The sequence below is a fragment of the Diceros bicornis genome, chromosome 1 (genome assembly GCF_020826845.1).
Source record: "Diceros bicornis minor isolate mBicDic1 chromosome 1, mDicBic1.mat.cur, whole genome shotgun sequence".
In the NCBI taxonomy this organism is placed as follows: Eukaryota; Metazoa; Chordata; class Mammalia; order Perissodactyla; family Rhinocerotidae; genus Diceros; species Diceros bicornis.
In genome coordinates, this window is record NC_080740.1 from 1,075,714 (window position 1) to 1,218,325 (window position 142,612).

The following is a 142,612-nucleotide window of genomic DNA, read 5'->3' on the forward strand; positions in this document are numbered from 1 at the left end:
TTCAACTTCATTCTTTAGCAGGTGTATATTCAGTTGTCCCAGCACCATTTGTTGAAGAACTGTGCTTTCCCCATTGAAGAGCTTTGGCACTCCTGTCTAATATCAATTGACTATAGATGTATGAGTTTATTTCTGTACTTCCAATTCTGTTCCACTGAGCTACACATCTATTGTTATCACACTTTGATTACTGCTGCCATGTAGTAAATTTTGAAATTGGGAAGTGTGAGTCCTCCAACTTAGTTGTTCTTTTTCAATATCGTTTTGCTATTCAGGGTCTGTTGCAATTCCATATGAATCTGAGAATTGGCTTTTCCATTAAAAAAAAAAAAAAGCCTATGGGATTTTAATAGGCATTGCATTGAATCCATAGATCACTTTGGGCAATATTTCCATCTTAACTGTATTAAGTCTTCCCACTCATAGACATGGGATATCTTTCTATTTATGTAGGTCTTATTTAATTTCTTTCAGCAATATTTTGTGTTTTCAGTGTACAAGTTTTGAATATTCTTGGTTAAATTTATTCTTAAGTGTTTTGTTTCTTCAGTGCTATTGTAAATAGAATTGCTTTCTTTGTTACCTTTTCAGATTGTTTATTGCTAAATATAGAAATACAACTGAATTTTGTGTTTGATCTAGTATCCTGTAACCTTGATGAATTCATTTATTAGCTCTGACGGTTTTGTGGATTCTTCAGGATTGTATATGTAAAAGATCACGTCACTTGTGACTAGAGATAGTTTTACTTCTTGCTTTCCATTTTGGAAGTCCTTTGCTTTGGAAGAATTTGCTTGCCTAATTCCTTTGGCTAGAGCTTCCAGCACAATGTTGTATAGAAGTGGTAAAAGTGGGCATCATTGTCATGTTCCTGATTTTAGAGGGTAAGCTTTGAGTCTTTCCAATGGAGTATGACGTTAGCTGTGGGTTTTGTTATATATAGCCTTCACTATGTTGAAGAACTTCCCTTCTTGAATTACATCAATTGATTTTTGTATGTTGAGCCATCCTCGCATTTCTGGGATAAATCTCACTTGGTCATGGTGTATAATCCTTTTAAAATGCTGCTGGATTTGGTTTGCCAGTATTTTGTTGAGGATTTTTATGTGTATATTCATAAAGCATATTGGTCTGCGATTTTCTTTAATGTCTATACCAAACAGTGATGTACCTTTATGTGTCCTATGGGATGACTACTTTACTGGATGATTCTTCTTATCCTTCTAGCAAGGGACCCCGTGATTAATTTACTCTTCAATTGGTATAGTATAAAGAGCCTTGGGATGGCGTCTTTACTAAGAATTTGACCTTTGAAATCAGTGAGGACTGGGTTTGTACGTTGCACTGGCACTAACTTGTTTAGGCTGTTAGTCAAGCCTCTTAAATTTACTTGTCTTCAGTTTTTTTTTTTTTTTAATTTTTTGTTTATTGCAGTAACATTGGTTTATATGTCTTCAGTTTTTTGATATGTCTTTTAAAGAGTTTGCAGAACATTATTCTGCTTCTTAAGCTGTGTGAAGGTATGACCTGTGTCTGTCATACTTACTGTTATAGTCCCCATTGTCCCATTACATGTCTTGATACTCGGCATGTTGACAACATCAAATACATATTTATTATTATGATTATTAATGAATGAATGATTATGGATCTTGTCTGTTAATCAGAGTATAAAATGGTATCTTTCTAGCTTTATTGAGATATAATTGACATGAAACATTGCATAAGTTTAAGGGCTTCCAGCACATGTTTTCTCCCAATACCACCAAGCAATTCTCCAATACCAGCTGGTACATGTCCTTCAAGTCAACTGAATTCTGACACTTCCCCAGCCGTGCTCCTCGGAACTGCAGACCCACCCTTTCTCTGTTCCAGCTCTGCTTCTCTTCAGAGCACTCTCCACTACCTCACATTCTATGTGCTTATTTCCTTATTTTTACATACGTGCCTGCTCCTTTCAGACTGTAAGCTCATGAAGGTAATGATTTGTTGTTCACTTTGTTCCCTCCTGCATCCCCAGTTCCCAGAACATGGTACATAGGTGCTGCTTAATGCAGCATCTATAAATGTATAAATATGCTGGACTAAAGAGCGCAGGACAATGGCCACCAGGGGGATGCAAACAGCCCATGGAAGAAGGAATTCCCACCCTGCTAAAAACAAGTAGCCCTTTCCACAACTTGTCCACCCGAGAGCTGAACAAGCCTGTTGGAAAAGATAATTAGCTTGACTGTGACTATCATTTCACAATGTATACATATATCAAAACATCGTGTTGTATACCTTAAAGGTATGCAATTTTTATTTGTTAATCATACCTCAATAAAGCTGGAAAAAATAACAAAAAAGAGATAAGACTTCACTCTGGGATCTGCATTTTTTTTCTTTTCTATTTACCTATAATCCTTTACAATCACCCTGCTCCCAAATGTTTGTCATTCACATATCTCCTGCCACCACCTATAGAAAAAAGAAATCAAAACGTTGAGAAAGTTATAATGACTTGCTCAAGGTCATTCTTACACATCCTCCCTTTCTGTGTAGAAGTCATTGAGTTACGGAATATTAACACTGTAAGAGAAACTGATTCCTTCAGAGAATTTTTTTTCCCAAATGACACAAATATTACTTTAAGTGATAATTATATTACCCAAGCCTCTTATTTTTTTCATTCATACATTCCTCAAACACCTATGTGGTCACAGTTTTATCTTCAAGTATATTGTTTTATAATTAAAATACTATGTTTTTTGCAGAAGTCTTTAATTCATAAATTTTTTTCCTATTGAAGCTATTAAAACAAAAAAAAATGCACTTAGAGCAATGCAGTACATATTTCTAGCCGTTGAGCTTCTCAGAATTTGAGTTTCCGTGTACATCACTGAACAAAGCAATGGCTGTGGCCTCCCCCGTCCTGTGGGTCACATTACATGAGGTAGAACATTGAGGAACATTTCAGCTGTTCATCATTTGTTGGTATATTTCGGAAGGTCTCGTCGTGCCCCATGGGAGCAGGCAATCTATTCCCAAGATGGCTAAAACTAAGGCAGGGATCCCGAATAGAGGGTCCTAAGTGGAAAAGCAGTTGAGATGCAGTTAAGAAAATGAATGCTGTTTCCAATCAGACCTCACTAATCAGAAACACACAGACACACACTCCAAATCTGGGTATGCATTTGAAACCTGGCTGCTTCTTAAAATGGGAAATCCTTAGGTGAATAGTGGCAGGGATTTCTATTTTTAAGGATGGTGATGGACTCTTAGAAAAGATGGAAAGACAAACTGATAACCAGTAATTATGCTTGTTGTTTTTCCATAGTGCATGTAATTTTATGTTTTAGAAGAGAATGCATGCTAGTGTGATGTTTTCATGTGAAGTAACTCCTGTGGAACACTGCTGACCCGAGGAACGGCACATGGGAAGGACTGGCTTATGTCCTTCCTCCACGGGAGGAAAGTGGCACAGAAAACCCCCAAGTGGATCATTAGTTCTGGCAGATATATTTCGCTCTGGACTTTCCACTTTTTATCATTTGTACTTTGAGAATCCATAACACCTCAAAGAGACACGTGAATTGCTCTGTAAGTTTGTAATTTATGCAAACCTGAAATTTTCAGTATCAGTGAAATCCTCAAGTTTAACCTGCTCCACACTCCATAAAGGAATAGATTGTTTAACATTTCAAGTTAATCTAAACTACAGCCTGAAATGAGTTGTTCCTTCAGCCTCTTGTCACCCATGTGACACTGAAGCCTCCATTGGATGAAGAATGGCCTTAATTTGACAAACAAGGACTTTCAATTCAATGACTATTGGCCTAGATTTATTAAAATACTCCATATATTCAAAAGAAAATTACAGAGAAGGATATGTAAAATACGTAGGGAATTTACAAATAAAAATTTCCTCAGATAATCAGTGGAGGAGTAATTGTCCTTTATCAGTTGGGAGCGACCTGCATTGGAGCTGGGAGAAGACCAAGAGCTTCACCACTGGCAGCCTGAACCCGCCTCCCGCTCACAGCAGTGGACACGCTGCTACTGGGAAAATCAAAACATAAGTGCCCAGGAGGTAACTCTCTTTCTTTCTTTCCATTCCCCCTACAGATCAAAGAAATACACTTTTAATTTTTTTTCTTTGTGTTTGTGCTTGTGAGTGACAAGCTGTGATGGAAACTGTGCGTATTAGTTTGCTGAGACAACCACAACAAAACACCATGGACTGGAAGGTTTAAACAACAGAAGTTCATTTCTCACAGTTCTGAAGGACAGAAGTCCTAGACCAAGGTGCCATTAGGGTTGGTCCGTCCTTGGCTTGCAGGCAGCAGCCCTCTCTCTGTGTCCTCACACGCTCTCCTCTATGGGCGCGTGTCCCAGATGTCTCTCTGCGAGTCAGAATCTCCTCTTTTTATACGAACATGAGTCGGATTGGATTAGGGTCCACCCTAATGGCCTCATTTCAACTTCATCACCTCTTTAAAGATCCTATTTCCAAATACAGTCACATTATAAAGTACTGTGGGGTTAAGGCTTCAACATATGCATTTTGGGGGACAAAATTCAGCCCATAACACTGTGATTTGATGTTCAATGTCTTAAGAGAAAAATATTCACTTGTTAGTTCTTTTTTTTCTTTATTGAGGAATGATTGACAAATAAACATAGTATATATTTAATGTGTACAATGTTATGTTTTGATATACATACACATTGTGAAATGATGCCCCCAGTCAGGCTAATTAACCTATCTGTTACCTCACATATTTACCTTTTGTATGTGTGTGTGAGGTGAGAATATTCAAGATTTACACTCTTAGCAGATTTCAAGTACACAGTACAGGATTGTTAACTATAGTTGCCATGCTGTACATTACTTCCCCAGAACTTACTCATCTTACAGCTGAAAGCTTGTGTGCTTAGACTTCAATTAGCTCTGATGAGATCTAAGCCTCCTATTTATACAAGCAGTACAGAAAGGACGACGTCACAGAGGCCACCTCTCAGCCTAGCATGTCACCTCTTACACCCCTTGCAGACACACGGCCATCCTCAGTACTTGAAGAAACGACCTTTGCATAGACAGATGCATGATACGTGTGTGCACAGGTGCATGCACTCTCACACAAACACACCTATTATGTTTGCCTGGCCCCTTCGCCAGAATGCAGAGTTCAGTATCTGACTATGATTCAGTCTGTCTATAGAACACCAAAACACTTTTCTCACGCAACAAACCCTGTCAGAGCACCTCGGTGCTTTGGCAAAAACAAAAGCAGGACACCACTTGGCTCAGTTAATTATTTGATTGCTTTGCCTAACTGACAGAAGTTCTTATTGAATTAATTGAGGTTTAAAGTAAGAATGCTGAGGAATCTCCATAGTCCCAGGTCCCATAGTGTTTTCCATAGTGGCTGTATCAGCTTACATTCCCACCAACAGTGCACAGAGTTCCCTTTTCTCCACATCCTCACCAACACTTATTATCTCTTGTCTTTCTGATAACAGCTGTTCTAACAGTTGCCAGGTGCTATCTCATTGTGGTTTCGATGTGCATTTCCCTGATGGTTAGTGATGTTGAGCACTTTTTCGTGTACCTGTCAGCCAATGCCTGCACTTTCATGTCCATTGCAGCAATAACCACAATATTTACAATAACCAAGATACGGAAACAACCTAAGTGTCTGTCGACAAATAGATGGATAAAGAAAATGTGGTGTATATATACAATGGAATATTATTCAGCTATAAAAGAGAAGGAAATCCCGCCATTTGCAACAACGTGGGAGAAACTGGAGAGCATTGTGCTAAGTGAAATAAGCAAGCCAGAGAAAAACAAATATTCCATGATCTCACGTATATGTGGAGTCTAAAAAAATCCCCACAAGTTCCAGATGAGAATAAATTAAGCTAATTATAAAATTCTTCAGCATGAAATAATAATAATAATAATGACTATTATCAACCAAACAATTTTCGGTAGAAGAAAACTTTTCTTCTATCTTCTTAAGTTCAGTAACTAGGGGCCTATGAATTAAACTGACAACAGACAGATTAACAGGAGAAAAGGCATACAAATTCATTAATTTTTAGTTTTACATGCATGAGGGCAAGTAAGAAAGAAAGTGAATATTCAAAGGAGTGGTGAGATATTAGAGCTTATACACCACCCTAACATGAGAAAGGCAGGGGACAAAAGCCACTTATGGGAGAGCAAATGATATTTAAGAAAGATAAATGGGCCCTGAGGAGAATAGCTGGAGATACGAAAGTTGGTGGCAGTCTTTCTGGGTGTGGTGCTGACTTCTCCACTCCTCTCCTGTGATGAGTCAATTTTCCTTGTGGATGCAACTCCCAGGGAGGGGATTTACCACAATTGAGTTCTTTTGGTTAGCCATTGGTGGTGGAATTAAAGTCTTGTCCTTTTGCAGATCAATTCATGCTAGTGTGGGCGGAGGGGGAGTTCAAGAGGCTGAGAAAACTGGAGAACTTTCGTGTTACCACATCTCCATCGTTCAGCGGCCCCCAGTGGGGCCCTACTTAGTTGAGCATTTGGGGACTGATGAGTTTGTGAGAAATCAGAACGAGAGAAAGACTGGTTTATTGCAGTGGTTCCCAAATTTTACCAACAGGAGGACCCCACCCCCAGAGCCTAATTCAGTAGGTGTGAGTTGGGACCTGGGAATCTGCATTTCTAGCAAGTTCTCTGGTGGCGATGATGCCGTTGGTCTGGGACCCTGGTCCAACGCCTCGCTACTCAAAGGACCAGTGGAGTGACATCACCTGGAAGCTTGTTAGAAAGCAGAATGCTGAGCCCAGTTTGACAAAATCGGACCTGCATTTAGCAGGGTGCTCAGAGGACGGGTACAGACGAGGAAAGTGAGGAAGCTGGCTTCGATGCTCGGGTCCTCCAACACGATTCGGTAAACCTCACGCCCAGCACGCGGTGAGCGATCCTCTGCCTCTAGTACGTTTACTCACGCTTACGACTGCAACGTAAAACAGCAATACAAAATTCAGAGTTAATTATAAGGCACTTGAGACTGTGAGCTCTGCCGCTGGGTAGCAGTAACAAACTTCCTCGGCCTTGGTATCCTCATTCGGAAAAAAAAAAAAGAATTGGAGTCGATGAGCCTGCGGTTTCTGAATTCAGCAAATCAGTTTCACGTGGGATGAAAGTGAAGCCGACCAGCGCCTGGCCCTCGGGCCATCGCGCGGGACGCGGGCTGAAGAGCCGCTGCGCCCCCGCGACGGCGCAGCGCGGTCACCGCCGCCCGGAGCTGTCCCCGCGCGCCGCGCCGCTCCGGGGCGGGGGCAGGCGGCCCCTCCGCTCCGCCCCGCGCCTTCCCGGCCTCCCGCGGCGCCGGCGCCTGCTGTTGCGGCCGCGCCTCCTCTCCCACCTTGCTTTCCGAGGCATCAGACCTCTGAGGAACGGACATTTACATTTCATTTGATTTTTACAACCAGAGGAACAAATAATAATTTTATTCCTAACTTTGCTCTTTTCTTTTCCTCACAAGAGACTTTCTCCCTGTGTGTTTGGAAGAGAACAAAATATTGGGAGTCCTGAAATCTCAGATTTCTGAGGAATTGGAAAGTCACTGCCTGTCAGGCCTGCAATCCGGGAACTTCCTTGAAGGCGAAGTGAACTTGCAAGTTAGACTCATTCTCTCCGTTGCATCCTGACTATGCACGCACACACGCATGCACGCACACACTTCCACCCAGGCACACACACACATGCACGCACACACACATATGCACACAGGCGCACGCACACGCCTTTCTTCCCCTCCCCTTCAGAACAGTTCCTGCTGTCTCTACCACGCCCGTCCCACGGCAGCTCGTGGTTGGCGAGGGCCCAGGCCAGTGGTCAGATGCCGCGGCCTGCCTCCTATCGTGCCCATCGTTGCTTTGGTCAAGACGGCCCAAAGTGGAGTGAAACGCAGGAGCAGAGACACCGAGTCACAGAAAGAGGATGGGAAATTGTCTCCCACGAAAACTCAGGTGAGTCCCGACGCCAGACGCTGCCTTTCCTGGGAGAAAGGGAACGGGGAGCAGAGGGCTGGGCGTGTGCGTTTGTGGGAGAGGGGGCAGTTGTGCATTAGGAAGGTTGAACCTGAGGACGGCATCCTCTAAGAACGCACAGTGGCCCCCAGTTCACTCCTTCTCTTGTCTTACTTTGGAACCATGGTAGGTTGCCAGATTTAGAAAATAAAAATACAGGATGCTGAATCAGATTTGAATTTCAGATAAACAAATGCATTTTTTTTTTTTTAGTATAAGTATGCCCTATTACATGGGGCATACTTATACTAAAAAACATTTGTTGTTTATCTGAAATTCAAATTTAACTGTGCATCCTGCGTTTTATCCGGCAACCCTTGTCTATAGTCTCTTGAGTCTGTCTATATCTCCCTCCTCATCTGGGCACAAGGCTGATCTCCCCGTTCATCAACTTCATGGGGTTGATATGAGAATAAACAGGTCCTTGAAAATTATGGATGTAAAATAATGCATTCAAATGTTTTTGATTTAAGTGGTGCCTTTTCTTGGTAATTTTTATCCTTTTCCTCTTCAAATGCTTTGGAAGTTGTAGGACAGATATAGATGACGGGCATCTCACAACTTGCTTAAAGGATTGTCTCTATAGCACCCCACACCCCCATCCCACTCTCCCTAACTCCTTCCAGGTAGTCTTATATTATATTATATTACTAGATTTCTTAAATTGAGATATAGTTGATATGTAGCATTGTGTAAGTTTAAGGTGTACAACGTGTTGATCTGATACATTTATATACTGCAATATGATTACCATTGTAGCATTAGCTAACTCCTCTATCACATCACATAATTATAATTTCTTTCTTGTGGTGGGAACAATTAAGATCTAGCTTCTTAGCAACTTTGAAGTTTATAATACAGTATTATTGACTATAATCACTATGTTGTACATTAGCTCTCCGGGACTTATTTATCTACCAGGTGCAAGTTTGTATCCTTAACCAAATCTGTCCTCTGGTAACTACCCCACCCTCTGGTAATTACCATTTTACTCTCTGTTCGGCTTTTTCAGACTCCACAGCATGTCTTTCTTTCTCATGGCTGAATAACATTCCATTGTGTTTATGTGTATGTGTATATATATTTGTATTATATACAAAATATCTTTTTTATCCACTCATCACTGATGGACACTTAGGTTCTTTGTCTTGGGTATTGTGTATAAGCTGCAATGAACATGGGAGTGCAGCTCTCTCTGTGAGATCCTGATTTTGATTCTTTTGAATAAATAAACAGAAGTGGGATTGCTGGATCATATGGTTGCTCTGTTTTTAATTTTTTGAAGAACCCTCATACTGTCTTCCATAATGCCCACACCATTTGCATTCCTACCAACAGTGTGCAAAGTTTCCAATTTCTCTCACCCTTGTCAACGTTTGTTATCATTTATTTTTTTGGTAACAGCCATCCTAACAGGTGTGAAGTAACATGTCATTGTGATTTTGATTTTCATTTCCCTGATAATTAGTGATGTAGAGCATCTTTTCATGTACCTGTTGGACATTCGTATGTCTTCATTGGAGATGGAGACAAAATGACACAACTGTGCCCAAAGAGTTGAATTTAAACATGTGCCCTGTGAAAAACGTTTCCATCTCTTTAAGGTTAATCAATATTAATGGGAAGTCTATATGAAACAGCACTCTTGGCCTCAAGAAGATAATTAAACATAGAGGGGAGACTGCAGTAGATGCTGGCTAAAAAAATGGACAAGTCTTTTCAAGAAACACTGTGCTGTAGCCTTAAAAAAAATTAGAGATTATATAGCTGAGAGAGGACAAAAACTCGTCAAAGTCACTTTTGCTATCGAGTGGTGAAACCACAGTGTAATTTCCTTTTTTAGGATGTACAATGTGATGACTTAGTATATGTATACATTGTGAAATGATTACCAGGGTGTACTTTCTGATGTCGAGTTGTCACCGCTTCACCACAGTCTCCTCTTTCTCAGATAGGGCGAACATTTATGTGCTCTAGGTAGAAGCACAAACGATGTGCTGTAGAAACACGAGGAAGGAAGGGATGGAATTCTGATTTGCAACGGCTGGAAGGAAGGACATTTTGAGGAATTGCTGCTTGGATTGTGCTGCAAACGTTAGGCAGGCTTATCAAAGTCTGAAAAGACTTCCAAACTGAAGGGACAACATGTGAAAACGTATACGAGTGTGAAGTGTACGGTGGTTCAGGAATGACTATTAGTTGTCAATAATTGGAGCATATTGTTCAAAGACAGAGCCATTAGAAGTTGAAAATGCGGTTTGGCATTGACGATAAGGAGTCTTCAAAGACAGAGAGGAAGTAGTAAAGCAGTGGACATTGATGAGTTGGAGAATGACGTAAGGCAACCTATATGTTAGGGAGAAATGTGTGTCCTCAGTGTGTAAGGAGAAGAAATGGCAAGGATGAGAACTGGGTAGGACGGGTGGGCCTTGAGGGCACTGTGCTGAATGGATGATGTTATGTCAGCTGAGTCTCTTTCCTGCTTTCTCTCCTCGTCGATATCCTTGAAATCTATGGTTGTTACAGTAGGTGCATCTGCTTTGTAGCTTCTTCTGCATATTTGCTCATTATCTGCACTCACTTCAGAGCGTTCGTCTGTTGCCACCCTCCCCCCTAAACCCTGCAGTGGAGGTCCTGAACACACTCCATACGCCTTTGGAAGGGATGCCCTGGGATAGACCCCATTTCTCTTCCAAGAGGCTGCACCTTCCACTCCCCCTTTCCAGAGAGCTTCTGAATCCTCACAAGGTTCCTACACTTGCAGTATTCGTGTTTCCTACATTTGCCGGATATTTGAATGTAAATTAGTGTCCCGTTGCTATTTTCATTTTCATTTCTCTGGTTGCTGGTGACTTTGTGTATCTGTTCGTATGCTTGTTAGGCACTGACGCTTCTTCTTTTACATGTTTACTATTCAAATCCTTTGCTCATTTTTTTCCTGTTTGGTTTCTTGCATTCTTGTTGATTAGCAAGCACCCTTTGAATATTGTAGACTGACCCCTTGAGTATTAGCCATGTTAAAGGAAAAAACAGTCAATGACACTTGTCAGAGATGGTGTTGCAGACTTGATTCAGGACCATCGTGATGGGTGTAGGGACCACTGCAGTGGGAGTCTACAGTGAGGGAAGGTTGGGATCCACTCTGAACAGAGCTCGGGAAGCGGGGATTTATAGCTGAGGAGCAGTGGGGATCGGTGGAGGGAAAATTGCTAAGAGGAAACATCAAGGGTCAGAGAAGATTCTGGCTAAAATGACCTAGTAAGATGCTGGCTGAAGACAGGCAGGGTGATGAGACATCACCTGAGGGATGGTGGAGGAGGAGGGACCCCATCAGATGTTGAAGGTGATCAGATGCTGAGGGTGGGGTTCTGGATAAACCATCTCTTTAGAAAAACCCAGTCTCCCTGCTGTGTGTCTCCTTTACTCCCACACCACTACCACACTCACAACACTTCTGACACCAGACGTGTGGAGGGCTTTTCCCCACACCAAGCAAGTCTGCCACTCCAACTGGGTGCCCTACAATTCAACTGGATTCTGACACTGCCTACCTGGAGATAGAGTCAGTTCCCACAGGTTAAGTGCTCAGTCCCACAAAACTGCTCCCCCCCCCCTCCTTCAGATACCAATCGCCAGTCCAGGTTGTTACCTGTGCTTCTGACCAACTGGCTCTAAATCTGAGGTTCCCATAGACCCCTCCTCAGATTCGATTAATTTGCTAGAGTGGCTCACAGAACTCAGAGAAACACTTAACGTTTACCAGTTTATTACAAGATATGATAAAGGACACAGATGAGAAGTCAGATGAAGAGACACATGGAGTGAGGTCTGGGAGGGTCCTGAGTGCAGGAGCTTCTGTCCCCGGGGAGTTGTGGGGCGTCACCCTCCCAGCATGAATGTGGTCACCAACCTGGAAGATCTCTGAATCCCTTACTATTGGGATTTTATGGAGGCTTCTTCATATAGACATGATCAATTATTAACTCCATTTCCAGCCCCTCTCCCCTCTCTGGAGAATTGGGGGTGGGGCTGAAAATTCCAAGCTTCTAATCATGGCTTGGTCTTTCTGGTGACCAGCCCCCATCCAAGAGCCACCCAGGAGCCACCCACGGTCACCTCAGTAGAACAAAAGATGCTTCTGGTGCTCTTCTCACTTAGGAATTTACAAGGGTTTTCGGAGCTCTGTGCCAGGAACAAGAATGAAGACCAAATATATATTTCTTATTATAAATCACATTATCACACTGACCCTGTGTAAAACTGGGTTTTACAAAGAAGTGCACTAATGGGCCTAGGAGAAGTTTCAGGAGCCTGACTAAAATTCTAGTCAAGCAAAGACTATTCATCAGCCATTGCAAATATCTGTTCTCACCAGGCATCTATGTACTTAATTTTTAGCGGCCAGAAATCCTAAATGTTGATGTAGTCAGATTTGTCAAGGTTTTGCCTCATGGTTTGTGCTTTTAGGGCTTTTAAAATAATTAAATTTCCTTTAATTGATTTCTACATTAAAGTAAAATTTGCATATAGTGAAATGAGCAAATTTTAATTATAACGCTTGTTGAGTTTTAAGGACGTCTATACCCACATGACCAGCCCCCCAACTGTGATACATAACTCTTTCACCATCCCAGCAAGTTCCCACGTGCCCCTTTTCCATCACCACCAAACACTGTTCTGATTTCTAGTCCCATGTTTGTCTTTTTATAAATGGACCCACACACGTACTCTTTTGTGTCTGTCTTCTTTCACTCAACATTAATATTGGAGAGGTTCTTCCATATTGTTGCTTGCACCAATAGTTCATTGTTTGTTTACTGCTGAACATCCCCAAGTCTGTTTATGTGCAAATACATGAATATGATTACACGCACTTCTATTGATGGCAGTTGAGTGGCTTCCAGGTTTCTGCTATAATGAATAAAGCCACTATAAATATTCACATACAAATGTTTTTGTGGGTGTATATTTTCTTTTCTCTTGGGTAATTTCCTAGGAGTGGAATTGCTGGGTTACTTATTTGGGTCTTTTTCCCCACTCTTATGTGGCAAAGCTATTCTGAATTTCCTTCGATGACCTTCTTATTTAGATCTGTAATCCCCATCAGAATATGGCATAAAGGGGGGATTTTCCTTCTTCTTTTCTCTCTCTCTCCAAATAGTGAGTCAGATTTTTGTAATTTCATCTATTAGAAGATCCATTCTTTTCTCACTGAGTTGTGGTTCCTTCTTAATTATATATCAAATTTCTACATATAGATGGATCTGTTTCTTTACATTAGCCTATTTCTTATATTCCTTTATAGTAGCATACCGTTTTTATTATTGTGACTTTGTAGTATGACTTGTATCTGGTGTGATGTCGTCCTCTGTGACAGAGAGGTTTGCCACAGGAAATATAAATCTTGGCAGATTTTTTCTTTTCAGTAAGATGGGTTTCAGTATAAAAAATTGGGTGCTTGCAAAATCATTGGAGTGGCTAAAGTTGTAGGTTTGAGGCTGGGACTCTGGTAAAGGCACCCGCACCTTACAGAGTTGACCCAGGGGAGCTTCGGCTGCCCAGGAGGCTTCTCGGGAGATTCCACATTCAAAATTCCCACCAGCGCTGTCTGCGAGGCTGGAGGACGGACACGTTGATGCAGGAAAACCTCCTGTCTCTGAGCTTGGTTGTCAGAGGAGGAGCCACACATGGCCTCTTAGCCCTTCGGGCAGCACCTAATTGCAGCCTGAACGCTGGCTGCGAATGAGTCTGAGGAAGGTAGTAGTCGCTTTCCTCTCAGACCAGAAAGAAGGGGGAATGGACGTGGACATTGCCTATTAACAGTTCATTTGCTCTTGATTTCAAAAGTGATTGAGCTCCTTGAAGACTTTATCCTCCTATATTCATTTAAAACTGAATTTGTTGATTTTATCAAAAGCGTCAGCTTGAATTTTGATTGGGGTAACACTGACTATATAGATTAATTTGAGGGCAAAATACTATGTTTATGCAAATACACTATTCCAGTCAAAACAATTATTTATACTGCATTTATTCAAATCTTCTTTAATGCCTTTTAGTAGAACTTCCATTTTTGTTTTTCTTGCATTTTTGCTGGGGTGATTTCTAGACACCACTTACAGCAGTAAATCTGTATACTATTTACTAGCTGTTGTTGGAATGCCACTGAATTTTGTAAGAGCATTTTGTATCTACCAGCCTTGCTGACTTCCTCATTTCTTCTAATGGTTTGTTAATTCTCCTGGGTTTTCTACACAGTTAGAAATCATCTATAAATTTAAAAATCATTCTATCCTTTTTCGTTTCTTACAACTCATTCCTTTTATTTGTTTTATATCATTGTTATGTTTAATAACATCAGTGGTCTTGGGCATCCTTTAACAGAGCTTAGATTTTTTTCTAAATAGTTTCCATTAAGTTTGCTTATGTTTTTGGTGTGTTGCCTTTACAAAATAAGGAAGTTCCATCTTATAATAAGTTTTATGAGAACTTTTATTGTTAATGGAGCTAGATATTATCAAGTGCATATTTTGAAACTATTAAGATAAGCTTGTAGTTTTTCTCTTAGACTTCTAAGGTGGTCAATTTTGTTACAGATTTTGTGCAGATGACCCACCTTGAATTTCTGAGATTAAACCCACTTGATTGTCACGTGTATTATTTTTACTGCACTTTTAGATTTAGTTAACTCATATTTTATTGAAGATTACTGCCTCTATTTTCTTGAGTGAGTTGGGCCTGTGATTTTTTTTCTCCTATTTATTTAATTTTAGAATGAAGAGTATATTAATCTCATTAAATGGATTTGACATCTTATTTTATTTTGACATCTTTGTTTTATTTTTGATCCTGCTTTTTTGCTTACTTGGTCTTGCCAGACTTTTGCCCATCTTACTGGTATTACTCTTTTCTAATATTTGGTTCTTTATTACATTTATTTCTGCCCATAACTTTTCTTTGTTTCCTCTCTCTTTTTCCGACTTCTGAGATAATTGCTTTGTCATTTCAATCATTTGTGTTTTCTTATGAATATTTTGGCAACCCATTTTCTTCACATTGCCCCTTATATCCTGCAAATAGCTTTTACTATTATTATAAATGTTTTAAGGAGGCTCCTCTATGATTTCTTTTTTAAAATAAGGATTACTTAGTACATTACTTGCTGTCTATACCAATGTGCATTTTTAGTTATCGTCTTATTGTTGATTTTTAATTTTATTGCTTGGTGGAGAAATAGTGTGCACATTGTTGATTTGGGGTATTTTTTTAGATTTCATTTGTGGAGTTATGATGTCTTAAATTAATGTCAAACATTTGGAAAGTTTTAAAAAAAGGAAAATAAACAGAAAGTATGGAAAAATCACCCATGATCTTAATATTTTGGCCAAGATACATTTTTAAGCTCCATTTAATATTTATTATTTTAATGACAGAATATTAGTGGGTTCATTAATTCAGTTAACAAATCTTTGTACATCACCTATGGCCTGACATCTTAATTCTGCTTGACTCAAAAAACAAACTTTTACTTTGGCAGTGTTTAGTGTCCATTTGTGTTTAGTAGTATGACTGATGTAGAATTCCAGTTAAGTTCTTATTAATGTTAAAGACTTTCTGCTCCTGTTTTTAACTTTTAAATACAAACATCCCCTTAGAAAGTAAGTCAGTGCATCGCTAATAACCTCGAGAAGACTTACTGTAGCAGATTCTTTCTTCACTGACCAGTGTAGGAAGATGAAATCATGAGAAAACTGGACTCCAGGGAAACAGAAAAAGAAGAGAAGACAGAGGGCACTGAAATTAAATTTTGTATGATTTACCACCTATACTATTAGGTAATCACTACATACAAACTTGGCCATTTGTGAAAGAAATATTTCCAATATTATCCAGATATTATCCAGAAACCTCTACGTCAGAACTTATCCTGTGAAAGTAAAGGGCCCCTTCTTCTGCAAGTTGGATTTACTATATTTAATAAATTCTATTGTTTGCTTAGTGGCCTCATATGTCAACGTCTGACAATGTTTCTTAAACTTTTAAGTACCAACATCGGGAAAACACCTTCTCTGAACGTTACCGGTAAGCAGGAGCGAGGCTCGTCCTCTGAAATCTTTCCCATGCTGCCCTACGTAGAAGCAGGAGAAGGGACAAGTGCTGGGGATGTGATGAGAGAGGACAGACCATTCACAGAAATGCTGTGTTTCCCAGCTGCTCTAGCGGGAAATTGATTAACTGAGACCCAGGCATGGGCGTGTTGCTAACACTTGGGTAAGCATCCACTTCATTTGTTCCTCTGCTCAACTTCATCTTTCAGTGCTTGCTTGACACTCCTAAGGATGACGATAACTGATGGGAAAGCACAAAGAGTACGTGCACAACATACACTTCCCTAAATGTAGGTGAAGGCTGAGCGTCCAGGGATGGCCAAACAGCAGGCTTGGGATAACCTTGCCTGGCTCAGAGAGCCAAGGTCAACAGTCCTAGGACTCCACCGGCTCCCTGCAGAAGCTGCACCTCCCTGTTGTTAGGGTCTTTCTGCCTTCTTGGCACCTGCCTACGTCTTCTGGAGACTCAGGAAATTTGCATGCCTGATCATGATCAATCCCAGTCCTGGAACTTGCCTGATGATTCAACGTGAGACTGAGAGAATCAAAGGCTAGACTATAGACATTTTGTCCCATCAGAAGCCTGGCCTCTATGGTTAATTTCTGAATTGCATTCTATATCTGTGACTGCCTGTCCATTCCAAAGGAAAGAGAAGTTTGACAAAAGGAAGGCAGGCGTGGTTTCATGGTATGGAAAAAGACTAAGGGGGCAAGAACGTTCAGAGGGAGGTAACAGTCTCTTCTTTTCTGTGTTTCCGTCTAGTTGCCTGAGAGACAATCAGAAGCAGCCCAGGAATGTGAACCCAGACGTGGGAAAGAAACAGTAAGAATACAGAATATCAGAGTGTTTTTCTCTGAGATTTACTTCCAGAATCTCTGTCCCACGAGGGTAAACATCTTTGGCCTCTAGAGCCACAATGAGAGAGTTCTTTGGTGATTGCCTCTAAGACTTGGCAGAAGGGTAGACGGAGACTCTATCTAAACAAGAGAAATGGGGTATCAGCACACACGTTTTGTTTCTTAATGGTTATATAAAGCAAGTGTACAAACACGTAGCTGAAATAAAGGAGGTTTGTTTCTGGTTGGCTATTGCAATGGTCATACTTCCAACCTACTCCTCATATTTAGCCAGAATAATCTTTGGAAAATGTAAGTCTAATCATGCCTTTTCCTTAAGACCCTTCGATGGTTCTCCACTGCATCCAAAATAAACCTGAACCCTTCACCAGGCCTACAATCCTGTAAGGACTGACCCCTGCGGACCTCTCCAGTCTCGCTCCCTGCCCTCCATCCTCATCCGCTGTCGTCCAGGGTTCCACTCTCACTTCCTCTTCTTCAACCACCCAGCTCAGCCTCACCTCGGCCCTGCCGCATGCTGCTCTCTCAGTGCACAAGGTTTTTATCTTGCTTGCTGTGCTTGATAGCATCTCTTCCTGGAGGTGCTGGCTCTCACACGCTGCTCTGGAAGACCTCTCTGCCCACACTGTGTAGGAACATGGCTGCCACCCCCGTGGGTTTCCGGCACTGCCCCCTACTCAGATTTGCCACATCTTCCTTTCAACCTGTAACTTTGTGTTTGTTAGTTTAGCTTCTTATGGTCCATCTCCCTTTGTAGACCGTGTGCTTTTCAAGGCACTACCCACCGCCTGACTTGCTAGTGCCTCTCTTCTACCCAACCTTACCACTCAATGGAAAAAAGAAAAACACAGTGGAAAAACAGCAGCTATCTGGACGCTGATATCTTGCCCAGCTTAGATTAACAGAAACATCTGCCTTGTTTGTTAATCGTGGGCTTTTCATATCTTTGCTCTCAACGTCTTTCCTAATCATCTCATCTCAAGGTCTGGGTTTCTGTCTCTGACTTGGCCCCTTCTTCTCTTACAAAATGTGAGTGAATCGGGGTGAGGGGAAAGGCTTGAGTTTGTTGGTGATGTAAAATGGTGTTTGCAGGAATCAGCCACTCCCAAGGTTCCACCTACACTTTCTCTGCGCAAAGGGCAGGTGGGACAGTGGCGAGGCTGTGCCTGTGCTGACTCTGCAGCTCCCTTTACAGTTTGCAGCTGGAGAGGAGACAGCAAATCCCTGGGGATGTTCTTGAGCGAAGGCTCCTCTCAGGCTGCCATGAGCCAGTTCTGGACAGCGTCAGGCCACTGCAACGAGGCTTTTGCTTCATCATGTGTAAAATGATGTTTCTCTCATTCTTCTCTGTTAAAGGAGCTGAAGTGTTAATATTTTCAAATACAAAAGTCTTTATGACAAACAGGACAGTAGCTAGTGGAGAGAAATCAAATGTCTCTGGGGTGTCCCCATCCAAGCAAGTTTTATGGGCAGGACTCACGGAACTTGAAGAGTCAGCTCGGTGAGGGGGCCCAGCTGTCTGACGACTCCAGTCAACTGCAGTCAAATACGTATAAGTCTTAATGGGCCAGAACTGAAGTCAGGGATTTTTTGGTTTTTGGGGGTTTTGGCTAATTAACAGGATGATGCTCTTTGTAAAGACAAAGTTACATTCTCTACATCTTCCTGAGTCAATTCTGGTTGTTTTATTTCTACTGGAATATCACTCATTTAATCCATGACTTTAAACGTACTTACAAAAAGAACAGTATGAGCTGTTCAAGTCATTTAACTTTAAATTTAGGTTTATAAGGTATAATTCAATAAAATTTATCCTTTTTAGGTAAACAGTTGATAAGTTTAGAAAAACATATACAGTCATGTAACCATCACCACAATCAAGATATGGAATATCCGCACCCCACCCCCACTAGCCCCTGGCAATCAGAGTCTGATTACTCCTTTGCTTTTTTCCAGGATGTCATAGTATCATCCCTTTTATATTTATTGAATTCTTATTTCTGCTTTTCTTAGTTTTTTAAATTTTGCTATTTAAATTGTTTTGATTCAAAACAATTTCTTTGTTTTCTATTTTTCCTGTTACTTTACTTTTTTTTTCTTGGATCTGAATAGTTTTCCTTTCAAGCATTGTTTTACATTTTTAGTATTAAGTTTTAATTTATTGCATTAGTATCAGTATCTGTGTTATTTCTGGTTTGTGGATTTTATCAAAGTTCTTTGTCATATATTATGTACCAACTTTGAGACAAGTTACTTATATTCTTTAAATTTTGTGGAAATTCATGTGGAAAATAGTCTTAAAATTTGAAAATACTACAACTTTAGATCGTGGTTCTGAAAACAACATTTTAAAAACACGATGTGTATTCATCAGCACAGTGCCTGGCTGAACTAGCTCTCAGCAAAGACGAGCCAGCACTATGTTCATTGTGCCCGGTGTGACCCTGTAGATTTCATCTCTATTTCTATCGTCAGTAGTCTGCTCTAATATCTGTCACTGTAAGTTTGTAGGTCGGATTTCTAGGACCTTCTCTTACCGTTAAAGATACGTACTCCCTCATCAAGAACAGCATAGAAATAAATTGACTTTCAATATCTCCCTTTAATCCTTCCCAATTCACTATATTGCACATATGTTCTCCATACATGTGATAATATACATGGTCTGATAATCTAGTAATTCCTTCAGTTTCATGAGATACGGAGTTTTATTCTCCATTTTTCTTTCTTTTCCTAGATTTTTGTGGTTTTCCTTTTTTTCAGCTTTATCAAAGTGTAATTGGCCAATAAAATTGTAAGATATTTAAAGTGTACATGATGATTTGATATATGTGTACATGGTGAAAGGATTTCCCCACCGAGTTAATTAATACACCCACCGCCCCACATATTTACCTTTTTTTTTTTGGTGAGAGCATTTAAGCTCTACTCACTTAGCCAATTTCCATTAAACAATACAGTGTTATCAACTATACTTCACGGTTTTTCAGAAAGGACTAGAGTACGCAGGGGTTTAGTTGTACTTAACACTGGGATTGTCAATCTAGCAATGACTTCAGGTGAAGGGCAGCGAAACGTCTTTCAAGTGCATTTCACTTCAGAGAACTGGAGTGTCTTATGTGATTATCTCTTTCTTGTAGGCAGGAAATGACTACATTTGAGAGAGAAAATCAAGATGGAGATAAGAAAAGTAAGTCATTGCTTCATAATATTTTTCATATCAGGGAAGTTGTCAGCTTAAACACCCAAACCAGCTGCCGCCTGATGCGAGGTCAGGACCAGAGGAAACGCTGCTCGGAGTCCTTGCGGAGACGGCCCCGTCCTTCACGTCCTGTCTCAGAAAACCAATCTCATTTTCTTTGTATCGCAATAATATCTGCACATGATTTATTTCGAGTGACACTCCATAAATACCTGTGGGAAGCAATTACCAAAATCCTACTGATTTTAATTTATACATTGGTGTTTTAAAATAGGGCCACTTGCAATATTAGCTGGTGATCAGCATTTTTTTTGCTAAAGCACGTGCTCTATTTGACATAGTGTCTAGAGGTAGTAATGTGCTCTATTTGAGGTGGTGTCTAGAGGTAGTAATGTGCTCAATCAGACGTGGTGTCTAGGTGTAGTAATGTGCTCTATTGGGCATGGTGTCTAGGGGTAGTAATGTGCTCTATGGGACGTGGTGTCTAGGGGTAGTAATGTGCTCTATGGGACGTGCTGTGTAGGTGTAGTAATGTGCTCTATGGGACGTGGTGTCTAGGGGTAGTAATGTGCTCTATGGGACGTGGTGTCTAGGGGTAGTAATGTGCTCTATGGGGCATGGTGTCTAGGGGTAGTAATGAGCTCTATGGGACGTGGTGTCTAGGGGTAGTAATGTGCTCTGTGGGACGTGGTGTCTAGGGGTAGCAATGTGCTCTATGGGACGTGGTGTCTAGGGGTAGTAATGTGCTCTATGGGACATGGTGTCTAGGGGTAGTAATGTGCTCTATGGGACGTGGTGTCTAGGGGTGGTAATGTGCTCTATGGGACGTGCTGTGTAGGTGTAGTAATGTGCTCTATTGGACGTGGTGTCTAGGGGTAGTAATGTGCTCTATGGGACGTGGTGTCTATGTGTAGTAATGTGCACTATTGGGCATGGTGTCTAGGGGTAGTAATGCGCTCTATGGGACGTGGTGTCTAGGGGTAGTAATGTGCTCTATGGGACGTGGTGTCTAGGGGTAGTAATGTGCTCTATGGGACGTGGTGTCTAGGGGTAGTAATGTGCTCTATGGGACGTGCTGTGTAGGTGTAGTAATGTGCTCTATTGGACGTGGTGTCTAGGGGTAGTAATGTGCTCTATGGGACGTGGTGTCTAGGGGTAGTAATGTGCTCTATGGGACGTGCTGTGTAGGTGTAGTAATGTGCTCTATTGGACGTGGTGTCTAGGGGTAGTAATGTGCTCTATGGGACGTGGTGTCTAGGGGTAGTAATGTGCTCTATTGGACGTGGTGTCTAGGGGTAGTAATGTGCTCTATGGGACGTGGTGTCTAGGGGTAGTAATGTGCTCTATGGGACGTGCTGTGTAGGTGTAGTAATGTGCTCTATTGGGCATGGTGTCTAGGGGTAGTAATGTGCTCTATGGGACGTGCTGTGTAGTTGTAGTAATGTGCTCTATGGGACGTGGTGTCTAGGGGTAGTAATGTGCTCTATGGGACGTGCTGTGTAGGTGTAGTAATGTGCTCTATGGGACGTGGTGTCTAGGGGTAGTAATGTGCTCTATGGGACGTGGTGTCTAGGGGTAGTAATGTGCTCTATGGGACGTGGTGTCTAGGGGTAGTAATGTGCTCTATGGTACGTGCTGTGTAGGTGTAGTAATGTGCTCTATTGGGACGTGGTGTCTAGGGGTAGTAATGTGCTCTATGGGACGTGGTGTCTAGGTGTAGTAATGTGCTCTATTGGACGTGGTGTCTAGGGGTAGTAATGTGCTCTATGGGACGTGGTGTCTAGGGGTAGTAATGTGCTCTATGGGACGTGGTGTCTAGGGGTAGTAATGTGCTCTATGGGACGTGCTGTGTAGGTGTAGTAATGTGCTCTATGGGACATGGTGTCTAGGGGTAGTAATGTGCTCTATGGGACGTGGTGTCTAGGGGTAGTAATGTGCTCTACTTGAGGTGAGGTCTAGGGGTAGTAATGTGCTCTATGGGACGTGGTGTCTAGGGGTAGTAATGTGCTCTATGGGACGTGCTGTGTAGGTGTAGTAATGTGCTCTATGGGACATGGTGTCTAGGGGTAGTAATGTGCTCTATGGGACGTGGTGTCTAGGGGTAGTAATGTGCTCTATGGGACGTGGTGTCTAGGGGTAGTAATGTGCTCTATGGGACGTGGTGTCTAGGGGTAGTAATGTGCTCTATGGGACGTGGTGTCTAGGGGTAGTAATGTGCTCTATGGGACGTGCTGTGTAGGTGTAGTAATGTGCTCTATGGGACATGGTGTCTAGGGGTAGTAATGTGCTCTATGGGACGTGGTGTCTAGGGGTAGTAATGTGCTCTATGGGACGTGGTGTCTAGGGGTAGTAATGTGCTCTATGGGACGTGGTGTCTAGGGGTAGTAATGTGCTCTATGGGACGTGCTGTGTAGGTGTAGTAATGTGCTCTACTTGAGGTGGTGTCTAGGGGTAGTAATGTGCTCTATGGGACGTGGTGTCTAGGGGTAGTAATGTGCTCTATGGGACGTGGTGTCTAGGGGTAGTAATGTGCTCTATGGGACGTGCTGTGTAGGTGTAGTAATGTGCTCTATTGGACGTGGTGTCTAGGGGTAGTAATGTGCTCTATGGGACGTGGTGTCTAGGGGTAGTAATGTGCTCTATTGGACGTGGTGTCTAGGGGTAGTAATGTGCTCTATGGGACGTGGTGTCTAGGGGTAGTAATGTGCTCTATGGGACGTGCTGTGTAGGTGTAGTAATGTGCTCTATTGGACGTGGTGTCTAGGGGTAGTAATGTGCTCTATGGGACGTGGTGTCTAGGGGTAGTAATGTGCTCTATGGGACGTGGTGTCTAGGGATAGTAATGTGCTCTATGGGACGTGCTGTGTAGGTGTAGTAATGTGCTCTATGGGACATGGTGTCTGGGGTTGTAATGTGCTCTATGGGACGTGGTGTCTAGGGGTAGTAATGTGCTCTATGGGACGTGGTGTCTAGGGGTAGTAATGTGCTCTATGGGACGTGGTGTCTGGGGGTAGTAATGTGCTCTATGGGACGTGGTGTCTAGGGGTAGTAATGTGCTCTATGGGACGTGGTGTCTAGGGGTAGTAATGTGCTCTATGGGACGTGGTGTCTAGGGGTAGTAATGTGCTCTATGGGACGTGGTGTCTAGGGGTAGTAATGTGCTCTATGGGACATGGTGTCTAGGGGTAGTAATGTGCTCTACTTGAAGTGGTGTCTAGGGGTAGTAATGTGCTCTATTGGACGTGGTGTCTAGGGGTAGTAATGTGCTCTATGGGACGTGGTGTCTATGTGTAGTAATGTGCACTATTGGGCATGGTGTCTAGGGGTAGTAATGTGCTCTATTGGACGTGGTGTCTAGGGGTAGTAATGTGCTCTATGAGACGTGGTGTCTAGGGGTAGTAATGTGCTCTATGGGACGTGGTGTCTAGGGGTAGTAATGTGCTCTATGGGACATGGTGTCTAGGGGTAGTAATGTGCTCTATGGGACGTGGTGTCTAGGGGTAGTAATGTGCTCTATGGGACGTGCTGTGTAGGTGTAGTAATGTGCTCTATTGGACGTGGTGTCTAGGGGTAGTAATGTGCTCTATGGGACGTGGTGTCTAGGGGTAGTAATGTGCTCTATTGGGCATGGTGTCTAGGGGTAGTAATGTGCTCTATGGGACGTGCTGTGTAGGTGTAGTAATGCGCTCTATGGGACGTGGTGTCTAGGGGTAGTAATGTGCTCTATGGGACGTGGTGTCTAGGGGTAGTAATGTGCTCTACTTGAGGTGGTGTCTAGGGGTAGTAATGTGCTCTATGGGACGTGCTGTGTAGGTGTAGTAATGTGCTGTATTGGGCATGGTGTCTAGGGGTAGTAATGTGCTCTATGGGACGTGGTGTCTAGGGGTAGTAATGTGCTCTATGGGACGTGCTGTGTAGGTGTAGTAATGTGCTCTATTGGACGTGGTGTCTAGGGGTAGTAATGTGCTCTATGGGACGTGGTGTCTAGGGGTAGTAATGTGCTCTATTGGGTATGGTGTCTAGGGGTAGTCATGTGCTCTATGGGACGTGCTGTGTAGGTGTAGTAATGCGCTCTATGGGACGTGGTGTCTAGGGGTAGTAATGTGCTCTATGGGACGTGGTGTCTAGGGGTAGTAATGTGCTCTACTTGAGGTGGTGTCTAGGGGTAGTAATGTGCTCTATGGGACGTGCTGTGTAGGTGTAGTAATGTGCTCTATGGGACATGGTGTCTAGGGGTAGTAATGTGCTCTATGGGACGTGGTGTCTAGGGGTAGTAATGTGCTCTATGGGACGTGCTGTGTAGGTGTAGTAATGTGCTCTATTGGACGTGGTGTCTATGGGTAGTAATGTGCTCTATGGGACGTGGTGTCTAGGGGTAGTAATGTGCTCTATTGGGCATGGTGTCTAGGGGTAGTAATGTGCTCTATGGGACATGCTGTGTAGGTGTAGTAATGCGCTCTATGGGACGTGGTGTCTAGGGGTAGTAATGTGCTCTATGGGACGTGGTGTCTAGGGGTAGTAATGTGCTCTATGGGACGTGGTGTCTAGGGGTAGTAATGTGCTCTATGGGACGTGGTGTCTAGGGGTAGTAATGTGCTCTATTGGACGTGCTGTGTAGGTGTAGTAATGTGCTCTATGGGACGTGGTGTCTAGGGGTAGTAATGTGCTCTATTGGGCATGGTGTCTAGGGGTAGTAATGTGCTCTATGGGACGTGGTGTCTAGGGGTAGTAATGTGCTCTATTGGGCATGGTGTCTAGGGGTAGTAATGTGCTCTATGGGACGTGCTGTGTAGGTGTAGTAATGCGCTCTATGGGACGTGGTGTCTAGGGGTAGTAATGTGCTCTATGGGACATGGTGTCTAGGGGTAGTAATGTGCTCTATGGGACGTGGTGTCTAGGGGTAGTAATGTGCTCTATGGGACGTGCTGTGTAGGTGTAGTAATGTGCTCTATTGGACGTGGTGTCTAGGGGTAGTAATGTGCTCTATGGGACGTGGTGTCTAGGGGTAGTAATGTGCTCTATTGGACGTGGTGTCTAGGGGTAGTAATGTGCTCTATGGGACGTGGTGTCTAGGGGTAGTAATGTGCTCTATGGGACGTGCTGTGTAGGTGTAGTAATGTGCTCTATTGGGCATGGTGTCTAGGGGTAGTAATGTGCTCTATGGGACGTGCTGTGTAGGTGTAGTAATGTGCTCTATGGGACGTGGTGTCTAGGGGTAGTAATGTGCTCTATTGGACGTGGTGTCTAGGGTTAGTAATGTGCTCTATGGGACGTGGTGTCTATGTGTAGTAATGTGCTCTATGGGATGTGGTGTCTAGGGGTAGTAATGTGCTCTATGGGACGTGGTGTCTAGGGGTAGTAATGTGCTCTATGGGACGTGCTGTGTAGGTGTAGTAATGTGCTCTATTGGACGTGGTGTCTAGGGGTAGTAATGTGCTCTATGGGACGTGGTGTCTAGGGGTAGTAATGTGCTCTATGGGACGTGGTGTCTAGGGGTAGTAATGTGCTCTATGGGACGTGGTGTCTAGGGGTAGTAATGTGCTCTATGGGACGTGCTGTGTAGGAGTAGTAATGTGCTCTATTGGGCATGGTGTCTAGGGGTAGTAATGTGCTCTATGGGAAGTGCTGTGTAGGTGTAGTAATGTGCTCTATGGGACGTGGTGTCTAGGGGTAGTAATGTGCTCTATGGGACGTGCTGTGTAGGTGTAGTAATGTGCTCTATGGGACGTGGTGTCTAGGGGTAGTAATGTGCTCTATGGGACGTGGTGTCTAGGGGTAGTAATGTGCTCTATGGGACGTGGTGTCTAGGGGTAGTAATGTGCTCTATGGGACGTGCTGTGTAGGTGTAGTAATGTGCTCTATTGGGACGTGGTGTCTAGGGGTAGTAATGTGCTCTATGGGACGTGGTGTCTAGGGGTAGTAATGTGCTCTATGGGACGTGGTGTCTAGGGGTAGTAATGTGCTCTATGGGACGTGCTGTGTAGGTGTAGTAATGTGCTCTATTGGACGTGGTGTCTAGGGGTAGTAATGTGCTCTATGGGACGTGGTGTCTAGGGGTAGTAATGTGCTCTATGGGACGTGCTGTGTAGGTGTAGTAATGTGCTCTATTGGACGTGGTGTCTAGGGGTAGTAATGTGCTCTATGGGACGTGGTGTCTAGGGGTAGTAATGTGCTCTATGGGACGTGGTGTCTAGGGGTAGTAATGTGCTCTAGGGGACGTGGAGTCTAGGGGTAGTAATGTGCTCTATGGGACGTGGTGTCTAGGGGTAGTAATGTGCTCTATGGGACGTGGTGTCTAGGAGTAGTAATGTGCTCTATGGGACGTGGTGTCTAGGGGTAGTAATGTGCTCTATGGGACGTGGTGTCTAGGGGTAGTAATGTGCTCTATGGGACGTGTTGTCTAGGGGTAGTAATGTGCTCTATGGGACGTGGTGTCTAGGGGTAGTAATGTGCTCTACTTGAGGTGGTGTCTAGGGGTAGTAATGTGCTCTGTGGGACGTGGTGTCTAGGGGTAGTAATGTGCTCTGTGGGACGTGGTGTCTAGGGGTAGTAATGTGCTCTGTGGGACGTGGTGTCTAGGGGTAGTAATGTGCTCTGTGGGACGTGGTGTCTAGGGGCAGTAATGTGCTCTGTGGGACGTGGTGTCTAGGGGTAGTAATGTGCTCTGTGGGACGTGGTGTCTAGGGGTAGTAATGTGCTCTGTGGGACGTGGTGTCTAGGGGTAGTAATGTGCTCTGTGGGACGTGGTGTCTAGGGGTAGTAATGTGCTCTATGGGACGTGGTGTCTAGGGGCAGTAATGTGCTCTGTGGGACGTGGTGTCTAGGGGTAGTAATGTGCTCTGTGGGACGTGGTGTCTAGGGGTAGTAATGTGCTCTATGGGACGTGGTGTCTATGTGTAGTCATGTGCACTTTTGGGCATGGTGTCTAGGGGTAGTAATGCGCTCTATGGGACGTGGTGTCTAGGGGTAGTAATGCGCTCTATGGGACGTGGTGTCTAGGGGTAGTAATGCGCTCTATGGGACGTGGTGTCTAGGGGTAGTAATGCGCTCTATGGGACGTGGTGTCTAGGGGTAGTAATGTGCTCTATGGGACGTGGTGTCTATGTGTAGTAATGTGCACTATTGGGCATGGTGTCTAGGGGTAGTAATGTGCTCTATGGGACGTGGTGTCTAGGGGTAGTAATGTGCTCTATGGGACGTGGTGTCTAGGGGTAGTAATGTGCTCTATGGGACGTGCTGTGTAGGTGTAGTAATGTGCTCTATGGGACGTGCTGTGTAGGTGTAGTAATGTGCTCTATTGGACGTGGTGTCTAGGGGTAGTAATGTGCTCTATGGGACGTGGTGTCTAGGGGTAGTAATGTGCTCTATTGGACGTGGTGTCTAGGGGTAGTAATGTGCTCTATGGGACGTGGTGTCTAGGGGTAGTAATGCACTCTATGGGACGTGGTGTCTAGGGGTAGTAATGTGCTCTATGGGACGTGGTGTCTAGGGGTAGTAATGTGCTCTGTGGGACGTGGTGTCTAGGGGTAGTAATGTGCTCTATGGGACGTGGTGTCTAGGGGTAGTAATGTGCTCTATGGGACGTGGTGTCTAGGGGTAGTAATGTACTCTGTGGGACGTGGTGTCTAGGGGTAGTAATGTGCTCTATGGGACGTGGTGTCTATGTGTAGTAATGTGCTCTATTGGACTTGGTGTCTAGGGGTAGTAACGTGCTCTGTGGGACGTGGTGTCTAGGGGTAGTAATGTGCTCTGTGGGACGTGGTGTCTAGGGGTAGTAATGTGCTCTATGGGACGTGGTGTCTAGGGGTAGTAATGTGCTCTATGGGACGTGGTGTCTAGGGGTAGTGATGTGCTCTGTGGGACGTGGTGTCTAGGGGTAGTAATGTGCTCTGTGGGACGTGGTGTCTATGTGTAGTAATGTGCACTATTGGGCATGGTCTCTAGGGGTAGTAATGTGCTCTGTGGGACGTGGTGTCTAGGGGTAGTAATGTGCTCTGTGGGACGTGGTGTCTAGGGGTAGTAATGTGCTCTATGGGACGTGGTGTCTAGGGGTAGTAATGTGCTCTATGGGACGTGGTGTCTAGGGGTAGTAATGTGCTCTGTGGGACGTGCTGTGTAGGTGTAGTAATGTGCTCTATGGGACGTGGTGTCTAGGGGTAGTTATGTGCTCTGTGGGACGTGGTGTCTATGTGTAGTAATGTGCTCTATTGGACGTGGTGTCTAGGGGTAGTAATGTGCTCTGTGGGACGTGCTGTGTAGGTGTAGTAATGTGCTCTATGGGACGTGGTGTCTAGGCGTAGTAATGTGCTCTGTGGGACGTGGTGTCTATGTGTAGTAATGTGCTCTATGGGACGTGGTGTCTAGGGGTAGTAATGTGCTCTATGGGACGTGGTGTCTAGGGGTAGTAATGTGCTCTATGGGACGTGGTGTCTAGGGGTAGTAATGTGCTCTGTGGGACGTGGTGTCTAGGGGTAGTAATGTGCTCTGTGGGACGTGGTGTCTAGGGGTAGTAATGTGCTCTGTGGGACGTGGTGTCTAGGGGTAGTAATGTGCTCTGTGGGACGTGGTGTCTATGTGTAGTAATGTGCTCTATGGGACGTGGTGTCTAGGGGTAGTAATGTGCTCTGTGGGACGTAGTGTCTAGGGGTACTAATGTGCTCTGTGGGACGTGGTGTCTAGGGGTAGTAATGTGCTCTATGGGACGTGGTGTCTAGGGGTAGTAATGTGCTCTCTGGGACGTGCTGTGTAGGTGTAGTAATGTGCTCTGTTGGACGTGCTGTGTAGGTGTAGTAATGTGCTCTATGGGACGTGGTGTCTAAGGGTAGTAATGTGCTCTATGGGACGTGGTGTCTAGGGGTAGTAATGTGCTCTATGGGACGTGGTGTCTAGGGGTAGTAATGTGCTCTATGGGACGTGCTGTGTAGGGGTAGTAATGTGCTCTATGGGACGTGGTGTCTAGGGGTAGTAATGTGCTCTGTGGGACGTGGTGTCTAGGGGTAGTAATGTGCTCTTTGGGACGTGGTGTCTAGGGGTAGTAATGTGCTCTGTGGGACGTGGTGTCTAGGGGTAGTAATGTGCTCTGTGGGACGTGGTGTCTAGGGGTAGTAATGTGCTCTGTGGGACGTGCTGTGTAGGGGTAGTAATGTGCACTATTGGGCGTGGTGTCTAGGGGTAGTAATGTGCTCTGTGGGACGTGGTGTCTAGGGGTAGTAATGTGCTCTATGGGACGTGGTGTCTAGGGGTAGTAATGTGCACTATTGGGCGTGGTGTCTAGGGGTAGTAATGTGCTCTATGGGACGTGGTGTCTAGGGGTAGTAATGTGCTCTGTGGGACGTGGTGTCTAGGGGTAGTAATGTGCTCTGTGGGACGTGGTGTCTAGGGGTAGTAATGTGCTCTGTGGGACGTGGTGTCTAGGGGTAGTAATGTGCTCTATGGGACGTGGTGTCTAGGGGCAGTAATGTGCTCTGTGGGACGTGGTGTCTAGGGGTAGTAATGTGCTCTATGGGACGTGGTGTCTAGGGGTAGTAATGTGCTCTATGGGACGTGGTGTCTATGTGTAGTAATGTGCACTATTGGGCATGGTGTCTAGGGGTAGTAATGTGCTCTATGGGACGTGGTGTCTAGCGGTAGTAATGTGCTCTATGGGACGTGGTGTCTAGGGGTAGTAATGTGCTCTATGGGACGTGCTGTGTAGGTGTAGTAATGTGCTCTATGGGACGTGCTGTGTAGGTGTAGTAATGTGCTCTCTTGGACGTGGTGTCTAGGGGTAGTAATGTGCTCTATGGGACGTGGTGTCTAGGGGTAGTAATGTGCTCTATTGGACGTGGTGTCTAGGGGTAGTAATGTGCTCTATGGGACGTGGTGTCTAGGGGTAGTAGTGCACTCTATGGGACGTGGTGTCTAGGGGTAGTAATGTGCTCTATGGGACGTGGTGTCTAGGGGTAGTAATGTGCTCTGTGGGACGTGGTGTCTAGGGGTAGTAATGTGCTCTATGGGACGTGGTGTCTAGGGGTAGTAATGTGCTCTATGGGACGTGGTGTCTAGGGGTAGTAATGTACTCTGTGGGACGTGGTGTCTAGGGGTAGTAATGTGCTCTATGGGACGTGGTGTCTATGTGTAGTAATGTGCTCTATTGGACGTGGTGTCTAGGGGTAGTAATGTGCTCTGTGGGACGTGGTGTCTAGGGGTAGTAATGTGCTCTGTGGGACGTGGTGTCTAGGGGTAGTAATGTTTTCTATGGGACGTGGTGTCTAGGGGTAGTAATGTGCTGTATGGGACGTGGTGTCTAGGGGTAGTGATGTGCTCTGTGGGACGTGGTGTCTAGGGGTAGTAATGTGCTCTGTGGGACGTGGTGTCTATGTGTAGTAATGTGCACTATTGGGCATGGTCTCTAGGGGTAGTAATGTGCTCTGTGGGACGTGGTGTCTAGGGGTAGTAATGTGCTCTGTGGGACGTGGTGTCTAGGGGTAGTAATGTGCTCTATGGGACGTGGTGTCTAGGGGTAGTAATGTGCTCTATGGGACGTGGTGTCTAGGGGTAGTAATGTGCTCTGTGGGACGTGCTGTGTAGGTGTAGTAATGTGCTCTATGGGACGTGGTGTCTAGGGGTAGTTATGTGCTCTGTGGGACGTGGTGTCTATGTGTAGTAATGTGCTCTATTGGACGTGGTGTCTAGGGGTAGTAATGTGCTCTGTGGGACGTGCTGTGTAGGTGTAGTAATGTGCTCTATGGGACGTGGTGTCTAGGCGTAGTAATGTGCTCTGTGGGACGTGGTGTCTATGTGTAGTAATGTGCTCTATGGGACGTGGTGTCTAGGGGTAGTAATGTGCTCTATGGGACGTGGTGTCTAGGGGTAGTAATGTGCTCTATGGGACGTGGTGTCTAGGGGTAGTAATGTGCTCTGTGGGACGTGGTGTCTAGGGGTAGTAATGTGCTCTGTGGGACGTGGTGTCTAGGGGTAGTAATGTGCTCTGTGGGACGTGGTGTCTAGGGGTAGTAATGTGCTCTGTGGGACGTGGTGTCTATGTGTAGTAATGTGCTCTATGGGACGTGGTGTCTAGGGGTAGTAATGTGCTCTGTGGGACGTAGTGACTAGGGGTAGTAATGTGCTCTGTGGGACGTGGTGTCTAGGGGTAGTAATGTGCTCTATGGGACGTGGTGTCTAGGGGTAGTAATGTGCTCTCTGGGACGTGCTGTGTAGGTGTAGTAATGTGCTCTGTTGGACGTGCTGTGTAGGTGTAGTAATGTGCTCTATGGGACGTGGTGTCTAAGGGTAGTAATGTGCTCTATGGGACGTGGTGTCTAGGGGTAGTAATGTGCTCTATGGGACGTGGTGTCTAGGGGTAGTAATGTGCTCTATGGGACGTGCTGTGTAGCGGTAGTAATGTGCTCTATGGGACGTGGTGTCTAGGGGTAGTAATGTGCTCTGTGGGACGTGGTGTCTAGGGGTAGTAATGTGCTCTTTGGGACGTGGTGTCTAGGGGTAGTAATGTGCTCTGTGGGACGTGGTGTCTAGGGGTAGTAATGTGCTCTGTGGGACGTGGTGTCTAGGGGTAGTAATGTGCTCTGTGGGACGTGCTGTGTAGGGATAGTAATGTGCACTATTGGGCGTGGTGTCTAGGGGTAGTAATGTGCTCTGTGGGACGTGGTCTAGGGGTAGTAATGTGCTCTATGGGACGTGGTGTCTAGGTGTAGTAATGTGCACTATTGGGCGTGGTGTCTAGGGGTAGTAATGTGCTCTATGGGACGTGGTGTCTAGGGGTAGTAATGTGCTCTGTGGGACGTGGTGTCTAGGGGTAGTAATGTTCTCTGTGGGACGTGGTGTCTAGGGGTAGTAATGTGCTCTGTGGGACGTGGTTTCTAGGGGTAGTAATGTGCTCTATGGGACGTGGTGTCTAGGGGCAGTAATGTGCTCTGTGGGACGTGGTGTCTAGCGGTAGTAATGTGCTCTATGGGACGTGGTGTCTATGTGTAGTAATGTGCACTATTGGGCATGGTGTCTAGGGGTAGTAATGTGCTCTATGGGACGTGGTGTCTAGAGGTAGTAATGTGCTCTATGGGACGTGGTGTCTAGGGGTAGTAATGTGCTCTATGGGACGTGCTGTGTAGGTGTAGTAATGTGCTCTATGGGACGTGCTGTGTAGGTGTAGTAATGTGCTCTCTTGGACGTGGTGTCTAGGGGTAGTAATGTGCTCTATGGGACGTGGTCTAGGGGTAGTAATGTGCTCTATTGGACGTGGTGTCTAGGGGTAGTAATGCGCTCTATGGGACGTGGTGTCTAGGGGTAGTAGTGCACTCTATGGGACGTGGTGTCTAGGGGTAGTAATGTGCTCTATGGGACGTGGTGTCTAGGGGTAGTAATGTGCTCTGTGGGACGTGGTGTCTAGGGGTAGTAATGTTCTCTATGGGACGTGGTGTCTAGGGGTAGTAATGTGCTCTATGGGACGTGGTGTCTAGGGGTAGTAATGTACTCTGTGGGACGTGGTGTCTAGGGGTAGTAATGTGCTCTATGGGACGTGGTGTCTATGTGTAGTAGTGTGCTCTATTGGACGTGGTGTCTAGGGGTAGTAATGTGCTCTGTGGGACGTGGTGTCTAGGGGTAGTAATGTGCTCTGTGGGACGTGGTGTCTAGGGGTAGTAATGTGCTCTATGGGACGTGGTGTCTAGGGGTAGTAATGTGCTGTATGGGACGTGGTGTCTAGGGGTAGTGATGTGCTCTGTGGGACGTGGTGTCTGGGGGTAGTAATGTGCTCTGTGGGACGTGGTGTCTATGTGTAGTAATGTGCACTATTGTGCATGGTCTCTAGGGGTAGTAATGTGCTCTGTGGGACGTGGTGTCCAGGGGTAGTAATGTGCTCTGTGGGACGTGGTGTCTAGGGGTAGTAATGTGCTCTATGGGACGTGGTGTCTAGGGGTAGTAATGTGCTCTATGGGACGTGGTGTCTAGGGGTAGTAATGTGCTCTGTGGAACGTGCTGTGTAGGTGTAGTAATGTGCTCTGTGGGACGTGGTGTCTAGGGGTAGTTATGTGCTCTGTGGGACGTGGTGTCTATGTGTAGTAATGTGCTCTATGGGACGTGGTGTCTAGGCGTAGTAATGTGCTCTGTGGGACGTGCTGTGTAGGTGTAGTAATGTGCTCTATGGGACGTGGTGTCTAGGGGTAGTAATGTGCTCTGTGGGACGTGGTGTCTATGTGTAGTAATGTGCTCTATGGGACGTGGTGTCTAGGGGTAGTAATGTGCTCTATGGGACGTGGTGTCTAGGGGTAGTAATGTGCTCTATGGGACGTGGTGTCTAGGGGTAGTAATGTGCTCTGTGGGACGTGGTGTCTAGGGGTAGTAATGTGCTCTGTGGGACGTGGTGTCTAGGGGTAGTAATGTGCTCTGTGGGACGTGGTGTCTAGGGGTAGTAATGTGCTCTGTGGGACGTGAGGTCTATGTGTAGTAATGTGCTCTATGGGACGTGGTGTCTAGGGGTAGTAATGTGCTCTGTGGGACGTAGTGTCTAGGGGTAGTAATGTGCTCTGTGGGACGTGGTGTCTAGGGGTAGTAATGTGCTCTGTGGGACGTGCTGTGTAGGTGTAGTAATGTGCTCTGTGGGACGTGCGGTGTAGGTGTAGTAATGTGCTCTATGGGACGTGGTGTCTAAGGGTAGTAATGTGCTCTATGGGACGTGGTGTCTAGGGGTAGTAATGTGCTCTATGGGACGTGGTGTCTAGGGGTAGTAATGTGCTCTATGGGACGTGCTGTGTAGGGGTAGTAATGTGCTGTATGGGACGTGGTGTCTAGGGGTAGTAATGTGCTCTGTGGGACGTGGTGTCTAGGGGTCGTAATGTGCTCTATGGGACGTGGTGTCTAGGGGTAGTAATGTGCTCTGTGGGACGTGGTGTCTAGGGGTAGTAATGTGCTCTGTGGGACGTGGTGTCTAGGGGTAGTAATGTGCTCTGTGGGACGTGCTGTGTAGGGGTAGTAATGTGCACTATTGGGCGTGGTGTCTAGGGGTAGTAATGTGCTCTGTGGGACGTGGTGTCTAGGGGTAGTAATGTGCTCTATGGGACGTGGTGTCTAGGGGTAGTAATGTGCACTATTGGGCGTGGTGTCTAGGGGTAGTAATGTGCTCTATGGGACGTGGTGTCTAGGGGTAGTAATGTGCTCTGTGGGACGTGGTGTCTAGGGGTAGTAATGTGCTCTGTGGGACGTGGTGTCTAGGGGTAGTAATGTGCTCTGTGGGACGTGCTGTGTAGGGGTAGTAATGTGCACTATTGGGCGTGGTGTCTAGGGGTAATAATGTGCTCTGTGGGACGTGGTGTCTATGGGTAGTAATGTGCTCTATGGGACGTGGTGTCTAGGGGTAGTAATGTGCTCTATGGGACGTGGTGTCTAGGGGTAGTAATGTGCTCTATTGGGCATGGTGTCTAGGGGTAGTAATGTGCTCTGTGGGACGTGGTGTCTAGGGGTAGTAATGTGCTCTATGGGACGTGGTGTCTAGGGGTAGTAATGTACTCTATGGGACGTGGTGTCTAGGGGTAGTAATGTGCTCTATGGGACGTGGTGTCTAGGGGTAGTAATGTGCTCTATGGGACGTGGTGTCTATGTGTAGTAATGTGCTCTGTGGGACGTGGTGTCTAGGGGTAGCAATGTGCTCTATGGGACGTGGTGTCTATGTGTAGTAATGTGCTCTGTGGGACGTGGTGTCTAGGGGTAGTAATGTGCTCTGTGGGACGTGGTGTCTAGGGGTAGTAATGTGCTCTATGGGACGTGGTGTCTAGGGGTAGTAATGTGCTCTGTGGGACGTGGTGTCTAGGGGTAGTAATGTGCTCTGTGGGACATGGTGTCTAGGGGTAGTAATGTGCTCTATGGGACGTGGTGTGTAGGGGTAGTAATGTGCTCTGTGGGACGTGGTGTCTAGGGGTAGTAATGTGCTCTATGGGACGTGGTGTCTAGGGGTAGTAATGTGCTCTGTGGGACGTGGTGTCTAGGGGTAGTAATGTGCTCTGTGGGACGTGGTGTCTAGGGGTAGTAATGTGCTCTGTGGGACGTGCTGTGTAGGGGTAGTAATGTGCACTATTGGGCGTGGTGTCTAGGGGTAGTAATGTGCTCTGTGGGACGTGGTTTCTAGGGGTAGTAATGTGCTCTATGGGACGTGGTGTCTAGGGGTAGTAATGTGCACTATTGGGCGTGTTGTCTAGGGGTAGTAATGTGCTCTGTGGGACGTGGTGTCTAGGGGTAGTAATGTGCTCTGTGGGACGTGGTGTCTAGGGGTAGTAATGTGCTCTGTGGGACGTGCTGTGTAGGGGTAGTAATGTGCACTATTGGTCGTGGTGTCTAGGGGTAGTAATGTGCTCTGTGGGACGTGGTGTCTAGGGGTACTAATGTGCTCTATGGGACGTGGTGTCTAGGGGTACTAATGTGCTCTATGGGACGTGGTGTCTAGGGGTAGTAATGTGCTCTATTGGGACGTGGTGTCTATGTGTAGTAATGTGCTCTGTGGGACGTGGTGTCTAGGGGTAGTAATGTGCTCTATGGGACGTGGTGTCTAGGGATAGTAATGTGCTCTATGGGACGTGGTGTCTAGGGGTAGTAATGTGCTCTATGGGACGTGGTGTCTATGTGTAGTAATGTGCTCTCTGGGACGTGCTGTGTAGGTGTAGTAATGTGCTCTATGGGACGTGGTGTCTAGGGGTAGTAATGTGCTCTATGGGACGTGGTGTCTAGGGGTAGTAATGTGCTCTATGGGACGTGGTGTCTATGTGTAGTAATGTGCTCTGTGGGACGTGCTGTGTAGGTGTAGTAATGTGCTCTATGGGACGTGGTGTCTAGGGGTAGTAATGTGCTCTGTGGGACGTGCTGTGTAGGGGTGGTAATGTGCACTATTGGGCGTGGTGTCTAGGGGTAATAATGTGCTCTGTGGGACGTGGTGTCTATGGGTAGTAATGTGCTCTATGGGACGTGGTGTCTAGGGGTAGTAATGTGCTCTATGGGACGTGGTGTCTAGGGGTAGTAATGTGCTCTATTGGGCATGGTGTCTAGGGGTAGTAATGTGCTCTGTGGGACGTGGTGTCTAGGGGTAGTAATGTGCTCTATGGGACGTGGTGTCTAGGGGTAGTAATGTGCTCTATGGGACGTGGTGTCTAGGGGTAGTAATGTGCTCTATGGGACGTGGTGTCTAGGGGTAGTAATGTGCTCTATGGGACGTGGTGTCTATGTGTAGTAATGTGCTCTGTGGGACGTGGTGTCTAGGGGTAGCAATGTGCTCTATGGGACGTGGTGTCTATGTGTAGTAATGTGCTCTGTGGGACGTGGTGTCTAGGGGTAGTAATGTGCTCTGTGGGACGTGGTGTCTAGGGGTAGTAATGTGCTCTATGGGACGTGGTGTCTAGGGGTAGTAATGTGCTCTGTGGGACGTGGTGTCTAGGGGTAGTAATGTGCTCTGTGGGACATGGTGTCTAGGGGTAGTAATGTGCTCTATGGGACGTGGTGTCTAGGGGTAGTAATGTGCTCTGTGGGACGTGGTGTCTAGGGGTAGTAATGTGCTCTATGGGACGTGGTGTCTAGGGGTAGTAATGTGCTCTGTGGGACGTGGTGTCTAGGGGTAGTAATGTGCTCTGTGGGACGTGGTGTCTAGGGGTAGTAATGTGCTCTGTGGGACGTGCTGTGTAGGGGTAGTAATGTGCACTATTGGGCGTGGTGTCTAGGGGTAGTAATGTGCTCTGTGGGACGTGGTTTCTAGGGGTAGTAATGTGCTCTATGGGACGTGGTGTCTAGGGGTAGTAATGTGCACTATTGGGCGTGTTGTCTAGGGGTAGTAATGTGCTCTGTGGGACGTGGTGTCTAGGGGTAGTAATGTGCTCTGTGGGACGTGGTGTCTAGGGGTAGTAATGTGCTCTGTGGGACGTGCTGTGTAGGGGTAGTAATGTGCACTATTGGTCATGGTGTCTAGGGGTAGTAATGTGCTCTGTGGGACGTGGTGTCTAGGGGTAGTAATGTGCTCTATGGGACGTGGTGTCTAGGGGTACTAATGTGCTCTATGGGACGTGGTGTCTAGGGGTAGTAATGTGCTCTATTGGGACGTGGTGTCTATGTGTAGTAATGTGCTCTGTGGGACGTGGTGTCTAGGGGTAGTAATGTGCTCTATGGGACGTGGTGTCTAGGGATAGTAATGTGCTCTATGGGACGTGGTGTCTAGGGGTAGTAATGTGCTCTATGGGACGTCGTGTCTATGTGTAGTAATGTGCTCTGTGGGACGTGCTGTGTAGGTGTAGTAATGTGCTCTATGGGACATGGTGTCTAGGGGTAGTAATGTGCTCTATGGGACGTGGTGTCTAGGGGTAGTAATGTGCTCTATGGGACGTGGTGTCTAGGTGTAGTAATGTGCTCTATGGGACGTGCTGTGTAGGTGTAGTAATGTGCTCTATTGGGACGTGGTGTCTAGGGGTAGTAATGTGCTCTATGGGACGTGGTGTCTAGGGGTAGTAATGTGCTCTATGGGACGTGGTGTCTAGGAGTAGTATTGTGCTCTATGGGACGTGGTGTCTAGGGGTAGTAATGTGCTCTATGGGACGTGGTGTCTAGGGGTAGTAATGTGCTCTATGGGACGTGTTGTCTAGGGGTAGTAATGTGCTCTATGGGACGTGGTGTCTAGGGGTAGTAATGTGCTCTACTTGAGGTGGTGTCTAGGGGTAGTAATGTGCTCTGTGGGACGTGGTGTCTAGGGGTAGTAATGTGCTCTGTGGGACGTGGTGTCTAGGGGTAGTAATGTGCTCTGTGGGACGTGGTGTCTAGGGGCAGTAATGTGCTCTGTGGGACGTGGTGTCTAGGGGCAGTAATGTGCTCTGTGGGACGTGGTGTCTAGGGGTAGTAATGTGCTCTGTGGGACGTGGTGTCTAGGGGTAGTAATGTGCTCTATGGGACGTGGTGTCTAGGGGTAGTAATGTGCTCTGTGGGACGTGGTGTCTAGGGGTAGTAATGTGCTCTATGGGACGTGGTGTCTAGGGGCAGTAATGTGCTCTGTGGGACGTGGTGTCTAGGGGTAGTAATGTGCTCTGTGGGACGTGGTGTCTAGGGGTAGTAATGTGCTCTATGGGACGTGGTGTCTATGTGTAGTCATGTGCACTTTTGGGCATGGTGTCTAGGGGTAGTAATGCGCTCTATGGGACGTGGTGTCTAGGGGTAGTAATGCGCTCTATGGGACGTGGTGTCTAGGGGTAGTAATGCGCTCTATGGGACGTGGTGTCTAGGGGTAGTAATGCGCTCTATGGGACGTGGTGTCTAGGGGTAGTAATGTGCTCTATGGGACGTGGTGTCTATGTGTAGTAATGTGCACTATTGGGCATGGTGTCTAGGGGTAGTAATGTGCTCTATGGGACGTGGTGTCTAGGGGTAGTAATGTGCTCTATGGGACGTGGTGTCTAGGGGTAGTAATGTGCTCTATGGGACGTGCTGTGTAGGTGTAGTAATGTGCTCTATGGGACGTGCTGTGTAGGTGTAGTAATGTGCTCTATTGGACGTGGTGTCTAGGGGTAGTAATGTGCTCTATGGGACGTGGTGTCTAGGGGTAGTAATGTGCTCTATTGGACGTGGTGTCTAGGGGTAGTAATGTGCTCTATGGGACGTGGTGTCTAGGGGTAGTAATGCACTCTATGGGACGTGGTGTCTAGGGGTAGTAATGTGCTCTATGGGACGTGGTGTCTAGGGGTAGTAATGTGCTCTGTGGGACGTGGTGTCTAGGGGTAGTAATGTGCTCTATGGGACGTGGTGTCTAGGGGTAGTAATGTGCTCTATGGGACGTGGTGTCTAGGGGTAGTAATGTACTCTGTGGGACGTGGTGTCTAGGGGTAGTAATGTGCTCTATGGGACGTGGTGTCTATGTGTAGTAATGTGCTCTATTGGACTTGGTGTCTAGGGGTAGTAACGTGCTCTGTGGGACGTGGTGTCTAGGGGTAGTAATGTGCTCTGTGGGACGTGGTGTCTAGGGGTAGTAATGTGCTCTATGGGACGTGGTGTCTAGGGGTAGTAATGTGCTCTATGGGACGTGGTGTCTAGGGGTAGTGATGTGCTCTGTGGGACGTGGTGTCTAGGGGTAGTAATGTGCTCTGTGGGACGTGGTGTCTATGTGTAGTAATGTGCACTATTGGGCATGGTCTCTAGGGGTAGTAATGTGCTCTGTGGGACGTGGTGTCTAGGGGTAGTAATGTGCTCTGTGGGACGTGGTGTCTAGGGGTAGTAATGTGCTCTATGGGACGTGGTGTCTAGGGGTAGTAATGTGCTCTATGGGACGTGGTGTCTAGGGGTAGTTATGTGCTCTGTGGGACGTGGTGTCTATGTGTAGTAATGTGCTCTATTGGACGTGGTGTCTAGGGGTAGTAATGTGCTCTGTGGGACGTGCTGTGTAGGTGTAGTAATGTGCTCTATGGGACGTGGTGTCTAGGCGTAGTAATGTGCTCTGTGGGACGTGGTGTCTATGTGTAGTAATGTGCTCTATGGGACGTGGTGTCTAGGGGTAGTAATGTGCTCTATGGGACGTGGTGTCTAGGGGTAGTAATGTGCTCTATGGGACGTGGTGTCTAGGGGTAGTAATGTGCTCTGTGGGACGTGGTGTCTAGGGGTAGTAATGTGCTCTGTGGGACGTGGTGTCTAGGGGTAGTAATGTGCTCTGTGGGACGTGGTGTCTAGGGGTAGTAATGTGCTCTGTGGGACGTGGTGTCTATGTGTAGTAATGTGCTCTATGGGACGTGGTGTCTAGGGGTAGTAATGTGCTCTGTGGGACGTAGTGTCTAGGGGTAGTAATGTGCTCTGTGGGACGTGGTGTCTAGGGGTAGTAATGTGCTCTATGGGACGTGGTGTCTAGGGGTAGTAATGTGCTCTCTGGGACGTGCTGTGTAGGTGTAGTAATGTGCTCTGTTGGACGTGCTGTGTAGGTGTAGTAATGTGCTCTATGGGACGTGGTGTCTAAGGGTAGTAATGTGCTCTATGGGACGTGGTGTCTAGGGGTAGTAATGTGCTCTATGGGACGTGGTGTCTAGGGGTAGTAATGTGCTCTATGGGACGTGCTGTGTAGGGGTAGTAATGTGCTCTATGGGACGTGGTGTCTAGGGGTAGTAATGTGCTCTGTGGGACGTGGTGTCTAGGGGTAGTAATGTGCTCTTTGGGACGTGGTGTCTAGGGGTAGTAATGTGCTCTGTGGGACGTGGTGTCTAGGGGTAGTAATGTGCTCTGTGGGACGTGGTGTCTAGGGGTAGTAATGTGCTCTGTGGGACGTGCTGTGTAGGGGTAGTAATGTGCACTATTGGGCGTGGTGTCTAGGGGTAGTAATGTGCTCTGTGGGACGTGGTGTCTAGGGGTAGTAATGTGCTCTATGGGACGTGGTGTCTAGGGGTAGTAATGTGCACTATTGGGCGTGGTGTCTAGGGGTAGTAATGTGCTCTATGGGACGTGGTGTCTAGGGGTAGTAATGTGCTCTGTGGGACGTGGTGTCTAGGGGTAGTAATGTTCTCTGTGGGACGTGGTGTCTAGGGGTAGTAATGTGCTCTGTGGGACGTGGTGTCTAGGGGTAGTAATGTGCTCTATGGGACGTGGTGTCTAGGGGCAGTAATGTGCTCTGTGGGACGTGGTGTCTAGGGGTAGTAATGTGCTCTATGGGACGTGGTGTCTAGGGGTAGTAATGTGCTCTATGGGACGTGGTGTCTATGTGTAGTAATGTGCACTATTGGGCATGGTGTCTAGGGGTAGTAATGTGCTCTATGGGACGTGGTGTCTAGGGGTAGTAATGTGCTCTATGGGACGTGGTGTCTAGGGGTAGTAATGTGCTCTATGGGACGTGCTGTGTAGGTGTAGTAATGTGCTCTATGGGACGTGCTGTGTAGGTGTAGTAATGTGCTCTCTTGGACGTGGTGTCTAGGGGTAGTAATGTGCTCTATGGGACGTGGTGTCTAGGGGTAGTAATGTGCTCTATTGGACGTGGTGTCTAGGGGTAGTAATGTGCTCTATGGGACGTGGTGTCTAGGGGTAGTAGTGCACTCTATGGGACGTGGTGTCTAGGGGTAGTAATGTGCTCTATGGGACGTGGTGTCTAGGGGTAGTAATGTGCTCTGTGGCACGTGGTGTCTAGGGGTAGTAATGTGCTCTATGGGACGTGGTGTCTAGGGGTAGTAATGTGCTCTATGGGACGTGGTGTCTAGGGGTAGTAATGTACTCGGTGGGACGTGGTGTCTAGGGGTAGTAATGTGCTCTATGGGACGTGGTGTCTATGTGTAGTAATGTGCTCTATTGGACGTGGTGTCTAGGGGTAGTAATGTGCTCTGTGGGACGTGGTGTCTAGGGGTAGTAATGTGCTCTGTGGGACGTGGTGTCTAGGGGTAGTAATGTTTTCTATGGGACGTGGTGTCTAGGGGTAGTAATGTGCTGTATGGGACGTGGTGTCTAGGGGTAGTGATGTGCTCTGTGGGACGTGGTGTCTAGGGGTAGTAATGTGCTCTGTGGGACGTGGTGTCTATGTGTAGTAATGTGCACTATTGGGCATGGTCTTAAGGGGTAGTAATGTGCTCTGTGGGACGTGGTGTCTAGGGGTAGTAATGTGCTCTGTGGGACGTGGTGTCTAGGGGTAGTAATGTGCTCTATGGGACGTGGTGTCTAGGGGTAGTAATGTGCTCTATGGGACGTGGTGTCTAGGGGTAGTAATGTGCTCTGTGGGACGTGCTGTGTAGGTGTAGTAATGTGCTCTATGGGACGTGGTGTCTAGGGGTAGTTATGTGCTCTGTGGGACGTGGTGTCTATGTGTAGTAATGTGCTCTATTGGACGTGGTGTCTAGGGGTAGTAATGTGCTCTGTGGGACGTGCTGTGTAGGTGTAGTAATGTGCTCTATGGGACGTGGTGTCTAGGCGTAGTAATGTGCTCTGTGGGACGTGGTGTCTATGTGTAGTAATGTGCTCTATGGAACGTGGTGTCTAGGGGTAGTAATGTGCTCTATGGGACGTGGTGTCTAGGGGTAGTAATGTGCTCTATGGGACGTGGTGTCTAGGGGTAGTAATGTGCTCTGTGGGACGTGGTGTCTAGGGGTAGTAATGTGCTCTGTGGGACGTGGTGTCTAGGGGTAGTAATGTGCTCTGTGGGACGTGGTGTCTAGGGGTAGTAATGTGCTCTGTGGGACGTGGTGTCTATGTGTAGTAATGTGCTCTATGGGACGTGGTGTCTAGGGGTAGTAATGTGCTCTGTGGGACGTGGTGTCTAGGGGTAGTAATGTGCTCTGTGGGACGTGGTGTCTAGGGGTAGTAATGTGCTCTATGGGACGTGGTGTCTAGGGGTAGTAATGTGCTCTCTGGGACGTGCTGTGTAGGTGTAGTAATGTGCTCTGTTGGACGTGCTGTGTAGGTGTAGTAATGTGCTCTATGGGACGTGGTGTCTAAGGGTAGTAATGTGCTCTATGGGACGTGGTGTCTAGGGGTAGTAATGTGCTCTATGGGACGTGGTGTCTAGGGGTAGTAATGTGCTCTATGGGAGGTGCTCTGTAGGGGTAGTAATGTGCTCTATGGGACGTGGTGTCTAGGGGTAGTAATGTGCTCTGTGGGACGTGGTGTCTAGGGGTAGTAATGTGCTCTTTGGGACGTGGTGTCTAGGGGTAGTAATGTGCTCTGTGGGACGTGGTGTCTAGGGGTAGTAATGTGCTCTGTGGGACGTGGTGTCTAGGGGTAGTAATGTGCTCTGTGGGACGTGCTGTGTAGGGGTAGTAATGTGCACTATTGGGCGTGGTGTCTAGGGGTAGTAATGTGCTCTGTGGGACGTGGTGTCTAGGGGTAGTAATGTGCTCTATGGGACGTGGTGTCTAGGTGTAGTAATGTGCACTATTGGGCGTGGTGTCTAGGGGTAGTAATGTGCTCTATGGGACGTGGTGTCTAGGGGTAGTAATGTGCTCTGTGGGACGTGGTGTCTAGGGGTAGTAATGTTCTCTGTGGGACGTGGTGTCTAGGGGTAGTAATGTGCTCTGTGGGACGTGGTGTCTAGGGGTAGTAATGTGCTCTATGGGACGTGGTGTCTAGGGGCAGTAATGTGCTCTGTGGGACGTGGTGTCTAGGGGTAGTAATGTGCTCTATGGGACGTGGTGTCTAGGGGTACTAATGTGCTCTATGGGACGTGGTGTCTATGTGTAGTAATGTGCACTATTGGGCATGGTGTCTAGGGGTAGTAATGTGCTCTATGGGACGTGGTGTCTAGAGGTAGTAATGTGCTCTATGGGACGTGGTGTCTAGGGGTAGTAATGTGCTCTATGGGACGTGCTGTGTAGGTGTAGTAATGTGCTCTATGGGACGTGCTGTGTAGGTGTAGTAATGTGCTCTCTTGGACGTGGTGTCTAGGGGTAGTAATGTGCTCTATGGGACGTGGTGTCTAGGGGTAGTAATGTGCTCTATTGGACGTGGTGTCTAGGGGTAGTAATGCGCTCTATGGGACGTGGTGTCTAGGGGTAGTAGTGCACTCTATGGGACGTGGTGTCTAGGGGTAGTAATGTGCTCTATGGGACGTGGTGTCTAGGGGTAGTAATGTGCTCTGTGGGACGTGGTGTCTAGGGGTAGTAATGTTCTCTATGGGACGTGGTGTCTAGGGGTAGTAATGTGCTCTGTGGGACGTGGTGTCTAGGGGTAGTAATGTGCTCTGTGGGACATGGTGTCTAGGGGTAGTAATGTGCTCTATGGGACGTGGTGTCTAGGGGTAGTAATGTGCTCTGTGGGACGTGGTGTCTAGGGGTAGCAATGTGCTCTATGGGACGTGGTGTCTAGGGGTAGTAATGTGCTCTGTGGGACGTGGTGTCTAGGGGTAGTAATGTGCTCTGTGGGACGTGGTGTCTAGGGGTAGTAATGTGCTCTGTGGGACGTGCTGTGTAGGGGTAGTAATGTGCACTATTGGGCGTGGTGTCTAGGGGTAGTAATGTGCTCTGTGGGACGTGGTTTCTAGGGGTAGTAATGTGCTCTATGGGACGTGGTGTCTAGGGGTAGTAATGTGCACTATTGGGCGTGTTGTCTAGGGGTAGTAATGTGCTCTGTGGGACGTGGTGTCTAGGGGTAGTAATGTGCTCTGTGGGACGTGGTGTCTAGGGGTAGTAATGTGCTCTGTGGGACGTGCTGTGTAGGGGTAGTAATGTGCACTATTGGTCATGGTGTCTAGGGGTAGTAATGTGCTCTGTGGGACGTGGTGTCTAGGGGTAGTAATGTGCTCTATGGGACGTGGTGTCTAGGGGTACTAATGTGCTCTATGGGAAGTGGTGTCTAGGGGTAGTAATGTGCTCTATTGGGACGTGGTGTCTAGGGGTAGTAATGTGCTCTGTGGGACGTGGTGTCTAGGGGTAGTAATGTGCTCTATGGGACGTGGTGTCTAGGGATAGTAATGTGCTCTATGGGACGTGGTGTCTAGGGGTAGTAATGTGCTCTATGGGACGTGGTGTCTATGTGTAGTAATGTGCTCTGTGGGACGTGCTGTGTAGGTGTAGTAATGTGCTCTATGGGACGTGGTGTCTAGGGGTAGTAATGTGCTCTATGGGACGTGGTGTCTAGGGGTAGTAATGTGCTCTATGGGACGCGGTGTCTAGGTGTAGTAATGTGCTCTATGGGACGTGCTGTGTAGGTGTAGTAATGTGCTCTATTGGGACGTGGTGTCTAGGGGTAGTAATGTGCTCTATGGGACGTGGTGTCTAGCGGTAGTAATGTGCCCTATTGGACGTGGTGTCTAGGGGTAGTAATGTGCTCTATGGGACGTGGTGTCTAGCGGTAGTAATGTGCTCTATGGGACGTGGTGTCTAGGGGTAGTAATGTGCTCTATGGGACGTGGTGTCTATGTGTAGTAATGTGCTCTGTGGGACGTGGTGTCTAGGGGTAGTAATGTGCTCTATGGGACGTGGTGTCTAGGGGTAGTAATGTGCTCTATGGGACGTGGTGTCTAGGGGTAGTAATGTGCTCTATGGGACGTGGTCTCTAGGGGTAGTAATGTGCTCTATGGGACGTGCTGTGTAGGTGTAGTAATGTGCTCTATTGGGACGTGGTGTCTAGGGGTAGTAATGTGCTCTATGGGACGTGGTGTCTATGTGTAGTAATGTGCTCTGTGGGACGTGCTGTGTAGGTGTAGTAATGTGCTCTATGGGACATGGTGTCTAGGGGTAGTAATGTGCTCTGTGGGACGTGGTGTCTAGGGGTAGTAATGTGCTCTATGGGACGTGGTGTCTAGGGGTAGTAATGTGCTCTATGGGACGTGCTGTGTACGTGTAGTAATGTGCTCTATTGGGACGTGGTGTCTAGGGGTAGTAATGTGCTCTATGGGACGTGGTGTCTAGGGGTAGTAATGTGCTCTATGGGACGTGGTGTCTAGGGGTAGTAATGTGCTCTATGGGACGTGCTGTGTAGGTGTAGTAATGTGCTCTATTGGACGTGGTGTCTAGGGGTAGTAATGTGCTCTATGGGACGTGGTGTCTAGGGGTAGTAATGTGCTCTATGGGACGTGGTGTCTAGGGGTAGTAATGTACTCTATGGGACGTGGTGTCTATGTGTAGTAATGTGCTCTGTGGGACGTGGTGTCTAGGGGTAGTAATGTGCTCTATGGTACGTGGTGTCTAGGGGTAGTAATGTGCTCTATGGTACGTGGTGTCTAGGGGTAGTAATGTGCTCTATGGGACGTGGTGTCTAGGGGTAGTAATGTGCTCTATGGGACGTGCTGTGTAGGTGTAGTAATTTGCTCTATTGGACGTGGTGTCTAGGGGTAGTAATGTGCTCTATGGGACGTGCTGTGTAGGTGTAGTAATGTGCTCTATGTGACGTGGTGTCTAGGGGTAGTAATGTGCTCTATGGGACGTGGTGTCTATGTGTAGTAATGTGCTCTGTGGGACGTGGTGTCTAGGGGTAGTAATGTGCTCTATGGGACGTGGTGTCTAGGGGTAGTAATGTGCTCTATGGGACGTGGTGTCTAGGGGTAGTAATGTGCTCTATGGGACGTGGTGTCTAGGGGTAGTAATGTGCTCTATGGGACGTGCTGTGTAGGTGTAGTAATGTGCTCTATTGGACGTGGTGTCTAGGGGTAGTAATGTGCTCTATGGGACGTGGTGTCTAGGGGTAGTAATGTGCTCTATGGGACGTGGTGTCTAGGGGTAGTAATGTACTCTATGGGACGTGGTGTCTATGTGTAGTAATGTGCTCTGTGGGACGTGGTGTCTAGGGGTAGTAATGTGCTCTATGGGACGTGGTGTCTAGGGGTAGTAATGTGCTCTATGGTACGTGGTGTCTAGGGGTAGTAATGTGCTCTATGGGACGTGGTGTCTAGGGGTAGTAATGTGCTCTATGGGACGTGCTGTGTAGGTGTAGTAATGTGCTCTATTGGACGTGGTGTCTAGGGGTAGTAATGTGCTCTATGGGACGTGCTGTGTAGGTGTAGTAATGTGCTCTATGTGACGTGGTGTCTAGGGGTAGTAATGTGCTCTATGGGACGTGGTGTCTATGTGTAGTAATGTGCTCTGTGGGACGTGGTGTCTAGGGGTAGTAATGTGCTCTATGGGACGTGGTGTCTAGGAGTAGTAATGTGCTCTATGGGACGTGGTGTCTAGGGGTAGTAATGTGCTCTATGGGACGTGGTGTCTAGGGGTAGTAATGTGCTCTATGGGACGTGCTGTGTAGGTGTAGTAATGTGCTCTATGGGACGTGGTGTCTAGGGGTAGCAATGTGCTCTATGGGACGTGGTGTGTATGTGTAGTAATGTGCTCTGTGGGACGTGGTGTCTAGGGGTAGTAATGTGCTCTATGGGACGTGGTGTCTAGGGGTAGTAATGTGCTCTGTGGGACGTGGTGTCTAGGGGTAGTAATGTGCTCTGTGGGACGTAGTGTCTAGGGGTAGCAATGTGCTCTGTGGGACGTGGTGTCTAGGGGTAGTAATGTGCTCTATGGGACGTGGTGTCTAGGGGTAGTAATGTGCTCTATGGGACGTGGTGTCTAGGGGTAGTAATGTGCTCTATGGTACGTGGTGTCTAGGGGTAGTAATGTGCTCTATGGGACGTGCTGTGTAGGTGTAGTAATGTGCTCTATTGGACGTGGTGTCTAGGGGTAGTAATGTGCTCTATGGGACGTGCTGTGTAGGTGTAGTAATGTGCTCTATGGGACGTGGTGTCTAGGGGTAGTAATGTGCTCTATGGGACGTGGTGTCTATGTGTAGTAATGTGCTCTGTGGGACGTGGTGTCTAGGGGTAGTAATGTGCTCTATGGGACGTGGTGTCTAGGGGTAGTAATGTGCTCTATGGGACGTGGTGTCTAGGGGTAGTAATGTGCTCTATGGGACGTGGTGTCTAGGGGTAGTAATGTGCTCTATGGGACGTGCTGTGTAGGTGTAGTAATGTGCTCTATGGGACGTGGTGTCTAGGGGTAGTAATGTGCTCTATGGGACGTGGTGTCTATGTGTAGTAATGTGCTCTATGGGACGTGGTGTCTAGTGGTAGTAATGTGCTCTATGGGACGTGGTGTCTAGGGGTAGTAATGTGCTCTATGGGACGTGGTGTCTAGGGGTAGTAATGTGCTCTGTGGTACGTGGTGTCTAGGGGTAGTAATGTGATCTGTGGGACGTGGTGTCTAGGGGTAGTAATGTGCTCTGTGGGACGTGGTGTCTATGTGTAGTAATGTGCTCTGTGGGACGTGGTGTCTAGGGGTAGTAATGTGCTCTGTGCGACGTTGTGTCTAGGGGTAGAAATGTGCTCTATGGGACGTGGTGTCTAGGGGTAGTAATGTGCTCTATGGGACGTGGTGTCTAGGGGTAGTAATGTGCTCTGTGGGACGTGGTGTCTAGGGGTAGTAATGTGCTCTGTGGGACGTGGTGTCTAGGGGTAGTAATGTGCTCTATGGGACGTGGTGTCTAGGGGTAGTAATGTGCTCTATGGGACGTGGTGTCTAGGGGTAGTAATGTGCTGTATGGGACGTGGTGTCTATGTGTAGTAATGTGCTCTGTGGGACGTGGTGTCTAGGGGTAGTAATGTGCTCTGTGGGACGTGGTGTCTAGGGGTAGTAATGTGCTCTATTGGACGTGGTGTCTAGGGGTAGTAATGTGCTCTATGGGACGTGGTGTCTAGGGGTAGTAATGTGCTCTATTGGGCATGGTGTCTAGGTGTGGTAATGTGCTCTATGGGACGTGGTGTCTAGGGGTAGTAATGTGCTCTATGGGACGTGGTGTCTAGGGGTAGTAATGTGCTCTATGGGACGTGCTGTGTAGGTGTAGTAATGTGCTCTATTGGGACGTGGTGTCTAGGGGTAGTAATGTGCTCTATTGGACGTGGTGTCTAGGGGTAGTAATGTGCTCAATGGGACGTGGTGTCTAGGGGTAGTAATGTGCTCTATGGGACGTGCTGTGTAGGTGTAGTAATGTGCTCTATTGGACGTGGTGTCTAGGGGTAGTAATGTGCTCTATGGGACGTGGTGTCTAGGGGTAGTAATGTGCTCTATGGGACGTGGTGTCTAGGGGTAGTAATGTGCTCTATGGGACGTGGTGTCTAGGGGTAGTAATGTGCTCTGTGGGACGTAGTGTCTAGGGGTAGCAATGTGCTCTGTGGGACGTGGTGTCTAGGGGTAGTAATGTGCTCTATGGGACGTGGTGTCTATGTGTAGTAATGTGCTCTGTGGGACGTGCTGTGTAGGTGTAGTAATGTGCTCTATGGGACGTGGTGTCTAGGGGTAGTAATGTGCTCTATGGGACGTGGTGTCTAGGGGTAGTAATGTGCTCTATGGGACGTGGTGTCTAGGGGTAGTAATGTGCTCTATGGGACGTGCTGTGTAGGTGTAGTAATGTGCTCTATTGGGACGTGGTGTCTAGGGGTAGTAATGTGCTCTATGGGACGTGGTGTCTAGGGGTAGTAATGTGCTCTATGGGACGTGGTGTCTAGGGGTAGTAATGTGCTCTATGGGACGTGCTGTGTAGGTGTAGTAATGTGCTCTATTGGACGTGGTGTCTAGGGATAGTAATGTGCTCTATGGAACATGGTGTCTGGGGTAGTAATGTGCTCTATGGGACGTGGTGTCTAGGGGTAGTAATGTGCTCTATGGGACGTGCTGTCTATGTGTAGTAATGTGCTCTGTGGGACGTGGTGTCTAGGGGTAGTAATGTGCTCTATGGGACGTGGTGTCTAGGGGTAGTAATGTGCTCTATGGGACGTGGTGTCTAGGGGTAGTAATGTGCTCTATGGGACGTGGTGTCTAGGGGTAGTAATGTGCTCTATGGGACGTGCTGTGTAGGTGTAGTAATGTGCTCTATTGGACGTGGTGTCTAGGGGTAGTAATGTGCTCTATGGGACGTGCTGTGTAGGTGTAGTAATGTGCTCTGTGGGACGTGGTGTCTAGGGGTAGTAATGTGCTCTATGGGACGTGGTGTCTAGGGATAGTAATGTGCTTTATGGGACGTGGTGTCTAGGGGTAGTAATGTGCTCTATGGGACGTGGTGTCTAGGGGTAGTAATGTGCTCTATGGGACGTGCTGTGTAGGTGTAGTAATGTGCTCTATGGGACGTGGTGTCTAGGGGTAGTAATGTGCTCTATGGGACGTGCTGTGTAGGTGTAGTAATGTGCTCTATGGGACGTGGTGTCTAGGGGTAGTAATGTGCTCTATGGGACGTGGTGTCTATGTGTAGTAATGTGCTCTGTGGGACGTGGTGTCTAGGGGTAGTAATGTGCTCTGTGGGACGTGGTGTCTAGGGGTAGTATTGTGCTCTGTGGGACGTGGTGTCTAGGGGTAGTAATGTGCTCTATGGAACGTGGTGTCTAGGGGTAGTAATGTGCTCTGTTGGACGTGGTGTCTAGGGGTAGTAATGTGCTCTATGGGACGTGGTGTCTAGGTGTAGTAATGTGCTCTGTGGGACGTGGTGTCTAGGGGTAGTAATGTGCTCTGTGGGACGTGGTGTCTATGTGTAGTAATGTGCTCTGTGGGACGTGGTGTCTAGGGGTAGTAATGTGCTCTGTGGGACGTGGTGTCTAGGGGTAGTAATGTGCTCTATGGAACGTGCTGTGTAGGTGTAGTAATGTGCTCTATTGGACGTGGTGTCTAGGGGTAGTAATGTGCTCTATGGGACGTGGTGTCTAGGGGTAGTAATGTGCTCTATGGGACGTGGTGTCTATGTGTAGTAATGTGCTCTATGGGACGTGGTGTCTAGGGGTAGTAATGTGCTCTGTGGGACGTGGTGTCTAGGTGTAGTAATGTGCTCTGTGGGACGTGGTGTCTAGGGGTAGTAATGTGCTCTGTGGGACGTGGTGTCTATGTGTAGTAATGTGCTCTGTGGGACGTGGTGTCTAGGGGTAGTAATGTGCTCTGTGGGACGTGGTGTGTAGGGGTAGTAATGTGCTCTATGGGACGTGGTGTCTAGGGGTAGTAATGTGCTCTGTGAGACGTGGTGTCTATGTGTAGTAATGTGCTCTGTGGGACGTGGTGTCTAGGGGTCGTAATGTGCTCTATGGGACGTGGTGTCTAGGGGTAGTAATGTGATCTATGGGACGTGCTGTGTAGGTGTAGTAATGTGCTCTATTGGACGTGGTGTCTAGGGGTAGTAATGTGCTCTATGGGACGTGCTGTGTAGGTGTAGTAATGTGCTCTATGGGACGTGGTGTCTAGGGGTAGTAATGTGCTCTATGGGACGTGGTGTCTATGTGTAGTAATGTGCTCTGTGGTACGTGGTGTCTAGGGGTAGTAATGTGCTCTATGGGACGTGGTGTCTAGGGGTAGTAATGTGCTCTATGGGACGTGGTGTCTAGGGGTAGTAATGTGCTCTATGGGACGTGGTGTCTAGGGGTAGTAATGTGCTCTATGGGACGTGCTGTGTAGGTGTAGTAATGTGCTCGATGTGACGTGGTGTCTAGGGGTAGTAATGTGCTCTATGGGACGTGCTGTGTAGGTGTAGTAATGTGCTCTATGGGACGTGGTGTCTAGGGGTAGTAATGTGCTCTATGGGACGTGGTGTCTATGTGTAGTAATGTGCTGTATGGGACGTGGTGTCTAGGGGTAGTAATGTGCTCTATGGGACGTGGTGTCTAGGGGTAGTAATGTGCTCTGTGGGACGTGGTGTCTAGGGGTAGTAATGTGCTCTGTGGGACGTGGTGTCTAGGGGTAGTAATGTGCTCTATGGGACGTGGTGTCTAGGGGTAGTAATGTGCTCTGTGGGACGTGGTGTCTATGTGTAGTAAGGTGCTCTGGGGGACGTGGTGTCTAGGGGTAGTAATGTGCTCTATGGAACGTGGTGTCTAGGGGTAGTAATGTGCTCTATGGGACGTGCTGTGTAGGTGTAGTAATGTGCTCTATTGGACGTGGTGTCTAGGGGTAGTAATGTGCTCTATGTGACGTGGTGTCTAGGGGTAGTAATGTGCTCTATGGGACGTGGTGTCTAGGGGTAGTAATGTGCTCTATGGGACGTGGTGTCTAGGGGTAGTAATGTGCTCTGTGGGACGTAGTGTCTAGGGGTAGTAATGTGCTCTGTGGGACGTGGTGTCTAGGGGTAGTAATGTGCTCTGTGGGACGTGGTGTCTATGTGTAGTAATGTGCTCTGTGGGACGTGGTGTCTAGGTGTAGTAATGTGCTGTATGGGACGTGGTGTCTAGGGGTAGTAATGTGCTCTATGGGACGTGGTGTCTATGTGTAGTAATGTGCTCTGTGGGACGTGGTGTCTAGGGGTAGTAATGTGCTCTATGGGACGTGGTGTCTAGGTGTAGTAATGTGCTCTATGGGACGTGGTGTCTAGGGGTAGTAATGTGCTCTATGGGACGTGGTGTCTATGTGTAGTAATGTGCTCTGTGGGACGTGGTGTCTAGGGGTAGTAATGTGGTCTGTGGGACGTGGTGTCTAGGGGTAGTAATGTGCTCTGTGGGACGTGGTGTCTAGGGGTAGTAATGTGCTCTATGGGACGTGGTGTCTAGGGGTAGTAATGTGCTCTGTGGGACGTGGTGTCTATGTGTAGTAATGTGCTCTGTGGGACGTGGTGTCTAGGGGTAGTAATGTGCTCTATGGGACGTGCTGTGTAGGTGTAGTAATGTGCTCTATGGGACGTGGTGTCTAGGGGTAGTAATGTGCTCTATGGGACGTGGTGTCTAGGGGTAGTAATGTGCTCTATGGGACGTGGTGTCTAGGGGTAGTAATGTGCTCTATGGTACGTGGTTTCTAGGGGTAGTAATGTGCTCTATGAGACGTGGTGTCTAGGGGTAGTAATGTGCTCTATGGGACGTGGTGTCTAGGGGTAGTAATGTGCTCTATGGGACGTGGTGTCTAGGGGTAGTAATGTGCTCTATGGGACGTGGTGTCTAGGGGTAGTAATGTGCTCTATGGGACGTGGTGTCTAGGGGTAGTAATGTGCTCTGTGGGACGTGGTGTCTAGGGGTAGTAATGTGCACTATTGGGCATGGTGTCTAGGGGTAGTAATGTGCTCTGTGGAACGTGGTGTCTAGGGGTAGTAATGTGCTCTGTGGGACGTGGTGTCTAGGGGTAGTAATGTGCTCTATGGGACGTGGTGTCTAGGGGTAGTAATGTGCTCTATGGGACGTGGTGTCTAGCGGTAGTAATGTGCTCTGTGGGACGTGGTGTCTAGGGGTAGTAATGTGCTCTGTGGGACGTGGTGTCTAGGGGTAGTAATGTGCTCTGTGGGACGTGGTGTCTAGAGGTAGTACTGTGCTCTGTGGGACGTGGTGTCTAGGGGTAGTACTGTGCTCTGTGGGTCGTGGTGTCTAGGGGTAGTAATGTGCTCTGTGGGACGTGGTGTCTAGGGGTAGTAATGTGCTCTGTGGGTCGTGGTGTCTAGGGGTAGTAATGTGCTCTGTGGGACGTGGTGTCTAGGGGTAGTAATGTGCTCTGTGGGACGTGGTGTCTAGGGGTAGTAATGTGCTCTGTGGGACGTGGTGTCTAGGGGTAGTAATGTGCTCTGTGGGACGTGGTGTCTAGGGGTAGTAATGTGCTCTGTGGGACGTGGTGTCTAGGGGTAGTAATGTGCTCTGTGGGACGTGGTGTCTATGTGTAGTAATGTGCTCTGTGGGAAGTGGTGTCTAGGGGTAGTAATGTGCTCTGTGGGACGTGGTGTCTAGGGGTAGTAATGTGCTCTGTGGGACGTGGTGTCTAGGGGTAGTAATGTGCTCTGTGGGACGTGGTGTCTAGGGGTAGTAATGTGCTCTGTGGGACGTGGTGTCTAGGGGTAGTAATGTGCTCTGTGGGACGTGGTGTCTAGGGGTAGTAATGTGCTCTGTGGGACGTGGTGTCTAGGGGTAGTAATGTGCTCTGTGGGACGTGGTGTCTAGGGGTAGTAATGTGCTCTGTGGGACGTGGTGTCTAGGGGTAGTAATGTGCTCTGTGGGACGTGGTGTCTAGGGGTAGTAATGTGCTCTGTGGGACGTGGTGTCTAGGGGTAGTAATGTGCTCTGTGGGACGTGGTGTCTAGGGGTAGTAATGTGCTCTGTGGGACGTGGTGTCTAGGGGTAGTAATGTGCTCTGTGGGACGTGGTGTCTAGGGGTAGTAATGCGCTCTGTGGGACGTGGTGTCTAGGGGTAGTAATGCGCTCTGTGGGACGTGGTGTCTAGGGGTAGTAATGAGCTCTGTGGGACGTGGTGTCTAGGGGTAGTAATGCGCTCTATGGGACGTGGTGTCTAGGGGTAGTAATGCGCTCTATGGGACGTGGTGTCTAGGGGTAGTAATGCGCTCTATGGGACGTGGTGTCTAGGGGTAGTAATGTGCTCTATGGGACGTGGTGTCTAGGGGTAGTAATGTGCTCTGTGGGACGTGGTGTCTAGGGGTAGTAATGTGCTCTATGGGACGTGGTGTCTAGGGGTAGTAATGTGCTCTATGGGACGTGCTGTGTAGGTGTAGTAATGTGCTCTATTGGACGTTGTGTCTAGGGGTAGTAATGTGCACTATTGGGCGTGGTGTCTAGGGGTAGTAATGTGCTCTGTGGGACGTGGTGTCTAGGGGTAGTAATGTGCTCTGTGGGACGTGGTGTCTAGGGGTAGTAATGTGCTCTATGGGACGTGGTGTCTAGGGGTAGTAATGTGCTCTATGGGACGTGGTGTCTAGGGGTAGTAATGTGCTCTATGGGACGTGGTGTCTAGAGGTAGTAATGTGCTCTGTGGGACGTGGTGTCTAGGGGTAGTAATGTTCTCTATTGGACGTGGTGTCTAGGGGTAGTAATGTGCTCTATTGGGCATGGTGTCTAGGGGTAGTAATGTGCTCTATTGGGCATGGTGTCTAGGGGTAGTAATGTGCTCTATGGGACGTGGTGTCTAGGGGTAGTAATGTGCTCTATGGGACGTGGTGTCTAGGGGTAGTAATGTGCTCTGTGGGACGTGGTGTTTATGGGTAGTAATGTGCTCTATGGGACGTGGTGTCTAGGGGTAGTAATGTGCTCTGTGGGACGTGGTGTCTAGGGGTAGTAATGTGCTCTGTGGGACGTGGTGTCTATGGGTAGTAATGTGCTCTATGGGACGTGGTGTCTAGGGGTAGTAATGTGCTCTATTGGGCATGGTGTCTAGGGGTAGTAATGTGCTCTATGGGACGTGGTGTCTGGGGTAGTAATGTGCTCTGTGGGACGTGGTGTCTAGGGGTAGTAATGTGCTCTGTGGGACGTGGTGTCTATGTGTAGTAATGTGCTCTGTGGGACGTGGTGTCTAGGGGTAGTAATGTGCTCTGTGGGACGTGGTGTCTAGGGGTAGTAATGTGCTCTGTGGGACGTGGTGTCTAGGGGTAGTAATGTGCTCTATGGGACGTGGTGTCTAGGGGTAGTAATGGGCTCTATGGGACGTGGTGTCTAGGGGTAGTAATGTGCTCTGTGGGACGTGGTGTCTAGGGGTAGTAATGTGCTCTGTGGGACGTGGTGTCTAGGGGTAGTAATGTGCTCTATGGGACGTGGTGTCTATGGGTAGTAATGTGCTCTGTGGGACGTGGTGTCTAGGGGTAGTAATGTGCTCTGTGGGACGTGGTGTCTAGGGGTAGTAATGTGCTCTGTGGGACGTGGTGTCTAGGGGTAGTAATGTGCTCTGTGGGACGTGGTGTCTAGGGGTAGTAATGTGCTCTATGGGACGTGGTGTCTTGGGGTAGTAATGTGCTCTATGGGACGTGGTGTCTAGGGGTAGTAATGTGCTCTATGGGACGTGATGTCTAGGGGTAGTAATGTGCTCTGTGGGACGTGGTGTCTAGGGGTAGTAATGTGCTCTATGGGACGTGGTGTCTAGGGGTAGTAATGTGCTCTATGGGACGTGGTGTCTAGGGGTAGTAATGTGCTCTGTGGGACGTGGTGTCTAGGGGTAGTAATGGGCTCTACGGGTCGTGGTGTCTATGTGTAGTAATGTGCTCTGTGGGACGTGGTGTCTAGGGGTAGTAATGTGCTCTATGGGACGTGGTGTCTAGGTGTAGTAATGTGCTCTGTGGGACGTGGTGTCTAGGGGTAGTAATGTGCTCTATGGGACGTGGTGTCTATGTGTAGTAATGTGCTCTGTGGGACGTGGTGTCTAGGGGTAGTAATGTGCTCTGTGGGACGTGGTGTCTAGGGGTAGTAATGTGCTCTGTGGGACGTGCTGTGTAGGGGTAGTAATGTGCTCTGTGGGACGTGGTGTCTAGGGGTAGTAATGTGGTCTGTGGGACGTGGTGTCTTGGGGTAGTAATGTGCTCTGTGGGACGTGGTGTCTAGGGGTAGTAATGTGCTCTATGGGACGTGGTGTCTAGGGGTAGTAATGTGCTCTGTGGGACGTGGTGTCTATGTGTAGTAATGTGCTCTGTGGGACGTGGTGTCTAGGGGTAGTAATGTGCTCTATGGGACGTGCTGTGTAGGTGTAGTAATGTGCTCTATGGGACGTGGTGTCTAGGGGTAGTAATGTGCTCTATGGGACGTGGTGTCTAGGAGTAGTAATGTGCTCTATGGGACGTGGTGTCTAGGGGTAGTAATGTGCTCTATGGGACGTGGTGTCTAGAGGTAGTAATGTGCTCTATGAGACGTGGTGTCTAGGGGTAGTAATGTGCTCTATGGGACGTGGTGTCTAGGGGTAGTAATGTGCTCTATGGGACGTGGTGTCTAGGGGTAGTAATGTGCACTATTGGGCATGGTGTCTAGGGGTAGTAATGTGCTCTGTGGGACGTGGTGTATAGGGGTAGTAATGTGCTCTATGGGACGTGGTGTCTAGGGGTAGTAATGTGCTCTATGGGACGTGGTGTCTAGGGGTAGTAATGTGCTCTATGGGACGTGGTGTCTAGGGGTAGTAATGTGCTCTGTGGGACGTGGTGTCTAGGGGTAGTAATGTGCACTATTGGGCATGGTGTCTAGGGGTAGTAATGTGCTCTGTGGAACGTGGTGTCTAGGGGTAGTAATGTGCTCTATGGGACGTGGTGTCTAGGGGTAGTAATGTGCTCTGTGGGACGTGGTGTCTAGGGGTAGTAATGTGCTCTATGGGACGTGGTGTCTAGGGGTAGTAATGTGCTCTGTGGGACGTGGTGTCTAGGGGAAGTAATGTGCTCTGTGGGACGTGGTGTCTAGGGGTAGTAATGTGCTCTCTGGGACGTGGTGTCTAGGGGTAGTAATGTGCTCTATGGGACGTGGTGTCTAGGGGTAGTAATGTGCTCTGTGGGACGTGGTGTCTAGGGGTAGTAATGTGCTCTGTGGGTCGTGGTGTCTAGGGGTAGTAATGTGCTCTGTGGGACGTGGTGTCTAGGGGTAGTAATGTGCTCTGTGGGACGTGGTGTCTAGGGGTAGTAATGTGCTCTGTGGGACGTGGTGTCTAGGGGTAGTAATGTGCTCTGTGGGACGTGGTGTGTAGGGGTAGTGATGTGCTCTGTGGGACGTGGTGTCTAGGGGTAGTAATGTGCTCTGTGGGACGTGGTGTCTAGGGGTAGTAATGTGCTCTGTGGGACGTGGTGTCTAGGGGTAGTAATGTGCTCTGTGGGACGTGGTTTCTAGGGGTAGTAATGTGCTCTATGGGACGTGGTGTCTAGGGGTAGTAATGTGCACTATTGGGCGTGTTGTCTAGGGGTAGTAATGTGCTCTGTGGGACGTGGTGTCTAGGGGTAGTAATGTGCTCTGTGGGACGTGGTGTCTAGGGGTAGTAATGTGCTCTGTGGGACGTGCTGTGTAGGGGTAGTAATGTGCACTATTGGTCGTGGTGTCTAGGGGTAGTAATGTGCTCTGTGGGACGTGGTGTCTAGGGGTACTAATGTGCTCTATGGGACGTGGTGTCTGGGGTACTAATGTGCTCTATGGGACGTGGTGTCTAGGGGTATTAATGTGCTCTATTGGGACGTGGTGTCTATGTGTAGTAATGTGCTCTGTGGGACGTGGTGTCTAGGGGTAGTAATGTGCTCTATGGGACGTGGTGTCTAGGGATAGTAATGTGCTCTATGGGACGTGGTGTCTAGGGGTAGTAATGTGCTCTATGGGACGTGGTGTCTATGTGTAGTAATGTGCTCTTTGGGACGTGCTGTGTAGGTGTAGTAATGTGCTCTATGGGACGTGGTGTCTAGGGGTAGTAATGTGCTCTATGGGACGTGGTGTCTAGGGGTAGTAATGTGCTCTATGGGACGTGGTGTCTAGGTGTAGTAATGTGCTCTATGGGACGTGGTGTCTAGGGGTAGTAATGTGCTCTGTGGGACGTGCTGTGTAGGGGTAGTAATGTGCACTATTGGGCGTGGTGTCTAGGGGTAATAATGTGCTCTGTGGAACGTGGTGTCTATGGGTAGTAATGTGCTCTATGGGACGTGGTGTCTAGGGGTAGTAATGTGCTCTATGGGACGTGGTTTCTAGGGGTAGTAATGTGCTCTATTGGGCATGGTGTCTAGGGGTAGTAATGTGCTCTGTGGGACGTGGTGTCTAGGGGTAGTAATGTGCTCTATGGGACGTGGTGTCTAGGGGTAGTAATGTGCTCTATGGGACGTGGTGTCTAGGGGTAGTAATGTGCTCTATGGGACGTGGTGTCTAGGGGTAGTAATGTGCTCTATGGGACGTGGTGTCTATGTGTAGTAATGTGCTCTGTGGGACGTGGTGTCTAGGGGTAGCAATGTGCTCTATGGGACGTGGTGTCTATGTGTAGTAATGTGCTCTGTGGGACGTGGTGTCTAGGGGTAGTAATGTGCTCTGTGGGACGTGGTGTCTAGGGGTCGTAATGTGCTCTGTGGGACGTGCTGTGTAGGGGTAGTAATGTGCACTATTGGGCGTGGTGTCTAGGGGTAGTAATGTGCTCTGTGGGACGTGGTTTCTAGGGGTAGTAATGTGCTCTATGGGACGTGGTGTCTAGGGGTACTAATGTGCACTATTGGGCGTGTTGTCTAGGGGTAGTAATGTGCTCTGTGGGACGTGGTGTCTAGGGGTAGTAATGTGCTCTGTGGGACGTGGTGTCTAGGGGTAGTAATGTGCTCTGTGGGACGTGCTGTGTAGGGGTAGTAATGTGCACTATTGGTCATGGTGTCTAGGGGTAGTAATGTGCTCTGTGGGACGTGGTGTCTAGGGGTAGTAATGTGCTCTATGGGACGTGGTGTCTAGGGGTACTAATGTGCTCTATGGGACGTGGTGTCTAGGGGTAGTAATGTGCTCTATTGGGACGTGGTGTCTATGTGTAGTAATGTGCTCTGTGGGACGTGGTGTCTAGGGGTAGTAATGTGCTCTATGGGACGTGGTGTCTAGGGATAGTAATGTGCTCTATGGGACGTGGTGTCTAGGGGTAGTAATGTGCTCTATTGGGACGTGGTGTCTATGTGTAGTAATGTGCTCTGTGGGACGTGGTGTCTAGGGGTAGTAATGTGCTCTATGGGACGTGGTGTCTAGGGATAGTAATGTGCTCTATGGGACGTGGTGTCTAGGGGTAGTAATGTGCTCTGTGGGACGTGGTGTCTAGGGGTAGTAATGTGCTCTTTGGGACGTGGTGTCTAGGGGTAGTAATGTGCTCTGTGGGACGTGGTGTCTAGGGGTAGTAATGTGCTCTGTGGGACGTGGTGTCTAGGGGTAGTAATGTGCTCTGTGGGACGTGCTGTGTAGGGGTAGTAATGTGCACTATTGGGCGTGGTGTCTAGGGGTAGTAATGTGCTCTGTGGGACGTGGTGTCTAGGGGTAGTAATGTGCTCTATGGGACGTGGTGTCTAGGGGTAGTAATGTGCACTATTGGGCGTGGTGTCTAGGGGTAGTAATGTGCTCTATGGGACGTGGTGTCTAGGGGTAGTAATGTGCTCTGTGGGACGTGGTGTCTAGGGGTAGTAATGTTCTCTGTGGGACGTGGTGTCTAGGGGTAGTAATGTGCTCTGTGGGACGTGGTGTCTAGGGGTAGTAATGTGCTCTATGGGACGTGGTGTCTAGGGGCAGTAATGTGCTCTGTGGGACGTGGTGTCTAGGGGTAGTAATGTGCTCTATGGGACGTGGTGTCTAGGGGTAGTAATGTGCTCTATGGGACGTGGTGTCTATGTGTAGTAATGTGCACTATTGGGCATGGTGTCTAGGGGTAGTAATGTGCTCTATGGGACGTGGTGTCTAGGGGTAGTAATGTGCTCTATGGGACGTGGTGTCTAGGGGTAGTAATGTGCTCTATGGGACGTGCTGTGTAGGTGTAGTAATGTGCTCTATGGGACGTGCTGTGTAGGTGTAGTAATGTGCTCTCTTGGACGTGGTGTCTAGGGGTAGTAATGTGCTCTATGGGACGTGGTGTCTAGGGGTAGTAATGTGCTCTATTGGACGTGGTGTCTAGGGGTAGTAATGTGCTCTATGGGACGTGGTGTCTAGGGGTAGTAGTGCACTCTATGGGACGTGGTGTCTAGGGGTAGTAATGTGCTCTATGGGACGTGGTGTCTAGGGGTAGTAATGTGCTCTGTGGGACGTGGTGTCTAGGGGTAGTAATGTGCTCTATGGGACGTGGTGTCTAGGGGTAGTAATGTGCTCTATGGGACGTGGTGTCTAGGGGTAGTAATGTACTCGGTGGGACGTGGTGTCTAGGGGTAGTAATGTGCTCTATGGGACGTGGTGTCTATGTGTAGTAATGTGCTCTATTGGACGTGGTGTCTAGGGGTAGTAATGTGCTCTGTGGGACGTGGTGTCTAGGGGTAGTAATGTGCTCTGTGGGACGTGGTGTCTAGGGGTAGTAATGTTTTCTATGGGACGTGGTGTCTAGGGGTAGTAATGTGCTGTATGGGACGTGGTGTCTAGGGGTAGTGATGTGCTCTGTGGGACGTGGTGTCTAGGGGTAGTAATGTGCTCTGTGGGACGTGGTGTCTATGTGTAGTAATGTGCACTATTGGGCATGGTCTCTAGGGGTAGTAATGTGCTCTGTGGGACGTGGTGTCTAGGGGTAGTAATGTGCTCTGTGGGATGTGGTGTCTAGGGGTAGTAATGTGCTCTATGGGACGTGGTGTCTAGGGGTAGTAATGTGCTCTATGGGACGTGGTGTCTAGGGGTAGTAATGTGCTCTGTGGGACGTGCTGTGTAGGTGTAGTAATGTGCTCTATGGGACGTGGTGTCTAGGGGTAGTTATGTGCTCTGTGGGACGTGGTGTCTATGTGTAGTAATGTGCTCTATTGGACGTGGTGTCTAGGGGTAGTAATGTGCTCTGTGGGACGTGCTGTGTAGGTGTAGTAATGTGCTCTATGGGACGTGGTGTCTAGGCGTAGTAATGTGCTCTGTGGGACGTGGTGTCTATGTGTAGTAATGTGCTCTATGGGACGTGGTGTCTAGGGGTAGTAATGTGCTCTATGGGACGTGGTGTCTAGGGGTAGTAATGTGCTCTATGGGACGTGGTGTCTAGGGGTAGTAATGTGCTCTGTGGGACGTGGTGTCTAGGGGTAGTAATGTGCTCTGTGGGACGTGGTGTCTAGGGGTAGTAATGTGCTCTGTGGGACGTGGTGTCTAGGGGTAGTAATGTGCTCTGTGGGACGTGGTGTCTATGTGTAGTAATGTGCTCTATGGGACGTGGTGTCTAGGGGTAGTAATGTGCTCTGTGGGACGTAGTGTCTAGGGGTAGTAATGTGCTCTGTGGGACGTGGTGTCTAGGGGTAGTAATGTGCTCTATGGGACGTGGTGTCTGGGGGTAGTAATGTGCTCTCTGGGACGTGCTGTGTAGGTGTAGTAATGTGCTCTGTTGGACGTGCTGTGTAGGTGTAGTAATGTGCTCTATGGGACGTGGTGTCTAAGGGTAGTAATGTGCTCTATGGGACGTGGTGTCTAGGGGTAGTAATGTGCTCTATGGGACGTGGTGTCTAGGGGTAGTAATGTGCTCTCTGGGACGTGCTGTGTAGGGGTAGTAATGTGCTCTATGGGACGTGGTGTCTAGGGGTAGTAATGTGCTCTGTGGGACGTGGTGTCTAGGGGTAGTAATGTGCTCTTTGGGACGTGGTGTCTAGGGGTAGTAATGTGCTCTGTGGGACGTGGTGTCTAGGGGTAGTAATGTGCTCTGTGGGACGTGGTGTCTAGGGGTAGTAATGTGCTCTGTGGGACGTGCTGTGTAGGGGTAGTAATGTGCACTATTGGGCGTGGTGTCTAGGGGTAGTAATGTGCTCTGTGGGACGTGGTGTCTAGGGGTAGTAATGTGCTCTATGGGACGTGGTGTCTAGGTGTAGTAATGTGCACTATTGGGCGTGGTGTCTAGGGGTAGTAATGTGCTCTATGGGACGTGGTGTCTAGGGGTAGTAATGTGCTCTGTGGGACGTGGTGTCTAGGGGTAGTAATGTTCTCTGTGGGACGTGGTGTCTAGGGGTAGTAATGTGCTCTGTGGGACGTGGTGTCTAGGGGTAGTAATGTGCTCTATGGGACGTGGTGTCTAGGGGCAGTAATGTGCTCTGTGGGACGTGGTGTCTAGGGGTAGTAATGTGCTCTATGGGACGTGGTGTCTAGGGGTAGTAATGTGCTCTATGGGACGTGGTGTCTATGTGTAGTAATGTGCACTATTGGGCATGGTGTCTAGGGGTAGTAATGTGCTCTATGGGACGTGGTGTCTAGAGGTAGTAATGTGCTCTATGGGACGTGGTGTCTAGGTGTAGTAATGTGCTCTATGGGACGTGCTGTGTAGGTGTAGTAATGTGCTCTATGGGACGTGCTGTGTAGGTGTAGTAATGTGCTCTATGGGACGTGGTGTCTAGGGGTAGTAATGTGCTCTATGGGACGTGGTGTCTAGGGGTAGTAATGTGCTCTATTGGACGTGGTGTCTAGGGGTAGTAATGCGCTCTATGGGACGTGGTGTCTAGGGGTAGTAGTGCACTCTATGGGACGTGGTGTCTAGGGGTAGTAATGTGCTCTATGGGACGTGGTGTCTAGGGGTAGTAATGTGCTCTGTGGGACGTGGTGTCTAGGGGTAGTAATGTTCTCTATGGGACGTGGTGTCTAGGGGTAGTAATGTGCTCTATGGGACGTGGTGTCTAGGGGTAGTAATGTACTCTGTGGGACGTGGTGTCTAGGGGTAGTAATGTGCTCTATGGGACGTGGTGTCTATGTGTAGTAGTGTGCTCTATTGGACGTGGTGTCTAGGGGTAGTAATGTGCTCTGTGGGACGTGGTGTCTAGGGGTAGTAATGTGCTCTGTGGGACGTGGTGTCTAGGGGTAGTAATGTGCTCTATGGGACGTGGTGTCTAGGGGTAGTAATGTGCTGTATGGGACGTGGTGTCTAGGGGTAGTGATGTGCTCTGTGGGACGTGGTGTCTAGGGGTAGTAATGTGCTCTGTGGGACGTGGTGTCTATGTGTAGTAATGTGCACTATTGTGCATGGTCTCTAGGGGTAGTAATGTGCTCTGTGGGACGTGGTGTCCAGGGGTAGTAATGTGCTCTGTGGGACGTGGTGTCTAGGGGTAGTAATGTGCTCTATGGGACGTGGTGTCTAGGGGTAGTAATGTGCTCTATGGGACGTGGTGTCTAGGGGTAGTAATGTGCTCTGTGGAACGTGCTGTGTAGGTGTAGTAATGTGCTCTGTGGGACGTGGTGTCTAGGGGTAGTTATGTGCTCTGTGGGACGTGGTGTCTATGTGTAGTAATGTGCTCTATGGGACGTGGTGTCTAGGGGTAGTAATGTGCTCTGTGGGACGTGCTGTGTAGGTGTAGTAATGTGCTCTATGGGACGTGGTGTCTAGGGGTAGTAATGTGCTCTGTGGGACGTGGTGTCTATGTGTAGTAATGTGCTCTATGGGACGTGGTGTCTAGGGGTAGTAATGTGCTCTATGGGACGTGGTGTCTAGGGGTAGTAATGTGCTCTGTGGGACGTGGTGTCTAGGGGTAGTAATGTGCTCTATGGGACGTGGTGTCTAGGGGTAGTAATGTGCACTATTGGGCGTGGTGTCTAGGGGTAGTAATGTGCTCTATGGGACGTGGTGTCTAGGGGTAGTAATGTGCTCTGTGGGACGTGGTGTCTAGGGGTAGTAATGTTCTCTGTGGGACGTGGTGTCTAGGGGTAGTAATGTGCTCTGTGGGACGTGGTGTCTAGGGGTAGTAATGTGCTCTATGGGACGTGGTGTCTAGGGGCAGTAATGTGCTCTGTGGGACGTGGTGTCTAGGGGTAGTAATGTGCTCTATGGGACGTGGTGTCTAGGGGTAGTAATGTGCTCTATGGGACGTGGTGTCTATGTGTAGTAATGTGCACTATTGGGCATGGTGTCTAGGGGTAGTAATGTGCTCTATGGGACGTGGTGTCTAGGGGTAGTAATGTGCTCTATGGGACGTGGTGTCTAGGGGTAGTAATGTGCTCTATGGGACGTGCTGTGTAGGTGTAGTAATGTGCTCTATGGGACGTGCTGTGTAGGTGTAGTAATGTGCTCTCTTGGACGTGGTGTCTAGGGGTAGTAATGTGCTCTATGGGACGTGGTGTCTAGGGGTAGTAATGTGCTCTATTGGACGTGGTGTCTAGGGGTAGTAATGTGCTCTATGGGACGTGGTGTCTAGGGGTAGTAGTGCACTCTATGGGACGTGGTGTCTAGGGGTAGTAATGTGCTCTATGGGACGTGGTGTCTAGGGGTAGTAATGTGCTCTGTGGGACGTGGTGTCTAGGGGTAGTAATGTGCTCTATGGGACGTGGTGTCTAGGGGTAGTAATGTGCTCTATGGGACGTGGTGTCTAGGGGTAGTAATGTACTCGGTGGGACGTGGTGTCTAGGGGTAGTAATGTGCTCTATGGGACGTGGTGTCTATGTGTAGTAATGTGCTCTATTGGACGTGGTGTCTAGGGGTAGTAATGTGCTCTGTGGGACGTGGTGTCTAGGGGTAGTAATGTGCTCTGTGGGACGTGGTGTCTAGGGGTAGTAATGTTTTCTATGGGACGTGGTGTCTAGGGGTAGTAATGTGCTGTATGGGACGTGGTGTCTAGGGGTAGTGATGTGCTCTGTGGGACGTGGTGTCTAGGGGTAGTAATGTGCTCTGTGGGACGTGGTGTCTATGTGTAGTAATGTGCACTATTGGGCATGGTCTCTAGGGGTAGTAATGTGCTCTGTGGGACGTGGTGTCTAGGGGTAGTAATGTGCTCTGTGGGATGTGGTGTCTAGGGGTAGTAATGTGCTCTATGGGACGTGGTGTCTAGGGGTAGTAATGTGCTCTATGGGACGTGGTGTCTAGGGGTAGTAATGTGCTCTGTGGGACGTGGTGTCTAGGGGTAGTAATGTGCTCTGTGGGACGTGGTGTCTAGGGGTAGTAATGTGCTCTGTGGGACGTGCTGTGTAGGGGTAGTAATGTGCACTATTGGGCGTGGTGTCTAGGGGTAATAATGTGCTCTGTGGGACGTGGTGTCTATGGGTAGTAATGTGCTCTATGGGACGTGGTGTCTAGGGGTAGTAATGTGCTCTATGGGACGTGGTGTCTAGGGGTAGTAATGTGCTCTATTGGGCATGGTGTCTAGGGGTAGTAATGTGCTCTGTGGGACGTGGTGTCTAGGGGTAGTAATGTGCTCTATGGGACGTGGTGTCTAGGGGTAGTAATGTACTCTATGGGACGTGGTGTCTAGGGGTAGTAATGTGCTCTATGGGACGTGGTGTCTAGGGGTAGTAATGTGCTCTATGGGACGTGGTGTCTATGTGTAGTAATGTGCTCTGTGGGACGTGGTGTCTAGGGGTAGCAATGTGCTCTATGGGACGTGGTGTCTATGTGTAGTAATGTGCTCTGTGGGACGTGGTGTCTAGGGGTAGTAATGTGCTCTGTGGGACGTGGTGTCTAGGGGTAGTAATGTGCTCTATGGGACGTGGTGTCTAGGGGTAGTAATGTGCTCTGTGGGACGTGGTGTCTAGGGGTAGTAATGTGCTATGTGGGACATGGTGTCTAGGGGTAGTAATGTGCTCTATGGGACGTGGTGTCTAGGGGTAGTAATGTGCTCTGTGGGACGTGGTGTCTAGGGGTAGTAATGTGCTCTATGGGACGTGGTGTCTAGGGGTAGTAATGTGCTCTGTGGGACGTGGTGTCTAGGGGTAGTAATGTGCTCTGTGGGACGTGGTGTCTAGGGGTAGTAATGTGCTCTGTGGGACGTGCTGTGTAGGGGTAGTAATGTGCACTATTGGGCGTGGTGTCTAGGGGTAGTAATGTGCTCTGTGGGACGTGGTTTCTAGGGGTAGTAATGTGCTCTATGGGACGTGGTGTCTAGGGGTAGTAATATGCACTATTGGGCGTGTTGTCTGGGGGTAGTAATGTGCTCTGTGGGACGTGGTGTCTAGGGGTAGTAATGTGCTCTGTGGGACGTGGTGTCTAGGGGTGGTAATGTGCTCTGTGGGACGTGCTGTGTAGGGGTAGTAATGTGCACTATTGGTCATGGTGTCTAGGGGTAGTAATGTGCTCTGTGGGACGTGGTGTCTAGGGGTACTAATGTGCTCTATGGGACGTGGTGTCTAGGGGTACTAATGTGCTCTATGGGACGTGGTGTCTAGGGGTAGTAATGTGCTCTATTGGGACGTGGTGTCTATGTGTAGTAATGTGCTCTGTGGGACGTGGTGTCTAGGGGTAGTAATGTGCTCTATGGGACGTGGTGTCTAGGGATAGTAATGTGCTCTATGGGACGTGGTGTCTAGGGGTAGTAATGTGCTCTATGGGACGTGGTGTCTATGTGTAGTAATGTGCTCTGTGGGACGTGCTGTGTAGGTGTAGTAATGTGCTCTATGGGACGTGGTGTCTAGGGGTAGTAATGTGCTCTATGGGACGTGGTGTCTAGGGGTAGTAATGTGCTCTATGGGACGTGGTGTCTATGTGTAGTAATGTGCTCTGTGGGACGTGCTGTGTAGGTGTAGTAATGTGCTCTATGGGACGTGGTGTCTAGGGGTAGTAATGTGCTCTGTGGGACGTGCTGTGTAGGGGTAGTAATGTGCACTATTGGGCGTGGTGTCTAGGGGTAATAATGTGCTCTGTGGGACGTGGTGTCTATGGGTAGTAATGTGCTCTATGGGACGTGGTGTCTAGGGGTAGTAATGTGCTCTATGGGACGTGGTGTCTAGGGGTAGTAATGTGCTCTATTGGGCATGGTGTCTAGGGGTAGTAATGTGCTCTGTGGGACGTGGTGTCTAGGGGTAGTAATGTGCTCTATGGGACGTGGTGTCTAGGGGTAGTAATGTGCTCTATGGGACGTGGTGTCTAGGGGTAGTAATGTGCTCTATGGGACGTGGTGTCTAGGGGTAGTAATGTGCTCTATGGGACGTGGTGTCTAGGGGTAGTAATGTGCTCTATGGGACGTGGTGTCTAGGGGTAGTAATGTGCTCTATGGGACGTGGTGTCTAGGGATAGTAATGTGCTCTATGGGACGTGGTGTCTAGGGGTAGTAATGTGCTCTATGGGACGTGGTGTCTATGTGTAGTAATGTGCTCTGTGGGACGTGCTGTGTAGGTGTAGTAATGTGCTCTATGGGACGTGGTGTCTAGGGGTAGTAATGTGCTCTATGGGACGTGGTGTCTAGGGGTAGTAATGTGCTCTATGGGACGTGGTGTCTAGGTGTAGTAATGTGCTCTATGGGACGTGCTGTGTAGGTGTAGTAATGTGCTCTATTGGGACGTGGTGTCTAGGGGTAGTAATGTGCTCTATGGGACGTGGTGTCTAGGGGTAGTAATGTGCTCTATGGGACGTGGTGTCTAGGGGTAGTAATGTGCTCTATGGGACGTGCTGTGTAGGTGTAGTAATGTGCCCTATTGGACGTGGTGTCTAGGGGTAGTAATGTGCTCTATGGGACGTGGTGTCTAGCGGTAGTAATGTGCTCTATGGGACGTGGTGTCTAGGGGTAGTAATGTGCTCTATGGGACGTGGTGTCTATGTGTAGTAATGTGCTCTGTGGGACGTGGTGTCTAGGGGTAGTAATGTGCTCTATGGGACGTGGTGTCTAGGGGTAGTAATGTGCTCTATGGGACGTGGTGTCTAGGGGTAGTAATGTGCTCTATGGGACGTGGTCTCTAGGGGTAGTAATGTGCTCTATGGGACGTGCTGTGTAGGTGTAGTAATGTGCTCTATTGGGACGTGGTGTCTAGGGGTAGTAATGTGCTCTATGGGACGTGGTGTCTATGTGTAGTAATGTGCTCTGTGGGACGTGCTGTGTAGGTGTAGTAATGTGCTCTATGGGACATGGTGTCTAGGGGTAGTAATGTGCTCTATGGGACGTGGTGTCTAGGGGTAGTAATGTGCTCTATGGGACGTGGTGTCTAGGGGTAGTAATGTGCTCTATGGGACGTGCTGTGTACGTGTAGTAATGTGCTCTATTGGGACGTGGTGTCTAGGGGTAGTAATGTGCTCTATGGGACGTGGTGTCTAGGGGTAGTAATGTGCTCTATGGGACGTGGTGTCTAGGGGTAGTAATGTGCTCTATGGGACGTGCTGTGTAGGTGTAGTAATGTGCTCTATTGGACGTGGTGTCTAGGGGTAGTAATGTGCTCTATGGGACGTGGTGTCTAGGGGTAGTAATGTGCTCTATGGGACGTGGTGTCTAGGGGTAGTAATGTGCTCTGTGGGACGTGGTGTCTAGGGGTAGTAATGTGCTCTGTGGGACGTGGTGTCTAGGGGTAGTAATGTGCTCTATGGGACGTGGTGTCTAGGGGTAGTAATGTGCTCTGTGGGACGTGGTGTCTAGGGGTAGTAATGTGCTCTGTGGGACGTGGTGTCTAGGGGTAGTAATGTGCTCTGTGGGACGTGCTGTGTAGGGGTAGTAATGTGCACTATTGGGCGTGGTGTCTAGGGGTAGTAATGTGCTCTGTGGGACGTGGTTTCTAGGGGTAGTAATGTGCTCTATGGGACGTGGTGTCTAGGGGTAGTAATATGCACTATTGGGCGTGTTGTCTAGGGGTAGTAATGTGCTCTGTGGGACGTGGTGTCTAGGGGTAGTAATGTGCTCTGTGGGACGTGGTGTCTAGGGGTGGTAATGTGCTCTGTGGGACGTGCTGTGTAGGGGTAGTAATGTGCACTATTGGTCGTGGTGTCTAGGGGTAGTAATGTGCTCTGTGGGACGTGGTGTCTAGGGGTACTAATGTGCTCTATGGGACGTGGTGTCTAGGGGTACTAATGTGCTCTATGGGACGTGGTGTCTAGGGGTAGTAATGTGCTCTATTGGGACGTGGTGTCTATGTGTAGTAATGTGCTCTGTGGGACGTGGTGTCTAGGGGTAGTAATGTGCTCTATGGGACGTGGTGTCTAGGGATAGTAATGTGCTCTATGGGACGTGGTGTCTAGGAGTAGTAATGTGCTCTATGGGACGTGGTGTCTATGTGTAGTAATGTGCTCTGTGGGACGTGCTGTGTAGGTGTAGTAATGTGCTCTATGGGACGTGGTGTCTAGGGGTAGTAATGTGCTCTATGGGACGTGGTGTCTAGGGGTAGTAATGTGCTCTATGGGACGTGGTGTCTATGTGTAGTAATGTGCTCTGTGGGACGTGCTGTGTAGGTGTAGTAATGTGCTCTATGGGACGTGGTGTCTAGGGGTAGTAATGTGCTCTGTGGGACGTGCTGTGTAGGGGTAGTAATGTGCACTATTGGGCGTGGTGTCTAGGGGTAATAATGTGCTCTGTGGGACGTGGTGTCTATGGGTAGTAATGTGCTCTATGGGACGTGGTGTCTAGGGGTAGTAATGTGCTCTATGGGACGTGGTGTCTAGGGGTAGTAATGTGCTCTATTGGGCATGGTGTCTAGGGGTAGTAATGTGCTCTGTGGGACGTGGTGTCTAGGGGTAGTAATGTGCTCTATGGGACGTGGTGTCTAGGGGTAGTAATGTGCTCTATGGGACGTGGTGTCTAGGGGTAGTAATGTGCTCTATGGGACGTGGTGTCTAGGTGTAGTAATGTGCTCTATGGGACGTGGTGTCTATGTGTAGTAATGTGCTCTGTGGGACGTGGTGTCTAGGGGTAGCAATGTGCTCTATGGGACGTGGTGTCTATGTGTAGTAATGTGCTCTGTGGGACGTGGTGTCTAGGGGTAGTAATGTGCTCTGTGGGACGTGGTGTCTAGGGGTAGTAATGTGCTCTATGGGACGTGGTGTCTAGGGGTAGTAATGTGCTCTGTGGGACGTGGTGTCTAGGGGTAGTAATGTGCTCTGTGGGACATGGTGTCTAGGGGTAGTAATGTGCTCTATGGGACGTGGTGTCTAGGGGTAGTAATGTGCTCTGTGGGACGTGGTGTCTAGGGGTAGTAATGTGCTCTATGGGACGTGGTGTCTAGGGGTAGTAATGTACTCTGTGGGACGTGGTGTCTAGGGGTAGTAATGTGCTCTGTGGGACGTGGTGTCTAGGGGTAGTAATGTGCTCTGTGGGACGTGCTGTGTAGGGGTAGTAATGTGCACTATTGGGCGTGGTGTCTAGGGGTAGTAATGTGCTCTGTGGGACGTGGTTTCTAGGGGTAGTAATGTGCTCTATGGGACGTGGTGTCTAGGGGTAGTAATGTGCACTATTGGGCGTGTTGTCTAGGGGTAGTAATGTGCTCTGTGGGACGTGGTGTCTAGGGGTAGTAATGTGCTCTGTGGGACGTGGTGTCTAGGGGTAGTAATGTGCTCTGTGGGACGTGCTGTGTAGGGGTAGTAATGTGCACTATTGGTCATGGTGTCTAGGGGTAGTAATGTGCTCTGTGGGACGTGGTGTCTAGGGGTAGTAATGTGCTCTATGGGACGTGGAGTCTAGGGGTACTAATGTGCTCTATGGGAAGTGGTGTCTAGGGGTAGTAATGTGCTCTATTGGGACGTGGTGTCTATGTGTAGTAATGTGCTCTGTGGGACGTGGTGTCTAGGGGTAGTAATGTGCTCTATGGGACGTGGTGTCTAGGGATAGTAATGTGCTCTATGGGACGTGGTGTCTAGGGGTAGTAATGTGCTCTATGGGACGTGGTGTCTATGTGTAGTAATGTGCTCTGTGGGACGTGCTGTGTAGGTGTAGTAATGTGCTCTATGGGACGTGGTGTCTAGGGGTAGTAATGTGCTCTATGGGACGTGGTGTCTAGGGGTAGTAATGTGCTCTATGGGACGTGGTGTCTAGGTGTAGTAATGTGCTCTATGGGACGTGCTGTGTAGGTGTAGTAATGTGCTCTATTGGGACGTGGTGTCTAGGGGTAGTAATGTGCTCTATGGGACGTGGTGTCTAGGGGTAGTAATGTGCTCTATGGGACGTGGTGTCTAGGGGTAGTAATGTGCTCTATGGGACGTGCTGTGTAGGTGTAGTAATGTGCCCTATTGGACGTGGTGTCTAGGGGTAGTAATGTGCTCTATGGGACGTGGTGTCTAGCGGTAGTAATGTGCTCTATGGGACGTGGTGTCTAGGGGTAGTAATGTGCTCTATGGGACGTGGTGTCTATGTGTAGTAATGTGCTCTGTGGGACGTGGTGTCTAGGGGTAGTAATGTGCTCTATGGGACGTGGTGTCTAGGGGTAGTAATGTGCTCTATGGGACGTGGTGTCTAGGGGTAGTAATGTGCTCTATGGGACGTGGTCTCTAGGGGTAGTAATGTGCTCTATGGGACGTGCTGTGTAGGTGTAGTAATGTGCTCTATTGGGACGTGGTGTCTAGGGGTAGTAATGTGCTCTATGGGACGTGGTGTCTATGTGTAGTAATGTGCTCTGTGGGACGTGCTGTGTAGGTGTAGTAATGTGCTCTATGGGACATGGTGTCTAGGGGTAGTAATGTGCTCTATGGGACGTGGTGTCTAGGGGTAGTAATGTGCTCTATGGGACGTGGTGTCTAGGGGTAGTAATGTGCTCTATGGGACGTGCTGTGTACGTGTAGTAATGTGCTCTATTGGGACGTGGTGTCTAGGGGTAGTAATGTGCTCTATGGGACGTGGTGTCTAGGGGTAGTAATGTGCTCTATGGGACGTGGTGTCTAGGGGTAGTAATGTGCTCTATGGGACGTGCTGTGTAGGTGTAGTAATGTGCTCTATTGGACGTGGTGTCTAGGGGTAGTAATGTGCTCTATGGGACGTGGTGTCTAGGGGTAGTAATATGCTCTATGGGACGTGGTGTCTAGGGGTAGTAATGTACTCTATGGGACGTGGTGTCTATGTGTAGTAATGTGCTCTGTGGGACGTGGTGTCTAGGGGTAGTAATGTGCTCTATGGTACGTGGTGTCTAGGGGTAGTAATGTGCTCTATGGTACGTGGTGTCTAGGGGTAGTAATGTGCTCTATGGGACGTGGTGTCTAGGGGTAGTAATGTGCTCTATGGGACGTGCTGTGTAGGTGTAGTAATTTGCTCTATTGGACGTGGTGTCTAGGGGTAGTAATGTGCTCTATGGGACGTGCTGTGTAGGTGTAGTAATGTGCTCTATGTGACGTGGTGTCTAGGGGTAGTAATGTGCTCTATGGGACGTGGTGTCTATGTGTAGTAATGTGCTCTGTGGGACGTGGTGTCTAGGGGTAGTAATGTGCTCTATGGGACGTGGTGTCTAGGGGTAGTAATGTGCTCTATGGGACGTGGTGTCTAGGGGTAGTAATGTGCTCTATGGGACGTGGTGTCGAGGGGTAGTAATGTGCTCTATGGGACGTGCTGTGTAGGTGTAGTAATGTGCTCTATTGGACGTGGTGTCTAGGGGTAGTAATGTGCTCTATGGGACGTGGTGTCTAGGGGTAGTAATGTGCTCTATGGGACGTGGTGTCTAGGGGTAGTAATGTACTCTATGGGACGTGGTGTCTATGTGTAGTAATGTGCTCTGTGGGACGTGGTGTCTAGGGGTAGTAATGTGCTCTATGGGACGTGGTGTCTAGGGGTAGTAATGTGCTCTATGGTACGTGGTGTCTAGGGGTAGTAATGTGCTCTATGGGACGTGGTGTCTAGGGGTAGTAATGTGCTCTATGGGACGTGCTGTGTAGGTGTAGTAATGTGCTCTATTGGACGTGGTGTCTAGGGGTAGTAATGTGCTCTATGGGACGTGCTGTGTAGGTGTAGTAATGTGCTCTATGTGACGTGGTGTCTAGGGGTAGTAATGTGCTCTATGGGACGTGGTGTCTATGTGTAGTAATGTGCTCTGTGGGACGTGGTGTCTAGGGGTAGTAATGTGCTCTATGGGACGTGGTGTCTAGGAGTAGTAATGTGCTCTATGGGACGTGGTGTCTAGGGGTAGTAATGTGCTCTATGGGACGTGGTGTCTAGGGGTAGTAATGTGCTCTATGGGACGTGATGTGTAGGTGTAGTAATGTGCTCTATGGGACGTGGTGTCTAGGGGTAGCAATGTGCTCTATGGGACGTGGTGTGTATGTGTAGTAATGTGCTCTGTGGGACGTGGTGTCTAGGGGTAGTAATGTGCTCTATGGGACGTGGTGTCTAGGGGTAGTAATGTGCTCTATGGGACGTGGTGTCTAGGGGTAGTAATGTGCTCTATGGGACGTGGTGTCTAGGGGTAGTAATGTGCTCTATGGGACGTGGTGTCTAGGGGTAGTAATGTGCTCTGTGGGACGTGGTGTCTAGGGGTAGTAATGTGCTCTATGGGACGTGGTGTCTAGGGGTAGTAATGTGCTCTATGGGACGTGCTGTGTAGGTGTAGTAATGTGCTCTATTGGACGTGGTGTCTAGGGGTAGTAATGTGCTCTATGGGACGTGCTGTGTAGGTGTAGTAATGTGCTCTATGTGACGTGGTGTCTAGGGGTAGTAATGTGCTCTATGGGACGTGGTGTCTATGTGTAGTAATGTGCTCTGTGGGACGTGGTGTCTAGGGGTAGTAATGTGCTCTATGGGACGTGGTGTCTAGGAGTAGTAATGTGCTCTATGGGACGTGGTGTCTAGGGGTAGTAATGTGCTCTATGGGACGTGGTGTCTAGGGGTAGTAATGTGCTCTATGGGACGTGATGTGTAGGTGTAGTAATGTGCTCTATGGGACGTGGTGTCTAGGGGTAGCAATGTGCTCTATGGGACGTGGTGTGTATGTGTAGTAATGTGCTCTGTGGGACGTGGTGTCTAGGGGTAGTAATGTGCTCTATGGGACGTGGTGTCTAGGGGTAGTAATGTGCTCTATGGGACGTGGTGTCTAGGGGTAGTAATGTGCTCTATGGGACGTGGTGTCTAGGGGTAGTAATGTGCTCTATGGGACGTGGTGTCTAGGGGTAGTAATGTGCTCTATGGGACGTGGTGTCTAGGGGTAGTAATGTGCTCTATGGGACGTGCTGTGTAGGTGTAGTAATGTGCTCTATTGGACGTGGTGTCTAGGGGTAGTAATGTGCTCTATGGGACGTGCTGTGTAGGTGTAGTAATGTGCTCTATGGGACGTGGTGTCTAGGGGTAGTAATGTGCTCTATGGGACGTGGTGTCTATGTGTAGTAATGTGCTCTGTGGGACGTGGTGTCTAGGGGTAGTAATGTGCTCTATGGGACGTGGTGTCTAGGGGTAGTAATGTGCTCTATGGGACGTGGTGTCTAGGGGTAGTAATGTGCTCTATGGGACGTGGTGTCTAGGGGTAGTAATGTGCTCTATGGGACGTGCTGTGTAGGTGTAGTAATGTGCTCTATGGGACGTGGTGTCTAGGGGTAGTAATGTGCTCTATGGGACGTGGTGTCTATGTGTACTAATGTGCTCTATGGGACGTGGTGTCTAGTGGTAGTAATGTGCTCTATGGGACGTGGTGTCTAGGGGTAGTAATGTGCTCTGTGGGACGTGGTGTCTAGGGGTAGTAATGTGCTCTGTGGGACGTGGTGTCTAGGGGTAGTAATGTGATCTGTGGGACGTGGTGTCTAGGGGTAGTAATGTGCTCTGTGGGACGTGGTGTCTATGTGTAGTAATGTGCTCTGTGGGACGTGGTGTCTAGGGGTAGTAATGTGCTCTGTGCGACGTTGTGTCTAGGGGTAGAAATGTGCTCTATGGGACGTGGTGTCTAGGGGTAGTAATGTGCTCTATGGGACGTGGTGTCTAGGGGTAGTAATGTGCTCTGTGGGACGTGGTGTCTAGGGGTAGTAATGTGCTCTGTGGGACGTGGTGTCTAGGGGTAGTAATGTGCTCTATGGGACGTGGTGTCTAAGGGGTAGTAATGTGCTCTATGGGACGTGGTGTCTAGGGGTAGTAATGTGCTGTATGGGACGTGGTGTCTATGTGTAGTAATGTGCTCTGTGGGACGTGGTGTCTAGGGGTAGTAATGTGCTCTGTGGGACGTGGTGTCTAGGGGTAGTAATGTGCTCTATTGGACGTGGTGTCTAGGGGTAGTAATGTGCTCTATGGGACGTGGTGTCTAGGGTTAGTAATGTGCTCTATTGGGCATGGTGTCTAGGTGTGGTAATGTGCTCTATGGGACGTGGTGTCTAGGGGTAGTAATGTGCTCTATGGGACGTGGTGTCTAGGGGTAGTAATGTGCTCTATGGGACGTGCTGTGTAGGTGTAGTAATGTGCTCTATTGGGACCTGGTGTCTAGGGGTAGTAATGTGCTCTATTGGACGTGGTGTCTAGGGGTAGTAATGTGCTCAATGGGACGTGGTGTCTAGGGGTAGTAATGTGCTCTATGGGACGTGCTGTGTAGGTGTAGTAATGTGCTCTATTGGACGTGGTGTCTAGGGGTAGTAATGTGCTCTATGGGACGTGGTGTCTAGGGGTAGTAATGTGCTCTATGGGACGTGGTGTCTAGGGGTAGTAATGTGCTCTATGGGACGTGGTGTCTAGGGGTAGTAATGTGCTCTGTGGGACGTAGTGTCTAGGGGTAGCAATGTGCTCTGTGGGACGTGGTGTCTAGGGGTAGTAATGTGCTCTCTGGGACGTGGTGTCTAGGGGTAGTAATGTGCTCTGTGGGACGTGGTGTCTAGGGGTAGTAATGTGCTCTGTGGGACGTGGTGTCTAGGGGTAGTAATGTGCTCTATGGGACGTGGTGTCTAGGGGTAGTAATGTGCTCTGTGGGACGTGGTGTCTAGGGGTAGTAATGTGCTCTGTGGGGCGTGGTGTCTAGGGGTAGTAATGTGCTCTGTGGGACGTCGTGTCTAGGGGTAGTAATGTGCTCTGTGGGACGTGGTGTCTAGGGGTAGTAATGTGCTCTGTGGGACGTGGTGTCTAGGGGTAGTAATGTGCTCTGTGGGACGTGGTGTCTAGGGGTAGTAATGTGCTCTATGGGACGTGGTGTCTAGGGGTAGTAATGTGCTCTGTGGGACGTGGTGTCTAGGGGTAGTAATGTTCTCTATGGGACGTGGTGTCTAGGGGTAGTAATGAGCTCTATGGGACGTGGTGTCTAGGGGTAGTAATGCGCTCTATGGGACGTGGTGTCTAGGGGTAGTAATGCGCTCTATGGGACGTGGTGTCTTGGGGTAGTAATGCGCTCTATGGGACGTGGTGTCTAGGGGTAGTAATGTGCTCTATGGGATGTGGTGTCTAGGGGTAGTAATGTGCTCTGTGGGACGTGGTGTCTAGGGGTACTAATGTGCTCTATGGGACGTGGTGTCTAGGGGTAGTAATGTGCTCTAAGGGGCGTGCTGTGTAGGTGTAGTAATGTGCTCTATGGGACGTGGTGTCTAGGGGTAGTAATGTGCACTATTGGGCGTGGTGTCTAGGGGTAGTAATGTGCTCTGTGGGACGTGGTGTCTAGGGGTAGTAATGTGCTCTGTGGGACGTGGTGTCTAGGGGCAGTAATGTGCTCTATGGGACGTGGTGTCTAGGGGTAGTAATGTGCTCTATGGGACGTGGTGTTTATGGGTAGTAATGTGCTCTATGGGACGTGGTGTCTAGAGGTAGTAATGTGCTCTGTGGGACGTGGTGTCTAGGGGTAGTAATGTGCTCTATTGGACGTGGTGTCTAGGGGTAGTAATGTGCTCTATTGGGCGTGGTGTCTAGGGGTAGTAATGTGCTCTATTGGGCATGGTGTCTAGGGGTAGTAATGTGCTCTATGGGACGTGGTGTCTAGGGGTAGTAATGTGCTCTATGGGACGTGGTGTCTAGGGGTAGTAATGTGCTCTGTGGGACGTGGTGTTTATGGGTAGTAATGTGCTCTATTGGACGTGGTGTCTAGGGGTAGTAATGTGCTCTATGGGACGTGGTGTCTAGGGGTAGTAATGTGCTCTGTGGGACGTGGTGTCTAGGGGTAGTAATGTGCTCTGTGGGACGTGGTGTCTAGGGGTAGTAATGTGCTCTGTGGGACGTGGTGTCTAGGGGTAGTAATGTGCTCTATTGGGCATGGTGTCTAGGGGTAGTAATGTGCTATATGGGACGTGGTGTCTAGGGGTAGTAATGTGCTCTATGGGACGTGGTGTCTAGGGGTAGTAATGTGCTCTGTGGGACGTGGTGTCTATGTGTAGTAATGTGCTCTGTGGGACGTGGTGTCTAGGGGTAGTAATGTGCTCTGTGGGACGTGGTGTCTAGGGGTAGTAATGTGCTCTGTGGGACGTGGTGTCTAGGGGTAGTAATGTGCTCTATGGGACGTGGTGTCTAGGGGTAGTAATGGGCTCTATGGGACGTGGTGTCTAGGGGTAGTAATGTGCTCTGTGGGACGTGGTGTCTAGGGGTAGTAATGTGCTCTATGGGACGTGGTGTCTTGGGGTAGTAATGTGCTCTATGGGACGTGGTGTCTAGGGGTAGTAATGTGCTCTATGGGACGTGATGTCTAGGGGTAGTAATGTGCTCTGTGGGACGTGGTGTCTAGGGGTAGTAATGTGCTCTATGGGACGTGGTGTCTAGGGGTAGTAATGTGCTCTGTGGGACGTGGTGTCTAGGGGTAGTAATGTGCTCTGTGGGACGTGGTGTCTAGGGGTAGTAATGTGCTCTGTGGGACGTGGTGTCTAGGGGTAGTAATGTGCTCTATGGGACGTGGTGTCTAGGGGTAGTAATGTGCTCTATGAGACGTGGTGTCTAGGGGTAGTAATGTGCTCTATTGGGCATGGTGTCTAGGGGTAGTAATGTGCTCTATGGGACGTGGTGTCTAGGGGTAGTAATGTGCTCTATGGGACGTGGTGTCTATGTGTAGTAATGTGCTCTGTGAGACGTGGTGTCTAGGGGTAGTAATGTGCTCTGTGGGACGTGGTGTCTAGGGGTAGTAATGTGCTCTATGGGACGTGGTGTCTAGGGGTAGTAATGTGCTCTATGGGACGTGGTGTCTAGGGGTAGTAATGTGCTCTATGGGACGTGGTGTCTAGGGGTAGTAATGTGCTCTGTGGGACGTGGTGTCTAGGGGTAGTAATGTGCTCTGTGGGACGTGGTGTCTAGGGGTAGTAATGTGCTCTGTGGGACGTGGTGTCTAGGGGTAGTAATGTGCTCTGTGGGACGTGGTGTCTAGGGGTAGTAATGTGCTCTGTGGGACGTGGTGTCTAGGGGTAGTAATGTGCTCTATTGGACGTGGTGTCTAGGGGTAGTAATGTGCCCTATGGGACGTGGTGTCTAGGGGTAGTAATGTGCTCTATGGGACGTGGTGTCTAGGGGTAGTAATGTGCTCTATGGGACGTGGTGTCTAGGGGTAGTAATGTGCTCTGTGGGACGTGGTGTCTAGGGGTAGTAATGTGCTCTGTGGGACGTGGTGTCTAGGGGTACTAATGTGCTCTGTGGGACGTGGTGTCTAGGGGTAGTCATGTGCTCTGTGGGACGTGGTGTCTAGGGGTAGTAATGTGCTCTGTGGGACGTGGTGTCCAGGGGTAGTAATGTGCCCTATGGGACGTGCTGTCTAGGGGTAGTAATGTGCTCTATGGGACGTGCTGTGTAGGTGTAGTAATGTGCTCTGTGGGACGTGGTGTCTAGGTGTAGTAATGTGCTCTGTGGGACGTGGTGTCTAGGGGTAGTAATGTGCCCTGTGGGACGTGGTGTCTAGGGGTAGTAATGTGCTCTATGGGACGTGCTGTGTAGGTGTAGTAATGTGCTCTATGGGACGTGGTGTCTAGGGGTAGTAATGTGCTCTGTGGGACGTGGTGTCTAGGGGTAGTAATGTGCTCAGTGGGACGTGGTGTCTAGGGGTAGTAATGTGCTCAGTGGGACGTGGTGTCTAGGGGTAGTAATGTGCTCTATGGGACGTGGTGTCTAGGGGTAGCAATGTGCTCTGTGGGACGTGGTGTCTAGGGGTAGTAATGTGCTCTGTGGGACGTGGTGTCTAGGGGTAGTAATGTGCTCTATGGGACGTGGTGTCTATGTGTAGTAATGTGCTCTCTGGGACGTGGTGTCTAGGGGTAGTAATGTGCTCTGTGGGACGTGGTGTCTAGGGGTAGTAATGTGCTCTGTGGGACGTGCTGTGTAGGGGTAGTAATGTGCTCTGTGGGACGTGGTGTCTAGGGGTAGTAATGTGGTCTGTGGGACGTGGTGTCTTGGGGTAGTAATGTGCTCTGTGGGACGTGGTGTCTAGGGGTAGTAATGTGCTCTATGGGACGTGGTGTCTAGGGGTAGTAATGTGCTCTGTGGGACGTGGTGTCTATGTGTAGTAATGTGCTCTGTGGGACGTGGTGTCTAGGGGTAGTAATGTGCTCTATGGGACGTGCTGTGTAGGTGTAGTAATGTGCTCTATGGGACGTGGTGTCTAGGGGTAGTAATGTGCTCTATGGGACGTGGTGTCTAGGGGTAGTAATGTGCTCTATGGGACGTGGTGTCTAGGGGTAGTAATGTGCTCTATGGGACGTGGTGTCTAGAGGTAGTAATGTGCTCTATGAGACGTGGTGTCTAGGGGTAGTAATGTGCTCTATGGGACGTGGTGTCTAGGGGTAGTAATGTGCTCTATGGGACGTGGTGTCTAGGGGTAGTAATGTGCACTATTGGGCATGGTGTCTAGGGGTAGTAATGTGCTCTGTGGGACGTGGTGTCTAGGGGTAGTAATGTGCTCTATGGGACGTGGTGTCTAGGGGTAGTAATGTGCTCTATGGGACGTGGTGTCTAGGGGTAGTAATGTGCTCTATGGGACGTGGTGTCTAGGGGTAGTAATGTGCACTATTGGGCATGGTGTCTAGGGGTAGTAATGTGCTCTGTGGGACGTGGTGTCTAGGGGTAGTAATGTGCACTATTGGGCATGGTGTCTAGGGGTAGTAATGTGCTCTATGGGACGTGGTGTCTAGGGGTAGTAATGTGCTCTATGGGACGTGGTGTCTAGGGGTAGTAATGTGCTCTGTGGGACGTGGTGTTTATGGGTAGTAATGTGCTGTATGGGACGTGGTGTCTAGGGGTAGTAATGTGCTCTGTGGGACGTGGTGTCTAGGGGTAGTAATGTGCTCTGTGGGACGTGGTGTCTAGGGGTAGTAATGTGCTCTGTGGGACGTGGTGTCTAGGGGTAGTAATGTGCTCTATGGGACGTGGTGTCTAGGGGTAGTAATGTGCTCTATTGGGCGTGGTGTCTAGGGGTAGTAATGTTCTCTGTGGGACGTGGTGTCTAGGGGTAGTAATGTGCTCTGTGGGACGTGGTGTCTAGGGGTAGTAATGTGCTCTGTGGGACGTGGTGTCTATGTGTAGTAATGTGCTCTGTGGGACGTGGTGTCTAGGGGTAGTAATGTGCTCTGTGGGACGTGGTGTCTAGGGGTAGTAATGTGCTCTGTGGGACGTGGTGTCTAGGGGTAGTAATGTGCTCTATGGGACGTGGTGTCTAGGGGTAGTAATGGGCTCTATGGGACGTGGTGTCTAGGCGTAGTAATGTGCTCTGTGGGACGTGGTGTCTAGGGGTAGTAATGTGCTCTATGGGACGTGGTGTCTTGGGATAGTAATGTGCTCTATGGGACGTGGTGTCTAAGGGTAGTAATGTGCTCTATGGGACGTGATGTCTAGGGGTAGTAATGTGCTCTGTGGGACGTGGTGTCTAGGGGTAGTAATGTGCTCTATGGGACGTGGTGTCTAGGGGTAGTAATGTGCTCTGTGGGACGTGGTGTCTAGGGGTAGTAATGTGCTCTATGGGACGTGCTGTGTAGGGGTAGTAATGTGCCCTATGGGACGTGGTGTCTAGGGGTAGTAATGTGCCCTATGGGACGTGGTGTCTAGGGGTAGTAATGTGCTCTGTGGGACGTGCTGTGTAGGTGTAGTAATGTGCTCTATTGGACGTGGTGTCTAGGGGTAGTAATGTGCACTATTGGGCGTGGTGTCTAGGGGTAGTAATGTGCTCTGTGGGACGTGGTGTCTAGGGGTAGTAATGTGCTCTGTGGGACGTGGTGTCTAGGGGTAGTAATGTGCTCTATGGGACGTGGTGTTTAGGGGTAGTAATGTGCTCTATGGGACGTGGTGTCTAGGGGTAGTAATGTGCTCTATGGGACGTGTTGTCTAGAGGTAGTAATGTGCTCTGTGGGACGTGGTGTCTAGGGGTAGTAATGTGCTCTATTGGACGTGGTGTCTAGGGGTAGTAATGTGCTCTATTGGGCATGGTGTCTAGGGGTAGTAATGTGCTCTATTGGGCATGGTGTCTAGGGGTAGTAATGTGCTCTATGGGACGTGGTGTCTAGGGGTAGTAATGTGCTCTATGGGACGTGGTGTCTAGGGGTAGTAATGTGCTCTGTGGGACGTGGTGTCTAGGGGTAGTAATGTGCTCTATGGGACGTGGTGTCTATGTGTAGTAATGTGCTCTGTGGGACGTGGTGTCTAGGGGTAGTAATGTGCTCTGTGGGACGTGGTGTCTAGGGGTAGTAATGTGCTCTGTGGGACGTGCTGTGTAGGGGTAGTAATGTGCTCTGTGGGACGTGGTGTCTAGGGGTAGTAATGTGGTCTGTGGGACGTGGTGTCTTGGGGTAGTAATGTGCTCTGTGGGACGTGGTGTCTAGGGGTAGTAATGTGCTCTATGGGACGTGGTGTCTAGGGGTAGTAATGTGCTCTGTGGGACGTGGTGTCTATGTGTAGTAATGTGCTCTGTGGGACGTGGTGTCTAGGGGTAGTAATGTGCTCTATGGGACGTGCTGTGTAGGTGTAGTAATGTGCTCTATGGGACGTGGTGTCTAGGGGTAGTAATGTGCTCTATGGGACGTGGTGTCTAGGGGTAGTAATGTGCTCTATGGGACGTGGTGTCTAGGGGTAGTAATGTGCTCTATGGGACGTGGTGTCTAGAGGTAGTAATGTGCTCTATGAGACGTGGTGTCTAGGGGTAGTAATGTGCTCTATGGGACGTGGTGTCTAGGGGTAGTAATGTGCTCTATGGGACGTGGTGTCTAGGGGTAGTAATGTGCACTATTGGGCATGGTGTCTAGGGGTAGTAATGTGCTCTGTGGGACGTGGTGTCTAGGGGTAGTAATGTGCTCTATGGGACGTGGTGTCTAGGGGTAGTAATGTGCTCTATGGGACGTGGTGTCTAGGGGTAGTAATGTGCTCTATGGGACGTGGTGTCTAGGGGGTAGTAATGTGCTCTGTGGGACGTGGTGTCTAGGGGTAGTAATGTGCACTATTGGGCATGGTGTCTAGGGGTAGTAATGTGCTCTGTGGAACGTGGTGTCTAGGGGTAGTAATGTGCTCTGTGGGACGTGGTGTCTAGGGGTAGTAATGTGCTCTGTGGGACGTGGTGTCTAGGGGTAGTAATGTGCTCTATGGGACGTGGTGTCTAGGGGTAGTAATGTGCTCTGTGGGACGTGGTGTCTAGGGGTAGTAATGTGCTCTGTGGGACGTGGTGTCTAGGGGTAGTAATGTGCTCTGTGGGACGTGGTGTCTAGGGGTAGTAATGTGCTCTCTGGGACGTGGTGTCTAGGGGTAGTAATGTGCTCTGTGGGACGTGGTGTCTAGGGGTAGTAATGTGCTCTGTGGGTCGTGGTGTCTAGGGGTAGTAATGTGCTCTGTGGGACGTGGTGTCTAGGGGTAGTAATGTGCTCTGTGGGACGTGGTGTCTAGGGGTAGTAATGTGCTCTGTGGGACGTGGTGTCTAGGGGTAGTAATGTGCTCTGTGGGACGTGGTGTCTAGGGGTAGTAATGTGCTCTGTGGGACGTGGTGTCTAGGGGTAGTAATGTGCTCTGTGGGACGTGGTGTCTAGGGGTAGTAATGTGCTCTGTGGGACGTGGTGTCTAGGGGTAGTAGTGTGCTCTGTGGGACGTGGTGTCTAGGGGTAGTAATGTGCTCTGTGGGACGTGGTGTCTAGGGGTAGTAATGTGCTCTGTGGGACGTGGTGTCTAGGGGTAGTAATGTGCTCTGTGGGACGTGGTGTCTAGGGGTAGTAATGTGCTCTGTGGGACGTGGTGTCTAGGGGTAGTAATGCGCTCTGTGGGACGTGGTGTCTAGGGGTAGTAATGCGCTCTGTGGGACGTGGTGTCTAGGGGTAGTAATGAGCTCTATGGGACGTGGTGTCTAGGGGTAGTAATGCGCTCTATGGGACGTGGTGTCTAGGGGTAGTAATGCGCTCTATGGGACGTGGTGTCTAGGGGTAGTAATGCGCTCTATGGGACGTGGTGTCTAGGGGTAGTAATGTGCTCTATGGGACGTGGTGTCTAGGGGTAGTAATGTGCTCTGTGGGACGTGGTGTCTAGGGGTAGTAATGTGCTCTGTGGGACGTGGTGTCTAGGGGTAGTAATGTGCTCTGTGGGACGTGCTGTGTAGGTGTAGTAATGTGCTCTATTGGACGTTGTGTCCAGGGGTAGTAATGTGCACTATTGGGCGTGGTGTCTAGGGGTAGTAATGTGCTCTGTGGGACGTGGTGTCTAGGGGTAGTAATGTGCTCTGTGGGACGTGGTGTCTAGGGGTAGTAATGTGCTCTATGGGACGTGGTGTCTAGGGGTAGTAATGTGCTCTATGGGACGTGGTGTCTAGGGGTAGTAATGTGCTCTATGGGACGTGGTGTCTAGAGGTAGTAATGTGCTCTTGGGACGTGGTGTCTAGGGGTAGTAATGTGCTCTATTGGACGTGGTGTCTAGGGGTAGTAATGTGCTCTATTGGGCATGGTGTCTAGGGGTAGTAATGTGCTCTATTGGGCATGGTGTCTAGGGGTAGTAATGTGCTCTATGGGACGTGGTGTCTAGGGGTAGTAATGTGCTCTATGGGACGTGGTGTCTAGGGGTAGTAATGTGCTCTGTGGGACGTGGTGTTTATGGGTAGTAATGTGCTGTATGGGACGTGGTGTCTAGGGGTAGTAATGTGCTCTGTGGGACGTGGTGTCTAGGGGTAGTAATGTGCTCTGTGGGACGTGGTGTCTAGGGGTAGTAATGTGCTCTGTGGGACGTGGTGTCTAGGGGTAGTAATGTGCTCTATGGGACGTGGTGTCTAGGGGTAGTAATGTGCTCTATTGGGCGTGGTGTCTAGGGGTAGTAATGTTCTCTGTGGGACGTGGTGTCTAGGGGTAGTAATGTGCTCTGTGGGACGTGGTGTCTAGGGGGTAGTAATGTGCTCTGTGGGACGTGGTGTCTATGTGTAGTAATGTGCTCTGTGGGACGTGGTGTCTAGGGGTAGTAATGTGCTCTGTGGGACGTGGTGTCTAGGGGTAGTAATGTGCTCTATGGGACGTGGTGTCTAGGGGTAGTAATGTGCTCTATGGGACGTGGTGTCTAGGGGTAGTAATGGGCTCTATGGGACGTGGTGTCTAGGCGTAGTAATGTGCTCTGTGGGACGTGGTGTCTAGGGGTAGTAATGTGCTCTATGGGACGTGGTGTCTTGGGATAGTAATGTGCTCTATGGGACGTGGTGTCTAAGGGTAGTAATGTGCTCTATGGGACGTGATGTCTAGGGGTAGTAATGTGCTCTGTGGGACGTGGTGTCTAGGGGTAGTAATGTGCTCTATGGGACGTGGTGTCTAGGGGTAGTAATGTGCTCTGTGGGACGTGGTGTCTAGGGGTAGTAATGTGCTCTATGGGACGTGCTGTGTAGGGGTAGTAATGTGCCCTATGGGACGTGGTGTCTAGGGGTAGTAATGTGCCCTATGGGACGTGGTGTCTAGGGGTAGTAATGTGCTCTGTGGGACGTGCTGTGTAGGTGTAGTAATGTGCTCTATTGGACGTGGTGTCTAGGGGTAGTAATGTGCACTATTGGGCGTGCTGTCTAGGGGTAGTAATGTGCTCTGTGGGACGTGGTGTCTAGGGGTAGTAATGTGCTCTGTGGGACGTGGTGTCTAGGGGTAGTAATGTGCTCTATGGGACGTGGTGTTTAGGGGTAGTAATGTGCTCTATGGGACGTGGTGTCTAGGGGTAGTAATGTGCTCTATGGGACGTGGTGTCTAGAGGTAGTAATGTGCTCTGTGGGACGTGGTGTCTAGGGGTAGTAATGTGCTCTATTGGACGTGGTGTCTAGGGGTAGTAATGTGCTTTATTGGGCATGGTGTCTAGGGGTAGTAATGTGCTCTATTGGGCATGGTGTCTAGGGGTAGTAATGTGCTCTATGGGACGTGGTGTCTAGGGGTAGTAATGTGCTCTATGGGACGTGGTGTCTAGGGGTAGTAATGTGCTCTGTGGGACGTGGTGTCTAGGGGTAGTAATGTGCTCTATTGGACGTGGTGTCTAGGGGTAGTAATGTGCTCTGTGGGACGTGGTGTCTAGGGGTAGTAATGTGCTCTGTGGGACGTGGTGTCTAGGGGTAGTAATGTGCTCTGTGAGACGTGGTGTCTAGGGGTAGTAATGTGCTCTGTGGGACGTGGTGTCTAGGGGTAGTAATGTGCTCTATGGGACGTGGTGTCTAGGGGTAGTAATGTGCTCTGTGGGACGTGGTGTCTAGGGGTAGTAATGTGCTCTGTGGGACGTGGTGTCTAGGGGTAGTAGTGTGCTCTGTGGGACGTGGTGTCTAGGGGTAGTAATGTGCTCTATTGGGCATGGTGTCTAGGGGTAGTAATGTGCTCTATGGGACGTGGTGTCTAGGGGTAGTAATGTGCTCTATGGGACGTGGTGTCTAGGGGTAGTAATGTGCTCTGTGGGACGTGGTGTCTATGTGTAGTAATGTGCTCTGTGGGACGTGGTGTCTAGGGGTAGTAATGTGCTCTGTGGGACGTGGTGTCTAGGGGTAGTAATGTGCTCTGTGGGACGTGGTGTCTAGGGGTAGTAATGTGCTCTATGGGACGTGGTGTCTAGGGGTAGTAATGGGCTCTATGGGACGTGGTGTCTAGGGGTAGTAATGTGCTCTGTGGGACGTGGTGTCTAGGGGTAGTAATGTGCTCTATGGGACGTGGTGTCTTGGGGTAGTAATGTGCTCTATGGGACGTGGTGTCTAGGGGTAGTAATGTGCTCTATGGGACGTGATGTCTAGGGGTAGTAATGTGCTCTGTGGGACGTGGTGTCTAGGGGTAGTAATGTGCTCTATGGGACGTGGTGTCTAGGGGTAGTAATGTGCTCTGTGGGACGTGGTGTCTAGGGGTAGTAATGTGCTCTGTGGGACGTGGTGTCTAGGGGTAGTAATGTGCTCTGTGGGACGTGGTGTCTAGGGGTAGTAATGTGCTCTATGGGACGTGGTGTCTAGGGGTAGTAATGTGCTCTATGAGACGTGGTGTCTAGGGGTAGTAATGTGCTCTATTGGGCATGGTGTCTAGGGGTAGTAATGTGCTCTGTGGGACGTGGTGTCTAGGGGTAGTAATGTGCTCTGTGTGACGTGGTGTCTATGTGTAGTAATGTGCTCTGTGAGACGTGGTGTCTAGGGGTAGTAATGTGCTCTGTGGGACGTGGTGTCTAGGGGTAGTAATGTGCTCTATGGGACGTGGTGTCTAGGGGTAGTAATGTGCTCTATGGGACGTGGTGTCTAGGGGTAGTAATGTGCTCTATGGGACGTGGTGTCTAGGGGTAGTAATGTGCTCTGTGGGACGTGGTGTCTAGGGGTAGTAATGTGCTCTGTGGGACGTGGTGTCTAGGGGTAGTAATGTGCTCTATGGGACATGGTGTCTAGGGGTAGTAATGTGCTCTGTGGGACGTGGTGTCTAGGGGTAGTAATGTGCTCTGTGGGACGTGGTGTCTAGGGGTAGTAATGTGCTCTATTGGACGTGGTGTCTAGGGGTAGTAATGTGCCCTATGGGACGTGGTGTCTAGGGGTAGTAATGTGCTCTATGGGACGTGGTGTCTAGGGGTAGTAATGTGCTCTATGGGACGTGGTGTCTAGGGGTAGTAATGTGCTCTGTGGGACGTGGTGTCTAGGGGTAGTAATGGGCTCTATGGGACGTGGTGTCTAGGGGTACTAATGTGCTCTGTGGGACGTGGTGTCTAGGGGTAGTCATGTGCTCTGTGGGACGTGGTGTCTAGGGGTAGTAATGTGCCCTGTGGGACGTGGTGTCTAGGGGTAGTAATGTGCCCTATGGGACGTGCTGTGTAGGTGTAGTAATGTGCTCTATGGGACGTGCTGTGTAGGTGTAGTAATGTGCTCTGTGGGACGTGGTGTCTAGGTGTAGTAATGTGCTCTGTGGGACGTGGTGTCTAGGGGTAGTAATGTGCCCTGTGGGACGTGGTGTCTAGGGGTAGTAATGTGCTCTATGGGACGTGCTGTGTAGGTGTAGTAATGTGCTCTATGGGACGTGGTGTCTAGGGGTAGTAATGTGCTCTGTGGGACGTGGTGTCTAGGGGTAGTAATGTGCTCAGTGGGACGTGGTGTCTAGGGGTAGTAATGTGCTCAGTGGGACGTGGTGTCTAGGGGTAGTAATGTGCTCTATGGGACGTGGTGTCTAGGGGTAGCAATGTGCTCTGTGGGACGTGGTGTCTAGGGGTAGTAATGTGCTCTGTGGGACGTGGTGTCTAGGGGTAGTAATGTGCTCTATGGGACGTGGTGTCTAGGGGTAGTAATGTGCTCTGTGGGACGTGCTGTGTAGGGGTAGTAATGTGCTCTGTGGGACGTGGTGTCTAGGGGTAGTAATGTGCTCTGTGGGACGTGGTGTCTAGGGGTAGTAATGTGCTCTGTGGGACGTGGTGTCTAGGGGTAGTAATGTGCTCTGTGGGACGTGGTGTCTAGGGGTAGTAATGTGCTCTGTGGGACGTGCTGTGTAGGTGTAGTAATGTGCTCTGTGGGACGTGGTGTCTAGGGGTAGTAATGTGCTCTATGGGACGTGGTGTCTAGGGGTAGTAATGTGCTCTATTGGACGTGGTGTCTAGGGGTAGTAATGTGCTCTATGGGACGTGGTGTCCAGGGGTAGTAATGTGCTCTGTGGGACGTGGTGTCCAGGGGTAGTAATGTGCTCTATTGGACGTGGTGTCTAGGGGTAGTAATGTGCTCTATGGGACGTGGTGTCTAGGGGTAGTAATGTGCTCTATGGGACGTGGTGTCTAGGGGTAGTAATGTGCTCTGTGGGACGTGGTGTCTAGGGGTACTAATGTGCTCTGTGGGACGTGGTGTCTAGGGGTAGTAATGTGCTCTATTGGACGTGGTGTCTAGGGGTAGCAATGTGCTCTATGGGACGTGGTGTCTATGTGTAGTAATGTGCTCTGTGGGACGTGGTGTCTAGGGGTAGTAATGTGCTCTATTGGACGTGGTGTCTAGGGGTAGTAATGTGCTCTATGGGACGTGGTGTCTAGGGGTAGTAATGTGCTCTGTGGGACGTGGTGTCTATGTGTAGTAATGTGCTCTGTGGGACGTGGTGTCTAAGGGTAGTAATGTGCTCTGTGGGACGTGGTGTCTAGGGGTAGTAATGTGCTCTATTGGACGTGGTGTCTAGGGGTAGTAATGTGCTCTATGGGACGTGGTGTCTAGGGGTAGTAATGTGCTCTGTGGGACGTGGTGTCTAGGGGTAGTAATGTGCTCTGTGGGACGTGGTGTCTATGTGTAGTAATGTGCTCTGTGGGACGTGGTGTCTAGGGGTAGTAATGTGCTCTGTGGGACGTGGTGTCTAGGGGTAGTAATGTGCTCTATTGGACGTGGTGTCTAGGGGTAGTAATGTGCTCTATGGGACGTGGTGTCTAAGGGTAGTAATGTGCTCTGTGGGACGTGGTGTCTAGGGGTAGTAATGTGCTCTGTGGGACGTGGTGTCTAGGGGTACTAATGTGCTCTGTGGGACGTGCTGTGTAGGGGTAGTAATGTGCTCTGTGGGACGTGGTGTCTAGGGGTAGTAATGTGCTCTGTGGGACGTGGTGTCTAGGGGTAGTAATGTGCTCTGTGGGACGTGGTGTCTAGGGGTACTAATGTGCTCTGTGGGACGTGGTGTCTAGGGGTAGTAATGTGCTCTGTGGGACGTGGTGTCTAGGGGTACTAATGTGCTCTGTGGGACGTGGTGTCTAGGGGTAGTAATGTGCTCTGTGGGACGTGGTGTCTAGGGGTACTAATGTGCTCTGTGGGACGTGGTGTCTAGGGGTACTAATGTGCTCTATGGAACGTGGTGTCTAGGGGTAGTAATGTGCTCTGTGGGACGTGGTGTCTAGGGGTAGTAATGTGCTCTGTGGGACGTGGTGTCTATGTGTAGTAATGTGCTCTGTGGGACGTGGTGTCTAGGGGTAGTAATGTGCTCTGTGGGACGTGGTGTCTAGGGGTAGTAATGTGCTCTATTGGACGTGGTGTCTAGGGGTAGTAATGTGCTCTATGGGACGTGGTGTCTAGGGGTAGTAATGTGCTCTGTGGGACGTGGTGTCTAGGGGTAGTAATGTGCTCTGTGGGACGTGGTGTCTAGGGGTAGTAATGTGCTCTGTGGGACGTGGTGTCTAGGGGTAGTAATGTGCTCTATGGGACGTGGTGTCTAGGCGTAGTAATGTGCTCTGTGGGACGTGGTGTCTAGGGGTAGTAATGTGCTCTGTGGGACGTGGTGTCTAGGCGTAGTAATGTGCTCTGTGGGACGTGGTGTCTAGGGGTAGTAATGTGCTCTGTGGGACGTGGTGTCTAGGGGTACTAATGTGCTCTGTGGGACGTGGTGTCTAGGGGTAGTAATGTGCTCTGTGGGACGTGGTGTCTAGGGGTAGTAATGTGCTCTATGGGACGTGGTGTCTAGGGGTAGTAATGTGCTCTGTGGGACGTGGTGTCTAGGGGTAGTAATGTGCTCTGTGGGACGTGGTGTCTAGGGGTAGTAATGTGCTCTATGGGACGTGGTGTCTAGGGGTAGTAATGTGCTCTGTGGGACGTGGTGTCTAGGGGTAGTAATGTGCTCTGTGGGACGTGGTGTCTAGGGGTACTAATGTGCTCTGTGGGACGTGCTGTGTAGGGGTAGTAATGTGCTCTGTGGGACGTGGTGTCTAGAGGTAGTAATGTGCTCTGTGGGACGTGGTGTCTAGGGGTAGTAATGTGCTCTGTGGGACGTGGTGTCTAGGGGTACTAATGTGCTCTGTGGGACGTGGTGTCTAGGGGTAGTAATGTGCTCTGTGGGACGTGGTGTCTAGGGGTACTAATGTGCTCTGTGGGACGTGGTGTCTAGGGGTAGTAATGTGCTCTGTGGGACGTGGTGTCTAGGGGTACTAATGTGCTCTGTGGGACGTGGTGTCTAGGGGTACTAATGTGCTCTATGGGACGTGGTGTCTAGGGGTAGTAATGTGCTCTGTGGGACGTGGTGTCTAGGGGTAGTAATGTGCTCTGTGGGACGTGGTGTCTAGGGGTAGTAATGTGCTCTGTGGGACGTGGTGTCTAGGGGTAGTAATGTGCTCTGTGGGACGTGGTGTCTAGGGGTAGTAATGTGCTCTGTTGGACGTGGTGTCTAGGGGTAGTAATGTGCTCTGTGGGACGTGGTGTCTAGGGGTAGTAATGTGCTCTATGGGACGTGGTGTCTAGGGGTAGTAATGTGCTCTATGGGACGTGGTGTCTAGGGGTAGTAATGTGCTCTATGGGACGTGGTGTCTAGGGGTAGTAATGTGCTCTGTGGGACGTGGTGTCTAGGGGTAGTAATGTGCTCTATGGGACGTGGTGTCTAGGGGTAGTAATGTGCTCTATGGGACGTGGTGTCTAGGGGTAGTAATGTGCTCTGTGGGACGTGGTGTCTAGGGGTAGTAATGTGCTCTGTGGGACGTGGTGTCTATGTGTAGTAATGTGCTCTGTGGGACGTGGTGTCTAGGGGTAGTAATGTGCTCTGTGGGACGTGGTGTCTAGAGGTAGTAATGTGCTCTATGGGACGTGGTGTCTAGGGGTAGTGATGTGCTCTGTGGGACGTGGTGTCTAGGGGTAGTAATGTGCTCTATGGGACGTGGTGTCTAGGGGTAGTAATGTGCTCTGTGGGACGTGGTGTCTAGAGGTAGTAATGTGCTCTATGGGACGTGGTGTCTAGGGGTAGCAATGTGCTCTGTGGGACGTGGTGTCTAGGGGTAGCAATGTGCTCTATGGGACGTGGTGTGTAGGGGTAGTAATGTGCTCTATGGGACGTGGTGTCTAGGGGTAGTAATGTGCTCTGTGGGACGTGGTGTCTAGAGGTAGTAATGTGCTCTATGGGACGTGGTGTCTAGGGGTAGTGATGTGCTCTGTGGGACGTGGTGTCTAGGGGTAGTAATGTGCTCTATGGGACGTGGTGTCTAGGGGTAGTGATGTGCTCTGTGGGACGTGGTGTCTAGGGGTAGTGATGTGCTCTGTGGGACGTGGTGTCTAGGGGTAGTAATGTGCTCTATGGGACGTGGTGTCTAGGGGTAGTGATGTGCTCTGTGGGACGTGGTGTCTAGAGGTAGTGATGTGCTCTATGGGACGTGGTGTCTATGTGTAGTAATGTGCTCTGTGGGACGTGGTGTCTAGGGGTAGCAATGTGCTCTATGGGACGTGGTGTCTAGGGGTAGTAATGTGCTCTATGGGACGTGGTGTCTAGGGGTAGTAATGTGCTCTGTGGGACGTGGTGTCTAGAGGTAGTAATGTGCTCTATGGGACGTGGTGTCTAGGGGTAGTGATGTGCTCTGTGGGACGTGGTGTCTAGGGGTAGTAATGTGCTCTATGGGACGTGGTGTCTAGGGGTAGTGATGTGCTCTGTGGGACGTGGTGTCTAGGGGTAGTGATGTGCTCTGTGGGACGTGGTGTCTAGGGGTAGTGATGTGCTCTATGGGACGTGGTGTCTAGGGGTAGTGATGTGCTCTATGGGACGTGGTGTCTAGGGGTAGTAATGTGCTCTGTGGGACGTGGTGTCTATGTGTACTAATGTGCTCTGTGGGACGTGGTGTCTAGAGGTAGTAATGTGCTCTATGGGACGTGGTGTCTATGTGTAGTAATGTGCTCTGTGGGACGTGGTGTCTAGGGGTAGCAATGTGCTCTATGGGACGTGGTGTCTAGGGGTAGTAATGTGCTCTATGGGACGTGGTGTCTAGGGGTAGTAATGTGCTCTGTGGGACGTGGTGTCTAGAGGTAGTAATGTGCTCTATGGGACGTGGTGTCTAGGGGTAGTGATGTGCTCTGTGGGACGTGGTGTCTAGGGGTAGTGATGTGCTCTATGGGACGTGGTGTCTAGGGGTAGTGATGTGCTCTATGGGACGTGGTGTCTAGGGGTAGTAATGTGCTCTGTGGGACGTGGTGTCTATGTGTACTAATGTGCTCTGTGGGACGTGGTGTCTAGAGGTAGTAATGTGCTCTATGGGACGTGGTGTCTATGTGTAGTAATGTGCTCTGTGGGACGTGGTGTCTAGGGGTAGCAATGTGCTCTATGGGACGTGGTGTCTAGGGGTAGTAATGTGCTCTATGGGACGTGGTGTCTAGGGGTAGTAATGTGCTCTGTGGGACGTGGTGTCTAGAGGTAGTAATGTGCTCTATGGGACGTGGTGTCTAGGGGTAGTGATGTGCTCTGTGGGACGTGGTGTCTAGGGGTAGTAATGTGCTCTATGGGACGTGGTGTCTAGGGGTAGTGATGTGCTCTGTGGGACGTGGTGTCTAGGGGTAGTGATGTGCTCTGTGGGACGTGGTGTCTAGGGGTAGTGATGTGCTCTATGGGACGTGGTGTCTAGGGGTAGTGATGTGCTCTATGGGACGTGGTGTCTAGGGGTAGTAATGTGCTCTATGGGACCTGGTGTCTAGGGGTAGTGATGTGCTCTGTGGGACGTGGTGTCTAGGGGTAGTAATGTGCTCTATGGGACGTGGTGTCTAGGGGTAGTGATGTGCTCTGTGGGACGTGGTGTCTAGGGGTAGTGATGTGCTCTGTGGGACGTGGTGTCTAGGGGTAGTAATGTGCTCTATGGGACGTGGTGTCTAGGGGTAGTGATGTGCTCTGTGGGACGTGGTGTCTAGAGGTAGTGATGTGCTCTATGGGACGTGGTGTCTATGTGTAGTAATGTGCTCTGTGTGACGTGGTGTCTAGGGGTAGCAATGTGCTCTATGGGACGTGGTGTCTAGGGGTAGTAATGTGCTCTATGGGACGTGGTGTCTAGGGGTAGTAATGTGCTCTGTGGGACGTGGTGTCTAGAGGTAGTAATGTGCTCTATGGGACGTGGTGTCTAGGGGTAGTGATGTGCTCTGTGGGACGTGGTGTCTAGGGGTAGTAATGTGCTCTATGGGACGTGGTGTCTAGGGGTAGTGATGTGCTCTGTGGGACGTGGTGTCTAGGGGTAGTGATGTGCTCTGTGGGACGTGGTGTCTAGGGGTAGTGATGTGCTCTATGGGACGTGGTGTCTAGGGGTAGTGATGTGCTCTATGGGACGTGGTGTCTAGGGGTAGTAATGTGCTCTATGGGACGTGGTGTCTATGTGTACTAATGTGCTCTGTGGGACGTGGTGTCTATGTGTACTAATGTGCTCTGTGGGACGTGGTGTCTATGTGTAGTAATGTGCTCTGTGGGACGTGGTGTCTAGGGGTAGCAATGTGCTCTGTGGGACGTGGTGTCTAGGGGTAGCAATGTGCTCTGTGGGACGTGGTGTCTAGGGGTAGTGATGTGCTCTGTGGGACGTGGTGTCTAGGGGTAGTAATGTGCTCTATGGGACGTGGTGTCTATGTGTAGTAATGTGCTCTGTGGGACGTGGTGTCTAGGGGTAGTAATGTGCTCTATGGGACGTGGTGTCTATGTGTAGTAATGTGCACTATTGGGCATGGTGTCTAGGGGTAGTAATGTGCTCTATGGGACGTGGTGTCTAGGGGTAGTAATGTGCTCTGTGGGACGTGGTGTCTAGGGGTAGTAATGTGCTCTGTGGGACGTGGTGTCTAGGGGTAGTGATGTGCTCTGTGGGACGTGGTGTCTAGGGGTAGTAATGTGCTCTATGGGACGTGGTGTCTATGTGTAGTAATGTGCTCTGTGGGACGTGGTGTCTAGGGGTAGTAATGTGCTCTATGGGACGTGGTGTCTAGGGGTAGTAATGTGCTCTGTGGGACGTGGTGTCTAGGGGTAGTGATGTGCTCTGTGGGACGTGGTGTCTAGGGGTAGTAATGTGCTCTATGGGACGTGGTGTCTATGTGTAGTAATGTGCTCTGTGGGACGTGGTGTCTAGGGGTAGTAATGTGCTCTATGGGACGTGGTGTCTATGTGTAGTAATGTGCACTATTGGGCATGGTGTCTAGGGGTAGTAATGTGCTCTATGGGACGTGGTGTCTAGGGGTAGTAATGTGCTCTGTGGGACGTGGTGTCTAGGGGTAGTAATGTGCTCTGTGGGACGTGGTGTCTAGGGGTAGTAATGTGCTCTGTGGGACGTGGTGTCTAGGGGTAGTAATGTGCTCTATGGGACGTGGTGTCTAGGGGTAGTAATGTGCTCTGTGGGACGTGGTGTCTAGGGGTAGTAATGTGCTCTATGGGACGTGGTGTCTAGGGGTAGTAATGTGCTCTGTGGGACGTGGTGTCTAGGGGTAGTAATGTGCTCTATGGGACGTGGTGTCTAGGGGTAGTAATGTGCTCTGTGGGACGTGGTGTCTAGGGGTAGTAATGTGCTCTATGGGACGTGGTGTCTAGGGGTAGTAATGTGCTCTGTGGGACGTGGTGTCTAGGGGTAGTAATGTGCTCTGTGGGACGTGGTGTCTAGGGGTAGTAATGTGCTCTATGGGACGTGGTGTCTAGGGGTAGTAATGTGCTCTGTGGGACGTGGTGTCTAGGGGTAGTAATGTGCTCTATGGGACGTGGTGTCTAGGGGTAGTAATGTGCTCTATGGGACGTGGTGTCTAGGGGTAGTAATGTGCTCTATGGGACGTGGTGTCTAGGGGTAGTAATGTGCTCTGTGGGACGTGGTGTCTAGGGGTAGTAATGTGCTCTGTGGGACGTGGTGTCTATGTGTAGTAATGTGCTCTGTGGGACGTGGTGTCTAGGGGTAGTAATGTGCTCTGTGGGACGTGGTGTCTAGGGGTAGTAATGTGCTCTGTGGGACGTGGTGTCTAGGGGTAGTGATGTGCTCTGTGGGACGTGGTGTCTAGGGGTAGTAATGTGCTCTGTGGGACGTGGTGTCTAGGGGTAGTAATGTGCTCTACTTGAGGTGGTGTCTAGGGGTAGTAATGTGCTCTGTGGGACGTGGTGTCTAGGGGTAGTAATGTGCTCTATGGGACGTGGTGTCCATGGGTAGTAATGTGCTCTGTGGGACGTGGTGTCTATGTGTAGTAATGTGCTCTATGGGACGTGGTGTCTAGGGGTAGTAATGTGCTCTATGGGACGTGGTGTCTATGTGTAGTAATGTGCTCTGTGGGACGTGGTGTCTAGGGGTAGTAATGTGCTCTATGGGACGTGGTGTCTAGGGGTAGTAATGTGCTCTATGGGACGTGGTGTCTAGGGGTAGTAATGTGCTCTGTGGGACGTGGTGTCTAGGGGTAGTAATGTGCTCTGTGGGACGTGGTGTCTAGGGGTAGTAATGTGCTCTGTGGGACGTGGTGTCTAGGGGTAGTAATGTGCTCTGTGGGTCGTGGTGTCTAGGGGTAGTAATGTGCTCTGTGGGACGTGGTGTCTAGGGGTAGTAATGTGCTCTATGGGACGTGGTGTCTAGGGGTAGTAATGTGCTCTGTGGGACGTGGTGTCTAGGGGTAGTAATGTGCTCTGTGGGACGTGGTGTCTAGGGGTAGTAATGTGCTCTGTGGGACGTGGTGTCTAGGGATAGTAATGTGCTCTATGGGACGTGGTGTCTAGGGGTAGTAATGTGCTCTATGGGACGTGGTGTCTAGGGGTAGTAATGTGCTCTGTGGGACGTGGTGTCTAGGGGTAGTAATGTGCTCTGTGGGACGTGGTGTCTAGGGGTAGTAATGTGCTCTGTGGGACGTGGTGTCTAGGGATAGTAATGTGCTCTGTGGGACGTGGTGTCTAGGGGTAGTAATGTGCTCTGTGGGACGTGGTGTCTAGGGGTAGTAATGTGCTCTATGGGACGTGGTGTCTAGGGGTAGTAATGTGCTCTGTGGGACGTGGTGTCTAGGGGTAGTAATGTGCTCTGTGGGACGTGGTGTCTAGGGGTAGTAATGTGCTCTATTGGACGTGGTGTCTAGGGGTAGTAATGTGCACTATTGGGCATGGTGTCTAGGGGTAGTAATGTGCTCTGTGGGACGTGGTGTCTAGGGGTAGTAATGTGCTCTATTGGACGTGGTGTCTAGGGGTAGTAATGTGCACTATTGGGCATGGTGTCTAGGGGTACTAATGTGCTCTGTGGGACGTGGTGTCTAGGGGTACTAATGTGCTCTATGGGACGTGGTGTCTAGGGGCAGTAATTGTGTAATTATTCACAGTGGACGATGATAAATAACACTGCTCGGTCCCTGGGGACAAGCACGTGCAAAGGAGACTGACTGTTTCTCATCACTGTTGTTCAGCTGTCTGCTCCCCTCACAGCTTCTTGAAAGAGCTGTGGCTCCTCGTTGGTTGGAACCCCGCTCGTCCCAGTCACCTCTCCGCTCCCGCAGCTTCTGGTACCCTCCCCCGAGCGTGTTCCGGGGCCCGTAACATACATGTATGTCACCAGACATCATCACAACCATGAAGAGAGTAACACACACAAAAAGCATCACAGTGCATCACATATAAAATTGTTCTATATACGCGTACATGGTTGTACTAAACCATGGCATAAAGTGCACTTCTAACAGAGGATGGTGTTCAAAACAGTCAAGCGCCTCTGCCCAAACGTCGCTACCAGGGCTCTGAAGGACAGTCTCCATCTTCTGTCAGCGCCCTCTCTCCAGCACTTGCAAATGCTCTCAGCATCTCCTCCTGAAACTGTTCCCTCCTCCCTTCTTTTGATCCCACACTCTACTGTCTGGATCCTTATCCTGGCTACTCTCTACTATGTGACACCCCCCTTTCTTGGGTGTACCTAAACTGCCGGCCTCTTCAGTGACCCTGCCTATATTTCTACTCTCTTGAAGAGTTTATGTGTGCTTAATCTTATTTCTCCTTCTAATCTTTGGTAGAATTTTCTGATGAAGCCATCTGGGGAAATTATATTTATTGTGAAGAACTTTTTTTGTGTGTGTGTGAGGAAGATCAGCCCTGAGCTAACATCTGGCAATCCTCCTCTTTTTGCTGAGGAAGACTGGCCCTGGGCTAACATCCATGCCCATCTTCCTCCACTTTATATGGGACACCGCCACAGCATGGCTTGCCAAGTGGTGCGTCGGTGTGCGCCCAGGATCCGAACTGGCGAACCCTGGGCCGCTGCAGTGGAGCACACACACTTAACTGCTTGTGCCACTAGGGGCCCCTGAAGAACTTTTTTTACATACAAATGCAAATGCTTTTGTAGTTATGGACTATTCACGTTTTCTGTTTCATTTTGTCAGCTTTGCAAGTTACATTTCTCATCAAATTTGTCTTTTTTGATTAAAATTTCAAAGTCCTAAGCTTAAAATTGTTCATTATACCCTTATGTGTATTTAATGTTTGCTGGATCTGTAGTGATGCCCTCTTGCTCATTCCTTGTTTTTTTTTTTTAAAGATTTTATTTATTTATTTTTTTCCCCCCAAAGCCCCAGTAGATACTTGTATGTCATAGTTGCACATCCTTCTAGTTGCTGTATGTGGGACGCGGCCTCAGCATGGCCGGAGAAGCAGTGCGTCGGTGCGCACCCGGGATCCGAACCCGGGCCACCAGCAGCGGAGCGCGCGCACTTAACCGCTAAGCCACGGGGCCGGCCCTCTTGCTCATTCTTAACATCATGTATGTGTGTGTTTGCGTGTGTGTGTGTGTGAAAGCAGGCACACTTTCCACCTATTATTTGATTCATCAGTTTTAGTGGAGTTCATTCATTCTATTAACATTTTTATGGAACCAAATGTTGTATTTTATTAATCCTCTATCACAGGAGGGTCTTTCTCTGTGGCTCACCCGCATTCTGAGAGACTCACCAAATACAGTACTGCTTTTATAGGAAGAGGAGACACAAACTGATTTGGATGGGGTTATCTTGAAATAATTCAGACTACTAAACCCCAAGAAACTCCACTGAAGTGCAGGCCCCTTCGTTTTCCCTTGGTGTGCTGTGTGTTTAAAGTCGCCTGGGGTACCTGCTCCTTCCTGTTCACCAGGACCTTCCAGCCTTATGTTCTCCGTGGAGTACACCATCGTGGTGTCCTGTGGATACATGAAATGATCGATGTTCCTGCAAAGCAGATTTTGACAGAGAGAAACTGATAAACCCTGAGATACACCAGGGAAGCCATGCTGGTGTCCCTCCACGCATGTTAGAGGCCTGCATTATGTTGCTTTAGTCACCCGAACAGACCTCATTTGCAGCAGTAAATGCAATTGAAGTTGCCATCTAACTAAGTTTGTGAAAATGTCCAAGACCCTTCTTTACACAGATTGAAAGGGGAAATCAAATGGGGAAGTGACCAAAATCACCACTTCTGAATCTTCTCAATATTCAAATCATCGCTTTCTGGATTTCCTTGGGGAAGTTATATTGCTATTAGTGAGTTTGTTGTTTACTCTCCATGTGGACCATGCCAGCAGAGCAGGCTAGGAGAACCAATGTGATGGTGCCATTACTTGGTCAACACATCTGTTTCACCCACGTTTTCAAGTCACGGTGACACTCACAAGATGTCCTTATGGACCTTCAACACATTGTGAAATACACACGGGAAAAACTTTCCTCACTCCGGGTAGAGGGCTAAGGTACAAAAAAGATGCTTTCAGGGCCGTTTCCTTGGTCCTTTGATCAGCCCTTGAACCATGTATTTAAAGTCGTGATGTATCATGTTCTCTGTTTATGTGCTCCAGAAGCCATCGGATCATGTCCTATTTATATTGTATTCCTCGTTCTGTCCAAAAAGGCCTGTTGGAGCAGTCCTTTAGGCTGGCCTCCTCCACTCAGGTGACCAGAGGTCAACTTCCATAAACATTTGCCGTGTGTGCTCTGGACCTCTTGTGCCCATTTTTCAATACTGATGGGATCCACTCTGCCTCTAAATCAAAGCAGATGGTGTGACTAAGCCCAGATTCTCAGACCCTTGGGAGTTTGTTACTTCAACCATTCCTGGTACCAACAGCTGCAGTTCAGTCACATTTACTTGGTTGAATCGCAGTCTACCAGTGGCTTACAAATCATAATAGGGACACCAGATTTACCAAAAAATGAACAGCAAGTAGAATTTGCATTTCAGAAAACAATGCAGTGCTCACCAAATGTCTTATCTCATGGACTTGGGGAAAGGAAGGCTTTCTTTGCCATTTTATGGGATGTTGGGGGATGGATGAGAAGGTTAGATTAGTATATTCACTTTGATATTCTTATACCCCTAAATCTTTAGATATTTTCCTTTATAGCAAGGAATACATGTGTGGTAGCAGAATAAAGGCCCTAAAAGATATCCAAGTTTGAATCTGTTTTTTTTTTTAACGTCAAAAGAGACTTTGTAGATGTGATTAAGTTAAAGATCTTGAGATTGGAAGAGTATCCTGGATTATCCAGGTGAATACAAAGGTTCTTAAAAGCTGAAGGGGGAAGCAGAAGAGGCAATGTCAGAGTGACACAACATGAGAAAAACTCGAACAGCCATTGCTGCTCTTACACTGGGGCATTGAAGATGGAGGGGCTATGATCCAAAGAAGGAGGGCAGCCTCTAGAAGCTGGAAAAGGCAAAGAAATAGAGTCTCCCCTAGAGCCTGCAGAAAGGAATACGGCCATGTCAACATCTTGATTTTAGCCCAGTGAGACTCATTTCAGAATTCTGATCTCCAGAACTGTAAGATAATAAATGTGTTGTTTTAAGCCATCAGGTTTGTGGTAATTTGTTACAGCAACAATAGGAGACTATTACAACCTGAAACACTAATGCCACTTTGTACAGGCCCTTCCTGAGATCAGTTTCTAGGCAGCCGCTCTAGTTAACGATTAGAAGTGCCCCAGCTCTGTGAGCTACAATATTGAGCCCAGACCTTCTGGTAAGTGCACCAATATCTAGACATTCATTCAGTCCCATAACGTATGCAGGCTTTCCTTCATAGTCTAAGACTCACAGAATCAACTCAATAACAACGTGTTGCTGAATTCACACTTTTGTTTGTTTGATTTTGGCAGATGGTGAATAAATATTAAATAAAAATAAATAAATAAAAAGGTCAGTATTCCCTTTCTATTATCATCTCCTTCATTTTGAGGGTGTGCTTGTGTCTGATTTTCATTTTCAGTCTGAATATAGTGATGTGTTCTTGGTAAGGGACACTGGTTGGCTTTCCTTTGCAAGATGACTTTGTGGGAGATCAAGATTTGGCCACCCTGAAATCTATCTCTTTACCTTGGTTGTTTTCTCTAGGGACATTTGACCTCCCCCACTAACTGCCTAAAGAATTTGACATGGTGGCTCCTTCCTGGAACAGATCTATCATGATGGCTGTAAAGATAACATAGGGTAAATGTTACAATAGGAAAGGCACCAACAAGCCCCTCTTATCAGAAGTTCTGTCTCTCTGGCCACATTCTCTGGATGACCCTGCGAGGAGTTGCCAGACAATCATTTACATTTATAAGGGAAATCTCCATTTGTAAAGGTATCTCCCTCTCTGTTTGGAGAAGAGAGGGGGATGAGCTCATTTCTAGTGACTTATCAATGTGGAAGGTGAGGCCTTAAATCTGCATAATAAACCTTACTCTTGTTTACTGTGCTTTAGTGGTAATCTCCTGTAACTGACTCCCTCCACCCCCAAAATCCTCCTTTGTCATTGGCTGAACATGGTATTTAGGACGAGAATTTCTGCTATTGTGTGGAGAAACGCAGTGTCCCTGCTTTCTCCCATGTATACATGTTATTAAACTTGGTATTATTTTCTCCTGCTAACCTGTCTTGTTAATTATTTGGCCAGCCAGAAGAACCTTAAGGGAAAGGGCAGAGGGAAATTCTCTCTCTTCCCCCGACAACTTCCTCAGGGCTTTCAGTCAAGGAAGGAAGAGCCTCGTTATCCAAGACCAGAGGGAGCGCCTCACCTGACAAGAGACTTGTTGGGGGCTGGGATTCAGGTTAATTGTAGTTATCAGAAATTCGCTCAGATATTCCCGTTCTGATTCTAAGCTCATATTCTTTTCCAATCAACGCCCTAACTTCAAACAAGAGTCTACTCCGGATGTTAATTCAACCGACCTTTAGCATAGTGATGGCATGTTCCATGTTTTTAATCTGAGACTAAATATGCTGATTCCTAAATATCTTAACGTCTTCAGCCCCAGTGGCAGCAACCACTTCACCTGCTAGTCTTTGCTTTCTTCATGCTCTTCATACTGACACTTGGTTCTCCAAACTGCTGTCTCTAATGCTGTAATTGAATTGTATTCAGGCTACATAATTCCCTCAGTTTATGGTTATGAAACAATATTAAAATCAAAACATATTTGTTTAAGTAAATCATTGCATATGATTGTATTCATAAGGATATGTGATTATATGAATATACATAGCAGTTCATATTTGAAATCAGCGCATTGACCATGACTTTTTATTTGTACAGAATTGTTGGCTATTAGAAATTATTAACATACTGCTGTTTTACAGAGTCTGTTTAATTTATTCTAAGATTTTGCTAAGCATCGCTATCAAGCTTATTAGGTTGTAGATTTCAGAATCAGTCAATGTCCCTCTTATCAACTGGGATTTTTGCAGTATTTAGTATTCTATGACCTCCCTCATTCTAGTTTGTTTATTAAAAATATTACTAGTGCATCTCAGATTAACATGTATATAAATTGTTTCAGTATTCACAGATGTAATCAATCTGAGTCTATATATGTGGATATAACTTGAAATAGTTACTCTTGTTATTTCAGTGCCTAGCTCTATAATTCTTCATCGTGAAGAATTATGTGATTTTCCTGTGATACTTTTATAAAATTTATATCCTAAATTCATAGCTATAATCATTCTTTCTTTATACTTGCCATACTCTGTTGTCACAGCATGTTTGTGGACAAAATTTTACTACCCAATTCCAAAATCCGCTTTTATTCCGCAGCGTTGTTACCATTTACACAGGATTGACGCTGCCCCTGGCCATGTGTTCCCCTCAATCTTGTCATACAGCCTCGAGACCCTCGACAGTGACGGGGATAATGCCAGAGTCTGAATGGCAGGCCTCTGCACTCTCATCCCTGCATTCCGTCTTTTCACCTTCCCCCACGCTCAGCTGTGGTGGTCAAAACTCTTAGGTTGCTTTCCTTTTATTTTTATCTTCCAGGCAAAGAAGTTCCATCCACTTCTGATCAGGTAATAAAAACAATTATTACATTTTTCTGATAAATGTCAAAATATAGATGACTTTATATAAGTGTAGCTGTAGGTCTTTATTTGCAATTTCTGAATGGATTTGTCAAAGTCTTTCGTATTTTAAATAATATCCTTGGCAATTTTATTGCAGAAATGGAAAGATTTAAAAATTTTTTAAAGATTTTAACTGATTTAGATGATTGGCAAGTTCTTATTGTTGTCCCAATTCTACTGAAGTCTATCATTGAATTTTCAAAACTATTATAACAAATATAAATGAAATCAAATAAATTTATAATCTGAACACCATAAAACATCAATTCTTTGTAGCTTTCCACATTCTATTCCAATCTTTATGTCCAGGAATTAGCATTTATATTTATAAACATGGTGAATATCAATAAACATATGAAAAAATGTTTATTCCTTTTAATACTACATCACAAGCATTTTATTGATTTAATTAGTAGGTAGTATCTTAATGTTTTAATTTTTCTTTTATGGTCTATGCAGTTGAAAGTGTATTTCAACTCTATCTTTTATTAATTGTATTTTATCTTATGAAAATTTGTTGTTACGTAACTTGACTAATCACTTATTGAGGTCTGATTGTTGTGCATATTGTGTCTCAATGTGTATGACCTGAAGTACAGAATTACTTTTCTCTGGACATTCATAAAGATAACTGCGTCCTTCTTTCCTCTTTTATTGTTTGACGCGAAATGAAAGCAGAATGAGAAGTAGCTTGGAGCACAGCACGGGTCGCTAAAATGAGGTCTCTAAGACCTCAGGGATGGAAAAAGGGCTTTGGGTGCCTGAGATGTGAGACCACCATCAGACAAGAGAGGAGTAGGGGCGCTGAGTTCAAATTTGGTCGATGATCTGGGACCCTTGACTTCTCTTTCCTTTGTGCTGGACAGGGTAATGAGAAAGGCTGCGGCTCTGAAGAAGTATGCTACTCCATCATCAATCACAGCCCCTACCGGAGGGCCTCCCTGAGCTCCAACGAAGATGGCTATGAGAACATCGACCCCATCACAAAGAGAGTGAGACCGTTCAGAGACGGGTCCGAAACAGAATACACCCTTCTGAGGACGACGTACCTCACGAGACCCTCTTCCTGCACCCCTGAGAATGATTATGAAGTCGTGCTTCCTCGCCAGGGCCCTCACACCTCGTCATCTTCCAGCAACAAACATGATACAGAATAGTCACCTTCAGGGGAGTCTTCCTCTCAGCATTCACAAAACATTCATTTCTGGCCAGAATTTAGAAATAGTATCCTTCTGCTATATTGCCTGGGGAAACTCTGAAACATGGCGTCTCTGTGGTATCAGCTGAAATAATGACAAAGTATTCTACATCTGTTTGTTTGTAAGATTTGAGGATATGGAGATGGTGTGGAAACCTTCCTAGGACAATAAGCATCCACAGATATATAACCTAGAATATCCAATTCCATCCCTGCTCTCCAAATTTCAAATGCCAACATTCCCACTCCTAACTATCTATTTCATTGTCAAGGTGTAATCTACTCAATAAAGATGAATGGATAAAGTTGTGGTGTATATATATGTATACACATGCACGTGCAATGTAATATTATTCAGCTATAAAAATGAAATCTTTCCATTTGCAACAACATGGATGGACCTCCAGGGCATTATGCTAAGTGAAAGAAGTCAGAGAAAGACAAATACTGTCTGATCTCACTTATATGTGGAATCTAGAAAAACAAAAAAGGAACTCAGATACAGAGAACAGATTGGTGGTTGCCAGAGGCAGGGGATGGGGGATGGGAGAAATGCAGGACAGGGATTAAAATGTACAAACTACCAGTTATAAAATAAATAAGTCAAGGGGATGTAATATATTGCATGATTACTATAGTTAATAATAGTGCCTTGCATATTTTAAAGTTGATAAGAGAGTAAATCTTAAAAGTTCTCATTACAAGAAAAAAATTTTTGTAAATATGTAAGGTGACAGAAAAAAAAACCAACCAAGGGCTCCAATGCGTGCACAAGCTCCTTTCCAGGAGATACCAGCAATCTGGAGCGAGGCAGAGGCAGAGCACAAAAACAGTGCCCACCTCAGGTCTCTGGAGAGGATTACAGTTGGCCTTTAGCTGGGTGTTTAGTTAGAAGCCTGCCCCTCTGGCCACAGCTATGAGATACTTGTGACCTGGAGGAGGCCAAGGGAGAGCCTAAAGGCCTTTGCATCTTTGGAGAACATTTCCATTAGCCCCTAGAGATGTGTTAAATTAGGTACCTGACCTTCAGGCCGAAGCTTTTAAGATAAGTAAATAGGCTTGGAAAAACTGGGTGCATTTCAGTGGGCTGCCTCTGTCCTGGGCCCTGGGGGTTGACCAGGTGGGTCTGCGTGAGCCTGTAAAAACTGTCTCTCAGCTCCTGTAGCCCTGCGCGTCTCATGGAAGCAAGCCCTGTTCGCTTTCAAAGATAGGCGTTCGGGGTCTCATCTTTCAGAAAGAGGTCTTAAAAGTTGGGGTGCCTGATGTGGGGTTCAAACTCTTCACTCCTCAGGGAGAAGCTGGGTGTTGTGAGTTCCCTCTCGATTGTAGGTAGTTGTACCAGGGGTGGGGTTTATAGTGAGATTGTGTCTTAGCCTCTCTTACCGTTAGACATGGAGTTTTTCTCATTCACCTGATGTGTAGGAGTGGCTCAGCTAGTTTTTTGGATTTCTATCAGAGGGAATTGTTCCATATGAAGCTGTAGATTCGGTGTGTCTGGGAGGAGGTGAGTTCAGGGTCCTGCTACATCACCGTCTTGCCTTGGAACCCCTGTTCATTCAACTCTTGATAGACAACTGGCTTTTCCAGTTTTTGATGCTTTTAAACAATGCTGCTATGTGTGTGTCTTATGTATATTCTTGTGCATATCCACCCAGTTTTCTCTAGGGATCTTAGAGGTGGGATTCCTGGTCCATAGTGTATGAAGATCTTCAACTCCACAAGAAAATGCCTAAATGACCCTCCAAGGCCTTTCTGAGGCCCCAAAGTCATTGCATCAGAGTTTTTGATGCTGCACATCCTTGTCTGCCCTTCATGATGTTGAAACCTGCAAACAGCCGTTGATGATTAAGCAGCTAGTAACTATGCGGGACTGGAATTTGCCAACTCAAAATATGTCTCTGCCTGAATGACATTTTGGCCCCCACCCCCACTAACTAACCAAAGGAGTTTGGGATGGGAGTCCTGCCCCCAGAATAGGCCATTACTATAGATATCTCCGGGGTACCTAGGTGGGGTCGTGCTAAACCCATTCTTAGTTCTGGTTACCCTTTATGAGAGATATTTACATTTGAAAAGAAAATCTCCATCTGTAAAGTTATGTGTTCCCTGTACCAGGAAGAAGGAGGGGGGGTGGCCTTACCTAGAAACTTATCAGAACAGAAGGTGAGGACTTAAACCTGCATGATAAACTTACCCATTGTTAACTGTGCTGTTTAGGTAATATGCTATCTGACTCCCACTAGGTTCCTATAGGTAACATCAGAGTTGGAGTCACCATGGTAATGGATGTTTGAGCTATTTTTTCAGGAACTGAACCCCTTGTCCACTTTAGGCCGGATCGAGACCACCAACCCATCAACTGGGCCCTTTTGACGGCAAGAGGTTGGAACGCCACCCTAGGGGCATGCTAATGCCACCATTCTGTGAACTTGTGTCCTACAAAGAGGCATGAAGGCTGACTACGCTTGCGCAGATCAGCAATTACCTCGTGTCTCCTCACCTCCAATCATTTCAGACCACCTTGTCCCCTCCCCATAAATACCCCTGAGTCCCTATTTTCGGGGAGGCAGATTTGAGACTTGTTCTCCTGTTTTCCTCACTTGGCTGCCTTGTGATTAAACCCTCTCTGCAATCTCGTTGTCTCAGTGATTGGCTTTCTGGGCAGCGGGCAAAAACAGACCTTGTGTGGTAACATTGTCAGCCTTTTAAATTTTGGCAAATCTTATAGATAGAGGTGCGATGGTAGATGTAATCATTTTAAACTATGTTTTCCTTGGAAAACTTTATTTATTGACTCATTTTATGAAGCACGTATTCAATCGTTTGGCTCATCTTTCCCATTGGGTTTTATCTTTTTATTGATTTCTAGGATGCGTTTATGTATGCTGGATACAAGTCCTTTGTTATTCATATGTTGCAAATATCTTCTCTCGTCAAATAGCTTCTCTCTAACTTTTTCAAATGAATTTCTTAACTGTCCTGATACTAAATTTCTCAATCTCTCACTTAGTTTAGTACTTTTTGTGTCTTGCTTAAGAAGAAATAAAATATAATGATAAATTCCAATATTCCTTTCTATTATCTTTGTTGTTTTTCCTCTTAAATTTATAATTTATAAGTGGATTATAATCCACTCAGGTGTTTTACGTATAGTATTGAGATAGTTGTGCAATTTCATTTTTTATTATGATAAAATATACCTAACAAATTTTTTATTGTTATAAAATATACATAACATGAAGATGGCACATTTTTAAGTGTACAGTTAAGTGGCACTAAATAGAATCACAGTGTTGTGTAACCATCATCTCTATCCATTTCCAGGCTTTTTCATCATCCCAAACAGAAACACTTTAGCTATTTTATTTTTATTTGGGTATCTAATTGGCCTGGGACTATTTATTAAAAGGGCATCCCCGGGGCCAGCCCTGTGGTGTAGTGGTTAAGTTTGGCACATTCACTTTGGCAGCCCCGGTTTGCGGGTTCGGATTCCAGGCATGGACCTATGCCACCTGTCAGCCACTCTGGGGCAGCAACCCACATATAAAGTAGAGGAAGATTGGCGACAGATGTTAGCTCAGGACTAATCTTCCTCAGCAAAAAAAAAAAAAAACAAAAAAACAGACATCCCTTTCCCTCCCTGATCTATCCAGCCCACTAATGACAAATCATGGATGCATGTTCTTGTCTCTGAGCTTTTGCTTCCTTCTTTTGACCTATTTACCTCTCTGTGCTGGAATACCACATACTCTTAATTACTATTTTAGGAGGTCTTGATAAATGGTAGAATGAATTCCTCCAATTTTTTTGTCTTTTCAAAAGTTTTTTTACTTTTTTCATCCCACTGAGTTTCCATATAAATTTTAGAATTAGCTTATCATGTCAACAAAGCTTATTGTATTTTATGTTATTATACTGAATCTATCATTTGTTCTTCTTCCTTTTCTCTGTCCTTCTTGATGAAAACTTTAAGATGTCTTAACTGTCATAATGGGAAGTGGATGAGATCAATTCATGCTCTCAATCTGTCGTGTTTATCTTCAGTCCTATATGTTTCTCCATATTGCTGTACATACGCTTCTTTTTTAAAAAAACAATGATGATAAGTGAACATCCATGTCCCCACCACCCAGTTTAAGATAACAGAATATCACCAATGACTTCACAACCTCCTGGGTGCAGTAGCATCTCTCTTTCCCCAAAAGTTAAGGATAAATTTTCCATCAAAATAAGGAAAAGTTAAATAATATTTCCACTTACTTCAAACTCCTAATGAGATTATTTTCTGTGGGATGAAATCAAATGACATGCCGCAGCGTGGAACTTCCATCACACCTTGTCTGGCCGGATGACCGTCGACTTGACCCTCACTGCTCTCTCACGCCCTCTCTAGACACCAGTCTCGCAAAACTGCTTGCAAACACCTAATATGCTTTTTGGTTTCTGGGAGTTTTGTTCATTCTCTTCCTTTTTCTTGGATAGTTTCTTTACTTTCTTTTCTCATGTTTTGGCTAATTTCTACTTCTTTCTCAACAAACATCTCTTTTTCAAATAGCTCTTTTGTCCTTTCAAAGTCTGGATTAAATTCTTATTCTCTTCCCTTACATGTTAACAAGATAACTTGACACTGCATTGGCTTTACACAATTGATTCTATCTGTGACCTACCTGAGGGCAAGTTCATGGCTACATCTCTATTTTCTTGATCAGTGGCTAGAAGAAGATAAATACTCAAGAAATGACTATGAAATAAAACCTTGTTTAATAATACCTGGATGAGATTTACTTATTTAATACTTGATTTAATTCACAATGTATTTATTCCTCCAGAGGAGTAAAAAAGATCAGTAAGACATGATCCCTGCCTTCAATATCATAAAGTACATAATATTATTGTTTTATATAAGCTTACATAAAAGTATGTCAAACGTGAAGTAAATTTTGTTGGAAACAAAGTAAACTTGGATGGGTGGATTAAAATAATTATCCCAGTTAAAAATATTGATTACACAACTGCGATGTGTCACACACTCAACTAAGCACTGGAGATGCAATGGTCAACCCACCATCACAAAGTTCAGAATCCAGAGTAACAGATAGGCATTAAAAAATAGAGTGTGCAATTTTCTGATAGTTTTTAGACGCCAGAAAGTAAAACAAAGGGCATGATATAAAAAGATTTGTTTCAGATTGGCGGTATGGAAAAGGTGCCTGAGGAAAAGTAGGACGAGCAGGCAGACTTCGAGAAGAACATCCCATCTTAGGGAAGGGCGGTTTAAAATGCCTCAATATAGGGAGTAAATTGAAGTGTGAGAAATGTAAAACAAAACAAAACAAAACACCAGCAAGGCTGGTGCAAATAGAGCTGAGGAAGCAAGCTGGGGCAAGTCATGCTGGGCCCTGTAATGAGTGTGAAGAACTTTGAGATTTGTTAGAATCTGATGAAAAACTATAAAGAGGAGTTAAATGCAGGGCTGATGTGGAAGGATGGATGATGGATGGATGGATGGATGATGGATGGATGGATGGGTGCATGGATGGGTGGGTGCATGGATGGATGGGTGGATGGATGGGTGCATGGATGGATGGGTGGATGGATGGATGAGTGGGTGCATGGATGGGTGGGTGCATGGATGGATGGATGGGTGCATGGATGGATGGGTGGGTGCATGGATGGATGGGTGGATGGATGGAAGACTGTTCACATGTGCTCAATAAAGTCTTAAGTGCTTCCAGAAATACTATTGAAATTTCCTAGGCTATAAAAAAATGCTTTAAATGATAAAAATTAAAACTTCAGGGATTACAATGCATTACTCTCCTTGGTCATCTTGTGTTTAATAAGTATTCCTGGTGGGGCATGATATCCCAGAGGACCAACCCATGACCTCTAGAGTGTGCAAACATCCACGCCTCAGGGAAACTGACAACTTCATAATAAATTATGTCTTCTCTGGACATCAAAGGAGGAAGAACATCTTTGTCTTCTCCAGGTAAAGGAGGTAAATGTTGTGCTGCTCCGAATATGAGATGTTCTAAAGATAGCATGTATTTTTTAATTGCCACTATTTCCTCAAAATTTCGACATTACATCATCTGGAAGGATAGTTCCTAAATATGTTTCTTAGAATTCTTCTGGTTGAACTACCATGCTGGCCAAAGGGAAATGCTCATGTCTTTAGAGTTGGGTAAAGTGAGGGAGTTCATTCAGTTTTTACCAAATTATGATCTTCAGAGACAGTTTTCTAAAGCATTTGCAGCAGCTTCATTTGTGAGGACTTAAACCTAAACCTTTTAGTCACCAAAGTCCTTTATTTTTCATCATGCTTTATAGAATTCCATTAACACAGGGGTGGCAATAATTGCACGTGTCTAAGCACAATAAATATGACTTCAGTGGTGTCCTGGTGGCGGGACACTAGTTATAAGTCCATTTCAATAACATAAAAAATAAATTTTGAAAACTTGAGCTGAGACAACAAACTTGGTGATATAGAGTAAGAGATGCAATTAACAAAAATTTAAAAACTCAACAGGAATGTTTTTAAATAAATGACTTTAGAGTAAAGACTTAGGGTCTTAAATTGTTACCCCTTTCAGCTACATTTGCTTCCTAAGAGACTGGAGGTTGCATCCAGGATTTTGGCACTTGGCTGGAGATAGTGCTTATATTTATTTGGCTTCCCTGATCACGTTATTATGCAACTGTCATAAATATACGTGTTGTATACATGATTTATGTGTTTACGTATGGTCTTCATTGTGGAGGGTATGAAACGAGCAGCTGGTATTAATGTGTCACAGGCTGGCTGGATCTGTGGGTCCAAGTCAATGCAAAGAAGAACATCAAAACAATGGTTTTCAGTTTTGTTCTTGGACTTTGTGGAATGATCAGTCTGATCCTTCCTAGCACTAACTGACTTAAGACTGAATGGATACAGTCTGTCCTTAACTACTCAATCTCCTTCTTCGTTTCAAATTCTTCCTATTCATTGGCCCAATATTCATCTCATTGGTAGTTAAATCTTAATGATTTTTACTTAATTAACCCTCTGTAGTGTTTTTTGCATTCTATTTATCTCAACTTCACTCTCTCACAAATTCATAACATTGTCATTGTCCACTGTCACTATAGCTGCCTGCATAGTTTCTGAACTAGAGTGTCTTCTGTTTTAAATTCTTCTACACTGTACCATATTTTTTTCCTTGAAAGGAAAATTCAAACCAAACTAAAACCCTCCTACAAGTCCTATGCTATCCAAATAATGTCTACTGACATTTATGATCCTTGAAAAAGTGACTTAAATTTATCTTCTAAGTATCATATTCTATTATGTGGCATAGCCAAAATACACAATGATCAGTCTTCAAATTTAGTTCCTTTTTTTCTGTGACATCCTATAATGTACCCTCCATTCCTATACCTGTGCAATTCTTTGGCCTTGGATTGCTTTCCTACTCATCTCTTCAAGAGTAAGATATAACCGGGGCGAGCCTCGTGGCATAGTAGTTAAATTCACACGCTCTGCTTTGGCAACCCAGGGTTCGTGGGTTTGGATCCTGGGGGGGCAGACCTATGCACCAGTTGTCAAGCTATGCTGTGGCAGGCTTCTCATACATAAAATAGAGGAAGATGGGCACTGATGTTAGCTCAGGGCCAATCTTCCTCAGGAAAAAGAGGAGGATTGGCAATGGATGTTAGTTCAGTGCTAATCCTCCCCACAAAAAAAAAAAAAAGAGTAAGATGTGACCACTTCTTTGAATTTGAAACCTTCCCCTCTATAGACTCCTCTCCCTACTCTGCATTCTCATAATGCGTTGCTTACACAGATGATGTGCTGTTCATTCTGATGTGTTTCATCATGTCCCTACCTTATTTATGCATTTGGTAGATTCTGAGAATGCACCACGGTGTTTGTAATTCCCACATTTACTACAAAATTCCATTTCCTTTATATTGAAAAAATTTATAGTGATGAAAAAGTGGGTTAAACCTCAACTTGGACGCATTCTAACTTTTATTTTATCCTCAAGGTAGATGGAAAATCACTGATCAACAGACCAGGTATGTACTTCGTGGGATGATCATGGCATCACACTCTGCTATTCTCCACTCTGGCCCTTTCTCTTCCTCTAGTCCCAGTCTTATTTCTCAACATCTAGATATTAATTGCCAAGGAATTGACACAAAATCCCTGAGGTTTCTGTTTAACATGAAGTCGTCACTCTGGAGTGAATTGTTAAAGCAAGAGTAATGGGGCGGACCAATGACAGTGCCTTCTGGGGTTCATTCTGGTAGGTTTCTCTGGCCAGCCTCACTTAGAGCTGGTTCTCTTTGGGGTAATCTTGTTCCTTTACCTCCTGAGGCTCCTTGGCAATGCTACCGTCCTCCTAGTATCCCGCTTAGACTCCAAACTCCCCGCTCCCATGGACTTCTTCCTACCCCATCTCTCCTTCCTGGACCTCTGCTTCACCGATAGTACTATCCCTCAGCTTCTAGTCAACCTAGAGGGTCCAGATAAGTCCATCATCTATGGTGGCCATGTGGTTCAGCTAATCATCTCCCTTGTCCTGAGATCCATGGAGTGTGTCCTCCTGGCTGTGATGTCGTACGATTGCTAACTTGCCTTCTGCTGTCCTCTACATTATGCCTTGGTCATGCACCCTCGGCTCGGGTCATATCCTGGCATCTATCGTATGGGGTGCCACCACCCTCAGAAAATTCTCTCTCACCCTGCAGCCACCCTTCTGTGGCATAGCCAAGGAGACCATTTCTTCTGCAAGTTCCCTTTGCTCAGCAAGTTGGCTTGGGTGGACACCACTTGCAACCAGACCCGAGCTATTTGTGGCTAATGTCTTATTCCTGGTGGTGCCTCTGTCACTCATCCTGATCTCCTATGGGCGCGTTGCCCAAGGTGGTACTGAAGGTCAAGTCAGCCACTGGATGTCGTAAAGCATTTGGGACCAGTTCCTCCCACCTGAAGGTTGTCATCATCTTCTGTGCAACCGTCATCTTCGTGCATCTGCAGCCAGCCAAGAGTCGATCCAAGGACCAGGGGAAGTTTGTCTCCCTCTTCTACACCGTGGTCACCCCCATGCTCAACCCCCTCATCTACACCCTGAGAAATAGGGAAGTGAAGGCAGCACTGAAAAACATTCTTTATGCTTTAGTGAGACATGGTTATCAAGAAATATTTAGGAGTTATTAAGAGTGATTCACTTAATGGGTGATGACTCAATAAATGGTTTCGTCATGTTCGTGACCCGATAAGTGGGTTTCAGTAGAAAAATTGAAATAGACCTTGAATGTCATAGTCAGACAGACCTGAATCTGAGTGCCCATTTCACCACATAAGAGCTGTGTGACTTGAGTAATTTGCGTCACCTTTCTGATCTCTGTAACTGAGCTACATAATATCGAGCAAACCAAATGAAATTTAGATCTCTCTTCTAGGTGCTTTACTGCGTATAAAGTTTATTCATACATTTTATTTTATTTAGCAGTGTAACTATAAGCTAGATGGGTACTATCATAATTTTCCTTTTGCAGAGACTGAGATATTTTGACCAGTTGCTCAGAACAGAAGAACAAGTCCTAAACCTCAGTGGCATTGTTCTTTCCACTAACCATGGACTCCCAGACCCCGCACATGTGGCCAGGTCCCCTGTGGGAGCCCCCTCTGTTGCTGCACTTCCTCCTGTATGGCGACTTTCCCATTGTTTGTATTTCTCTCCTTGTAGGCTTGTGAGAACGGCAACTATGTTATGACTTAATCACAGTTTAAAGGAAACCCTTACACAGGTGACTCCAGATTTACATTTCAGCACAGACCTTTCCCATCCACATCCTCATGTCAACTGTGTGCTTCACTTCTCCACGTGGGTGTCTTTAACAACCTCAAAATGATCACATCAGAACCAGGTCAACAGCTCCCTGGTTCTGGTTCCTTCTCACTGTTCTTAACGTCACAAGACGGAACATCTGTCATCCTCACTCCTGTCCTGTTCCTCACCTGCTGTAGGTCACCTGTACACAATCCTCTGGATTTCACCTTTTAATAATCTCTCCAGTCTTCCCGCTTCTTTCCATGTTAACTTTCCACCACCTGTCATGTGCACAGCTGAGACGGCCTCCTTACTACACAGAAGACATTTATTTCATGAATTAGTCACCTACTCCATGAGACCTTCTATCCTTTCATACCTGACTAGGTGCATGCAATTTCCCATGTATCACGGAACTTCTGTTTCTCTTATCTCCTTTAAGAACTGGATTTGTTAATTCAGCAATTATTGAGGCATCGAGGACACACATGTGAACAAAACAGCACTTATAGATTTTGCATGCTAATGGTCCAGCTCTGTTACTTGGTAGATTTTCACTGTGTGATGGTATCTATAATTAAACAGAGGAAGTCAAAGTTAGGGGGAAAAACCTCACTTTCAGCAAATTGATTGCAAAATCAATCAGTCTCAATCAAGTGACCAGATTAATAGCCAAGTGTTTTTTATTTATTTATTTTGTGTGTGTGTGTGTGAGGAAGATCAGCCCTGAGCTACTCCATGCTAATCCATGCTAATCCTCCTCTTTTTGCTGAGGAAGACCGGCTCTGAGCCAACATCTATTGCCAATCCTCCTCCTTTTTTTTTTTTTTCTCCCCAAAGCCCCAGTAGATAGTTGTATGTCATACTTGCACATCCTTCTAGTTGCTGCATGTGGGACGCGGCCTCAGCATGGCCGGAGAAGCAGTGCGTCAGGGCACGCCCGGGATCTGAACCCGGGCGGCCAGTAGTGGAGCGCGCGCACTTAACCGCTAAGCCACGGGGCCGGCCTGGTCAATTCCCCGTTTGATTTCCCCACCTTGAAGCTGTGGACCCATGACTCAAGGGATCTACTCCTGAGCTGGTTTCTCTTAATGACTGCGATTTCTCGGAATTCTCTGCCATTACTGAAAGATAGGGGTTTTCTCCTGCCTCCTGCAAGGGTTACAATGGGGTAATCAGGATGAATGTAATTGGCAATGTTTTGGAAAAGGGCCAAGGTAGGTTCCTGATATCTTACTGCATGAACCCTTAAGTGATGGGAGGAAAGGATGACTGCAGGGCTTGTTTTCACGACCACATCCCAGGACCCTCTGTTATGAACATCGTAATGAGTCACACATTTTCCGTAGGGGAAAGATGGCTCTTCTCTTACCCTTCTGGGGATGTGAGGATGCCATGTCAACAAAGCCTTTTTTTTCTTTCCTGACATAAACCATCTCCTTGTCGAGGAGGTAAACCACTGGAGTTTCTCACTTTCAAGTTATTTTTCTTGGAAGTGGAGTCACTGCTCATAGCTCATTTTCTTTGACATATTTCCAAGCAAGTCCCACAACCTCGCTCAGCATCCATTTAATGTTTCCCATTATTTGGATGGGCATTTCCAGGTTGTGCCATGGATTGTATGGACAGGAGCAACAGCTTTATGAGCTGTTGCAGAGAGATTCAGCTCCCAGAGAAGTAGCTTTCCAGGCGTCGTGATACTTGTTACTCATAACTGAGGTCAGACTTCGCCTGTGCACCACACCCCCAAAGATAGTTTCAGTATCCTCGCCTACTCTCCCAGGTAGGGGAGGAAGGTTGGGTGTCCTCTTTCTGGGCATCCTGACTTCCGCTTTAGGCGGTGGTCAGTGACCAGACTCTACCACACTCAGATGCTCCCTTTTCTCGGAACCTCACCGTTGGTTCCCAGCTTGCCCTTCCGTGAACAGCTCCCGGGGCTCCAGGACCTTAAGCCGGGAACGCCCACTTGCTTCCTCTCAAGATACAGGCAGTTGGAGATACTGTGGACAAGGAAGAACTCCTGAGGCCAGAATGCACGTTCTCTGCCTCAAATAGGTACGTGGACAGGAGGGACCAGCTGTGGTCATCATGGTCAGTTGTAGGTTTTATTGCATGTAGAGTATGAAATTAAAGCAACTGAGAATTGTCAAGTCTGTGGATTTCAGATTAGTCCTTTCTTGTTGTCATTGACTATTTCAGAACCTTTGTTCTCATAAAATTGTCTTGATTTCTGCCTTTGGGGGGGTTCCTGTTTGTTTGTTTATTTATTTATTTTTGATGCCCATTATCACCTCTGCTCAAAGGCAGCAAAGAACGGGTTTACATTGATCATCCCAGACCTTTCTATATTCTTCACAATGAAAAAACAACCCTTGACCCAAGTATTTTTGCACAGGATACACATTTGTGAAACATCTTGCCAGGGTCTAGAGACAATCTCATTGAGTTAAAAGGGAATAAGTCAGGATGCACATTGTCTGCTCAACCGATCCCTCTTACTTATGCCTACCACTAAGTTCCCAGAAATACAGTTCCAGAAGGAGATTTGCATGCGGCACACATCTCCACCTACCCCCTCCACCGCCCTCTGTCTGCCCCTTTGTTTAATCTCAACCTCAGTCTCCTGACCTGCTCTGGGCTATGATGGACCCCAGACTATTGGAAAGCTTGTTTTTAACATCAGCATGCTCCCCCCTACATCCCATAATCTCCTCATTCTATTGAAACAACATTTGAACTCAATGCTAAAAATTGCTTTTCAGTGCATCTTGAGTTGTTTTTAAATGGCACAGCTGATCAGCTGACAATATTTGTGGCCTTTGGCCTAGAGTCATTTCTAGTCTACTTGGATGAGAAAGTTGTTTCTATTATATTTAAAAATAAGCTCTTATACTTGTGTTTTGTTGTTGGAGTGTAGAAATGAAAAAGAGTCTACCAGAACAGAGTAGAAGGTTGAGTGGGTCATAGCAACATTTAACTCATGGACTCATCACTATGGCCACACTTCCACTCATACCCGGCAGTCGCAAAGTGAGAGAGGATGCCAGACTATTGTCAAAGTGAAAAGAGTTCAGTGTTAGAGAAGGCACGATGTGGGAGTTCACATCGTGGGTTGATCTGTGTGGTGTTTCTGATGGAGTGAATGGAGAGGAACAAACTGGGAAGTGACACTAGAGCTGGAGTCTCGTGACGAGCAGGGTCTGAACAGGTTCTCAAGAGAGGGGTGACTCCAGGTGGTGTGAGGAGCTGGGGGGATGGCCAGCTCAAAGGGGGATGGGGAGGGGCTTCATCAATGCTTAAGTTACAGTCAGGCCAGAAACCATGGGATGGAAAATACCCAGAAGTCTGCCAGACTGCAAGGTAGATGGGCTGGAGGTACAGCCAAGACTGCACTGATTATGAGCATCTCATTTTCTGAGGGTGGCATGAAGAATCAGTGGACTTTAAAGGTGGTAGGTGGCTGTGGCAACCAGAGCATCATCTTCCAGGGTTTAGAGACCTATCCCATGGTACGTCCCAGGTCACAAGGGACTTGTTCTGGACAAAGGAACCAGAAGGATCCATGTCAGGAGGCCGGTCCAGCTGCCACACCCAAAAGTCAACTTTGTACACTGGTTTAGGGCCCATGCCCTAGTGCACGGGGGCCCAAGGAGGAGGAGGTTGCACAGAGAGAAGAAAAGGATTACAGGTGCCCAGTCAGCATTTGGGGGCTGGAAGAGAAATTGATTGGAACTTGGAGAGAAGAGATTCCTTAGGTCTTGGTGGAAGGAGCAATTATCAGCATGAGTCATTCAGTCCCAAGTCTTCCCATGATATCTCTGTATATCTAAGACAATGTCTATTTGGAAATATTTTTCTACATTAATTAAAACATTTGATGATGGTGTTTTAGAGTACAGATGTTTTACAATTTTATAATAAAAACTACAAATTTTTTACAATATAACCTCTTAATTTTCTGTTTTGTATGGAAATGTCTTTGTGAAGTAAACTCTGTTAAGATGTTTCTGAAATAGTTCCAAAAATTATCCTATGTGTTAATTTTGTATTGTTATCTTTAATATGCTATTAGGTTCTTTTCTATGCTTTTCTAGGGATGTTTCATTAATATTCAGGATACTTTTATTTTTTAAATTGATGTCATAATAGTTTATAACATTGTGAACTTTTAGTTGTACACTATTCTTTGTTATTCACCACATAAATGCTCCCCTTTACCCCTTGTTCCCACCCATTACTTCCTTCCCCCTGGTAACCACCAAACTGTTCCCTCTGTCTTGTGTGTTAGTTTATCTTTCACATATGAATGATATCATGCAGTGTTTGTTTTTCTCTGTCTGGCTTATTTTGCTTAACGTAATACCCTCCAGGTCCATCCATGTTGTTGCAAATGGGATGGTTTTGTCTTTTTTATGGCTGAGTAGTATTTCATTTTATATATGTATACCACATCTTCTTTATCCAGTCATCAGTCGAGGGACACTTAGGTTGCTTCCACTTCTTGGCTATAATGAGTAATGCTGCAATGAAGATAGGGGTGCAAAAGCCTCTTTGGATTATTGATTTCGAGTTCGTTTGGTAGATACCCAGTAGTGGGATAGCTGGATCGGAAGGTATTTCTATTTTTAATTTGTTGAGGAATCTCCATACTGTTTTCCATAGAGGCTGTACCAGTTTGCATTCCCACCGGCAGTGAATGAGGGTTCCCTTTTCTCCACAACCTCTCCAACATTTGCTGTTTTTTTGTCTTGGTCATTATAGCCATTCTAACAGGTGCAAGGTGATATCTTAGTGGAGTTTTGATTTGCATTTCTCTGATGATTAGTGATGTTGAACATTTTTTCATGTGCCTATTTGCCATCTGTATATCTTCCTTGGAAAAATGTCTGTTCATATCCTCTGCCCATTGTTTGACCAGGTTGTTTGTTTTTTTGTTCTTCAGTTGTGTGTGTTCTTTATAGATCATGGAGATTAACCCCTTGTCAGATATATGCTTTGCAAATACTTTCTCCCAGCTGGTGGATTGTCTTTTCATTTTGATTCTGGTTTCATTTGCCTTGCAGAAGCTCTTTAGTCTGATGAAGTTCCACTTGTTTATTTTTTCTTTTGTTTCCCTTGTACGTGTAGACATGGAATTTGAAAAGATCCCCTCTGAGATCGATGTCAAAGGGTGTTCTGCCTATGTTTTCTTCTAGGAGTTTTATAGTTTCAGGTCTTACTTTCAAGTCTTTAATCCATTTTGAGTTAATTTTTGTGTATGGTGAAAGATAATGGTCTACTTTTGTTCTTTCGCATATGGCTGTCCAGTTTTCCCAGCACCATTTATTGAAGAGACTTACCTTTCTCTGCCGTATGTTCTTAGCTCCTTTGTCAAAGATTAAATCCTAGATGTGTGGTTTTAGTTCTGGGCTTTCAGTTCTATTCCATTGATCTGTGTGTCTGTTTTTGTACCAGTACCATGCTGTTTTAATTATTGTAGCTTTGTAGTATATTGTGAAGTCAGGGATTGTCATGCCTCCAGCTTTGTTCTTTTATTCTCAGGATTGCTTTAGCTATTCGGGGTCTATTGTTGCCCCATATGAATTTTAGTATTCTTTGTTCTATCTCTGTGAAGAATGTCATTGGGATTCTGATTGGGATTGCATTGAATCTGTAGATTGCTTTAGGTAGTATGGACATTTTAACTATGTTTATTCTTCTGACCCATGTGCATGGGACGTCTATCCATTTTTTTATGTCATCATCGATTTCTTTCAATAGTGTCTTATAGTTTTCATTGTATAGGTTTTTCACTTCCTTGGTTAAATATATTCCTAAATATTTTTGTTGCAATTGTAAATGGGATTGTCTTTTTGAGTTCTTTTTCTGTTAGTTCGTTATTAGAGTATAGAAATGCAACTGACTTTTGTAAGTTGATTTTGTACCCTGCAACTTTGCTGTAGTTGTTGATTATTTCTAATAGTTTTCCAATGGATTCTTTAGGGTTTTCTGTATCTAAAATCATGCCGTCTGCAAACAGGGAGAGTTTCACTTCTTCGTTGCCTATTGGGTTCCTTTTGTTCCTTTTTCTTGCCTAATTGCTCTGGCCAAAACCTCCAGTACTATGTTGAATAAGAGTGGTGAGAGTGGGCACCCTTGTCTTGTTCTTGTTCTCAGAGGAATGGCTTTCAGTTTTGCCCCCTTGAGTATGGTGTTGGCTGTGGGTTTGTCATATATGGCCTTTATTATGCTGAGGTACTTTCCTTTTATACCCATTTTGTTGAGAGTTTTTATCATAAATGGATGTTAGATCTTTTCAAATGCCTTCTCTGCATCTTTTGAGATGATCATGTGGTTTTTATTCCTCATTTTGTTAGTGTGGTGTATCACATTGATTGATCTGAGGATGTTGAACCATCCCTGTGTCCCTGGTATAAATCCCACTTGATCATGGTGTATGATCTTTTTAATGTATTGCTGTATTCGGTTTGCCAATATTTTGTTGAGGATTTTTGCATCTATGTTCATCAGCGATATTTGCCTGTACTTTTCCTTCTTTGTGTTGTCATCTGGCTTTGGAATCAGGGTGATGTTTGCCTCGTAGAATGTGTTAGGAAGTGTTCCATCTTCCTGTATTTTTTGGAATAGTTTGAGAAAGATAGGTATCAAATCTTCTTTGAATGTTTGGTAAAATTCTCCAAAGAAGCCACCTGGTCCTGGACTTTTATTTTTTAGAGCTTTTTGATTACTGCTTGAATCTCTTTACTTGTGATTGGTCTATTCAGATTTGCTATTTCTTCTTGGTTCAGTTTTGGGAGGTTGTATGAGTCTAAGAATGTATCCGTTTCTTCTAGATTGTCCAATTTATTGGCACATAGTTTTTCATAGTATTCTTTTATAATCCCTTATATTTCTGTGGTGTGTGTTGTAATTTCTCCTCCTTCAATTCTAATTTTATTTATTTGAGGCTTCTCTTTTTTTCTTAGTGAGTCTGGCTAAGGGTCTTGTCAGTTTTGTTTATCTTCTCAAAGAACCAACTCTCTCTTTCATTGATCCTTTCTAGTGTTTTTTTAGTTTCAATTTCATTTATCTCTGCTCTAATTTTTATTATTTCCCTCCTTCTGCTGACTTTGGGCTTTGTTTGTTCTTCTTTTTCTAATTCTGTTAGATGTAGTTTATAGTTGGTTTTTTAGGATTTTTCTTGTTTGTTAAGGTGGGCCTGTATTGCTATGAGTTTCCCTCTCAGGACAGCTTTAGGTGCATCCCTTGTGAGTTGGTATGGTGTATTTTCATTCTCATTTGTCTCCATATATGTTTTGATTTCTCCTTTAATTTCTTCAATGATTCATTGGTTGTTCAGTAGCGTGTTGTTTAGTCTCCACATCTTTGTCACTTTCACAGTGTTTTTCTTGTAGTTGATTTCTAGTTTCATGCATTATGGTTGGAAAAGATGCTTGTTATGATTTTGATCTTCTTAAACTTATAGAGGCTTGCCTTGTTTCCCAACATAGGATCTATCCTTAAGAATGTTCCTTGTGCGCTTGAGAAGAAAGCATAATCTGCTGTGTTTGGTTGGAGTACTCTATATAGATCTATTAAGTCCATCTCGTCCAGTTTTTCGTTTAAGTCCTCTATTTCCTTATTGACTTTCTGTCTGGGTGATCTATCCATTGATGTAAGAGGGGTGTTAAGATCCCCCACTATTATTGTGTTGTTGTTCATATCTCCTTTTAGGTTTGTTAATAGTTGCTTTATGTACTTTGGTGCTCCTGTGTTGGGTGCATTTATATTTATAAATGATATGTCTTCTTGGTGGAGTGTCCCTTTTATCATTATATGTTGCCCCTCTTTGTCTCTCATTACCTGTTTTATCTTGAAGTCTACTTTGTCTGATATAAGTATGGCAACACCTGCTTTCTTTTGTTTGCCATTAGTTGGAGTATTGTCGTCCATCCTTTCACTCTGAGCCTGTGTTCGTCTTTAGGGCTGAGATGTATCATTTTATCTTGTTTTTTAATCCATCCCACCACTCTGTGTCTTTTGATTGGAGAATTCAATCCTTTTACATTTAGAGTGATTATTGACATATGAGGGCTTAATGTTGCTATTTTATCACTCATTTTCCAGATCTTTTGCATTTGCTTTGTTTCTGGTCCCCTGTGTTCTGGACTACCTGTTCAGTTTAGTAGTTGTGTATGATGCTTTCCTTAGCTTTCTCTTTATGTATCATATGTGTCTCTGTTCTGTTTATTTGTTTATTGTTTACCATGAGGTTTGTATAAAAAATCTTGCAGGTGAGATAGTCCATTTTCTGATGGCCTCTTATTTCCTTAGACTAAGTCCATCCCATCTCTTTCCTCTTCCCCTTCTAAGTTATCATTGTCACAACTTATTCCATCTTGTGCTGTGAGTTTGTGTTTAAAGTGATGAGGTTATATTTATTTTTGGTATTTTCCTTCTCTTAATCTTTAATCTTATAATTAAGTGTTTGTTAAACTATTCTGATAGAGAGCTGCAATTTTTCTGATTTTGTCCACCTATTATTCTTCTTGCTCAATGCTTTGTATCCCCTTTCTCTTTTTTTTTTTTTCAGGCATGAGGGCCTTCTTGAGGATTTGTTGTAGTGGGGGTCTTGTGGCAAAGAACTCCCTTAGCTTTTGTTTATCTGGGATAGTTATTATTTCTCCGTCATATTTGAAGGATATCTTCACTGGGTAGAGTATTCTTGGCTGAAAGTTTTTGTCTTTCAGAATTTTGAGTATATAATTCCACTCTCTCCTAGCCTGTAGAGTTTCTGCCAAGAAATTGGCTGAGAGCCTGATTGGGTTTTCTTTGTACCTTTTTTTTTTTTTTTTTTTTTTTTTTTGCCTTGCTGCCCTTAACATCTTTTCTTTGTCATTGATTTTTGCCAACTTTACTACTATGTGCCCTGGAGAGGGTCTTTTTATGTTGATATCGGTAGGAGATTATTGACTTCATTCACTTGTATTTCCAGCTCCTTCCCCAGGTTTGGGAAGTTCTCAGCTGTTATTTCTTTGAACAAACTCTCTGCTCCTTTTTCCCTCCCTTCTCCCTCTGGAATACCTCTAACACTTATGCTGCATTTCCTAATTGAGTCACATATTTCTCAGACTCTCTTCATTTCTTTTTAGTCTTAGTTCTCTCCTCCTCCATCTGGAGCATTTCTGCACTCCTATCCTCAATAATGCTAATTCTTTCCTCTATATTGTCAGCTCTGTTCTTTAAAGATTGCAAATTTTTCTTTATCTCCTCCATTGTGTTCTTTGTCTCCAACATTTCTGATTGGTTTTTCTTTATAGTTTCAATATCTTTTGCGAAGAAGTTCCTGATTTCATTGAGTTGTCTGTCTGTGTTTTCTTGTAATTTGTTGAGCTTTTTTATGATAGCTATTTTGAATTCTCTGTCATTTAGGTTATAAATTTCTGTGCCTTCAGGATTGATTTCTGTGTGCTTGTCATTTTCCTTCCAGTCTGGAGATTTAATATATTTTTGCAGACTGCTTGAGGGCGTGGGCTTATTTTTCCTCATTCTGAAGATATCTGGTTGCAGCTTCCACCTGCCGTCACTGGGTGGCAGTCAAGAGCTGTGTATTCTGAGCCCGCTGCGATCTGTGGGTGCTCTGGCCTACTGGTTGTACTGTTGCTATGGGCGGGGGGTGGGGCTCTTTCTTTTGCCTGCTCAATCCTGGGGGCTTCTCACGCTTCCCTCACTCTCTGCTCTCCAAGGTGCTAGCTTGATGAAGGCACTCCCGCAACATCTCAGTCCCCTTGATATGGGACTTTCCCACAGGCTGTGAGAGAACTCCGAGAGTGACGGTTTTCCCGCTCAGGGCCACGCCCCTCCCCACTCTCTCTCTCTGAGAGCCAGACCTGGTCCCAGGGTCACTGTCTTCAGAAAGGAGAGGAGTTCTCCTTACCTCCTTCCACTTCCTCCGAGGGGTCCAGCACCTCCACCTTCAGATATAGGGTTGTGTGGGTCTCTCAGACATCTTTTGTGTTGTGTGAATGTCCTCTGTAGGTATATGAATATCCTTTTTGTTGTATCCTGTGGGGGAGAGTCTACAGGGAAAGTTCGCTCCACGATGATACTGAGGTCACTCCTACTTTAGTTTATTTTGTTATATGAAATGTTATTTTTGCTTTGGCTAAGTTTTATTTTCTGGTATTTTTCTATCTTATTTACCTTAATTTTTTTCTTATCTTGTTTAAAAAGAGTGTTAAAACTGTAAATATTCTTATAAATTAATATTTAGGGTTTTTTTAAATTATACATTTGATAACCTCCGATTGAAATTTTGGCATCCGTTTTCACCTAACATTCTGATCTCAGTTTTACAGCAATGAGTTAGAGAATATAATGAGCAAATTTTCTATTCTATACATAATTGAAGTTTTCATTAAAGCTTAATACCTGGTCAATGACACAAACTTCTTATCACCAGCTTGTTTTGGTTTTATGTGTTTATTTTAAGTTACTTGATGCCTGAACGTTTAATAGTGATGTGTCTTCCTTGTGGATTTGGTAATATATAGTTATAAAGTAACTAAGATTATCACTTTACCCTGGATGTTAGCTTTTGTGGTGTTCAATGGTGAGCTTTGGGTGTCAGGGAGTTTATCAAGTGTGAAAATTTAGGAGAAATTAAGCTTTCACTTTTCACATCATTTTCTTAATAACTCTTTGCCTTTCTTTTCCTTGCATTCTGTGAAGTTACTCAAGCACAGACTTTATTCAGCTCTTTTTTCACTTCCTAAAGATAATTTAGGATGTGACCATTACATATTTCCTTAATTTTATTACCTAGTCCAGACAGGCCCTCTTTTAAATCTACTGTTGTTTTGAATCATTTGTTTTAGTAGCTCTGGGTTGTCTTAAATTTTTTGAGAGTGTCAAGAATGCTTTTCCCTGTCCAAATAGTTATACTGTTTCTAGGAGAAATTCTCCTTCTAGTGTGTGATCTTCACCTAACTTGTGTTTCTTAGACACCTCTCCTTTTCTTGTTTGTCTTTGTCTTTTGTCATGTTTTTGTATTACAGATGTTGAAATGTGTAACACCTAGATCCGGTGTTGAGTATTTATTACACACCATCATGTTTGGGTGTAGACAGTGATCTAGGCTTGTCTTTTCCCCAATACACCAGAGTTGTTTCTCCTTTTCTTTCTTTTTTCCCCTGGGTGCTGTTTTAGGTGTATATTTAGAATGTGAGCTGGAGGAATAAATAGTAGTAATTTTATATTTGTGACTGTCCCTCAAGCCCAGAGCGGGAAAGTTCAGTGGACATCTGGAAGGTTCACTCAAATACAGTCTTTCCAATCTCTTTCTCCTAATAACAGATATCTCTGCCCTGGAACCGTGTCCAGGTCAACTTGGCATTCAGCCCCGCCACTCACTTATGCCTCCGGCAAATCTTCCAGCCAGGGAACTGTCTTCCGAATGGATTACGTCTCCAGTGGGGTATTTAATTTCCATGACCTGCTACATTTTATACCTTGTTTCTCCAAGATGAGTCATGTATAGGATGGTGCTTGCAGAAGATGGTTTCACTCTCTCTCTTCATGTGGTTTTGTTAAGTCTCAACATATCAGCACATGATGTGTGGAATATGGGATTAGACTTACAGTTATCCCATAGTTTTAGGACTGCTCCTGTTGAGAATAACGTTCCCTTTCTAATTTCTGCTCTTTGTGTTCAAGCTATTAGTTTTAAAGAGAGAAGTTGTGGAAATACTGCACTCACTGTCAATATTTACATCTTAAAAATATTTCTTTAGAACTTATTTCAAACCTTTCATGCTTAGTAATGTATGATGTTCTTAATGAAGAATGAGGATATTCTGCTTGCTCGGAAAAATTGCTGTTATTAAATGGGTCCAAGCTCGGTGTTATCTGTAAGTGGAATTAATTACTGTCTATGAACTCTGCAGTGCACCTTGGGGGTGGCCTGGACCCTGCTGCTGTTCTCTGTGAGTCCACTCATGGACATATCCTGTGAAGTTGTCACAGGCTCAGAATGATCCTAAGGGGAACTCAGAGAATAATAGTTCACCATGAAAATAAAAGGCCGTGGTTTGGGGACTCACAAACAATGTGCAGGGGACACTTTGCAGGGCTCTGACATGCAGTGACAAATAGAGAAGTAATAATGGTTAATGCTGCACAGTATTTACTTGAAAATAGTGAATTTGAAAAGGAAACATTTCTTTTTACAATAGACATGCATTGCCTTAGTGATAGACCTAAAATATATGAAACTTCCTAGTGGGAAAGAATGAGGGAAAAAGGACAAAATCATAATGAGAATATTGCAGAGTGTTTCATTTTGTAATGACAAGATGGGGGTGGAGTTCACCAAAACCAGGCAGAGGGCCACGTGTGGCCATGACCCATAGTTACCACATGACAGCGCCCCCCTCACTTCTACACTTTCAATGAAGCCGAGTTCAAATAGAAGCTGAATCACAGATGTCTGAGCCAAGCCCGTTTGGAGGAAGATGGGTAGGGCCTCCTCAAGCATTCATATGGTAATGATGTCTATGGTCTACTAGTTGACTAGAGATGTGCGCGTCTCTAGGGAAAGTGAAAGAGGCGTAAAATGAGGGGTGTAATACGGTGGATTGCTGAGTTTATTTTGAGAGGCCACTGTGCAGGAACACTCTCAGGGCTGGGGCTGCAAATTCACATCATATATGACCCCTGGCCTCATGAATCTCACGATGTACCTGTGGATAGAGACACATACACAACTTAGTCAAATAAAAAAACAAGAATCCTTTGGCAAGTTTCCCATGTAACTAAGAACAAAGGCTTGAGAGGGAATGGTAGTGAAGACCTCTTTTTACTGAGGGAATTTTCGTCAGTAAGTGTAGGAATAAAGGAAGGACTGGCCTCTTCATAATGAAGCCATAATTACTAGCTTCCTGAGTAGTATCATTTCTTAAATCAGAGAGAATGCTGTCACTGGAAATAAAACATTCCTTTAATTACTTCTCCACAAACAGGAACTACATTTTGCATCCACATTTGGAGTTGATCACTAAAATGTAAATGCTTCCAGGAAAAAAAATCTAAAATCATTTGGATACCATTTCATTTCCTAAAAATTGATTTGGGAGCATGGAAGATGCTGAGTCTCTTAAAAAAGGAACAAACAAAAATAAAACAAACAAACTTGAGGGAAGGAAGGAGAAAGATAGAGTACAGAATTAAGTGGAGTGGGGGTCAGCCATAAGGAATAGATTCAAGTGTTGCTTAAACACTTACTAAGCACGTAGGTGCCTTTGACTGGGTCACATAAGCTCTCAGGCGTTGATTTTTAATTAATGCCAATCAAATCTGGTATATTGAAAAAATGTAAACTTATCACTAATTTCTACCATTTTTGCGTCATGAAAAATGGTTTATTCCCCTTTGATTGAAAAGTGCTTGAATAAAACCTCAGAGTTTTTTTCTCTAGTTGGAATTAGCTGAGTTTCCCCCTTTTCTGTAAACAGAAAGATGTAGTATAAAGAGGTAAACTTCATTGGATGGAAATGATGGTCTGATTCATTTCCTACAACAGATGATGGTGCCTTTTTTTCCACCTCTTTATTGAGGCGTAACTAATGTACAAAGAAACTGCACAATCTATTTCATGTGTACAATCTGATGAGTCTGGACATGTGCCTGTGCCCATGATGCCATCACCACAATCAAGGTAATCATTCTATCCATCACCTCCAAAACTTTCCTTGTGTCCTTTTCCTGTGTGTGTGTGTGTGTGTCTGTGTGTATGTCTGTGTGGGGGGGAAGTACACTTACCATGATTTAGCCTTTTAACAAATTTAAGTTAAATATATTTAAATAGACAATATGTTGGACAACAGCTCTCTAGAACTGATTCATCTTAACAGCTGCAATTTAAAACCATGGACAACTCTCCATTTCCCCTCCTCCCATCGTGTACCACCACTGTTCTATTCTCTGCCTCTATAAGTCTGACTGTTTTACATACCTCATATAAGAGGAGTATTTGTCCTTCTATGTCTGGCTTATTTCACTTAGAGTAATGCCCTCAATTTCCATCCATTTTGTTGCATAATGCAGGATACATTTCTTTTTTAAGACCAAATAATATTCCATTAATATTCTAACAATATTCCATTAATTAAGGCTTAATAATATGCTCATCTTCTCTATTCACTCATCCATAGATGGACACTTAGAATGGCTATCATAATAATGCTGCAATTAACACTGGATTGAAGAGATCTCATCGAGATTCTGATTTCAATTCTTTTGGATTTATGTCCAGAAGTGGGATCGCTGGATCATATGATAGTTCTATTTCAATTTTTGCACAATGTTGATTCTGTTTTCCGTGGTGGCTGCACCATTTTACATTCCCACCAATGCTGCACAAGGGTTCTAATTTCTCCACAACCTCGCCAACCCTTGTTGTCTTTTATTTTTTCATAACTGCCGTCTGAACAAGTGTTAGGTGATATCTCGTGGTGGTTTGATTTGCATTTCCCTGATGATTACTGATGTTGAGGACCTTTTTGCGTACCTCTTGGACTTTTGTATGTTTTGTTTAGAGAAATGTCTATTCAAGTGCCAACTTTTTAATCATGTTTTCTGGGTTTTTTTGCTGTTGAGTTATTTGAGTTCCTAATATATTTTGAATACTAACCTCTTGTCAGATATATGATTTGCAAGTATTTTATCTCATTCCCTGGATTTTTGCTTTTGTTGCCTGTGGTTTCGGTGTCAGGTCCATAAAAATCATAGCCAAGACCAATAGCATGGAGATTTCCTCCAAGTTTCCTCTAGGAGTTTTAGTTTCAGATCTTACATTTAAGTCCTTAATCCACTTTGCGTTAATGTATGTGTATGGTGACAACTAGAGGTCCAATTTCATTCTTTTGCACAGCAGTTTTCACTTTCCCCACACTGTTTATTGAGGAGACAATCCTTTCCCTACTGTGTACGCCAGGTGACTTTGTGGAAGATCAGTTGGCTGTATATGAGTGGGTTTATCACTGGGCCCTCTATTATGCTCCATTGCTCTATATGTCTACTTTATGCCAATAGCATACTCTTTTAATTACTGCAGCTTGATGATGGTGTTTTTACTATGTCTGCCCTTCCCTACCTTGGAGAGCATCAGAGGACAGCTAAGACATTAACAGGGTGTGCATTGCGTTTACTTAGAATGCACACAATTGGAAAATAGACACATTTAATCACCAGTTGTAAAGACATAGGTTCTAAGCATTGAACATAGAATACTTTTGGGGGAGGTGACATTGTCATTCATTTAACCTTATGTAATATGTCATCTTTGTCAGCTATGACACAGCTTTCTGGAACATACTGGGCACATGGGGATGGAGAGGAGTACCAATGAGAGCAAGCTGACAGGTTTTATCCTGTTGGGGTTTTCTGATTATCCTCAGTTACAGGAGGCTCTATTTGTGGTCGTCTTCATCTTGTACTTACTAACCATTGTGGGGAACACCACCATCATTCTAGTATCTCGTCTGGAACCCAAGCTTCATACACCAATGTATTTCTTCCTTTCTCATCTCTCCTTCCTGGACCTCTGCATTCCCAGCAGTGTTATTCCGCAGCTTCTGGTAAACTTGTGGGATCCCATGAAAGCCATCACCTACACTGGCTGCATGGTTCAGCTCTATGTCTCCCTTGCCCTAGGATCTACTGAGTGTGTCCTCCTGGCTGTGATGTCCTATGATCGCTATGTCGCCGTCTGCCGTCCCCTCCAGTACACTGCCTTAATGCATCACTGTCTCTGTGTGACCCTGGCTTCGTTGGCGTGGCTCAGTGGGGTGGCCACCACCCTCATACAATCCACTCTCACCCTGCAGCTGCCCTTCTGTGGGCATCACCAAGTGGATCATTTCTTCTGTGAGGTCCCTGTGCTCATCAAGTTGGCTTGTGTGGACACCACTTTCAATGAGGCTGAGCTCTTTGTGGCTAGTGTCTTATTCCTTATAGTGCCTGTCTCCTTCATCTTGGTCTCCTACGGCTACATTGCCCAAGCAGTTTTGAAGATCAAGTCAGCCAGTGGAAGAAAGAAAGCATTTGGGACCTGCTCCTCCCACCTGATGGTTGTCATCATCTTCTATGGAACCATCATCTTCATGTATCTGCAGCCAGCCAAGAGTCGATCCAAGGACCAGGGGAAGTTTGTCTCCCTCTGCTACACCGTGGTCACCCCCATGCTCAACCCTCTTATCTATACTCTGAGGAACAAAGACGTTAAGGGCGCACTGAGGAAAGTTCTAGGGAAGATTCTGGGAGTAAATTTTACATGATTATCAAAAAAAATTTTTTAAGTACTCCTGTGATGAACATCTCTTATTTTATGGTAAAAAAAACACATAACATCTTTTAATAGGAGCCTATTTGGGTCATTTTCTTTTGATTAATTACTTACGCAGCATTCTGTAACATATAACTTTGCCGTTACCCAGTAGTAACATAAGGTAAATCCTTTAGTTTTCTATTTTTCAATTTTTTCTCCACAATATATTATATATGCAGCATATGAGTCTCTTTTTTAATAAACGTTTTACCAGATTAAGACAAACATGAAAATATTCCAGGAACGTTTTAAAGCAGTCATCTTCCTTTTCTTTCATTTGTGAATAACACATTCATTCCATCAGCCTTGTTGTTTCTCTAGGTGGGCTTATGGCTGACTTTTTTGCAAGGATGTACCTGAAATGGATGAAATTTAGGCAAGCTGTCATGAAGCTAGTTCTTTTATTTCATCCTATGCTCTCTCCACTTAGAATGTGGTAGAGATGTGTAGAGCTGCATAAACCACATGAGGACAAAAGCCACACATTAAAGGTGGAGGATCAAGCAGGAGGAAAGAGCCTGTTTCTATTATTTTGTAGTTGAACCAATGAACCAGTTGAACTGCCTAACACTGGGGTCTGATTCCTAAGAAAAAGCACAGCTATAAAATATTCTGTGGCTTGCAAAGACATATAAATAAAAACATGTCTTAGTAGTAGTATAATCCTACATTTCTATATATAAAAACATATTTTCTTAATTTGGAAATTTATTTACCAGATGAAAGCTTAATCAAACTCATTTCATTGTTTGTGCTACAACACTGATTTGTTTCCCATGACTTCACTCTAAATGGCCTTTACCTATGACATTCCATTTCTGGAAATGAGGAACTTTTGCATTTTTAGATTATTTTCTAATTAGTTGAATGGGAATTTTAAAACCACAATAGATCTCTCTACATTGAAAAAAATGTACTTGATAACACAAGGGTAAATGTACTTGATAGTAAAGTATAAGTGAATCTAGAGGTTACTAGCAAACCTATATTAAAATATCTCAAAAAACCCACGTCTCTTTAACAAATACGTATAATTCAAATTTATCGAGTATTTGTGTTTTTACTTTTCAAGTAGATTGATTTTAGACACTGTGGAGGAATGTACTTTAAAACAAGCTCTTGTGGTTTTTTCTCTGTAGTTGATGGAACACTTTCTTAAGAGCTACTTTCATTTCTTTGTTCCTCAGACAACAGGTGAGAGGATTCAAGGTGGGTGTGATGAGGGAATAAAACACAGCAGCCAGCCGCGCTTGGATGGGAGAATAGTCTGAGGTAGGTCTCAAGTACAGGGAACTCCCAGTTCTATAAAACAGTAGGACAGTGGTCAGATGAGAAGAGCATGTGGAGAAGGCTTTCCAGCGGCCCTGCACCTGCTGGATCTTGGCAATAGTGGAGATGATGCGAATGTATGAGATGAGGGTGAGAACACAGGCTCCCAGGATGATGCAGCTGGTGTAGATGAAACTCAACTCTTCATTTGTGTGGTAGTCAACAGAGGAGAGCCTCATGACGGGAGGAATATCACAGAAAAAGTGATCGATGACATTAGGTCCACAGAAAGGGAGGGAGAAGGTGTTGATGGCATGGAAGATGGCATAGAGAGCCCCACAAATCCAGGCAGTAGACACCAGCTCCCAGCAGAGGTTCCTGCTCATTGTGACCCCATAGACAAGGGGCCTGTAGATGGCCACACAGCGGTCACAGGCCATGGTAGTGAGCAGGAAGCACTCGGTGGCTGCCAGCATGAAAAAGAGATAGAGCTGGACAGCACACTCTAGGAAGGACATCTCCTCAGAACCCTGGGTGGCAGTGACAATGGCCTTGGGCATAGTGACCGAGGTGTAGCACACATCCAGGAAGGACAGATTCTTGAGGAAGAAATACATGGGTGTGTGGAGGTGGCCATCCTTGGTAATCACTGTGATGACAGCAACATTCGCCAGGACCCCAAAGGCATAGGTGACCAGGAGACAGCCCGTGCAGACGGCATTCACAGAGGGGTAGTCTGAGAAACCCTTTAGGATAAATCGTGCCACTGTGCTCCGATTCGCCGTCTCAGCAACGTGGGCAGAAATGAAAAAAGAGAAGGTGTTTTCAGCTATGATGGTGTAAGGTACATGCATCATGATGGCAACTCTTGGGAACTGTAATTCTTTCCTTCAAAAATATATTTCAGGGGGCCGGCCAGGTGGCGCAAGTGGTTAAGTGCTGCGTTCCACTGCAGCAGCCCGGGGTTCGCAGGTTCCGATCCCCGGCACGCACCTACGCACCGCTTGTCAAGCCATGTTGTGGCAGCGTCCCATATAAACTGGAGGAGGATGGGCACGGATGTTAGCCCAGGGCCAATCTTCCTCAGCAAAAAGAGGAGGATTGGCAGATGTTAGCTCAGTGTCGATCTTCCTCTCAAAAAAAAAAAATTTTTTTTTAATATATATATATTTCAGTCACTTTTCTTGATTCTATATACATCTTTAAATAGACTCACTTATTTATGAATAGAGAAAAAAATCTAGCCCAGATGTTCACAGTCAATAATGATGATTTGAAATAAATAGAACCACTAGCTCTATTTGGACTAGTATTAATAAGTTCACTCTTCAACCTTTATGATTATTTTTTCTAATTACACTCTGTCTGATACTTAAATTGCTGCAGAGGTCAGACATTGTGCAGACACAATACGGTTGGTGTCCTTTTTCATGACAACTCCTTGTTTTCATTTGTGCAAACACACCTACAATATCTCTTTCCTCTCTTCTAATTCCGTGTTATATTTTTAAGCTTCTTTCTTCACAGCCAAATAGAAAGCCTCTACTTTGGCTAGGAGTCCGCATGTGTTGATAGAAGAATTCCGAATTACCCCTCAAGTTCAATTTTAAGTTCCTGAAAAATCAGTAAGTCTGTAAATTTGAACATTTATTGTTTAATGTCATTTAGGCAGATGAGTGTATTTCAATAAGTTATACAGCTAAATTTTTGTAAGATGTATATGTATTTACACATACATACATATGTACATACGCATGTACATATACATATACATACATACATACCATGAATTCTTCACTGCTCATTTATCCCTCTGGCCAAACATTCAATTAAAGAGCTATGGAATATCTTCATCTCTCTTCTCTTTCCTGTATCAGCATAGATACAAACCCCAGCTCTTTGAGATATCAGACCTAACAAGAACCTATTTTGTGATGAAAAAGGAGATAATGTCTCAGAAAACTAGGAATAGAGAGGAAATTCCTTAACTTGGTAAGGAGTATCTGCAAAAAACCTACAACTAAAATCATACTTAATGGTGAGAGTCTTGAAATTTTCCCTCCAAGATCAGGAACATGGCAAGGATGTCCTATCTAACCACTGCTTTTCAGCATCACACTGGAAGGCCTAGCTAATGCAATAAGACAAGAAAATGAAATATAACATACACAGATTGGGAGAGAAGAAATAAAACTGTCTTTGTTTGCTGATGACATAATCATCTACGTGGAAAATCTAAAAGAAGTGACAAAAAAATTCCTTACTAATTAAATTACTAATAAGAGATTATAACAAGGTTACAAGATAAATGTTAATAATAACATCAATCTCTTTTTTATATACCAGAAATGAACAAGTGAATCTGAAATTAAAAACAAGTTACCATTCACATTAGCACCCCCCAAAGTGAAACACTTAGGGAGAAATCTAACAAAATATGTACAAGATCTATATGAGGAAAACTATAAAACTCTGATGAATGAAATCAAAGCACTACATAAATGGAGAGATATTTCATGTTCGTGCATAGGAAGATTCAATATTGTCAACATGTCAGTTTTTCCTAACTTGATCTAGAGATTCAATGCAATCTCAATCAAAATCCAAGCAAGTTATTTTATGGGTATTGCCAGCTGATCCTAAAGTTTATTGGAGAGGCAAAAGACCCAGAACAGCCAACACAATATTGAAGGAGGATGAATAAAATTAGAGGACTGAAACTACCTAACTTCAAGACTTAATGCAAAGCTACCATAATTAAGACAGTGTGGCCAAAGAACTGGCAAATAGATCAGTGGAACAGAATAGAGTACCTAGAAATAGATCCACATAAATATGGTCAATCCTTTGACAAAGGAGCAAAGACAATACAATGGAGAAAAGACAGTCTTTTCAACAAATGGTACTGGAACAATTGGACATCCCCAGGCAAAAAAATGAATCTAAACACTGACCTTACACCCTTCACAAAAATGAACTAAAAATGGATCATAGACCTAAATATAAAACACAAAACTGTAAATCTCCTAGAAGATAACATAGGAGAAAATCTAGATGACTTTGAGTTTGGCAATACCTTTATAGATATAACACCAAAGCCATGATCCACAAAACAAATAATTGACAAGCTGGACTTCACTAAAACTAAAAATGTCTGCTCTGCGAAAGACACAGTCAAGAAAATGAAAAGATGGGGACTATAGACTGAATGTCAGTGTCCCCCTAAAATTAATATGTTGAAACCTAATCCCCAATAAGATGATGTTTGGAGGTGGGGCCTTTGGAAGGTGCTGAGGTCATGAGAACACAGCCCTCATTAGTGGGATTACAGCAATTATAAAGAGACCCCTCACCAGGAAGGCAATCTGCCAGCTCCTTGATCTTGGACTTCCCAGCCTCCCAAACTGTGAGAAATAAATGTTTGTTACTTAAGCCACCCGGTCTATGGTATGTTTGTTACAGCAACCTGAATGAACTAATAAGACAACAAGCCAGATCCTGGGAGAAAACACTTGCAAAAGACACAGCTAATAAAGGCTTGCTATCCAAAATATACAAAGAACACTTAAAATTCAACAATAAGAAAACAACCTTATTATAAAATGAGCCAAGGACCTCAAAAACACGTCACCAAAGAAGATGTAGAGATGGCCAACAAGCACATGAAAAAATCCTCCACATCGTGTGTCATCAGGGAAATGCAAATATAAACGATGAGATACCACTACAAACCTATTAGAATGGCCAAAATCCAGAACATTGACAACACCAAATGCTGGTGAAGAAGTGGAGCAACAGGCATTCTCATTCATTGTTGGTGGAAATGCAAAATGGTACAGCCACTTTGGAAGACAGTTTGGTGGTTTCTTAAAAAACTAAATTCTTAGCATACAATTCAGTAATCACACTCCTTGGTATTTACCCAAAGGAGTTGAAAACTTATGTCCAAACAAAACCTGCACGCAGATGTTTATAGCAACTTCATTCATAATTGCCAAAACTTGGAGACAACCAAGGAGTTCTTCAGTAGGTGAGTGACAAACCAGGGTACATTCAGGCAATGGACTAGTATTCAGCACTAAAAAGAAATGAGCTATCAAGCCACGAAAAAATGTGGAGGAAACTTAAACGCATATTACTATGTAGAAGTCAATCTGAAAAGACTCCATACTGTATGATTGCAACTATATGACATTCTAGAAAAGGCAAATCGATGGAGACGGTAAAAAGACCAGCAGTTGCCAGGGGTTTGGGTTGAAGTGACAGATAGGTAGAGCACAGAGGGGCTGTGAAATACGCTGTATCATACCATAGTGTGAACACATGATATTATACATTTGTCTAAACCTGTAGAATACACATCAAGAGTGAACCATAGTGTAAATATGGACATTGACAGATAATGATGCTTCACTGAAGATTCATTGATTGTAACAAATGTGGTGCAGGATGTTAATAGGGGGAGGAGGCTGTGCACGATGTGGGGGCAAGGGGTAGATGGGAACTCTCTATACCTTCTTGTCAATATTGCTGTGAACCCTACTGCTCCAAAAAAATGTTTATTAAATAAATAATAAAATGGAAAAAAATTTTAAATGACAGATAATGCTTTGGCTTTTTTTTTTTTTAACTGACAATTGAGCTAAAACTCAGCACTCAGATGCCTTTATTACTTTCTAACTTCTTCTCTGCAACTCGGCTAGGGGAGGGAGTCATGATATAAACTGAGTTACACATCTAAGCACGAGTGAGCTAAAATCTGTAGGGCAACACTTGCATCTGCACCTCCAGAGTTATTCATTTGAAGCCAAAGTTGTTATTAAGCAATGCTATTGTTATTCTTTTGGGGGAAATTGTCATTACTAGTGAACTTGTGCAGCCATATTGATGGAACAATCATGTTCAGCCACAGCATCTCAGTGTCTTCCCTGCTAATTATGTCAGAGATTCTGCCATTTGCTCAACCTGAAGGTTTCTGGAACTGGGAATAATCAGCTTTCAAGTTATATCTGGTCATCTTCCTTTTTACCCTGAAAATTGTTCTGAAAACTTTTATCATCGGTTTTTCTTGTCCCAGCCCTCTCCATCACCCCAAATTTGGTTCCAGATGCTCAGTGTTTTTTCCAGAACTTTAACCTGCTGTAATCTGCAGACACACCTGTTCCTAAACCATCACTCCCCACCTCTGACCATGACATCAGGAATCAGCACTCTTCCAGAAGCCATTGTCCCCTGGTGACCACATCTCGAGTCCCTTCAAATGGGACAGTATTGACGACAGGATGTTAAATGCTCATCTTGAGCCTTCACCTCAACTTCATTGCATAGTTAAACATTGTCTCCTTCTGGAATGTCTGGCTCACTTGCCAGGTCTCATCAGAGGGTGCAGAGCTTTCGTGAGGGAGTGGGGCAGAATTCCTGTAACTATAATCTGGGCAGCATCACTATGTTTGTCCACTCAACAGACTGCACAGGTTGCATAAATTATTTTATCTTCAATTCATTCTGTGAGCTGAATAATACTGCTCCCATTTTCCAATAAGACAATAAAAGTTCACAAAGTTTAGGAACTTCCCATAGCCAGAATAAAGTTTAATAATGTATGAAGTTTCAGTCTTGTGGGAAGAATAAATTCTAGAGATCTGCTGTACAACATAGCTAACAACAGAGTATTGTGCATTTATAATTCTGTTCACTGGTAGATCTCTAATGCTCTGGACACATACACAACAAAGAGACATGAGGAATCTTTTGGAGCTGGTGGGTATGTTTATTACCTTGATTGTGGTGATAATGTCACGGGTGTTTGCATATGTCCAAATCCATCAACTTGTATACATTAAACCTGCAATTTTTGGTATATCAATTATACTTTAATAAAGTTCCTTTAAAAACTTTAATGAAATCATATATTTCCTCAGCACTCCACAAGCTCTAAGACCTCTGAACAATTCCTAGAGTTGCTTCAATGTTCTGCCTCCTTCCTGGCATCTGTGTTCTTAGAGGATCCTTTATAAATGTTTTTTTAGGTGAAACCCTTTGCAAAGGAACAGCGGTGTATATCCTTGAAACCCTTGTTAGCATCCAATCCCCCATCTTTCTAATTTCTGACGCAAGTGACTTTGGGTATATAACTCATACATCTGCCCTTCTTCTTCCTGGAAGTCAGTACCATTTATACTGGCCTTAAAAGGGCCCTGTGGCTTAGCGGTTAAGTGCGCGCGCTCCGCTACTGGCGGCCCTGGTTCGGATCCCGGGCGCGCACTGAGGCACCACTTCTCTGGCCATGCTGAGGCCACGTCCCACATACAGCAACTAGAAGGATGTGCAACTATGACATGCAACTATCTACTGGGGCTTTAGGGGGAAAAAAAAAAGGAGGAGGATTGGCAATAGATGTTAGCTCAGAGCCGGTCTTCCTCAGCAAAAAGAGGAGGATTAGCATGGATGTTAGCTCAGAGCTGATCTTCCTCACAAAAAAATAAAATAAAATAATAAAAAAAAATCAAGGATGTTACTGTGTTGGTTTATTTCTAAGCTTCCTTAGGTAAAGTTATGAACTGTTGTTTTTATTCATTAAAATTGTAATTTTCCAGTATTTTGTATAACATATTTCCCCAAATCTGACTTACTTTGTGGAAGATATCCACTCTGAGCCATCTCTACTTATATTTAAACTGTAAAACCTCAGCATTAAAATTACATTTTATTGGGGGCCGGCCCCGTGGCTTAGAGGTTAAGTGCGCACGCTCCGCTACTGGTGGCCCAGGATCGGATCCCGCGCGCGCACTGACGCACTGCTTCTCTGGCCATGCTGAGGCCACGTCCCACATACAGCAACTAGAAGGATGTGCAACTATGACATACAACTATCTACTGGGGCTTTGGGGGAAAAATAAAAATAAATAAATAAATTAATTAATTAATTAATTAAATAAAATAAAAAATAAATAAAATTACATTTTATTTTATGTTCTTTCCTCATAGCGAGCACACTGTCTAACAAGAAATAGGTGATTTATACCTAATTATTGAATTAATGAATATTAGTATCACCAGTTTATTGTTTTAAAAACAAGTTTAAATCAACAAAACCTTTGACATCTTGATATCAATTTATCATTTTATTTCTTTCATATAATTTATAAGATATTGGCATCTCATTGTCGTATTACAAAGCTATTCATCTTCCTTGTATATGTACCTATTACCTAAGTCTTGACAGCTGGAGCAGCATACATTCAATCAAAAGCACATCATACCTGAAGGAAAGAGTTTGAACTGGATTCAGGAGAGTATTGTCAAGCTGAAGGAACTCACATACCATATATTCAAGGGAAAATCAATGATGGAAATCAAGTATTGATGAGATTGGTCTTATCTTGAGTGGCTCCAGAATTTAAGTGATAAAGTAAAGGAGATGCGGGAGGAGGGTGTCCCACATCCCCCGGGCACCGGCACGTGTAGCAGTAATAGCTGTGGTCACGCTCCTGAGGACTACACAGAGCTCCCTGCCACAGATAGTCCCCATGGAGCCAACTAGCACGTATTCCCAGGGTGAAATTTCAAGGAATGCATGCATTCTCCATATTAGATTGTTTGACATGTAAATGTGGTGCTCTTCATTAGACTTTCCTAATAATTGCACACCATGTAATCATAGAGACGGAAGAGTACCAGACTCTAATATGCTGACGATTCACCTGGGAGCTTGTTCAAATGTGGCTTCTGTTCAGTCGGTCAGGATGTGCCCTGAGACTCCACTTTTCCAAAAGCCCCAGTTAATGCTGATGCTGCCAGTCTGAGGACCCACTTAAAGTGACCAAGCAACAGAGCACACCTTACTTTCTAGAGATGTGCGTCAGTGTCCTGATTAACAAGATGTGCTTTCCATGTATCCATGCTTTCAAAACTGAACCTAAACCTCCTTTAGGACACTAAATACATGTTATACTCTGAGAGACACACCAAATTCTAGCATTTAGCTTTGTAGCGGACTAAGTAAGCAACCTTAGATTTATAAGAGTAGGGAGTGCAACACCTACAGTGTATTTCAGTGCAATTCAATGTGGCCTTTAATCCATGGTCCTAAAATGAAAAGGAGACGGGATATGAACAGCGACCCCATGATTCCATGCGTGAGTGGGCTCCCTAGACAATGCTGTATAGATAGGTGCCTAACGTACTGCGTAGTTAGCAATCCTGCATTATAAACTTGAAAGTTCCTAAGAGAGTGGATCTCAAATGTCTCACCACAAAGAAGCAGTGGTAATTATGTGACGTGATGCAGGTGTTAGCTAACCCTATGGTGGTAATCATACTGCAGTGTACACGTATGTCAACTCATCACGTTGTATACCTTCAAGTTACATAACATTAAATATCAATTATGTCTTAATAAAGCTGGGGGAAAAAGAAACACAAGTTAAATCAAGATAATTTGTTGGGTTGGTTTGGTTTGAATTATTTTTAAAGTTCTTTAGTGGCAAAGAATGCAGAAACATGTCGCCATGGAGGCAGCTATGCAACACACCACCAGAGCAGAGCAGCCTGTTACAGGTGCTGCCTCAGCTCTCCCCCTGTTCTCACAGGATTACGATTGCTCAGTAGTGCCACCCATTTGGTGACATTTCAAGAGTCTTTATTAGTGACATCGTCTTGCCTTTCTAATTATTTGAGTATGCCTCTTGACACTCGAGTATTTTAGAGACTGCTCCATGGTTTCCTGATCATCAAGCAACAGTTATCAGCTATAAATTAAATACAAATTAAAGCACATTCCTGACCTTTGACTATGAGGTTGGCTGAATCCAAGGTCAATTCTCTGGCATTCGCAGTTTTATTCTACATCAGAGTTGGGTGAATCTCCAGATTTGCCAAAAGATTAATCCACAGTCTGCCCAAGAACTGAGCATTCAAGCAGGTTTAATCTTTTCTGCTGATCTCTCAACATGAACTGCTTGATCTAACATCGCCACATACCTATTTCTTAGCAAGGATTTGCAGGATCAATTCATCAAATGTCATATGTACATAAATATTTTTGAGAGAAACTGAGAACAAAGCACTTGCTTCCTACAGATAGGTACGATGTACCTTAGGAGTCATTCCACCATTTTACTTTTAAGCATCTTTCCAGAAGCTCATAACTGCAAAATCTCTTCTTCTCTCCATAAACAACCAATATTCTTTTCAATGTGCGAATGTTTACAGTTTGAAGAACTGCTGCATACTCTTTACTTTATTTTGAGCTCCAGACATCTTTGTATTAATTAGACACATGACTGCTTCCTTACTCTCAGTAGCCACTTTGAGGAAAAGAATGTCTCATCACTACCCGCCAACACTGAGCATATGTGTATATAACATGACCAATGAATTCCACTCGTTGTTCTATATCTCACAGAAATGCACATCTGCTCACAAAAAAAGACGTGAAAGAATGCTCATAACAACGCACTCTTATAGCCTCAAAGTGGAATCCCCAACTGACCCTCAAGAGTAGAATGGATTAATAAATTAAGGTATTTTGGGTTTTTTGCAATAGAATACTACACAGCAATAAAAAAGGAGACACTATACTGGACTTCTATAAGAAAGCACATATTACAAATAGACACCACAACATGGATGAATCTCACATATGAAGTAAGAGTCAAATAAGGCAGATGGAGATGAGGACATGAGTATGGATTTATCAGGCAGGATAGTGCTGCTCTTGGGGGCACAGTGACTAGGAGGCATGAGACACACCTGAGTTCCTGCTCATGTTCTTTTTCTTTCTTTTCTTTAATTATTTTATTGAAGTCATAGTGGCTTGTAACGTTGTGTAAATTTCAGGTGTACATTATTATATTTCAGTTTCTGTGTAGACGCCATCACATTCACCATCAATAGTCTAGTTTTTACCTGTCACCACACACACGTGCCCCTTTACCCTTTTTGCCCTCACCTACCCACTTCCCCTCTGGTAACCACCAATCTGTTCTCCTTATCCACGTGTTTGACTGTTTGTTTATCTTCCACATACGAGTGAAATCATACAGTGCTTGTCTTTCTCTATCTGACTTATTTCACTTAGCATAATACCCTCAAAATCCATCCATGTTGTTGCAAATGGTACCGTTTTGTCTTTTTTTATGGCTGAGTAGTTACGCATTGTGTATGTATACCACATCTTTGTCCATTCATCCGTTAATGGGCATTTTGGTTGCTTCCACGTCTTGGCTATTGTGAATAATACTGAGGTGAACATAGGGGTGCATATATCTTTTTGAGTTATTGATTTCATGTTCTTTGGTTAAATACCCAGCAGTGGAATAGTTGGATTGTATGGTATTTCTATTTTTAATTTTTTGAGAAATCTTGATGTTGTTTTCCATAGTGGCTACACCAGTTTGCATTCCCACCAGCAGTGTATAAGGGTTCCCTTTTCTCCACATCCTCTCCAACATTTGTTATTTCTTGTCTTATTAATTCTAGCCATTCTGACGGGTGTGAGGTGACATCTCGTTGTAGTTTTGATTTGCATTTCCCTAATAATTAGTGACATTGAACATCTTTTCATGTGCCTGTTGGCCACCTCTATATCTTCTTTAGAAAAATGTCTGTGCGCATCCTCTGCCCATTTTTTGATTGGGTTGTTCATTTTTCTGTTTTTGAGTTGTATGAGTTCTTTACATGTTTTGGAAATTAACCCCTTGTCAGATATATGATTTGCAAATATTTTCTCCCCAGTTAGTGGGTTGTCTTTTCGTTTTGTTCCTGGTTTCCTTTGCTGGGCAGAAGCTTTTTAGTCTGATGTAGTCTCATTTGTTTATTTTTTATTCTATGTTCCCTTGCCTGAGGAGACATGGTATTCGAAAAGATGCTGCTAAGATCAGTGTCAAAGAGCGTATTGCCTATGTTTTCTTCTAGGAGTTTTGTGGTTTCAGGTCTTACATTCAAGTCTATAATCTATTTTGAGTCAACTGTTGTGTATGGTGTAAGATAATGGTCTACTTTCATTCTTTGACATGTGGCTGTCCAGTTTTCCCAACACCATTTATTGAAGAAACTTTCTTTTCTCTATTGTATGTTCTTGGCTCCTTTGTCAAAGATTAGCTGTCCATAGATGTGTGGTTTTATTTCTGGGCTCTCGATTCTGTTCCATTGATCTGTGTGTCTGTTTTTCTGCCAGTACCATGCTGTTCGGATTGCTATAGTTTTGTAGTATATTTTGAAGTCAGGGATTGTGATGCCTCCAGCTTTGTTCTTTTCTCTCAGGATTGCTTTGGCTATTTGGGGTCTTTTGCTGTTCCATATAAATTATAGAATTCTTTGTTCTATTTCCATGAAAAATGTCATTGGGATTCTGATTGGAATTGCATTGAATCCATAGATTGCTTTGGGAAATATGGACATTTTAACTATGTTTATTCTTCCAATCCATGAGCATGGAATATCTTTCCATTTCCTTATGTCATCATCAATTTCTTTCAATAATGTCTTATAATTTTCAGTGTATAGGTCTTTCACCTCCTTGGTTAAATTTATTCCCAGGTATTTTATTCTTTTGTTGCAACTGTAAATGGGACTGTCTTCTTCATTTCTCTTTCTGCTCATTATTAGTGTATAAAAATGCTATTGATTTTTTATGGTGATTTTGTACCCTGCAACTTAATTGTATTCATTAATTATTTATAATAGTTTTTTCATTGATTCTTTAGGGTTTTCTGTCTATAGAATCATGTCATCTGCAAATAGTGACAGTTTTACTTCTTCCTTTCCAATTTGGATACCTTTTGTTTCTCTTTCTTGCCTAATTGCTCTGGCTAAAACTTCCAGTACTGTGTTGAATAAGAGTGGTGAGAGTGGGCATCCATGTCTCATTCCTGTTCTCAGAGGAATGGCTTTCAGTTTTTTGCCATTGAGTATGATGTTAGCTGTGGGTGTGTCATATATGGCCTTTATTATGTTGAGGTATTTTCCTTCTATACCCATTTTGTTGAGAACTTTTATCATAAATGGATGTTGGATCTTGTCAAATGTTTTCTCTGCCTCTATTGAAATGATCATGTGATTTTTATTCTTCATTTTGTTAATGTGGTGTATCACGTTGATTAATTTGCAGATGTTGAACTATCCCTGCATCATGAAATAAATCCCACTTGATCATGGTGTATGATCC

The 142,612-nt window shown here is 46.1% G+C and overlaps 3 protein-coding genes and 1 pseudogene across 4 annotated transcripts; 3 read left to right on the forward strand and 1 right to left on the reverse strand.

Annotated features, from left to right (window-relative positions):
* The first annotated feature begins 7,407 nt into the window (after window positions 1-7,407).
* GCSAML (germinal center associated signaling and motility like) lies at window positions 7,408-103,404 on the forward strand. Of its 2 annotated transcripts, XM_058555617.1 has the most exons (5): window positions 7,409-8,004; window positions 16,936-16,995; window positions 20,171-20,220; window positions 101,707-101,735; window positions 102,656-103,403. In XM_058555617.1, exons 1-5 carry the CDS (start codon window positions 7,976-7,978, stop codon window positions 102,944-102,946), a joined length of 459 nt encoding a protein of 152 aa, XP_058411600.1. In that variant the 5' UTR covers window positions 7,409-7,975; the 3' UTR covers window positions 102,947-103,403. The 2 variants fall into 2 exon arrangements, with proteins under 2 accessions (XP_058411657.1, XP_058411600.1); XM_058555674.1 differs by lacking the exon at window positions 16,936-16,995 and having other exon boundaries at window positions 7,408-8,004; window positions 102,656-103,404.
* Window positions 103,405-108,184: 4,780 nt separating this feature from the next.
* On the forward strand, window positions 108,185-112,760 carry LOC131409949 (olfactory receptor 2G2-like; annotated as a pseudogene).
* Window positions 112,761-128,170: 15,410 nt separating this feature from the next.
* On the forward strand, window positions 128,171-129,124 carry LOC131419541 (olfactory receptor 2G2-like). The gene has a single exon (XM_058565221.1). The coding sequence runs from the start codon at window positions 128,171-128,173 to the stop codon at window positions 129,122-129,124; it is 954 nt and encodes a 317-aa protein (XP_058421204.1).
* Window positions 129,125-130,280: 1,156 nt separating this feature from the next.
* LOC131410609 (olfactory receptor 1052-like) lies at window positions 130,281-131,300 on the reverse strand. Its single transcript, XM_058549162.1, has one exon. It carries the CDS (start codon window positions 131,298-131,300, stop codon window positions 130,281-130,283), a length of 1,020 nt encoding a protein of 339 aa, XP_058405145.1.
* Between the last annotated feature and the right edge of the window lie 11,312 nt (window positions 131,301-142,612).

Excerpts from the sequence above, each read along its gene's own strand:
- LOC131410609 (XM_058549162.1), bottom strand. The coding sequence starts at position 131,300 with ATGATGCATGTACCTTACACCATCATAGCTGAAAACACCTTCTCTTTT.
- LOC131419541 (XM_058565221.1), top strand. The coding sequence starts at position 128,171 with ATGGGGATGGAGAGGAGTACCAATGAGAGCAAGCTGACAGGTTTTATC.
- GCSAML (XM_058555617.1), top strand. The coding sequence starts at position 7,976 with ATGGGAAATTGTCTCCCACGAAAACTCAG. Across the intron at positions 8,005-16,935 it reads TGTCTCCCACGAAAACTCAG|TTGCCTGAGAGACAATCAGA; the intron begins GTGAGTCCCGAC and ends GTTTCCGTCTAG. Across the intron at positions 20,221-101,706 it reads TCAAGATGGAGATAAGAAAA|GCAAAGAAGTTCCATCCACT; the intron begins GTAAGTCATTGC and ends TTTATCTTCCAG.